This window comes from Rana temporaria, chromosome 12 (assembly GCF_905171775.1).
Source record: "Rana temporaria chromosome 12, aRanTem1.1, whole genome shotgun sequence".
NCBI lineage: Eukaryota > Metazoa > Chordata > Amphibia > Anura > Ranidae > Rana > Rana temporaria.
This window is the reverse complement of record NC_053500.1, coordinates 3821170-3951742: the sequence shown is the minus strand read 5'-3', so window position 1 is coordinate 3951742 and position 130573 is coordinate 3821170. Positions and strand designations below refer to the sequence as shown.

Here is a 130573-nt window from a genome sequence, read left to right as displayed (position 1 = left end):
CTGTGTGTCCCAGAAGTCAGCAGGGGCGGACAGAGAAAGTGCCGGAAGTGGCGGGTGGCTCGGGTATCTATACCTGGAACAGGGAGCAAAATACCTGTATTATACAGGTATCTGCCCCCCCCCCCAAAGGTTCCAAATGTGACACCGGAGGGGGGGGAGGAACCAGAACAACGGAAGTTCAGTTTTTGGGTGGGACTCCGCTTTAATAGAAGAATTTTCGTAACTTTAGTGACCTCTTCACCTTCAATATGAGACCAGCACAGTTAGGGCTGTGCAAAGAATCGCAGAATTTTTTTTGGGGGGGGGGGGTTTGTTTTGGAACTACATTTCCCATGATCCTCGACTACACTGCAGAGTGCCTGAGCATCATGGGAAATGTAGTTCTAAAACCTCTTGGGTGCCAAGGTTTCTCCATCACTGCCCTATAGCGTTGCTTACGTACCTGCGGGCAGGTAAGTCCTAGGGTTGGCCACATGAAGGTTGTATACAGCGGAGTAATGCGACTCCCCGCACCCACTTTGCGGCACGTCTGCGTTGTTGCACAACGTCTCTTTGGAACGCCCTGCAGGGTGTCGCCGTACACTGTGTTGTGTTGTGTAGAGTTCAGTGAAGTTCTTCACACAACGGCGTGGGGTCTGTGGACCATAAATGTGCGCCTGCTGGTATAAACTGGTCCACGCGGCATCCATTGTGTAGGAACATGGAGCCTGGCATCAAGGCCTCCTGCCTACGGCGGCCATTGGAAATACGTTTTGGGATTTGCAAATGCTTGGCAGTCATTGGCAAGAGATTTGGGGTTTGTAGTGCCCCAGCCGCTAGTGACGGGGAATCCCCTTGGCTGAAAATTTGGGATTTGAAAAATTTCCCTGTGCCCATTGGCAGCAAATTCTGGGACTTGCCTTCTCTTGGCAGCTCTTACCTGGAAACATTGCTAATTGTAGTGTCCCAGCAACTAGTGCCAGGGAACTCTGGGACTTGCAGTTCCTTGGCAGATATTGCCGGTAAATTCTGGGACTTGTGGTCCCTTGGCAGCCATTGGAAGGAAATCTTGGGATTTCGAGGATGTTGGTAGGAAAGCCTTGGGACTTCAGTCTGTTGACAGCCTTTGGTGGGACTTCACTCCATTGGCAGCCTTTGGTGGGACATTCTGGGGCTTCACTCCATTGGCAGCCCTTGGTGGGACTTCACTCCATTGGCAGCATTTGGTGGGAAATTCTGGGACTTCCAGTTTACTAGTAGGATGTTCTGGAACTTCAGTTCATTGGCAGCTATGGGCAGGAAATCTTGGTGCTTCCATCCATCGGCAACCTTTTGGCAGGAAATTCAGGAAATTTTAGTCCATTGGCAGGAGATCTTGGCACTTCCATTCTATTGGTAGAAAGTTGTGGCACTTGCAGTCCATTGGTAGGAAATCTTGGCGCTTGCCGTCTATTGGTCGGAAATCTTGGCACTTGCAGTCTATTGGTCGGAAATCTTGGGACTTGCAGTCTATTGGTTGGAAATCTTGGGACTTGCAGTCTATTGGTGGGAAATCTTGGCACTTGCAGTCTATTGGTTGGAAATCTTGGGGCTTGCAGTCTATTGGTTGGAAATCTTGGCACTTGCAGTCCATTGGTAGGAAATCTTGGCGCTTGCCGTCTATTGGTCGGAAATCTTGGCACTTGCAGTCTATTGGTCGGAAATCTTGGGACTTGCAGTCTATTGGTTGGAAATCTTGGGACTTGCAGTCTATTGGTGGGAAATCTTGGGGCTTGCAGTCTATTGGTTGGAAATCTTGGGGCTTGCAGTCTATTGGTTGGAAATCTTGGCACTTGCAGTCCATTGGTAGGAAATCTTGGCGCTTGCCGTCTATTGGTCGGAAATCTTGGCACTTGCAGTCTATTGGTGGGAAATCTTGGCACTTGCAGTCTATTGGTTGAAAATCTTGGGGCTTGCAGTCTATTGGCTGGAAATCTTGGGACTTGCAGTCTATTGGTAGGAAATCTTGGGGCTTGCAGTCTATTGGTGGAAATCTTGGCACTTGCAGTCTATTGGTGGAAATCTTGGCACTTGCAGTCTATTGGTGGAAATCTTGGGTCCATTGGCATGGTTTGGCAGGGAATTGTGGTGCTTGTAGTGCCTCGGCAGCATGCTGGGAAGGGTATTGAGCGGGTCTCTGGCAGGGAGTATAGAGGGTCCTCAGTCCTGGTTGGGAGGGGTATTGAGCGGGTCTCTGGCAGGGAGTATAGGGGGTCCTCGGTCCTGGTTGGGAGGGGTATTGAGCGGGTCTCTGGCAGGGGGTATAGAGGGTCCTCGGTCCTGGTTGGGAAGGGTATTGAGCAGGTCTCTGGCAGGGAGTATAGAGGGCCCTCGGTCCTGGTTGGGAGGGGTATTGAGCGGGTCTCTGGCAGGGAGTATAGGGGGTCCTCGGTCCTGGTTGGGAGGGGTATTGAGCGGGTCTCTGGCAGGGGGTATAGGGGGTCCTCGGTCCTGGTTGGGAGGGGTATTGAGCGGGTCTCTGGCAGGGAGTATAGGGGGTCCTCGGTCCTGGTTGGGAGGGGTATTGAGCGGGTCTCTGGCAGGGAGTATAGGGGGTCCTCGGTCCTGGTTGGGAGGGGTATTGAGCGGGTCTCTGGCAGGGGGTATAGGGGGCCCTTGGTCCTGGTTGGGAGGGGTATTGAGCGGGTCTCTGGCAGGGGGTATAGGGGGTCCTCGGTCCTGGTTGGGAGGGGTATTGAGCGGGTCTCTGGCAGGGGGTATAGGGGGTCCTCGGTCCTGGTTGGGAGGGGTATTGAGCGGGTCTCTGGCAGGGAGTATAGGGGGTCCTCGGTCCTGGTTGGGAGGGGTATTGAGCGGGTCTCTGGCAGGGGGTATAGGGGGTCCTCGGTCCTGGTTGGGAGGGGTATTGAGCGGGTCTCTGGCAGGGGGTATAGGGGGCCCTTGGTCCTGGTTGGGAGGGGTATTGAGCGGGTCTCTGGCAGGGGGTATAGAGGGTCCTCAGTCCTGGTTGGGAGGGGTATTGAGCGGGTCTCTGGCAGGGGGTATAGAGGGTCCTCGGTCCTGGTTGGGAGGGGTATTGAGCGGGTCTCTGGCAGGGAGTATAGAGGGTCCTCGGTCCTGGTTGGGATGGGTATTGAGCGGGTCTCTGGCAGGGAGTATAGAGGGTCCTCGGTCCTGGTTGGGAGGGGTATTGAGCGGGTCTCTGGCAGGGAGTATAGAGGGCCCTCGGTCCTGGTTGGGAGGGGTATTGAGCGGGTCTCTGGCAGGGAGTATAGGGGGTCCTCGGTCCTGGATGGGAGGGGTATTGAGGGGGTCTCTGGCAGGGGGTATAGGGGGTCCTCGGTCCTGGTTGGGAGGGGTATTGAGCGGGTCTCTGGCAGGGAGTATAGAGGGTCCTCGGTCCTGGTTGGGAGGGGTATTGAGCGGGTCTCTGGCAGGGAGTATAGAGGGCCCTCGGTCCTGGTTGGGAGGGGTATTGAGCGGGTCTCTGGCAGGGAGTATAGAGGGCCCTCGGTCCTGGTTGGGAGGGGTATTGAGCGGGTCTCTGGCAGGGAGTATAGGGGGTCCTCGGTCCTGGTTGGGAAGGGTATTGAGCGGGTCTCTGGCAGGGGGTATAGAGGGTCCTCGGTCCTGGTTGGGATGGGTATTGAGCGGGTCTCTGGCAGGGAGTATAGAGGGTCCTCGGTCCTGGTTGGGAGGGGTATTGAGCGGGTCTCTGGCAGGGAGTATAGAGGGCCCTCGGTCCTGGTTGGGAGGGGTATTGAGCGGGTCTCTGGCAGGGGGTATAGAGGGTCCTCGGTCCTGGTTGGGAGGGGTATTGAGGGGGTCTCTGGCAGGGAGTATAGGGGGTCCTCGGTCCTGGTTGGGAGGGGTATTGAGCGGGTCTCTGGCAGGGAGTATAGAGGGTCCTCGGTCCTGGTTGGGAGGGGTATTGAGCGGGTCTCTGGCAGGGAGTATAGAGGGTCCTCGGTCCTGGTTGGGAGGGGTATTGAGCGGGTCTCTGGCAGGGGGTATAGGGGGCCCTCGGTCCTGGTTGGGAGGGGTATTGAGCGGGTCTCTGGCAGGGAGTATAGAGGGTCCTCGGTCCTGGTTGGGAGGGGTATTGAGCGGGTCTCTGGCAGGGGGTATAGGGGGTCCTCGGTCCTGGTTGGGAGGGGTATTGAGCGGGTCTCTGGCAGGGGGTATAGAGGGTCCTCGGTCCTGGTTGGGAGGGGTATTGAGCGGGTCTCTGGCAGGGAGTATAGAGGGTCCTCGGTCCTGGTTGGGAGGGGTATTGAGCGGGTCTCTGGCAGGGGGTATAGAGGGTCCTCGGTCCTGGTTGGGAGGGGTATTGAGGGGGTCTCTGGCAGGGAGTATAGGGGGTCCTCGGTCCTGGTTGGGAAGGGTATTGAGCGGGTCTCTGGCAGGGAGTATAGGGGGTCCTCGGTCCTGGTTGGGAGGGGTATTGAGCGGGTCTCTGGCAGGGAGTATAGGGGGTCCTCGGTCCTGGTTGGGAGGGGTATTGAGCGGGTCTCTGGCAGGGAGTATAGGGGGTCCTCGGTCCTGGTTGGGAGGGGTATTGAGCGGGTCTCTGGCAGGGGGTATAGAGGGTCCTCGGTCCTGGTTGGGAGGGGTATTGAGCGGGTCTCTGGCAGGGAGTATAGAGGGTCCTCGGTCCTGGTTGGGAGGGGTATTGAGCGGGTCTCTGGCAGGGGGTATAGGGGGCCCTCGGTCCTGGTTGGGAGGGGTATTGAGCGGGTCTCTGGCATGGGGTATAGAGGGTCCTCGGTCCTGGTTGGGAGGGGTATTGAGCGGGTCTCTGGCAGGGAGTATAGAGGGTCCTCAGTCCTGGTTGGGAGGGGTATTGAGCGGGTCTCTGGCAGGGAGTATAGAGGGTCCTCGGTCCTGGTTGGGAGGGGTATTGAGCGGGTCTCTGGCATGGGGTATAGAGGGTCCTCGGTCCTGGTTGGGAGGGGTATTGAGCGGGTCTCTGGCAGGGGGTATAGGGGGCCCTCGGTCCTGGTTGGGAGGGGTATTGAGCGGGTCTCTGGCAGGGAGTATAGAGGGTCCTCGGTCCTGGTTGGGAGGGGTATTGAGCGGGTCTCTGGCAGGGGGTATAGAGGGTCCTCGGTCCTGAGTAGGACGGGGACTGGTGTGAAGGGGTCCTTTGTGCGCTGTAGAGGGGGGGCTTCTGTCTCTTGTTGGCGGCTCGCCAGCTGCATCCTATGAACAATGAGTGGAATATGATTAATAAGAGATGCCGTGGCCCGGCCTGTGTGCCCGTCCCCTCCGATGTGCCCCCCGGAATGGTGCCGTCATCTGTTCCCAGGCCTTCCCCTCTCCATTCTATGAGAGCGGCTGCTGGGGGGTCACCCGCCGCCCCTCTGCCAGATGTGATCTTATGTAGATTCTCGGCGGCCAGGCAGGTGGTATGCCAGCTTTGCACTGCCCGCCTTCAAGAGGCTCTCACCATAATGGGCGGCTTTATCCGCTAATTAGCAAACGCCAGTTATAGAAAAAACAGAAGCCTGTGGGGCCGGCTGCAGAAATCTGCCAACATGCTGGCACAGCGCCCGCTCCCTACTGCATGTGTGATCACTGAGGATAGGTTGGCACCACAGCACATGCATTGTGCTAGTTATGTTCACTGCGTTGGAGTGTTTCCACATTGCCCTATTATAACACGCAAAGATCACAGGGCTCACCCTGACAGTCCCATCATCTGCCTTTCTCTCCAGAAGGACGACACCATCCTTGTTCAGGCATCCAGGCTCACCATCTTCTTCCTGGACTGAGATCTGGATGTCTGCGCAATTCTTGGCTGTGTTCACAAATGTCTGACACAGATCAGCCCCTGCTGCAGACTCTCTACAAAGTTACAATGTTGCAGCCTCTCACCTTATTACTCTACAAAGTTACAATGTTGCAGCCTCTCACCTTGTGACTCTACAAAGTTACAATGTTGCAGCCTCTCACCTTGTGACTCCCTACAAAGTTACAATGTTGCAGCCTCTCACCTTGTGACTCTACAAAGTTACAATGTTGCCGCCTCTCACCTTGTGACTCTACAAAGTTACAATGTTGCAGCCTCTCACCTTGTGACTCTCTACAAAGTTACAATGTTGCAGCCTCTCTCCTTGTGACTCTCTACAAAGTTACAATGTTGCAGCCTCTCACCTTGTGACTCTACAAAGTTACAATGTTGCAGCCTCTCACCTTGTGACTCTACAAAGTTACAATGTTGCAGCCTCTCACCTTGTGACTCTACAAAGTTACAATGTTGCCGCCTCTCACCTTGTGACTCTACAAAGTTACAATGTTGCAGCCTCTCACCTTGTGACTCTACAAAGTTACAATGTTGCAGCCTCTCACCTTGTGACTCTCTACAGTTACAATGTTGCCGCCTCTCACCTTGTGACTCTACAAAGTTACAATGTTGCAGCCTCTCACCTTGTGACTCTACAAAGTTACAATGTTGCAGCCTCTCACCTTGTGACTCTACAAAGTTACAATGTTGCAGCCTCTCACCTTGTGACTCTACAAAGTTACAATGTTGCAGCCTCTCACCTTGTGACTCTCTACAGTTACAATGTTGCAGCCTCTCACCTTGTGACTCTACAAAGTTACAATGTTGCAGCCTCTCACCTTGTGACTCTACAAAGTTACAATGTTGCCGCCTCTCACCTTGTGACTCTACAAAGTTACAATGTTGCAGCCTCTCACCTTGTGACTCTACAAAGTTACAATGTTGCAGCCTCTCACCTTGTGACTCTACAAAGTTACAATGTTGCAGCCTCTCACCTTGTGACTCTACAAAGTTACAATGTTACAGCCTCTCACCTTGTGACTCTACAAAGTTACAATGTTGTAGCCTCTCACCTTGTGACTCTACAAAGTTACAATGTTGCAGCCTCTCACCTTGTGACTCTCTACAAAGTTACAATGTTGCAGCCTCTCACCTTGTGACTCTACAAAGTTACAATGTTGCCGCCTCTCACCTTGTGACTCTACAAAGTTACAATGTTGCAGCCTCTCACCTTGTGACTCTACAAAGTTACAATGTTGCAGCCTCTCACCTTGTGACTCTACAAAGTTACAATGTTGCAGCCTCTCACCTTGTGACTCTACAAAGTTACAATGTTGCAGCCTCTCCTCTTGTGACTCTACAAAGTTACAATGTTGCAGCCTCTCACCTTGTGACTCTACAAAGTTACAATGTTGCAGCCTCTCACCTTGTGACTCTACAAAGTTACAATGTTGCCGCCTCTCACCTTGTGACTCTACAAAGTTACAATGTTGCAGCCTCTCACCTTGTGACTCTACAAAGTTACAATGTTGCAGCCTCTCACCTTGTGACTCTACAAAGTTACAATGTTGCAGCCTCTCACCTTGTGACTCTACAAAGTTACAATGTTGCAGCCTCTCACCTTGTGACTCTACAAAGTTACAATGTTGCAGCCTCTCACCTTGTGACTCTCTACAAAGTTACAATGTTGCAGCCTCTCACCTTGTGACTCTACAAAGTTACAATGTTGCAGCCTCTCACCTTGTGACTCTACAAAGTTACAATGTTGCAGCCTCTCACCTTGTGACTCTCTACAAAGTTACAATGTTGCAGCCTCTCACCTTGTGATTCTACAAAGTTACAATGTTGCAGCCTCTCCCCTTGTGACTCTACAAAGTTACAATGTTGCAGCCTCTCACCTTGTGACTCTCTACAAAGTTACAATGTTGCAGCCTCTCACCTTGTGACTCTACAAAGTTACAATGTTGCAGCCTCTCACCTTGTGACTCTCTACAAAGTTACAATGTTGCAGCCTCTCACCGTGTGACTCTCTACAGTTACAATGTTGCAGCCTCTCACCTTGTGACTCTCTACAAAGTTACAATGTTGCAGCCTCTCACCGTGTGACTCTCTACAGTTACAATGTTGCAGCCTCTCCCCTTGTGACTCTACAAAGTTACAATGTTGCCGCCTCTCACCTTGTGACTCTACAAAGTTACAATGTTGCAGCCTCTCACCTTGTGACTCTACAAAGTTACAATGTTGCAGCCTCTCACCTTGTGACTCTACAAAGTTACAATGTTGCAGCCTCTCACCTTGTGACTCTACAAAGTTACAATGTTGCAGCCTCTCACCTTGTGTCTCTACAAAGTTACAATGTTGCAGCCTCTCACCTTGTGACTCTACAAAGTTACAATGTTGCAGCCTCTCCCCTTGTGACTCTACAAAGTTACAATGTTGCAGCCTCTCACCTTGTGACTCTACAAAGTTACAATGTTGCAGCCTCTCACCTTGTGACTCTACAAAGTTACAATGTTGCAGCCTCTCACCTTGTGACTCTACAAAGTTACAATGTTGCAGCCTCTCCCCTTGTGACTCTACAAAGTTACAATGTTGCAGCCTCTCACCTTGTGACTCTACAAAGTTACAATGTTGCAGCCTCTCACCTTGTGACTCTCTACAAAGTTACAATGTTGCAGCCTCTCACCTTGTGACTCTACAAAGTTACAATGTTGCAGTCTCTCACCTTGTGACTCTACAAAGTTACAATGTTGCAGCCTCTCTCCTTGTGACTCTACAAAGTTACAATGTTGCAGCCTCTCTCCTTGTGACTCTACAAAGTTACAATGCTTCAGCCTCTCACCTTGTGACTCTACAAAGTTACAATGTTGCAGCCTCTCACCTTGTGACTCTACAAAGTTACAATGTTGCAGCCTCTCTCCTTGTGACTCTACAAAGTTACAATGTTGCAGCCTCTCACCTTGTGACTCTCTACAAAGTTACAATGTTGCAGCCTCTCACCTTGTGACTCTACAAAGTTACATTGTTGCAGCCTCTCACCTTGTGACTCTACAAAGTTACAATGTTGCAGCCTCTCACCTTGTGACTCTCTACAATGTTACAATGTTGCAGCCTCTCACCTTGTGACTCTCTACAATGTTACAATGTTGCAGCCTCTCACCTTGTGACTCTACAAAGTTACAATGTTGCAGCCTCTCACCTTGTGACTCTCTACAAAGTTACAATGTTGCAGCCTCTCACCTTGTGACTCTACAAAGTTACAATGTTGCAGCTTCTCACCTTGTGACTCTACAAAGTTACAATGTTGCAGCCTCTCACCTTGTGACTCCCTACAAAGTTACAATGTTGCAGCCTCTCACCTTGTGACTCTACAAAGTTACATTGTTGCAGCCTCTCACCTTGTGACTCTACAAAGTTACAATGTTGCAGCCTCTCACCTTGTGACTCTCTACAATGTTACAATGTTGCAGCCTCTCACCTTGTGACTCTCTACAATGTTACAATGTTGCAGCCTCTCACCTTGTGACTCTACAAAGTTACAATGTTGCAGCCTCTCACCTTGTGACTCTCTACAAAGTTACAATGTTGCAGCCTCTCACCTTGTGACTCTACAAAGTTACAATGTTGCAGCCTCTCACCTTGTGACTCTACAAAGTTACAATGTTGCAGCCTCTCACCTTGCGACTCTACAAAGTTACAATGTTGCAGCCTCTCACCTTGTGACTCTCTACAAAGTTACAATGTTGCAGCCTCTCACCTTGTGACTCTACAAAGTTACAATGTTGCAGCCTCTCACCTTGTGACTCCCTACAAAGTTACAGTGTTGCAGCCTCTCACCTTGTGACTCTCTACAAAGTTACAATGTTGCAGCCTCTCACCTTGTGACTCTCTACAAAGTTACAATGTTGCAGCCTCTCACCTTGTGACTCTCTACAAAGTTACAATGTTGCAGCCTCTCACCTTGTGACTCTACAAAGTTACAATGTTGCAGCCTCTCACCTTGTGACTCTACAAAGTTACAATGTTGCAGCCTCTCACCTTGTGACTCTACAAAGTTACAATGTTGCAGCCTCTCACCTTGTGACTCTACAAAGTTACAATGTTGCAGCCTCTCACCTTGTGACTCTACAAAGTTACAATGTTGCAGCCTCTCACCTTGTGACTCTACAAAGTTACAATGTTGCAGCCTCTCACCTTGTGACTCTACAAAGTTACAATGTTGCAGCCTCTCTCCTTGTGACTCTCTACAAAGTTACAATGTTGCAGCCTCTCACCTTGTGACTCTACAAAGTTACAATGTTGCAGCCTCTCACCTTGTGACTCTACAAAGTTACAATGTTGCAGCCTCTCACCTTGTGACTCTACAAAGTTACAATGCTGCAGCCTCTCACCTTGTGACTCTACAAAGTTACAATGCTGCAGCCTCTCACCTTGTGACTCTACAAAGTTACAATGTTGCAGCCCCTCACCTTGTGACTCTACAAAGTTACAATGTTGCAGCCTCTCACCTTGTGACTCTACAAAGTTACAATGTTGCAGCCTCTCACCTTGTGACTCTACAAAGTTACAATGTTGCAGCCTCTCACCTTGTGACTCTACAAAGTTACAATGTTGCAGCCTCTCACCTTGTGACTCTACAAAGTTACAATGTTGCAGCCTCTCACCTTGTGACTCTACAAAGTTACAATGTTGCAGCCTCTCACCTTGTGACTCTACAAAGTTACAATGCTGCAGCCTCTCACCTTGTGACTCTACAAAGTTACAATGTTGCAGCCTCTCACCTTGTGACTCTACAAAGTTACAATGTTGCAGCCTCTCACCTTGTGACTCTCTACAATGTTACAATGTTGCAGCCTCTCACCTTGTGACTCTCTACAATGTTACAATGTTGCAGCCTCTCACCTTGTGACTCTCTACAAAGTTACAATGTTGCAGCCTCTCACCTTGTGACTCTACAAAGTTACAATGTTGCAGCCTCTCACCTTGTGACTCTCTACAAAGTTACAATGTTGCAGCCTCTCACCTTGTGACTCTACAAAGTTACAATGTTGCAGCCTCTCACCTTGTGACTCTACAAAGTTACAATGTTGCATCCTCTCACCTTGTGACTCTACAAAGTTACAATGTTGCAGCCTCTCACCTTGTGACTCTACAAAGTTACAATGTTGCAGCCTCTCACCTTGTGACTCTACAAAGTTACAATGTTGCAGCCTCTCCCCTTGTGACTCTACAAAGTTACAATGTTGCAGCCTCTCACCTTGTGACTCTCTACAATGTTACAATGTTGCAGCCTCTCACCTTGTGACTCTCTACAAAGTTACAATGTTGCAGCCTCTCACCTTGTGACTCTACAAAGTTACAATGTTGCAGCCTCTCACCTTGTGACTCTACAAAGTTACAATGTTGCAGCCTCTCACCTTGTGACTCTACAAAGTTACAATGTTGCAGCCTCTCACCTTGTGACTCTACAAAGTTACAATGTTGCAGCCTCTCACCTTGCGACTCTACAAAGTTACAATGTTGCAGCCTCTCACCTTGTGACTCTACAAAGTTACAATGTTGCAGCCTCTCACCTTGTGACTCTACAAAGTTACAATGTTGCAGCCTCTCACCTTGTGACTCTCTACAAAGTTACAATGTTGCCGCCTCTCACCTTGTGACTCTACAAAGTTACAATGTTGCAGCCTCTCACCTTGTGACTCTACAAAGTTACAATGTTGCAGCCTCTCACCTTGTGACTCTACAAAGTTACAATGTTGCAGCCTCTCACCTTGCGACTCTACAAAGTTACAATGTTGCAGCCTCTCACCTTGTGACTCTCTACAAAGTTACAATGTTGCAGCCTCTCACCTTGTGACTCTACAAAGTTACAATGTTGCAGCCTCTCACCTTGCGACTCTACAAAGTTACAATGTTGCAGCCTCTCACCTTGTGACTCTCTACAAAGTTACAATGTTGCAGCCTCTCACCTTGTGACTCTCTGCAAAGTTACAATGTTGCAGCCTCTCACCTTGAGACTCTACAAAGTTACAATGTTGCAGCCTCTCCCCTTGTGACTCTCTACAAAGTTACAATGTTGCAGCCTCTCACCTTGTGACTCTACAAAGTTACAATGTTGCAGCCTCTCACCTTGTGACTCTACAAAGTTACAATGTTGCAGCCTCTCACCTTGTGACTCTACAAAGTTACAATGTTGCAGCCTCTCACCTTGTGACTCTCTACAAAGTTACAATGTTGCAGCCTCTCCCCTTGTGACTCTCTACAAAGTTACAATGTTGCAGCCTCTCACCTTGTGACTCTACAAAGTTACAATGTTGCAGCCTCTCACCTTGTGACTCTACAAAGTTACAATGTTGCCGCCTCTCACCTTGTGACTCTACAAAGTTACAATGTTGCAGCCTCTCACCTTGTGACTCTCTACAAAGTTACAATGTTGCCGCCTCTCACCTTGTGACTCTACAAAGTTACAATGTTACAGCCTCTCCCCTTGTGACTCCCTACAAAGTTACAATGTTGCAGCCTCTCACCTTGTGACTGTACAAAGTTACAATGTTGCAGCCTCTCACCTTGTGACTCTACAAAGTTACAATGTTGCAGCCTCTCACCTTGTGACTCTACAAAGTTACAATGTTGCAGCCTCTCACCATGTGACTCTACAAAGTTACAATGTTGCAGCCTCTCACCTTGTGACTCTACAAAGTTACAATGTTGCAGCCTCTCACCTTGTGACTCTACAAAGTTACAATGTTGCAGCCTCTCACCTTGTGACTCTACGAAGTTACAATGTTGCAGCCTCTCACCTTGTGACTCTCTACAAAGTTACAATGCTGCAGCCTCTCACCTTGTGACTCTCTACAAAGTTACAATGTTGCAGCCTCTCACCTTGTGACTCTCTACAAAGTTACAATGTTGCAGCCTCTCACCTTGTGACTCTCTACAAAGTTACAATGTTGCAGCCTCTCACCTTGTGACTGTACAAAGTTACAATGTTGCAGCCTCTCACCTTGTGACTCTACAAAGTTACAATGTTGCAGCCTCTCACCTTGTGACTCTACAAAGTTACAATGTTGCAGCCTCTCACCTTGTGACTCTCTACAAAGTTACAATGTTGCAGTCTCTCACCTTGTGACTCTCTACAAAGTTACAATGTTGCCGCCTCTCACCTTGTGACTCTCTACAAAGTTACAATGTTGCAGTCTGATGATTGGGGAAAGGAAATGTTTCCTCCTGCTTACTATAAAGTTACAATGTACAGTCTAATCACTGGGGGAGAGGAGACTGTGGAAATGCTTCCTCCTGCCTGCAGCAGACAAATGACATCCCAGCCTTTGCAATGTCACTTAATCGGAGAGCGAGGACGTGTTTTGTTTTTTTGCATAAAATCTGAAGCAAAATACAGTTGCCGTATATCGTGACATGTCGAACTGACGCAAAATGATTGGCCGGTCTGTCGCGCGATCTCTCCGTAGCTGGGAGATGTCATGTGAGGTCAGGCAGTTTAACACGGAAGCTGCTGATCCTGATTATTGTATTTGCATATCTGGATGTGTACCTGGGGCCGCCTGCGTTTGGAGGAAGGGGGCGGAGCCATCTCGTCTCCTCCATATTCTCTTCTCACCCAGAGAGGAGGCGACGCTGGTACTTTGTTGCCTCGGCAGTTCTAATAGAACGCTATTGGGTGGTGATTTTTGCACAGTGCCCTCCCGGTCTGGTGGATAACGGCGGTGACTGATGACGGCGGAGGAGATATCGACAATCCGCGGCGTGTTCTTCAGCGTCTCTGAGCACCCAGGTCCATTCCTCGCTTGTCCCTCTTTAACCTCATTTTCCCCTTCCTCTGATCCCCCCCGCGGGCCCCCGAGCATGGCGCGGCTCTGACTTCTCGTTAACACTCGGGCAGTGCCGGTCACCTCGCCGACCCTTTGGCTTCGCCCTTCCATGGAGCGTCCATTCAGCATCTCTACTAAAGACGTGTCCTATTTACTTCCCGCTGAGGCTGCAACCTCTGCCGCCATTTGCCCTCCCGTAATCCGCACCGGCGGCACCGCTCTATTATAGGCCTTGTTAGCGATCGCCGATACACCCGACCGTATCATTTCTCTATGGTGGGGTCAGCGGATATTTATAAATCCATGAGATGATATTGTATACGGGCTTTTCTTCGTGTTTTTCTGGGTTCTAGTGGCTGAACAGAGCGACGGCGGGGAAGTGATGAGAAGGATCCCGCTCCAATAAGCAGGCCCGCGTCGGGTGAGGGGAGAATTGTGCGGCACGGAGTGTTTATTGACAAATTATCCTCCGTTCTGCACAGGGTCCTCTTTTACGCAGGGCAAAAGGGGAAGCTGCCCTGGGCCCAGTCATTGTTGTGGGTCCCAAGGAAGCTTCCCCTTAAGCCCGCAAATCGATAAGTGGATTAGGAAGGGCTCAAGAAATTTTTTCCCCCGGGGTCCAAGCCAATATTAAAGATGGCCCGTTTTTTCCTTTTCTGGAATAAAAAGATGGCCCTGGTTCTGCAAAGACGGTCCTGGTTCTGCAAAGACGGTCTGTTCTTATTCAGATCCAGTGGCGGGGCCCATCCATAACGAACGCAGGGGTGCCGCCCCCCTAATCATTGCGCTCAACCCCTAATCTGCACGCAGGGCACCGGACGCATGGATTCCAATGGGGTTTTTTTTTTTTTTTTTTTTGGCACGTGATTATAGCCTGAGGCTCTAATTGGCTTAAAAAAAAGGGTGGCCTTGGGGCGCAGAGCACTGCCCTCCGAGCCCCCCCAGTTGTGTGATAATAGCAAATTTAATAAACACTTTTGTCTTCCTGATTCTCCTCCCGGACCGGGAGGGTACTGAGATACGATTGGTCCGGGAGTCTTAGGACTCGCAGCCAATCAGATCTCAGGACGCACTTCCTGGTTCAGCCAGGAGGAGAAGCAACAGTCCCGGAGCGAAGAGCAGCCTCCCTACCCTGGATCATGGTCATCTGCCTCTGATCGCCGCCTTCCCGCCCGTCTCCTGCAGGGGGGGTGTCATTTGCATGACTCCGGGGGGCGCCATACAAATATTACCCCCCCCACACACACTTTTCACATATTTATTTGTATAATTTTCCTTCCACTTCACAATCATGTGACACTTTGTGTCTCTCACATAAAATCCCAATAAAAGACATTTACGTTTTTGTGGGGAAATTTCAAGGGGTATGAATACTTTTTCAAGGCACTGTAAACGCACCTCTGGTGCCAGAACAATAGACGTTCTCATATCTTTAGTGTTCAACGTTACCTGGCTAAAGACCTTTTATTGATCGATATCGCGGCTTCCAATGGACCGTTCTGAAAATAGACTTCTCCATCTGGTGGATGTAAAACTTTGGCGCCTGTAAATGCGGAGCGGCCGCTTCTCTCATACGCGGCCCGTTTTGCTGGCGTGGATGGGACGTCTAGATTGGATCCAGATGGTGTGGGAGAGATGACATTGGCAGGCTGGAGGAAATACAAATTTTAGCCTGGGCAAGAGAACAGAAAGGGAGATTTAGGCCGCGTGCGGTTAGGAACTCGTACCGAACCCTTTCCAAGGGGACGCCGGGAGATGGACTTCGCTTCTAGAAGAAGTCCGGGGATGGGGAGGTGATGGGGAGCTGCAAACACAGTCTAAAAACCCACGAATTGGGGGAGATGTAACCATCACGAAGGGCCCATCGTTCTTGGGGGCCCATCGTTCTTGGGGGCCCATGGAACACTTTCTCTATAACCTTCTATTGCAGCAACAGAAGGCTTTTATGGTAAAGTGTTTGAGATTGTCGGACACCCTTGTGAATGTTGGGTGGAAATAAAGCAGATCTCCGACTGAACGTTGAGTTTTAGATACAAATTTCCGAATATTGGCTTCTATGGGAACGCATTTGAATCTCTCACATGTCATCAGTCTTGAACACAAATTCGATCCAAAAAAACAAGCCTGCAACGGCCCCCCCCCCCCCCCAATCCATACAAGGCCCTTTTGGGTCTAGTACAGATTTTAAGGGGGAACCCCCTTTCACATATCCATACCAGACCCTTATGCAAGCATGTGGTTGGGTTAATGTTGAGGAGCGTAGCCGCAGTGGTTGGGTTAATGTTGAGGAGCGTAGCCGCAGTGGTTGAGTTAACGTTGAGGAGCGTTGCCACAGTGGTTGGGTTAACGTTGAGGAGCGCAGCCGCGGTGGTTGGGTTAACGTTGAGGAGCGCAGCCGCGGTGGTTGGGTTAACGTTGAGGAGCGCAGCCGCAGTGGTTGGGATAATGTTGAGGAGCGTAGCCGCAGTGGTTGGGTTAATGTTGAGGAGCGTAGCCGCAGTGGTTGGGTTAACGTTGAGGAGCGCTGCCGCAGTGGTTGGGTTAATGTTGAGGAGCGCAGCCGCAGTGGTTGGGTTAATGTTGAGGAGCGTAGCCGCAGTGATTGGGTTAATGTTGAGGAGCGTAGCCGCAGTGATTGGGTTAATGTTGAGGAGCGTAGCCGCAGTGATTGGGTTAATGTTGAGGAGCGTAGCCGCAGTGGTTTGGTTAACGTTGAGGAGCGCTGCCGCAGTGGTTGGGTTAATGTTGAGGAGCGCAGCCGCAGTGGTTGGGTTAATGTTGAGGAGCGTTGCCACAGTGTTTGGGTTAACGTTGAGGAGCGTTCAGTCGTTCGGCGTCAGGCGTATCGGCGTGCAGATGTGAACCATCTCCATAGGGTATAATGTATTTTTTCCCCTCTAGCGTATTTGAGCGTCGCGCTTCAGGCGACAAAACGCTCAGGTGTGAATGCAGCCTTATTGGTGGTGGTCGTAGTAGTAGCTGAGTATCCATTGTTGACCTAGAGGAAGGGTCAATGGTGGAGAGTGGTTGTAGTTCTCAGTAGTAGGAGAGTACCATGTATTCACAGAATGGTTAATGGCGGAGAGTGATGGTTGTAGTAGGAGAGGAGTATTCTTGGACTGTACATGGAGGAAGGGGTAATGATGGAGAGTGATTGGAGATATTGGTGGTAGTAGTAGGAGCAGAGCATGTACCGAATGTACACTACTTCTTTATTTCCAGTACCGTTGGAGGTATTGGTAGGAGGAGTAGTAGTAGTAGGGGGAAAGCCCCAGTGATTGGGTTAATGTTGAGGAGCGTAGCCGCAGTGGTTGGGTTAATGTTGAGAAGCGTAGACGCAGTGGTTGGGGAACTATTTTAAGGGGGTACTGCCCCCTCCAGGAAAGTAGGGGGAAACAAGTGAACGGGGGGTGTGATTTGGGGCAGTGTTCCCCCACCCCAAAGCACCTTGTTCCAATTTTAATGGGGGCAAGGGCATCTTCCCTACAACCCTGGGCTGTGGTTGTGGGGGTCTGCAGGCAGGGGGCTTATGGAAATATGGAAGCCCCATTTAACAAGGGGGCTCAAAGGTCCCAGCCCGCTCTCCATATGAATGAATATAGGGTACATACCCATTCACCAAAAGTGTCAAAAATAAATAAAAACACAGACCACTTTTTTTACAATTCCTTTATTAAATAAACAATGTGCCCCCCCTGGTGTAGATCCATCATCAATCGCGACACCCGCCGATCCAAAAAAATGGGGCAAATAAAGCTCCGCTCGTGCCGAAGGCTCCCGTCGTCTGCCCACTGTACTGGATGACAGTTTTTAAATTGGTAACGTTGAGGAGCGTAGGCGCAGTGGTTGGGTAACGACGAAGAACGTAGGCGCAGTGGTCGAAACAGGTGGGATCCAGGTACTCCCATCTACTGTCCGGACAAGTCTGGAGGAAAACAGTAGCACCCAGGTACACCCATCTACTGTCGGCAGTACCTGGATCCCACTAGTTTCAACCAGACTTCTATCTACTGCCCAGAAAAGTCTGGTTAAACCCAATAGGATCCAAGTACACCCATCTACTGTCTGGTTGAAACCAGTGGGATCCAGGTACACCCATCTACTGGCCAGAAAAGTCTGGTTGAAACCAGTGGGATCCAGGTACACCAATCTACTGTCCGGAGAAGTCTAGTTGAAACCAGTGGGATCCAATTCCACCCATCTACTGTCCGGAAAAGTCTGGTTGAAACCAGTGGGATCCAATTCCACCCATCTACTGTCCGGAAAAGTCTGGTTGAAACCAGTGGGATCCAAGTCCACCCATCTACTGTCCGGAGAAGTCCTGGCCAGAAGTGGTCTTCATGTGAAAGAATTGCAGCCAAAAAGCCTCTGACATGAAAACAAGGCTAAGCCAATCGACCTTGCAGGAAAACTTGGAAACTGGGGTGCAGAAAAATGGCAGCAGGTGCTCTGGACTGATGATGATTCAAAATGTGAAATATTTGGCTGTAGCAGGAGGCAGTTTATTGGGGGAAGGGCTGGAGAGCAATACAATAATGAGCGTCTGCAGCCAACTGTGAAGCATGGAGGAGGTTCCTTGTAAGTTTGGGGCTGCATTTCTGCAAGTGGAGTTAGAGACTTTGTCGGATCATTCCTAATTTTGAGCATATTTTTTTACACCTGCCACAGTAGTTGTAATTTTTGAGTTGTGTGCTCCTGGTTCCAATTTTTCTTCAGCTCCCCCGAAAAAGTGTCCTTCTATCCCTAACATAAGGATTGCAATGTTATTTTGTTCTGCTCTGTGTTTTATGGTCGTGGAGCTCGGTATCTTTACAGGAAACGTTCCCTCTTCCTCTTCCTGTAGTGGGAAATAAAATAATTCTGTAGAACATTACCCAATAAGCCTCAGGTTTTTTCTTCATATCTCCCAAAGACTCCGTTCTCTTGACACCTCTGCTGTCGGAACCGAGACCTGAATGGGTTGGCTGTGAGTTTGATATATCGGATCCAAAACACGTGATATAAACTATAAATTATGGGAACTTGCTCTGCCATGGAAAGTTATCGGTTGCAGTTGGTCCTGGCACCCTGAAGTATACCTCTGTGTATCCTAAACTTGTGTGGTGGCATACCTGCTCAACTTCAGGAATGGTTGGAGTTATTGGTGGTGGTCGTAGTAGTAGCTGAGTATCCATTGTTGACCTAGAGGAAGGGTCAATGGTGGAGAGTGGTTGTAGTTCTCAGTAGTAGGAGAGTACCATGTATTCACAGAATGGTTAATGGCGGAGAGTGATGGTTGTAGTAGGAGAGGAGTATTCTTGGACTGTACATGGAGGAAGGGGTAATGATGGAGAGTGATTGGAGATATTGGTGGTAGTAGTAGGAGCGGAGCATGTACCGAATGTACACGACTTCTTTATTTCCAGTACCGTTGGAGGTATTGGTAGGAGGAGGAGGAGTAGTAGGGGGAAAGCTCCCTGTATTCACATAGAAGGGTCGAAGATGGAGAGTGGTTGGAGTTATCGGTAGTAGTAGGAGAGTATATCTTTTATTGACATAGAGGAAATGCTAATGATCGAGAGTAGTCAGTTATACTGTAGGTGGTGGTGTTAGTAGTAGGTGTAAGGGTTATTGATGGCGTGTGGTCAGAGTTATCGGTGGTAGTAGTAGGAGGAAGGGTTAATGATGGAGTGTGGATGGAGTTGGTAATAGTAGGTGGAATGGTTAATGACGGATCTTGGTTGGAGCTATTCCTAGTAGGGGGAAGGGATAATGATGGAGCATTTTTGGAGCCATTGATAGTAGTAGTAGGTGGAAGGGTTAATGATGGAGCGTGGTTGGAGTCATTGGTAGTAGAAGGGTTGATGTCTTATTGATGGAGTGTGGTTGGAGTCATTGGTAGCAGAAGGGTTAATGTCTTATTGTTGGAGTGTGGTTGGAGTCATCAGTGGTAGTAGATGGAAAGGTTAATGACGGAGCATGGCTGGAGTTATCGGTGGTAGTAATTAGTAGTGGGGGGAAGAGTTAAAGATGGAGGGTGGTTGGACTCATGGGCAGTAGTGGGGGGGAAGGGTTATTGATGGAGCTTGTAGAGGGAAGGGTTGGAGTCCTTGTTGGTGGTAGTAGTAGTACTAGTAGTAGTAGGAAGGGTTGGAGTCCTCGGTAGTAGTATGGGGAAGGGTTAATGATGGAGCCTAGTTGGAGTCCTCGGTAGTAGTAGGGGGAAGGGTTGGAGTCCTCGTTGGTAGTAGTAGTAGGGGGAGGGTTGAAGTCCTCGATGGTAGTAGTGGGGGGGGGGGTTGAAGTCCTCGGTAGTAATAGTGGGGGGGGGGGGGGGTTGAAGTCCTCGGTGGTAGTAGTAGTGGGGGGGGGGGTTGAAGTCCTCGGTAGTAGTGGGGGGGGTTGAAGTCCTCGGTAGTAGTAGTAGTGGGGGGGGGGGGTTTTGAAGTCCTCGGTAGTAGTAGTGTGGGGGGGGGTTGAAGTCCTCGGTAGTAGTAGTGTGGGGGGGGGGTGAAGTCCTCGGTAGTAGTAGTGGGGGGGGGTTGAAGTCCTCGGTAGTAGTAGTGGGGGGGGTTGAAGTCCTCGGTAGTAGTAGTGGGGGGGGGGGTTGAAGTCCTCGGTAGTAGTAGTGGGGGGGGTTGATGTCCTCGGTAGTAGTAGTGGGGGGGTTGAAATCCTCGGTGGTAGTAGTAGGGGGGAGGGTTGAAGTCCTCGGTAGTAGTAGTAGTGGGGGGGGGTTGAAGTCCTCGGTAGTAGTAGTGTAGGGGTTGAAGTCTTCGGTAGTAGTAGTGGGGGGGGGTTTGAAGTCCTCGGTAGTAGTAGTAGTGGGGGGGTTGAAGTCCTCGGTAGTAGTAGTGGGGGGGGGTTTGAAGTCCTCGGTAGTAGTAGTAGTGGGGGGGTTGAAGTCCTCGGTAGTAGTAGTGGGGGGGGGGGGGTTGAAGTCCTGGGTGGTAGTAGTAGGGGGGGGGGTGAAGTCCTGGGTGGTAGTAGTAGGGGGGGGGGTTGAAATCCTCGGTGGTAGTAGTAGGGGGGAGGGTTGAAGTCCTCGGTAGTAGTGGAGGGGGGGGGGTTGAAGTCCTCGGTAGTAGTAGTGGGGGGGGGGTTGAAGTCCTCTGTAGTAGTAGGCCAGGAGCCCGCCCTGTGTGTACATCTTCTATGTCCCGGTCGGTCGGTTGGGCCTCTTCTACATGGAGTAGTACGAATGTGTAAACTTGTGACCCCGGGTAGATTTTACCATATATAATGCATTACATACGGCTGGTGGAATTATCCCCCCCTCCCCCTCTTTCCATGCTCCTCAGCTGTGCTTCATAGAGAGGAGTGCGTTTGGCTGGGGTGACAGCTGACATCGATCAGCACTAAGTGGCCTTGTAGTCCTCTCTGGGGTTGGCTCTGCTCGGGGTTGTTGTCACACATGGACAGCACATGTCCGCCGCCCACTTTGAACCCGTCATGTGAGAATTCTTCATTAATATGAACCTGCGAGTATAATGATCTTCCTGGATGTGCAGCGCGGGCCGCCATCTCCCCTCACCCCGCGGCGCGGCTCGTCTGTCGCTGGCACGCCACCGTCTACGGCTGACGGGGTGACTGGCTGTCATGCGGGGGGGGTCTTATAGTGTCCCATCATTGGTATCAGTAGGAGGAATAGTGTCCCATCATTGGTATCAGTAGGAGGAATAGTGTCCCATCATTGGTGTCAGTGGAAGGAATAGTGTCCCATCATTGGTGGCAGTGGGAGGAATAGTGTCCCATCATTGGTGTCAGTGGGAGGAATAGTGTCCCATCATTGGTGTCAGTGGGAGGAATAGTGTCCCATCATTGGTATCAGTGGGAGGAATAGTGTCCCATCATTGGTGTCAGTGGGAGGAATTGTGTCCCATCATTGGTCTCAGTAGGAGGAATAGTGTCCCATCATTGGTGTCAGTGGGAGGAATAGTGTCCCATCATTGGTGTCAGTGGGAGGAATAGTGTCCCATCATTGGTGTCAGCGTAAGGAATAGTGCCCCATCATTGGTGTCAGTGGGAGGAATAGTGTCCCATCATTAGTGTCAGTGGGAGGAATAGTGTCCCATCATTGGTGTCAGTGAGAGGAATAGTGTCCCATCATTGGTGTCAGTGGGAGGAATAGTGCCCCATCATTGGTGTCAGTGGGAGGAATAGTGTCCCATCATTAGTGTCAGTGGGAGGAATAGTGTCCCATCATTGGTGTCAGTGGGAGGAATAGTGCCCCATCATTGGTGTCAGTGGGAGGAATAGCGTTCAATCATTGGTGTCAGTGGGAGGAATAGTGTCCCATCATTTGTGGCAGTGGGAGGAATAGTGTCCCATCATTGGTGTCAGTGGAAGGAATAGTGTCCCATCATTGGTGTCAGTGGGAGGAATAGTGCCCCATCATTGGTGTCAGTGGGAGGAATAGTGCCCCATCATTGGTGTCAGTGGGAGGAATAGCGTTCAATCATTGGTGTCAGTGGGAGGAATAGTGTCCCATCATTGGTGTCAGTGGGAGGAATAGTGTCCCATCATTGGTGTCAGTGGAAGGAATAGTGTCCCATCATTGGTGTCAGTGGGAGGAATAGTGCCCCATCATTGGTGTCAGTGGGAGGAATAGTGCCCCATCATTGGTGTCAGTGGGAGGAATAGCGTTCAATCATTGGTGTCAGTGGGAGGAATAGTGTCCCATCATTGGTGGCAGTGGGAGGAATAGTGTCCCATCATTGGTGTCAGTGGAAGGAATAGTGTCCCATCATTGGTGTCAGTGGGAGGAATAGTGCCCCATCATTGGTGTCAGTGGGAGGAATAGTGCCCCATCATTGGTGTCAGTGGGAGGAATAGCGTTCAATCATTGGTGTCAGTGGGAGGAATAGTGTCCCATCATTGGTGTCAGTGAGAGGAATAGTGTCCCATCATTGGTGTCAGTGGAAGGAATAGTGTCCCATCATTGGTGTCAGTGGGAGGAATAGTGCCCCATCATTGGTGTCAGTGGGAGGAATAGTGCCCCATCATTGGTGTCAGTGGGAGGAATAGCGTTCAATCATTGGTGTCAGTGGGAGGAATAGTGTCCCATCATTGGTGTCAGTGGGAGGAATAGTGTCCCATCATTGGTGTCAGTGGGAGGAATAGTGTCCCATCATTGGTGTCAGTGGGAGGAATAGTGCCTCATCATTGGTGTCAGTGGGAGGAATAGTGTCCCATCATTGGTGTCAGTGGGAGGAATAGTGTCCCATCATTGGTGGCAGTGGGAGGAATAGTGTCCCATCATTGGTGTCAGTGGGAGGAATAGTGTCCCATCATTGGTGTCAGTGGGAGGAATAGTGTCCCATCATTGGTGGCAGTGGGAGGAATAGTGTCCCATCATTGGTGTCAGTGGAAGGAATAGTGTCCCATCATTGGTGTCAGTGGGAGGAATAGTGCCCCATCATTGGTGTCAGTGGGAGGAATAGTGCCCCATCATTGGTGTCAGTGGGAGGAATAGTGCCCCATCATTGGTGTCAGTGGGAGGAATAGCGTTCAATCATTGGTGTCAGTGGGAGGAATAGTGTCCCATCATTGGTATCAATGGGAGGAATAGTGTCCCATCATTGGTGTCAGTGAGGGGAATAGTGTCCCATCATTGGTGTCAGTGGGAGGAATAGTGTCCCATCATTGGTGCCCCGATCACCCAGCACTCTAGAGGTGGGGGAGGGGGATACACGCACAACCTACCTCCCCAGATTTGTATTTCTTCCTTCCCGGGCCGATCCATTTTTCGGAGGCTCCTGCCGGCTCTTCCCCTCTTCCCCTCTCCTCTTGGCTCGTCCCGGAGAGTCATTACCATCCAACCACAAGAATGCAAATCCCGGCTCGGCTGCCGCTGGGGGAAGTTTAAACAAATTCTGACTAAATATGGAGCGTTCTTCTCCGCTACCTTCACATCGCAGAGCGAGCGGCACCACTCCTCAGAGAGCGAGGGGCACCACTCCTCACAGGGGACGAGCGGCACCACTTCTCACAGGGCGAGCGGCACCACTCCTCGCTGGGCGAGGGGCACCACTCCTCACAGGGGGCGAGCGGCAGCACTCCTCACAGGGCGAGCGGCACCACTTCTCACAGGGCGAGCGGCACCACTCCTCGCTGGGCGAGGGGCACCACTCCTCACAGGGGGCGAGCGGCAGCACTCCTCGCTGGGCGAGGGGCAGCACTCCTCGCTGGGCGAGGGGCAGCACTCCTCGCTGGGCGAGGGGCAGCACTCCTCACAGGGGGCGAGCGGCAGCACTCCTCACAGGGGGGCGATGGGCACCACTCCTCACAGGGGGGCGATGGGCACCACTCCTCACAGGGGGGCGATGGGCACCACTCCTCACAGGGGGGCGATGGGCACCACTCCTCACAGGGGACGAGCGGCACCACTCCTCACAGGGGACGAGCGGCACCACTCCTCACAGGGGGCGAGCGGCACCACTCCTCACAGGGGACGAGCGGCACCACTCCTCACAGGGGACGAGCGGCACCACTCCTCACAGGGGACGAGCGGCACCACTCCTCACAGGGGACGAGCGGCACCACTCCTCACAGGGGGCGAGGGGCACCACTCCTCGCTGGGCGAGGGGCACCACTCCTCACAGGGGACGAGCGGCACCACTCCTCACAGGGGGCGAGCGGCACCACTCCTCGCTGGGCGAGGGGCACCACTCCTCACAGGGGACGAGCGGCACCACTCCTCACAGGGGGCGAGCGGCACCACTCCTCGCTGGGCGAGCGGCACCACTCCTCGCTGGGCGAGGGGCACCACTCCTCACAGGGGACGAGCGGCACCACTCCTCACAGGGGGCGAGCGGCACCACTCCTCGCTGGGCGAGGGGCACCACTCCTCGCTGGGCGATGGGCACCACTCCTCGAAGGGCGAGGGGCACCACTCCTCGAAGTGCACCACTCCTCGGAGGGCGAGGGGCACCACTCGTTCTTACGGGCGGCGAGAGGGGATGCTCCCGCCGTCCTCCAGTGCTTCTACCGACTCACCGCTGCAATCAGTGAGTTGGAGAACAGATCCGCTGGCCCCAAGGTTCCTACCATAGAGATTTCCAGTGGACCAGATGGTCGCCGGAGTCTCTATGATCATCGGAGGCCGGGCGCGATGTTATGACGTCATACCCGGCCTCTGCATTAAAAAAAAAAACGGCACAGCATCGGCTGGGAAGCCGCGATCTTCTCCTTTTTTTATTTTTTTTAGGCTCCCCAGCCTAGAGGTGAGATGTGAGGCCTTATTACCCCCCCCCCCCATATCTCACTGTAAAGAGGACCTGTCATGTCATATTCCTATTACAAGGGATGTTTACATTCCTGGTAATGGGACTAAAAGTGATCCAAATTTTTTTGAATTTTTTTTAAAGTGTGAAAATAAAAAAATGTAAGTAAAATTAATAATAAAATATATATATATATTTTTAAAGTGCCCCTGTCCCTGTGAGCTCACGTGCAGAAGCGAACGTATATTTAAGTCCCGCCCACATATGAAAATGGTCTTCAAACCACACATGTGAGGTGTCGCCGCGAACGTCGGAGCGAGAGCGATAATTCTAGCTCTAGACCTCCTCTGTAACTCAAAACATGTAACCAGTAAAAAAAAATTCTATGGGGATTTTTAAATTACCGAAGTTTGGCGCCGTTCTACGAGCGTGTGCAATTTTGAAGCGTGACGTGTTGGGTATCTATTTACTCGGCGTAACTTCATCTTTCACAATATGCAAAAAAAAAAAAATGTGCTAACTTTACGTTTTTTTTTTTACGCGTTTGAAAAATTGCTGCGCAACTACATAAATAATATAAATTTAATAATAAAGTTACACTGTTATACAAGCTGTACACTCACTACACAACATTGTAGATACAAAGGCCCAGATTCACAGAGAGCAAGGCGCACATTACGCCGCCGTAGAGTAACCGCCGTACGCTACGTCAACGCAGCACAGAGAGGCAAGCATTGCATTCAGCAAGCCAGTGCTCCCAACGCTGCGCCAGCGTGGCGTGGGTTTCGAAGGTGCACGTTCGGTGTAGGTGGAAGTGGGCGTGACCCATGCAAATGAGGCGTGACCCCATGCAAATGATGGGCCGAGCGGCAGACAGGTACGTATAACGAACTGCGCACCCCCCCCCCCGCGCCTGCCCCCCCCCGCGCCTGCTCACAACCACGCCGGCACAACTGCCTAAGCTACGCCGGATCACTGCGTACGCCGTGAACATAACGTACGCCCAGCCAGACACACGTCCAACGCACAATACGCCGGCTTGTGTTCCCTGGTGCAGACCTGTGCATGTCTGTTGCTGGGTTACACCTCCTTTATGGGGAATAACTTTACGCCGGACGTACAACTTACGCGCATCTCGCCTAGCATGCGCCGGGCACACGCAGGTTCGTGAATCGCCGTATTTCCCTCATTTGCATGTTTAAATGGCTAATTAATGGGAGCGGCACCATGCGCCCAGCCCATATGTGCGCCCACCCAAGCTACGTCGGCAGGGTGTAGCCTGTTTTTAGGCGCATATCTGTTCTTGGGTCTGGCGCACAGATACGACGGCGCACGTTTGCATTTACGTCGGCGTAACTTGTTCTATGTCGGCGTAAGTGCTTTGTGAATCTGGGCCTGTGTGTAATTTCTTCAGTGTTGTCACATGAAAAGATACAAGAAATGTGACTGAGGGGTGTACTTACTTTTGTGGGATACTGTATATGTATGTGTGTGTGTGTGTGTGTGTGTGTGTATATATATATATATATATATATATATATATATATATATATATATATATATATATATTTATATATGTATGTATATATATATATCTCTGACATATACCGCAGTGCTGTACAAAGAACACTGAGCCAGTCCCATCCGTCTCTGTACAGAGGAGCTTACACTCTAATGTCCCCTCCCCCACACAAGGCTCCCTACAGGTTTATTTATAAGCAAATGAAGGTAAGCTGTTGTCTCTGTGTCTCCCCTCCCCCCCTCTCTCTCACTCTATGCTGATCATTCTTTTCATGCTGGGTTGACCTGCCGGTCCTCTTCCTGTGATAGGACGATGGGACACACCCCAGGCAAGAATCTCTGCTCACTATTGTGCGTTGTGTTGTTTGTGTCATTGGCTTGTTGTTGTAGATGTGCGCCTCCTCCCTGGTGACATGTGATACCGGGAGTCCTCCAGAAACTGGTCCCCCCCCCCCCCACGTGTGACGTCAGTCCCTCCATATGGTGTCACCCAGACGCTCTCTCTTCTCGCACTCCTGACAGAGGACTCTGAATTTTATCCTAATATTGATACAAAATCTATAATCGATCGTCATTGATGACCTCGCCGCGGGTCCTTTATCACAGGTGTGTTTGTTTCGTCTTTACAGGTTTTCAGAAGAGAAAGGTGCGATAATGATGAGGTGACCGATGGCCGGGTTAGGAAGTCTTTGTGTGTTTGACCCCCATTAATGGATCTCGGCACGAGAACTCCACTTGTACACATAGAGACCTGACGGGAACACGGTTCTGGTCTTTGTGTGCCAAAAGGTCCGCAACGGGGGGCCTGTTGCTCCCGCTGGCGCCAGGAAGGGGACGGTGTTCCTCCCACTGGCGCCGACCAAGGGGGGCGCTGTTCCTTCTGCTGTCGCCCTCCAAGGGGGGCGCTGTTCCTTCTGCTGTCGCCCTCCAAGGGGGGCGCTGTTCCTCCCGCTGGCGCCGACCAAAGGGGGCGCTGTTCCTCCCGCTGGCGCCGACCAAGGGGGGCGCTGTTCCTCCCGCTGGCGCCGACCATGGGAGGGCGCTGTTCCTCCCGCTGGCGCTGACCAGGGGGGGCGTTGTTCCTCCCGCTGGCGCTGACCAAGGGGGGTGTTGTTCCTCCCGCTGGCGCCGACCAAGGGAGGGCGCTGTTCCTCACGCTGGCGCTGACCGGGGGGCGCTGTTCCTCACGCTGTCGCTGACCGGGGGGGCTGTTCCTCCCGCTAGACGCCGACGGGGGACGCTGTTCCTCCCGCTGGCACCGACCAGGGGGGCGTTGTTCCTCCCGCTGGCGCTGACTGACCAAGGGGGGCGCTGTTCCTCCCGCTGGCGTCGACCAGGGGGGCGCTGTTCCTCCCGATGGCGCCGACCAGGGGGGACGCTGTTCCTCCCGATGGCGCCGACCGGGGGGACGCTGTTCCTCCCACTGCCACTGACCAGGGGGGGGGGGCTGTTACTCCCGCTGGCGCTGACCAAGGGGGGGGGGGCGCTGTTCCTCTCGCTTGGGTTGACAGAGTTTTTTTTTTTTTCTGTTCCTCTCACTCGGGCCAGCGACAGGGGCACTGTACCTCTCTCTGGCGCCAACAACGGGAAGGGGACGCTGGCGCCGACCAGGGGGGGGGGTCGCTGTTCCTCCAGCTGGCGCCGACGGGAGACGCTGTTCCTCCCGCTGGCGCTGACAGGGGGGCGGCACTGTTCCTTTCGCTTGGGCCGACAGGGGTTTTTCTTTGCTGTTCCTCTCGCTTGGGCCAGCGACGGGAAGAGGGGGCGCTGTACCTCCCGCTGGCGCCGACGGGGGGACACTGTTCCTCCCACTGGCACTGTTCCTCTCGCTTGGGCAGACGGGGTTTTTTTTTTGCTGTTCCTCTCGCTTGGGCCAGCGATGGGGAGGGGGGCGCTGTACCTCCCTCTGGCGCCAGCAACGGGGAGGATGATGATGTTCCTCCCTCTGGCGCCAGCAAAGGGGGTGGTGCTGTTCCTCCCTCTGGTGCCAGCAAAGGGGGTGGTGCTGTTCGGGAGGGGGCGCTGTTCCTCCCTCTGGCGCCAGCAACGGGGAGGATGATGATGTTCCTCCCTCTGGCGCCAGCAAAGGGGGTGGTGCTGTTCCTCCCTCTGGTGCCAGCAAAGGGGGTGGTGCTGTTCGGGAGGGGGCGCTGTTCCTCCCTCTGGCGCCAGCAAAGGGGGTGGTGCTGTTCCTCCCTCTGGTGCCAGCAAAGGGGGTGGTGCTGTTCGGGAGGGGGCGCTGTTCCTCCCTCTGGCGCCAGCAACGGGGAGGATGATGATGTTCCTCCCTCTGGAGCCAGCAAAGGGGGTGGTGCTGTTCCTCCCTCTGGTGCCAGCAAAGGGGGTGGTGCTGTTCCTCCCTCTGGTGCCAGCAAAGGGGGTGGTGCTGTTCCTCCCTCTGGCGCCAGCAACGGGGAGGGGGCACTGTTCCTCCCTCTGGCGCCAGCAACGGGGAGGGGGCACTGTTCCTCCCTCTGGCGCCAGCAACGGGGAGGGGGCGCTGTTCCTCCCTCTGGCGCCAGAAACGGGGAGGGGGGCGCTGTTCCTCCCTCTGGCTCCAGCAACATGGGGGGGTGCTGTTCCTCCCTCTGGCTCCAGCAACATGGGGGGGGGGTGCTGTTCCTTCCTCTGGCGCCAGAAACGGGGAGGGGGGCGCTGTTCCTCCCTCTGGCTCCAGCAAAGGGGGGCCACTATTCCTCCCGCTGGCGCCGACAACAGGGCTTTGTTTACTCTCAGGGCATTGGCTATTCACACTGGCCACAGTCCAGCCCCTCTCAAAGTCTGAAGGACCGTAAACTGACCCTTTTGTTTGGAAAGTTTGGAGACCCCCAAATGGTGCTCAAATGTTGGATTTTGGCATTATGGGAGATCTGACATTCTCTGCCAGCATGTTAGGCCGGCCATAGACGGAGCAAATTTCGCTTGATTCCCATCAACGCAGACGGCAATAATCGCATGTAAATTCCATTCAGCCTGCCCATACATGGTTGGAATCGCGACTAGATCCTGCTGGAACTTCTATCTGTGGCCGGCTATAGTCTTGGGGAATATCGAGGTCACCTCAGAAGATAATGGGGGACTCCTCCCGGAACTGACCATTGGCCAAGACTGAGACCCGGAGAAGTGACTTCTTCATGGTGGACATGAGCGCGGCGCTGCCTTCATACTCCCGTAGAAATGTTTGGTAAGATGGCCGAAGACGTCTCCAACATCACCTTCTGACCTCCCCGATTTAATGGGCGTTTCCGTCAAAATATATCTTCCCTCAAAGACGATAAACGTTGTGGAATCTTCCTCTACACCGAGAGATCCTGAGATCTTATTTTTAAATTCTTGTCCAGGTTGAGCTCACCGATGTAATTGCTGCTCCCTCCTTAATCTGGCAGTTCCTGTGCCCCCCCACCCCCCCACCATTGAGAAGCTCTCATCAGACGTGCTCCGACATGAAGATAAAATGCTTCTGCAGCTTTCAGCCTTGTTTTATAATTACATCCGCCAATAAGACTCTCTGGCCGGAGGCTGACATGGAAATACCGGTTGACTTGGCTCATCTGTGCTACTGGCGGGGCAAATGGTGCCACCTAGGTTCACATGGGAGGCAGAGTGAGATCAGGACCAGAACAATGATTTGTTTTTTCGGGTGCCAATGTAGGGTTGTTATTTTTTTGGAGACCATCTAACGCCACCACCCACCAGTGGCCTTGCCTCAGAATGGACCTCTTAAATTTTGTAGGATGTACAACTTTATTCATATTACTATTTTAGGTAATGGTATCCGTGTCTGGTCCTGAATAGAGAACCCATGTGCCGATGCTTCTCATTTTCCAAAGCAGGGGTCTCCAAACTACGGCACTCCAGTTGTTTAGGAACTACAATTCCCATCATGCCCAGTCATGCCTGTGAATGTCGGAGGTTTACAATGCTTCATAGTGTAGTTTTGCAGAAGCTGGAGGGCCGTAGTTTGTTTACTCTTGGCCTAAAGCCTAGAGCGGGGGTAGGCAACCTCGGCACTCCAGCTGTGGTCAAACTACAAATCCCATCATGCCTCTGCCTCTAGGAGACATGCCTGTGATTGTCAGGGTCTTGCAATGTCCCATGGGACTTGTAGTTTTTCAAAACAGCTGAGCCGAGGTTGCCTACCCCTGGCCTAGAGTGTCCATTGGTTTCAGTCAGATGGAAGCTGTGAGGTAGACCTGCTAGGAGATGGTCAACAAAGCATAACCTCTGTGCAGTGGCATAGCATGGGTTGTCAGTGCCTGGGGCAAGGCAAGTAATTTGCGCCCCCCCCCCTGACTCGTGGACTTGCCTATTTTCAGCTAGCTCCAGTCTGGTCACATGATCCACTGTGTGAGACAGCTGTGGCTGTAGAGAAGAGGAGAGCGTGCTTGATAATGAGTGGTGTGGTGACATCATGCATATGTTCCTATGTCCCGTCTGTTGTTGGCGCTCCCTCCTCTCCACACTCGTGACTTTGCACCCCTCTAGATTTTGCGCCCGGGGCGGTGGCCCCTCTTGCACCCCCCACGCTACTCCACTGCCTCTGTGCAACCATGTTTAACCGAATGCTCGGCCATATATGGATACAATTACAGGCGGTACATAGTTTGCCGTTACACATGATCTCAAAAATTGAAGTATTGTTTCTTATAGGGAACCTTTTCATCTTTTTGAGTTCCTCCAGAAACATAGCCGTGCTCTTCCTGTGCCTAGGCATTTCAATTCTGTAGTCTCATAGCTGTATATCTGCAGAGGGAGATCTAAGATACTGCTGCATATGGCTGCTAGTCTCACCAGACCTGGAGTGAGATTTGATGTCTATACTGTGCTGCTCACTCTTCTGCTTGCTGGAGAGGAAGCACCCGAGGTCCTGCAGTGCAAGGATATCCCTGCTTCCAAGACTGGTAATCTCTAGATATTTGGGATGAGATTTGGTGATGTCACTACTGTGCTGCTCACTTTTCTGCTTGCTGGAGAGGAAGCTGTACCTGAGGTCCTGCAGTGCAAGGATCTCCCTGCTTCCAAGACTGGTAATCTCTAGATATTTGGGATGAGATTTGGTGATGTCACTACTGTGCTGCTCACTTTTCTGCTTGCTGGAGAGGAAGCACCTGAGGTCCTGCAGTGCAAGGATATCCCTGCTTCCAAGACTGGTAATCTCTAGATATTTGGGATGAGATTTGGTGATGTCACTACTGTGCTGCTCACTTTTCTGCTTGCTGGAGAGGAAGCTGTACCTGAGGTCCTGCAGTGCAAGGATCTCCCTGCTTCCAAGACTGGTAATCTCTAGATATTTGGGATGAGATTTGGTGATGTCACTACTGTGCTGCTCACTTTTCTGCTTGCTGGAGAGGAAGCACCCGAGGTCCTGCAGTGCAAGGATAACCCTGCTTCCAAGACTGGTAATCTCTAGATATTTGGGATGAGATTTGGTGATGTCACTACTGTGCTGCTCACTTTTCTGCTTGCTGGAGAGGAAACACCTGAGGTCCTGTAGTGCAAGGATCTCCCTGCTTCCAAGGCTGGCAATCTCCAAAGATTTGCAGTGAGATTTGGTGATGTCACTATTGTAAGGATCACTCTTCTCCTTGTTGGTGAGGAAGCTGTACCTCAGGACCTGTAGTACAAGGATCTCTGTGCTTCCAAGGCTGGTCATCTTGTGTGATTTGGTGATGTCATAACTGTGCGGGTCACAGTTCTCCTTGCTGGGGAGAAAGCTGTATCTAAGGACCCGCAGGGCACAGATCTCCCTGCTTCCAAGCTTGGTAGCCTCAGAAGTTTTTGGAGTGTGATTTGGGTATGTCACTCCTGTGCTGCTCAGTGTTCTCCTTGCTGGAGAAGAAGCTGTAGCTAAGGACCTACAGTTCAAGGATCTTCCTGCTTATGCTTTATCCTTTTTATGGATTTAATCTTCCCCCACCTATTCTCCTGTTTGATTCCTCCAGCAGGCACCAGAGGTGCAGCTCTCGCGTAAAGGAAGCAAAGCCATGCTCCGCTACCAGTATGGCTGCCTCTACATAGAGATGCAGTTCAGCACGAGGCATGGTAAGTCAGTAACGTGGAAAGATGAGCTGTAGGTAGACCACAGGTAATACCAGTGTTCCGTCAGAATTGGCGACCCGTCAGATTAGGTAATGGAAGTGACGTTCCGTCAGCTGCGCATGCGTTCCACTGCTACCAGGTTTGCTAATCTGACAGTGCACCTGCAGGCAGAAAGCGGCAGTGGAAGTCTTACAACACTGCTTGTATTTCACAGTAATTTTTGCAATAAAGTGAGCGTATATAAAAAAAATATATAGTATATTGGCATCTGTGATGCTGTTTTCATGTTACATTTTGAAAGCAGCTGGATGCCAGCAGTAGGAAGGTTGCGAGGGCCATGTTGGTACACCCAGCAGTAGGAAGGTGGCGGAGGTCTTGTTGGTACCCCCAGCAGTAGGAAGGTGGTGGAGGTCTTGTTGGTACACCCAGCAGTAGGAAGGTGATGGGGGGCCATGTTGGTACACCCAGCAGTAGGAAGGTGGCGGAGGTCTTGTTGGTACTCCCAGCAGTAGGAAGGTGGTGGAGGTCTTGTTGGTACACCCAGCAGTAGGAAGGTGATGGGGGCCATGTTGGTACACCCAGCAGTAGGAAGGTGGCGGAGGCCATGTTGGTACACCCAGCAGTAGGAAGGTGGCAGGGGCCATGTTGGTACACCCAGCACTAGAAAAGGTAGCGGAAGCCATGTTGGTACACCCAGCAGTAGGAAGGTGGCGGAGGCCATGTTGGTACACCCAGCAGTAGGAAGGTGGCGGAGGCCATGTTGGTACACCCAGCAGTAGGAAGGTGGCGGAGGCCATGTTGGTACTCCCAACAGTAGAAAGGTGGTGGAAGCCATGTTGGTACACCCAGCAATAGGAAGGTGGCGGGGGCCATGTTGGTACACCCAGCAGTAGGAAGGTGGCGGGGGCCATGTTGGTACACCCAGCAGTAGGGAAGGTGGCGGGGGCCATATTGGTACACCCAGCAGTTGGAAGGTGGCGGAAGCCATGCTGGTACACCCCACACTACTCAGCGCTAAACATTTTTAGCCTTTCAAAATTAAACATCCACAGTATTTTTATACTCGCTTTATTGCTAAAATTACTGTGAAATTCAAGACGTACTTGGGTGTAGTAAGATGTCCGCTGCCTTCTTCTGACTGCGGATGTTAGATCAGATGAGCAAAACCGGAAGCGTTGGAACGTATGTGCAGGTGACGCAACGTCACTTCCGTTACCTAATCTGACAGATCACAGATTCTGATGGAACACCGGGATAAGTTCGAGAAAGTAAAGTCCTTCCTTTAATAGTAAGGCCTAGAATACCGTTTTGGAGACATTTACTATATATGCTGCCGCCGCCGCCGTCGTTATCAGCATATGTGCACTGAAGGAACGGCCAGCTGGTGGCGTTTCTTCAGGGTCCGCGCGAGATTGAAGTCTTTGGGGCCAATCACGGCGCCGGAGCCCGTGAACCCGGAAGTAACTCCGGGAAAGATGTCGGCCCTGTCATAATGAGCTAGTATATGCGATGGCGCACTAGCTCATTATGCCTTTGTCTTGCAGGTTATGTGTTTTTTTTGGAGGTTTACAACTTTTTTAATCCTTTTTGTCCTCTGCTTGCCTCCAGATAGTGGGCACTATTGACTTTCCTATTCTTTTTTTTTTTTTTTTCAAGGTTTACACCTTTTTAAATCCTTTTTGTCCTCTGCTTGCCTTTTTTTGGGGGCACAGCTTCCAAAGTACAGGTCCTCTTTAAGGCTGTTTTATATACACCGAGAATAGCCTACCTTAAACCCTGTCTTGCTTTTCCTTTCGGTCCCCAAGATGGCGGTCTTACCTCCGGATAGTGGGCACTATTGACTTTCCTATTCTTTTTTTTTTTTTTTTTTTTCAAGGTTTACACCTTTTTAAATCCTTTTTGTCCTCTGCTTGCCTTTTTTTGGGGGCACAGCTTCCAAAGTACAGGTCCTCTTTAAGGCCGTTTTATATACACCGAGAATAGCCTACCTTAAACCCTGTCTTGCTTTTCCTTTCGGTCCCCAAGATGGCGGTCTTACCTCCGGATAGTGGGCACTATTGACTTTCCTCTTCTTTTTCTTTTTTTTTCTTGGCTTGGAAGATCTTTGCTGATTAATCCATGTTAATAACAATTTTAAGTACAGTGTCCAGAAATGAATTCATTGCTGTGAAATGCAGTTTTCTATTCTTTCTGGCCCGTGGTTAATTTAAGCTTTTTGAACGAAGATCTCCCACTGCTCCCGAAACTAATTACTATATTTATTAGGACACACGATTCCCCACACGCTCTTCATTTTTATTCATTTTTTATTTAACACGCGCTCTCTAATTTTTTTCTTACATTTTAATTTCTTGTTTTATTGTTAAATAGTGAGTTGAAATGTCCTTTCTGTCGCCGAGAGGCACGCTTATGTTAAACCTGTCATATTCATGTTCTATCATCTAAATCGGGGGTCTCCAAACTGCGGCCCTGGGGCCGGATGCGGCCCTTTGCTTGCCTTCGTCTGGCCCTTGGGGCACTTTCTCCATCCACCGACACCAACAATGGGGAATCATTCTTGTTGCTGAAGCCACCAATGGGGCACTATTCATCCAACTGACACTGTCCAAAGGGTACAATTCCTTCTATTGACACCAACAATGGGGCACTAGTCCTCCCACTGACACCAAAGATATGTTATTGTTTACTCCCACTGCACATTTTCTACTCCCAATGGCCCTAGTCCAGCTATCCTAAATTCTGAAGGACCGTAAACTGGCCCTTTTGTTTAGAAAGTTTGGAGACCCCTGATCTAAATTGAAGAGCGGGCACCATCAGTCTGAGTTGCGGCTGCAAAGTTTCCGAAAACAAGAATATAAGCAAGTAGATGGGAAGAAAGTTTCTAACCACCCTAGGGGGGGCAGAGGTCAAACATTAGACATCTACCTACTTAAAGGGGTTGTAAGGGTACAATTTTATTTTCCTAAATGGCTTTCTTTACCTTAGTGCAGTCCTCCTTCACTTACCTCATCCTTCCATTTTGATTTTAAATGTCCTTATTTCTTCTGAGAAATCCTCACTTCCTGTTCTTCTGTCTGTAACTCCACACAGTAATGCAAGGCTTTCTCCCTGGTGTGGAGTGTCATGCTCGCCCCCTTGGTTGGGGTTTTGCTGCCTTGGTTGAGGTTTTGCTGCCTTGGTTGAGGTTTTGCTGCCTTGGTTGGGGTCTGGCTGCCTTGGTTGAGGTCTGGCTGCCTTGGTTGAGGTTTTGCTGCCTTGGTTGGGGTCTGGCTGCCTTGGTTGAGGTCTGGCTGCCTTGGTTGAGGTTTTGCTGCCTTGGTTGAGGTCTGGCTGCCTTGGTTGGGCTGCCTTGGTTGAGGTCTGGCTGCCTTGGTTGGGCTGCCTTGGTTGAGGTCTGGCTGCCTTGGTTGGGCTGCCTTGGTCGAGGTCTGGCTGCCTTGGTCGGGGTCTGGCTGCCTTGGTCGGGGTCTGGCTGCCTTGGTCGAGGTCTGGCTGCCTTGGTCGAGGTCTGGCTGCCTTGGTCGAGGTCTGGCTGCCTTGGTCGGGGTTTGGCTGCCTTGGTCGGGGTTTGGCTGCCTTGGTCGGGGTTTGGCTGCCTTGGTCGGGGTTTGGCTGCCTTGGTAGGGGTCTGGCTGCCTTGGTCGGGGTCTGGCTGCCTTGGTCGGGGTCTGGCTGCCTTGGTCGGGGTCTGGCTGCCTTGGTCTGGGTCTGGCTGCCTTGGTCGGGGTCTGGCTGCCTTGGTCGAGGTCTGGCTGCCCCTTGGTCGAGGTCTGGCTGCCCCTTGGTCGGGGTCTGGCTGCCTTGGTCGAGGTCTGGCTGCCTTGGTCGAGGTCTGGCTGCCCCTTGGTCGAGGTCTGGCTGCCTTGGTCGAGGTTTGGCTGCCTTGGTCGAGGTTTGGCTGCCTTGGTCGAGGTTTGGCTGCCTTGGTCGAGGTTTGGCTGCCTTGGTCGGGGTTTGGCTGCCTTGGTCGGGGTCTGGCTGCCTTGGTCGAGGTCTGGCTGCCTTGGTCGAGGTCTGGCTGCCCCTTGGTCGAGGTCTGGCTGCCTTGGTCGGGGTCTGGCTGCCTTGGTCGAGGTCTGGCTGCCTTGGTCGAGGTCTGGCTGCCTTGGTCGAGGTCTGGCTGCCTTGGTCGAGGTCTGGCTGCCCCTTGGTTGTGGTTGTAGTCTCCCTGCCTCATCTCCTTGGGTTCATGAGCTTTGCTCACCTCCTGTATTGGATATTTTACTCACCTTCCTACCTATGGAAACATGCTGACTGTACAGGACCATACAGTCACCCCCCCCCCCCCCATGGTTTATATTTTCTGCATCCTACACACAGAGTAATATGTTGCATGCAGCGAGCTGTCATGTGGACTCCAATATTGTGACCAGGGCAGTAAATATTTTTAGTCATTCATGAATGGCTGGTTATAATTGATGACCGTTTCTTCTGTCCTGCGTCCTTCCTGCAGACATTGGCCTCTCCGTCTGTCGGGATCTTTGTAGAACGACGTTGTGTCGCATCGAAGTTTATCAATTTGTCGTTAAATGGATTGTGCTGCAAAGAGACACCTGTGTAAGTTGACATTGGCAGCTGTTCTTCAACTCCCGGGCTCAATACGAGTTCGGCAGCCTTTTTTTGACACCTTGGCCAAATACTAGTTGAGCAACTAACTGTTCCTCAACTCCCTCCCCAGTACTAGGTAGTTCAAAAGCCGCTCGTCAACTCCCTGGCTTAATATTTCTTCAGTAGCCTTTTTTTCCAACTCCCACAATGAATACAAGTTTTTAGACTCCCTGGCCCAGTACTAGTTCAGCAGCCCTTCCTCGACTCTCCGGCCCAGTACTAGTTCAGAAGCCCTTCTTGGACTCCCTGGCCCAGTACTAGTTCAGAAGCCCTTCTGGGACTCCCTGGCCCAGTACTAGTTCAGCAGCCCTTGGACTCCCTGGCCCCTCACTAGTTCAGCAGCCCTTCCTCGACTCCCTGCCCAGTACTTGTTCGGCAGTCGTTCTTTCGACTCCCTGGCCCCTCACTAGTTCAGAAGCCCTTCCTCGACTCCCTTGCCCCTCACTAGTTCAGTAGCCCTTCTTGGACTCCCTTGTTCAGTACTAGTTCAGCAGCCCTTCTTGGACTCCCGGGCCCAGTACTAGTTCAGCAGCCCCTTCCTGAACTCCCTGGCCCAGTACTAGTCCAGCAGCCCTTCTTGGACTCCCTGGCCCAGTACTAGTTCAGCAACCCCTTCCTCGACTCCCTGGCCCCTCACTAGTTCAGCAGCCCTTCCTCGACTCCCTGCCCAGTACTTGTTCGGCAGTCGTTCTTTCGACTCCCTGGCCCAGTACTAGTTCAGAAGCCCTTCCTCGACTCCCCTGCGCAATATTAGTTCAGCAGCCCTTCCTCGACTCCCTGGCCCTGTACTAGTTCAGCAGCCCTTCTTGGACTCCCTGGCCCTGTACTAGTTCAGTAGCCCTTCTTGGACTCCCTGGCCCAGTACTAGTTCAACAGCCCTTCCTCGACTCTCTGGCCCAGTACTTGTTCGGCAGTCGTTCTTTCGACTCCCTGGCCCAGTACTAGTTCAGCAGCCCTTCTTGGACTCCCTGGCCCCTCACTAGTTCAGCAGCCCTTCTTGGACTCCCTGGCCCAGTACTAGTTCAGAAGCCCTTTCTGGGACTCCCTGGCCCAGTACTAGTTCAGAAGCCCTTCTTGGACTCCCTGGCCCCTCACTAGTTCAGCAGCCCTTCCTCGACTCCCTGGCCCCTCACTAGTTCAGCAGCCCCTTCCTCGACTCCCTGGCCCAGTACTTGTTCAGCAGCCCTTCTTGGACTCCCTGGCCCCTCACTAGTTCAGCAGCCCTTCCTCGACTCTCTGGCCCCTCACTAGTTCAGCAGCCCCTTCTTGGACTCCCTGGCCCCTCACTAGTTCAGCAGCCCCTTCTTGGACTCCCTGGCCCAGTACTAGTTCAGAAGCCCTTCTGGGACTCCCTTTTTAAATTCTATCCTCTTCTGATACATTGGTGTCGGGTTGCAAGGACAGTTTTTTTTCGATCTACCCCTCGTTCACATTGAATCGACTTGCCAAAACGCATGAAGAGTCGCACCCCATTATCGGCAATGTTCAATGCGGTGCAACGCCGAATTTTGTGGCGCTGCGTCGATTTGAAAAAGTAGTTCCTGCACCTTTTTATGGCGATTTTTTTATTTTTGGGTTGGCGCTTGCGTAGACGTCTGACCATGAAGCCGCACAGATGTCTTCGAAGTCGCACTTGGAGTTGCAGTAAACAAATTGTGCGATTTTTTCAGATGAAGACGCCTCATTTCCAAGCCGCGTTCAATGTGAACGAAGGGCCAAGGTAGAATTTTTTTTTATATGTTTTTTTTATTGGCGTGAAGACTTTGCTGTGTGTTTGGCGCGGTGTCGCAGAGCGTCCTCCGCTATAATCTCCTCTATAAAGTCTGTAATGGAAACAAGTGATCGTTCTCTGGCACCTGATGATATGAAATACGGAATTTAAAGGAGCGATCCCCTCTGCCAGGAGTCTGTGTCATCCCATCTGGATGTAGTAGCGGATGGTGGGGGGGGCAGGGCCCCCTCCTGCCCCCCCCCCCCCCCCTTACCCATGGTGCTCCTCCCCCTCTGCTCAGACCTTGTCAGTGTTACATAGTGACATTCTTGGAGTGCTGAGTACACTGACGTGTCTTCTGTGTATCTGCAGGATGGAAAAACATCTGTAACGTTAACGAGTGAAGGAAATAACGAGGGGGGAGGGGAACGCGCTACAGAAGCTGATTAAGCAGCTTTCCTGGAAAAATCTTATTTCTAAGAATTGGGCGACATGTCCCCTTCTCTCCCCTTCCTCTGCATTCGCAACGACGCGCTCTGCTAGGTTTATAACAAGACCTTTTCTTTAATAATTAACCTGAATAGAGAAAAATCTACGTCTCAATCTAGTGCGGCGACATTAGAGTGTAAGCTCCTCTGTACAGAGAATGATGTGACTGTGGGGGGGCATTAGAGTGTAAGCTCCTCTGTACAGAGACTGATGTGACTGGCGCAGTGATCTCTGTACAGCACTGCGGTATATGTCGGAGCTATATACATGTATAATAATAATAATAGTGTGTGACTGTGGGGGGGAGGGGACATTAGAGTGTAAGCTCCTCTGGTACAGAGACTGATGTGATTGGCTCAGTGATCTCTGTACAGAGCTGCGGTATATGTCAGAGCTATATAAATGTATAATAATGTGTGTATGGGGGGGGGGGGGCATTAGAGTGTAAGCTCCTCTGGTACAGTCATACACTATTATTATTATTATTATTATTATTATTATTATTATACATTTATATAGCTCTGACATATACTGCAGTGCTGTACAGAGAACACTGAGCCAGTCACATCCGTCTCTGTACAGAGGAGCTTACACTCTAATGTCCCCTCCGCCACAATCACACATAATAATAATTAGAGTGTAAGCTCCTCTGGTACAGAGACTGATGTGACTGGCTCAGTGTTCTCTGTACAGCACTGCGGTATATGTCAGAGCCATATAAATGTATAATAATAATAGTGTGCGGCTGTGGGGGAGGGGACATTAGAGTGTAAGCTCCTCTGGTACAGAGACTGACGTGATTGGCTCCTCTATACAGCGCTGCGGTATTTGTCAGAGCTATATAAATGTATAATAATAGTGTGTGACTCTGGGGAAGGGGGACATTAGAGTGTAAGCTCCTCTGGTACAGTCATACACTATTATTATTATTATTATTATTATTATTATTATTATTGTACATTTATATAGCTCTGACATATACCACAGCGCTGTACAGAGAACACCGAGCCAGTCACATCACTCTCTGCACCAGAGGAGCTTACACTCTAATGTCCCCTCCCCCACAATCACACATAATAATAATAATTAGAGTGTAAGCTCCTCTGGTACAGAGACTGATGTGACTGTCTCGGTGTTCTCTGTACAGCACTGCAGTATATGTCAGAGCTATATAACTGTATATTGTCCCCTCACCCACAGTCACACACTATTAATAATAATAATATATATTTACATAGCTCTGACATATACCGCAGTCCTGTACAGAGAACACCGATCCAATCGCATCAGTCTCTGTACCAGAGGAGCTTACACTCTAATGAATGCCCCCCCCCCACTATTATTATTATTAGAGTGTAAGCTCCTCTGGTGCAGGCACTGCTGTGACGGGCTCAGTGTTCTCTGTACAGCACTGCGGTATATGTCAGAGCTATATAATTGTATGACAATAATAATAATAGTTTGTGACATTAGAGTGTAAGCTCCTGTGGTACAGAGGAGTAGCTCGGTGTTGGTTGTATTTATGTATGTGTGTGTGTGATTGTTGTGTTGGTCCTGTGCTCAGTGCTGTGCTTGGCAGGACATAGACTCATCCAGTAGAGTACAGGGGTGACGACACCAGCCGGCTGTGGCGGTAGCGGCACTCTCTCTCTGTCTCTCTCTCTCTCTCTCTCTCTCTCTCTCTCTCTCTCTGTGTGTGTGTGTGTGTGTGTGTGTGTGTGTGTGTGTGTGTGTGTGTGTGTGTCTCTCTCTCTCTCTCTGTCTCTCTCTCTGTCTCTCTCTCTCTGTGTGTGTGTGTGTCTGTCTCTCTCTCTCTCTCTCTCTCTCTCTCTCTCTCGCATTCTCTCCCCCTGGCCTTCTCTCTCTCTCTCTCTCTCTCTCTCTCTCTCGCATTCTCTCCCCCTGGCCTTCTCTCTCTCTCTCTCTCTCTCTCTCTCTCTCTCGCATTCTCTCCCCCTGGCCTTCTCTCTCTCTCTCTCTCTCTCTCTCTCTCTCTCTCTCTCCCTGGCCTTCGCTCTTGCGCCCTCTCTCGCTCTCTCCCTGGCCTCCCCCCTCTCTCTCACACACTCTCCTTGGCCGTGTCTCTCTTGCCTTCTCTCTCTCTCTCTCTCTCTCTCACCTTCTCTCCCTCTCTCCCTCCCTGGCTGTCTCTCTCGCCTTCTCTCTCTCCCTCCCTGGCTGTCTCTCTCGCCGTCTCTCTCTCTCTCTCTCTGTGTGTGTGTCTCTCTCTCTCTCTCTCTCTCTCTCTCTGTCTCTCTCTCTCTCTCTGTGTGTGTCTCTCTCTCTCTGTCTCTCTGTCTCTCTCTCTCTCTCTCTCTCTCTCTCTCTCTCTCTCTCAGGCCTGCAATATGTGCTTTTTTACATGTGAATGCTTTATAAATATCTTCCAAGAGCAATTTATTTTTCTAATTAGCCGGCGCAGTCCCTGCTTTGCATAGAAGCTTGACGCTGCGCTCGATAAATCAATTTAAATGCACAGCTGCTGATGTACCATTTGTGTGCAGTGACTCCCCTCCTCCACGTCTCTCCCTTCTCACTCCTTGCCGTTCCCTCCGGGCGCCCAGAAAAGCCGGCTAATTACCATGGCTAATGATTCCCTCTACCATATGCAGGATTAAAAGCCCTGCCTGTGCCACGGATTACACACAGCGGCCATGACACCTCTCTGCCCGGGCGCCATGTGGCTCGGTGTCGCAGGCTCCTCGCCCTCCGCGTCTCTGAGAACCCCGAGCTGAATAATTCACTGTGACTGATGTATTCAGGGGCCTTTTATGTCTCCATTCCCAAATCCACCTGCTGCTGCCGCCATTGTTATGGAGGGGAGACCCCATCTGGGACATGAACTCAAATTTACAACTAGAGGAGTGAGACTGTTTGGGAATGGATATAGGTTATATACACACTATATTACCAAAAGTATTGGGACACCTGCCTTTACACGCACATGAACTTTAATGGTATTCCAGTCTTAGTCCGTAGGGTTCAATATGGAGTTGGCTCCGCCCTTTGCAGCCATAACAGCTTCACCTCTTCTGGGAAGGCCGTCCACAAGGTTTAGGAAGGTGTCTATGGGAATGTTTGACCGTTCTTCCAGAAACTCTTCCTGGCCCTGAATGTCTTCCTCCTCCTCCTCCTCCTCTTCCTGGCTCCTCCCGTCCGGCCCCCTGTCATCGCCGTCCTCTTCCTGGCTCTGAACTTCTGGCCCCCGACGTCCTCTTCCTGGCTCTGAACGTCCGGCCCCCTGTCCTCCTCTTCCTGGCTCTGAACGTCCGGCCCCCTGTCGTCCTCTTCCTGGCTCTGAACGTCCGGCCCCCTGTCGTCCTCTTCCTGGCTCTGAACGTCCGGCCCCCTGTCGTCCTCTTCCTGGCTCTGAACGTCCGGCCCCCTGTCGTCCTCTTCCTGGCTCTGAACGTCCGGCCCCCTGTCCTCCTCTTCCTGGCTCTGAACGTCCGGCCCCCTGTCGTCCTCTTCCTGGCTCTGAACGTCCGGCCCCCTGTCGTCCTCTTCCTGGCTCTGAACGTCCGGCCCCCTGTCCTCCTCCTCTTCCTGGCTCTGAACGTCTGGCCCCCTGTCCTCCTCCTCTTCCTGGCTCTGAACGTCTGGCCCCCTGTCCTCCTCCTCTTCCTGGCTCTGAACGTCTGGCCCCCTGTCCTCCTCCTCTTCCTGGCTCTGAACGTCTGGCCCCCTGTCCTCCTCCTCTTCCTGGCTCTGAACGTCTGGCCCCCTGTCCTCCTCCTCTTCCTGGCTCTGAACGTCCAGCCCCCTGTCCTCCTCCTCTTCCTGGCTCCTCCCGTCCGGCCCTCTGTCGTCCTCTTCCTGGCTCTGAACGTCCAGCCCCCTGTCCTCCTCCTCTTCCTGGCTCCTCCCATCCGGCCCTCTGTCGTCCTCTTCCTGGCTCTGAACTTCCGGCCCCCTTCCTCCTCCTCCTCTTCCTGGCTCTCAACGTCTGGCCCCCTTCCTCCTCCTCCTCTTCCTGGCTCTGAACGTCCGGCCCCCTTCCTCCTCCCCCTCCTCCTCCTCTTCCTGGCTCTGAACGTCCGGCCCGCTTCCTCCTCCTCCTCTTCCTGGCTCTCAACGTCTGGCCCCCTTCCTACTCCTCCTCTTCCTGGCTCTCAACGTCTGGCCCCCTTCCTCCTCCTCTTCCTGGCTCTGAACGTCCGGCCCCCTGTCCTCCTCCTCCTTCCTGGCTCTGAACATCCAGCCCCCTGTCCTCCTCTTCCTGGCTCTGAACGTCCGGCGCCCTGTCCTCCTCCTCTTCCTGGCTCTGAACGTCCGGCCCGCTTCCTCCTCTTCCTGGCTCTGAACGTCTGGCCCCCTTCCTCCTCCTCCTCCTCCTCTTCCTGGCTCTGAACGTCCGGCCCCCTTCCTCCTCCTCCTCCTCCTCCTCCTCCTCTTCCTGGCTCTGAACGTCCGGCCCGCTTCCTCCTCCTCCTCTTCCTGGCTCTCAACGTCTGGCCCCCTTCCTCCTCCTCCTCCTCTTCCTGGCTCTGAACATCCGGCCCCCTTCCTACTCCTCCTCCTCTTCCTGGCTCTGAACATCCGGCCCCCTTCCTCCTCCTCCTCTTCCTGGCTCTGAACATCCGGCCCCCTTCCTCCTCCTCCTCTTCCTGGCTCTGAACATCCGGCCCCCTTCCTCCTCCTCTTCCTGGCTCTGAACATCCGGCCCCCTGTCCTCCTCCTCTTCCTGGCTCTGAACGTCTGGCCCCCTTCCTACTCCTCCTCCTCTTCCTGGCTCTGAACATCCGGCCCCCTTCCTCCTCCTCCTCCTCCTGGCTCTGAACGTCTGGCCCCCTTCCTCCTCCTCTTCCTGGCTCTGAACGTCCGGCCCCCTTCCTCCTCCTCTTCCTCTTCCTGGCTCCTCCCGTCCGGCCCCCTGTCCTTTTTCTTCTTCTTAGAGTTGGGTTTACACCTCTAAGTGAGATCCAGTCTGATTGGTAGTGAGAAGGTAGAGAATCCCGCAGCGGGGGAATGGGGGGACATGTGACCACGATCGTCCTCAAAGGGTATAATGTGACTCTGCAGACTCCACACACAACTGAAATAACCACGCGCTGTACTAAGAGCAAAGCAGCTACACAACTGAAATAACCACGCGCTGTACTAAGAGCAAAGCAGCTACACAACTGAAATAACCACGTGCTGTACTAAGAGCAAAGCAGCTACACAACTGAAATAACCACGCGCTGTACTAAGAGCAAAGCAGCTACACAACTGAAATAACCACGCGCTGTACTAAGAGCAAAGCAGCTACACAACTGATACTAACCACGCGCTGTACTAAGAGCAAAGCAGCTACACAACTGAAATAACCACGCGCTGTACTAAGAGCAAAGCAGCTACACAACTGAAATAACCACGCGCTGTACTAAGAGCAAAGCAGCTACACAACTGAAATAACCACGCGCTGTACTAAGAGCAAAGCAGCTACACAACTGAAATAGTCACGCGCTGTACTAAGAGCAAAGCAGCTACACAACTGAAATAACCACGCGCTGTACTAAGAGCAAAGCAGCTACACAACTGAAATAGCCACGCGCTGTACTAAGAGCAAAGCAGCTACACAACTGAAATAACCACGCGCTGTACTAAGAGCAAAGCAGCTACACAACTGAAATAACCACGCGCTGTACTGAGAGCAAAGCAGCTACACAACTGAAATAACCACGCGCTGTACTAAGAGCAAAGCAGCTACACAACTGAAATAACCACGCGCTGTACTAAGAGCAAAGCAGCTACACAACTGATACTAACCACGCGCTGTACTAAGAGCAAAGCAGCTACACAACTGAAATAACCACGCGCTGTACTAAGAGCAAAGCAGCTACACAACTGAAATAACCACGCGCTGTACTAAGAGCAAAGCAGCTACACAACTGAAATAACCACGCGCTGTACTAAGAGCAAAGCAGCTACACAACTGAAATAACCACGCGCTGTACTAAGAGCAAAGCAGCTACACAACTGAAAAAACCACGCGCTGTACTAAGAGCAAAGCAGCTACACAACTGAAATAACCACGCGCTGTACTAAGAGCAAAGCGGCTACACAACTGAAATAGCCACGCGCTGTACTAAGAGCAAAGCAGCTACACAACTGAAATAACCACGCGCTGTACTAAGAGCAAAGCGGCTGCATGGAACTTGCATGGTTCTGGGATTCATTTGTACACTTCGGCCCGGATTCACAAATCACTTACGCCGACGTATCTCGAGATACGCCGCGTAAGTGTAACTATGCGCCGTCGTATCTGTGCGCCCTGCCCACAAACTGAGATACGCCTAAAAATAGGCTTCATCCGACTGGCGTAACTTGCCTACGCCGTCGTATCGTGGGCGCATATTTACGCTGGACGCATTTGCCGCTCCCATTGATTTCCTATTCAAATATGGAAATGAGGGAGATACGCCGATTCACGAACGTACTTATGCGGTTTGCGTAAGTCGTACGTCCGGCGTAAAGTTATTCCCCATATAGGAGGCGCAACTCATGCAAAGGTATGGACCAGGGAACACAGCCGTCGTATTTTACGTTGTTTACGTAGTACGTGAATAGGGCTGGGCGTAGGTTACGTTCACGGCGTAGGCAGTGATCCGTCGTATCTTAGGCAGTTGTTTCGACGTGATTCTGAGCATGCGCACTGGGATGCGGCCACGGGACGTCGCATGCGCCGTTCGTTTTAAGTACTTCTATGGCGCTTGGCCCATCATTTGCATGGGGTCAAGCCTCATTAGCATGGCTCACGCCCACTTCCACCTACGCTGGCTTACGCCGAGGAAACCCAGCGTATCTTTAAGAAGAAGTGCTTTGTGAATCCAGTGCTTGCCTCTATGCGCTGCGCCGGCGTAGCGTAAAAGAGATATGCTACGGCAGCATAAATATGCGCCAATGTATGTGAATTTGGGCCTTCATCTTTAACTGCCCCCCGCAGCAGCTGGAGGATCTACAGAAGCTGTGCAGGGTGCCGTAGAAGCTCGGTCCTCTTCTATAGCGATCGGCGACACAGACGCTGATCCACGGAGTCTATTCTCATTCCTGTCTGTTCTCAGTATTGCCAGATGGGGCCCAACCGGGAAAAGAGAACCCCCGAGGGGATGTCTGATCGCCTCAGGGGGCTCTCTTCCCTGAAGTGCCATAATCTAATGTCTAATGAATCCGACTCTTATAAACACATTGGATTCGTTTTGTGTAGTATTTCAAATTTTGAAAAAAATACAAGAAAGCGTTTAATAAAATGAGTGAAGGTGGGGGATGGGTGATGTGAGGACCCTCTGATTATTATGGGGTGCATGATGAATATCCAAAGATAAGAGTTTTTTTTTTCTTTGTTTCCATTTTGGTTAGTGGGGTCAGGTGTTCTCCCATTGGAGATTTAACTTCACTTCCTGTTGTGTAAGACGAAACAGGAAGTGAGAGAAATCCTCTTCGTTGTCACCACAACCTATTTCCCCTCCTATTTTTTTTTTTGGTGACAAGTGTAAAAATGTTGCATCTGTCAATGGTGGTCAAGAGAGGATGAATACTCTGGTTTTGGGTGGGATACCGCTGTAAGGATCGCTCAGTTGTTGGAATTCGATTTTCTCATCTAACGACTTCTTCTTCTTCTTCTTCTTGTAGGACGCTGGATGACATGCCCCATGAGATGGCCCTCTACCTCCTGTAGCTTCCGGTCTTTTTGAGTTCAGGTGAGTAAAATAACGACTGGGGGGGGGGGGGGTACATGTGGGGCAGAGGTAGGTGGCAGGACCTACCCTCCAGGTACAGGTCTACATACTTCATGTGTATTCTGCAATCTTGTGATCTTTGTGTATGTGCAGTAATCCAGTGTGAGACTTCCTGTAATAAAGACCGATCACTGCTGCTCTCTCTGCTTGTGCAGGGTGACTGGTCTTGTCTCCGCCCCCTCCTGTAGTTTTCTGCAGGGAGCCTGTGGTGGGTGGAGCTTGCTGGGTCCCTCCCACAGCTCTGCTCTCTCTCCTTGTGCAGGTTGACTGGTCTTGTCTCCGCCCTCCCCCCTGTAGTTTTATGTAGTGGGTGGGGCCTGCCAGACCCCACCCACAGCTCTGCTCTCTTTTATGCAGGGTGACTGGTCTTGTCTCCGCCCCCCTCCTGTAGTTTTCTGTAGTGGGTGGGGCCTGCCAGACCCCACCCACAGCTCTGCTCTTTTATGCAGGGTGACTGGTCTTGTCTCCGCCCCCCTCTTGTAGTTTTCTGTAGTGGGTGGGGCCTGCCAGACCCCCACCCACAGCTCTGCTCTCTTTTATGCAGGGTGACTGGTCTTGTCTCTGCCCTCCCCCTGTAGTTTTATGTAGTGGGTGGGGCCTGCCAGACCCCCACCCACAGCTCTGCTCTCTTTTATGCAGGGTGACTGGTCTTGTCTCCCCCCCCCCCCATGTAGTTTTCTGTAGTGGGTGGGGCATGCCAGACCCCACCCACAGCTCTGCTCCCTTTAATGCAGGGTGACTGGTAATCAGCTGGTACTAAGCAGCTGGTAATGGATGGGGTCTGCCAGACTCCTCCCACAGCTCTGCGCTCTCTCTCCTTGTGCAGGGTGACTGCTCTTGTCCCCTCCTGCAGTTTTCTGCAGGCAGTCTGAAGTGGGTGGAGTCTGCTGGGGCCCTCCCACAGCTCTGCTCTCTCTTTTTATGCAGGGTGCAGCGTCAGGCCCTATCAAAGGTTATGGCAGTCTGTGGCTGGATGTTGTACAGAAAGCAGCAATCAGCCATAGGCTGCCATAGCCATTGATGGTGCTTGGCACTGCACCTGTCTCTCCCGGGTGCACTTTAGGTGCAGTGTGTCCCTCGTAGTGTTTAGGTGCACCTGGGAGCGACAGGTGCAGCACAGAAGAGACAGGTGCATCGTCAAGCCCCATCAAAGTCTATGGCAGCCTGTGGCTGGATGTTGTACAGAGAGCAGCAATCAGCCACAGGCTGCCTTAACCTTTGATAGGGCTTGACGCTGCACTTGTCTCTCCTGTGAGGGACTTGGCTCTGTACCTGTCTCTCTCCCGGGTGCACTTTAGGTGCAGTGTGTCCCTCACAGTGTTTAGGTGCACCCGGAAGCGACAGGTGCAGTGCCAAGTCCTATCAAAGTCTATGGCAGCCTGTGGCTGGATGTTGTACAGAGAGCAGAATCCAGCCACAGGCTGCCATAGCCTTTGATAGGGCTTGACGATGCACCTGTCGCTTCCGGGTGCACTTTAGGTGCAGTGCGTCCCCTCACAGTGTTTAGGCGCACCCGGGAGCGACAGGCGCAGCGTCAAGCTGTATGAAAGGCTATGGCAACCTGTCTCTCCTGTGAGGGGCTTGACGCTGCACTTGTCGCTCCCGGGTGCACCTAAACACTGTGAGGGACGCACTGCACCTAAAGTGCACCCGGGAGCGACAGGTGCAGTGCCAAGTCCTCTAAAAGTCTATGGCAGCCTGTGGCTGGATGTTGTACAGAGAGCAGCCATCAGCCACAGGCTGCCATAGACTTTGATGGGGCTTGACGTTGCACCTGTCGCTTCCGGGTGCACTTTAGGTGCAGTGCGTCCCCTCACAGTGTTTAGGCGCACCCGGGAGCGACAGGCGCAGCGTCAAGCTGTATGAAAGGCTATGGCAGCCTGTGGCTGATGGCTGCTCTCTGTACAACATCCAGCCACAGGCTGCTATAGACGACTTGGCACGGCACCTGTTGCTCCCGGGTGCACGTTAGGTGCAGTGCGTCCCTCAGTGTTTAGGTGCAGCGTCAAGCCCCTCACAGGAGAGCGGGGTGCATCGTCAAGCCCCATCAAAGGCTATGGTAGCCTGTGGCTGGATGTTGTACAGAGAGCAGCCATCAGCCACAGGCTGCCATAGACTTTGATGGGGCTTGACGTTGCACCTGTCGCACCCGGGTGCACTTTAGGTGCAGTGCGTCCCCTCACAGTGTTTAGGCGCACCCGGAGAGCGACAGGTGCAGCGTCAAGCCATATGAAAGGCTATGGCAGCCTGTGGCTGGATGTTGTACAGAGAGCAGCAATCAGCCATAGACTTTGATAGGCTGCAGGACTTGGTGGGGTGTTATGCACTGCACCTAGACAGTCCCATGTACAAGGGGCCTCAAGATTCCGGAATATTCTAGCAGAGTCCCGGCCTCTCCTCCTCCTACCACCAGATCACCGGGGTAGACGGGAGGTCAGCGTAGTGATAAGCCGGTCACACGCCGTCCTCACAGTAATAGGATTTACAAGGAAAACGCACAAGGTCACTGCGGAGTGTTACTCGGCTTCCGGATTATAAAGGTCTCCGGTGTAATTTTTATTTATTTTCTTTGGGGAGCATTATTTGGACCACACGCGGCGCAGACACGCAGGGCCGTCTTTTACCGCCTTGACCTCCAAAGTGGACGCTGTGCAGCTGGATGTGGGACAAAATGAGGCCCCGGATATCCTCCGAAGGGCAATGGCCGGGCCATGTGGAGGATAATGTGGCTGACTCCCTCTTAGGCTCTTCTCCCTGCAAAACGAAAATACGTGCCTAAAGCCTGCTACACACGATCGAATTTCCCCGCAGACAAAGCGTATGACTATTGTCCGAAGGGCGTTGGCCATGAACTTGTATTGCATACAAACGGCAAAGAATTGTCGGCTAACCAACGCAAAACGACGTGGTTTTTCAGCTGGTTAGCGCCACCCTTTGGGCAACTTCTGCTAATGTTGTGTTGTTGTGTGCATTCCTTCTGAGCATGCGTGTTTGTACTTTGGAGTTTTGTCCAAAGGACTTCTGTACACATGGTTGGATAGTCCGACAACGCACATTTGTTGTCGGAAAATTTTAAAGCATGCGATCCATCATTCGTTGGCAGGAAAATCCGACAACAATTGTCCGATGGAGCGTACAAACGGTCTGATTTTCCAACAACAGTCTGTAGGGATGTGCCGATACATATCGGCCGAAAACAGCTGTTTTGGCGACACGCCGAAACAGCTTAAAAATTGCCGATAATGGGCATCGGGTGCCTGTAAAAAAGATGTCCGCTGGGCTGTCGCGGCTCCGTCCGAGTGCACTGCACGAGCCAAAGAGTTTCACTGCCAAAGTGTCCCTGAGTCCTCCTGACTTGATCGGCTATTCAAAAATGGCGCCATTACGTAACTGCGCATTCGCCGCCCGGCCGAGCAGATGCAAGCTTTCCCGAGCCTGAAGCCGGCCGGGGTCGGGAAAGCTTGTATCCGCTCGGCCGGGCGGCGAATGCGCAGTTACGTAATGGCGCCACCCGGCGCCATTTTTGAATAGCCAATCGAGTCAGGAGGGACACTTTGGCAGTGACACTCGTTGGCTCGTGCAGTGCACTCGCCATAGGCAGAGAACTGAGCCATGACAGCCCAGTCCTGCACAGCACATCCCTGAGCCCAGCACAGCACAGCCATGTCCAGCTTTAAGGTACTAAAGAAGCTGGTGGTGGCAGTAGGTGATGGTGGCAGGTTATGCTGGCACTGTGGCAGGAGGTGGTGGGGGCATGAGGTGATGGTGGAAAAGGTAATGGTGGCAGGAAGTGGTGGGGGCATGAGGTGATGGTGGAAGGTTATGCTGGCGCTGTGGCAGGAGGTGGGTGAGGTGATGGTGACAGAAGGTAATGCTGGCAGGAGGTGGTGGGGGCAGGAGGTGATTGCGGCAAGAGCTGGCAGGAGGTGGTGGGGGCAGGAGGTGATGGCGGCAAGAGCTGGCAGGAGGTGATGGTGGCAGGGGGTGGTGGGGGTAGGAGCTGGCAGGAGGTGATTGTGGGGCTGGTGTTTTAACATACAATTATAAAAAAAGAAAAGTCATTTTCGGTCTCGGTTTCGGTTTCGGCCTGACATTTTTTTTAAATTTTGGTTTAGTTTCGGTTCTGAAATTTCCATTTCGATGCACCTCTAACAGTCTGTCATCACACAATTCCTGTCGGAAAATCCGAACGTGTGTACAGGCCTTTAGCGTACAAGGCTGAGGATGGCGAGAACCGCAACCGGGGGAATAATCTCCATATAGTGGGCCTAGTGGAGGGTCCCCACCAAACAGAGTTTGTGCAAAAGCTGCTGCGCGCCCGTCTACCTGCGGCCCAATTCCCACCCTTCTATGCTGTGGAGAGGGCCCACCGCATCCCACCCCACCCCGGACCCCCTGGGGACACCACCCCGTACCTTTTTTACCCTGAATTTCCTGCTTTGGTTTGCACGGACAAAGTGCAGGTTCCCTTTAAGCTTCTTCTTGTCGGCTTCAATAATCTCCTCGTCCTACATTCAGCCCCCCCCCCCCCACCCGTCCCGTCGTCATTTCACCAGATCTGACCCCAGGTTAGGAGGATTACGGGATGATTCAGCCTGCGCTGACTTGTTTTTCAGCAGAATATATCACACCTGAATCTATTCCAGCGCTGAAATTCCCCAGCTGCCGCTCTCAGTTTCTGAGTAGACGGAGGTCTTCCGCGTGGAGGAGAACTCCCAGGAGCCCCAGAACCTAAAAATACAGAACCACCGCCGCCGCCTTTATTTATTTTTTGGTGGCCGTCTCAAAGGTTGTTTGATTTACTCATTGATCCTTTGTAGTTTTACGCACTTTGGCCCGGATTCAGATAGAATTTACGTTGGCGTATCGATTCATACGCCGCGTAAGTTCTAGGAAGCGACGGCGTATCTTCTTTCTGTATTCAGAAAGCAAAATACGCCAGAATTTTACTAAGACGGCCGGCGTAAGTCTCTTACACCGTCGTATCTTAGTTGCATATTTACGCTGGCCGATAGGTGGCGCTTCCGTAGATGTACGCATAGAATATGCAAATTAGGTAGATACGCCGATTCACGAACGTAGTTGCGCCCGGCGTATCTATATGCATCGTTTACGTAAGGCGTCGGACCGGCGTAAAGTTACTCCTGCTATATGTGGCGTACGCAATGTTAAGTATGGACGTCGGGACAGCGTCGAATTTTCCGTCGTTTGCGTAAAACGTTCGCGAATAGGGCTGTGCGTAAGTTACGTTCACGTCGAAAGCATTGACTATTTGTGATGTGATTTGCGTCGTTCGCAAAGAGCGTCAATTACGTAGGGTCATGATAGATTAACATACAACATGCCCACTACCAGCCAAATTTGAATTAGGCGGGCTTACGCCGACACATTTACACTGCGCCGCCGTAACGTAGGGCGCAAGTTTTTTCTGAATACGGAACTTGCGCCCTAAGTTACGGCGGCGTATTGTATCTCAGATACGCTACGTCCGCCTACAACTTAGACTATTCTTTCTTAGCTAGATTCAGGTAGCCGGGCGCATTGTTACGGCGGCGTAGCGCATCGTATTTACGCTACGCCGCCGTAAATTTAGAGAGGCAAGTGCTGTATTCACAAAGCACTTGCCTCCTAAGTTACGGTGGCGTAGCGTAAATGTGGCCGGCGTAAGCGCGCCTAATTCAAATGAGGATGAGGGGGCGTGTTTTATGTAAATGGGCGGTGACCCAACGTGATTGACATTTTTTTACGAACGGCGCATGCGCCGTCCGTGTACATATCCCAGTGTGCATTGCTCCAAAGTACGCCGCAAGGACGTATTGGTTTCGACGTGAACGTAAATTACGTCCAGCCCCATTCACGGACGACTTACGCAAACGGCGTAAAAATTTCAAATTTCGACGCGGGAACGACGGCCATACTTAAAATTGACTACGCCACCTAAGGGGCAGCTTTATCTTTACGCCGGCGTACCTCTTACGGAAACGGCGTATCTTTACTGCGACGGGCAAGCGTACGTTCGTGAATCGGCGTATCTAGTCATTTTCATATTGTACGCCGAACTCAACGGAAGCGCCACCTAGCGGCCAGCGTAAATATTGCACCCTAAGATACGAGGGCGTAGGAGACTTACGCCGCTCGTATCTTAGCCTAATTTAAGCGTATCTGGTTTCCAGAATGCGCTTAAATTTAGGACGGCGTAGATTCAGAGTTACGTCTGCGGATCTACTGACACGCCGGCGTAAAGCTACCTGAATCTGGCTATGTGAATCCGGGCCGATATCTACATCCATGCAATTATTTCACCAGTAGTAGCTGAGTAAGGCTTTAGCGAGGAGTATGTCTGCAACAGTGCGAAGGTGTTTTTTTTTTTCTTTGCCTTTTTCATTCTAGCTGAAGTGCAAACAATCCAAACTCAGAATGAACCGGCTGCATGTATTCGTATCTTTATCGCCGCTAACTTCTCGGTTTCAATTATTTTCAGAGCAAAATATAGGCAAAAAATAGATGTTTCCTCTTGTCTGTGACCCCCCCGTAGGATCTCAGTTTTGGTTCTTCCTGTTCTACAGGGACCTCCGTTTGGGACCTTCCCTTAGTTCTTTATTTCGTAATCTTCCCAGACACAAAGAGAATCCATCACACAGCAAGGCTCGACGCGTTTCAGCCATACTCTGGGCCTTAGTTCTTTATTTCGTAATCTTCCCAGACACAAAGAGAATCCATCACACAGCAAGGCTCGACGCGTTTCAGCCATACTCTGGGCCTTAGTTCTTTATTTCGTAATCTTTCCAGACACAAAGAGAATCCATCACACAGCAAGGCTCGACGCGTTTCAGCCATACTCTGGGCCTTAGTTCTTTATTTCGTAATCTTTCCAGACACAAAGAGAATCCATCACACAGCAAGGATCGACGCGTTTCAGCCATACTCTGTGCCTTAGTTCTTTATTTCGGAATCTTTCCAGACACAAAGAGAATCCATCACACAGCAAGGATCGACGCGTTTCAGCCATACTCTGGGCCTTAGTCATAAGAACAACGTCTGGTTGGCACGAAGAGTTTCGGGGTTTGGCGGTGCTTTCTTGCCAGGAACTGTTCTTGATCCCGCACCATGACCAGGGTGGTCCTTTCGGCCTCAATCGTTTGTTTTTTGATTTGTTTTTTTGTCTTGGGTGGTTTCTGGCTTTCCATTTCAACCATGCAAAGTTCAGGAGTGTGTTATGGACGAGGTGCAGGGATCGGGGGTGTGATATGTACAGAATGCAGGATTTAGGGGTGTGCAGGGTTCAGGAGCATGGTATGTACAGAGTGCAGGATTCAGGGGTGTGTAACATGCAGAGTTTTGGATTACGCTGCATGCAAAGTTCTGGAGTGTGTTATGGACGGGGTGCAGGATTCAGGGGTGTGATATGTACAGATTGCAGGATTTAGGGGTGCGCTACGTGTATGGTTCAGGAGCATGGTATGTACAGAGTGCAGGGTTCAGGGGTGTGACGGGTCCGGTGTGACGGGTCCGGTGTGACGGATCTGGTGTGACGGGTCCAGTGTGATGGGTCTGGTGGGACTGATCCGGTGTGACTGATCCGGTGTGACTGACCTGGTGGGATGGGTCCGGTGGGACTGGTCCGGTGTGACTGATCCGGTGTGACTGGTCTGGTGTGACGAGTCTGGTGTGACGGGTCCGGTGTGACTGACCTGGTGGGACTGGTCCGGTGGGACTGGTCCGGTGTGACTGATCCGGTGTGACTGATCCGGTGTGACGGGTCCGGTGTGACTGACCTGGTGGGATGGGTCCGGTGGGACTGATCCGGTGTGACAGGTCCGGTGTGACTGATCCGGTGTGACGGGTCCGGTGTGACGGGTCCGGTGTGACGGGTCCGGTGTGACGGGTCCGGTGTGACTGATCCGGTGTGACGGGTCCGGTGTGACTGATCCGGTGTGACTGGTCCGGTGTGACTGATCCGGTGTGACGGGTCCGGTGTGACTGATCCGGTGTGACTGGTCCGGTGTGACGGGTCCGGTGTGACGGGTCCGGTGTGACGGGTCCGGTGTGACGGGTCCGGTGTGACTGATCCGGTGTGACGGGTCCGGTGTGACGGGTCCGGTGTGACTGATCCGGTGTGACGGGTCCGGTGTGACTGATCCGGTGTGACGGGTCCGGTGTGACGGGTCCGGTGTGATGGATCCGGTGTGACGGGTCCGGTGTGACGGGTCCGGTGTGACTGATCCGGTGTGACGGGTCCGGTGTGACGGGTCCGGTGTGACTGATCCGGTGTGACGGGTCCGGTGTGACTGATCCGGTGTGACGGGTCCGGTGTGACGGGTCCGGTGTGATGGATCCGGTGTGACGGGTCCGTTGTGATGGACCTGGTGGGACGGGTCTGGTGGAACTGATCCTGGTGGGACGGATCCTTCTCCCGTCATTGTAACGGACCGGTCCGGTTCCGTGTTTTCCTGGCTCCCTTGTACAGTGCCGGCTCTGTGCTGGGCACGGGGGGGGGGATGGGCTCGCCCTCTCCTGGCACATAGCGGAGCCGCTGGCATCAGACAGACATGATACTGGGAGCCTCTGACGGACATCCTGGTTCCGTCTCCTGGCGGGGGAGGGGGGGGGGGTATTTACTTTTCTCAGGATCCTCTTCCTCTCGGTTTGCTTTGTGGTGTTTGTTTTGGAATCACAAAGTATTTCTGAGGTTTGTGGCTTTTCCCTGTCAGGTCTGTACTGTGCCTGGGATCTACAATACACCTCCCACCCGGGGGATCAGTGATCCTGGGATCTACAATACACATCCCACCCGGGGGGTGAGTGATCCTGAGATCTACAATACACATCCCCCCCGGGGGATGAGTGATCCTGGGATCTACAATACACATCCCACCCGGGGGATGAGTGATCCTGAGATCTACAATACACATCCCACCCGGGCGATGAGTGATCCTGAGATCTACAATACACATCCTACCCATACAGCTGTGATCTGGTATAGGGGGATGAGTGATCCTGAGATCTACAATACACATCCCCCCCGGGGGATGAGTGATCCTGGGATCTACAATACACATCCCACCCATACAGCTGTGATCTGGTATAGGGGGATGAGTGATCCTGAGATCTACAATACACATCCCACCCATACAGCTGTGATCTGGTATAGGGGGATGAGTGATCCTGAGATCTACAATACACATCCCACCCATACAGCTGTGATCTGGTATAGGGGGATGAGTGATCCTGAGATCTACAATACACATCCCACCCATACAGCTGTGATCTGGTATAGGGGGATGAGTGATCCTGAGATCTACAATACACATCCCACCCATACAGCTGTGATCTGGTATAGGGGGATGAGTGATCCTGAGATCTACAATACACATCCCACCCATACAGCTGTGATCTGGTATAGGGGGATGAGTGATCCTGAGATCTACAATACACATCCCACCCATACAGCTGTGATCTGGTATAGGGGGATGAGTGATCCTGAGATCTACAATACACATCCCACCCATACAGCTGTGATCTGGTATGGTGGGATGAGTGATCCTGAGATCTACAATACACATCCCACCCATACAGCTGTGATCTGGTATAGGGGGATGAGTGATCCTGAGATCTACAATACACATCCCACCCATACAGCTGTGATCTGGTATAGGGGGATGAGTGATCCTGAGATCTACAATACACATCCCACCCATACAGCTGTGATCTGGTATAGGGGGATGAGTGATCCTGAGATCTACAATACACATCCCACCCATACAGCTGTGATCTGGTATGGTGGGGTGAGTGATCCTGCGATCTACAATTCAGATGAGATCCGGTGTGGCGGGACGAGTCTCCATACTTCTCATTCCCGGGGATGTTACCAGTCGGCAGGGTTTCCATCCAGACCTGAGATCTACACAGCTCTGCTGCACAGCGCCGCCCTGTCTGGCAGGAGTCCTGAGACTTCCATTCCTTTTATCCAGACAGGGTGGGGGGGGGGGGGGTGTAAGGATACCAGGAGGCAAGGCAGAATACCCACCCTATAGATGGAAAGGAGGGGGGGGGTGATACAATGATGGAGGAGGGGGGGGGTGATACAATGATGGAGTGGAGTGAGTTGGGGGGGGGGATACAATGTGGAGTGAGTTGGGGGGGTGATACAATGATGGAGGAGGGGGGGGTGATACAATGATGGAGGAGGGGGGGGGTGATACAATGATGGAGGAGGGGGGGGGGGTGATACAATGATGGAGGAGGGGGGGGGGTGATACAATGATGGAGGAGGGGGGGGGGTGATACAATGATGGAGGAGGGGGGGGGTGATACAATGATGGAGGAGGGGGGGGGTGATACAATGATGGAGGAGGGGGGGGGGTGATACAATGATGGAGGAGGGGGGGGGGGTGATACAATGATGGAGGAGGGGGGGGGGTGATACAATGTGGAGTGAGTTGGGGGGGTGATACAATGATGGAGGAGGGGGGGGGGTGATACAATGATGGAGTAGAATGAGTTGGGGGGGGGGGGGTGATACAATGATGGAGTGGAGTGAGTTGGGGGGGGGGGATACAATGTGGAGTGAGTTGGGGGGGTGATACAATGATGGGGGAGGGGATGTAATGACACCTAATGGGAGGTCGGTGTGTCTGAGGACAGCGGTGAGCTCCATTGTGTTCTCTGTATTGTCCCTGGGGGGTGGGGGGTGGGGGGTGGTAATGAGACCGGCCAGAATCATAAAATGGGGGGGGGGGGGGGATTGTCATTGAATAACCTTGGGGGGGGGGGGGGAGGAGGCTGAGTGTCCGGGTGTGTACAGACACAATGATCAGCCACACAAGACCTGCGCCATCTGGTGGCTGCTGAAGGAATTGCAGCCATCCTGAAATCTGACAGACCGGGATCTGTGTGTGTGTGGTGGGGGGGGGGGGGGGGTCGCCGCCTGTTACGAATGTTTTATATACAAAGTGTGCGCGTTCATCCGAACGTTTACATTTCACGATCACCTTTTCTGTCCGTCCATTCCAGAGATTTATACAGCCTTGTCTGGCCGGAGATCAGATTTTTCTCTGTTCGGTTACTTTTCTTTACAGGTCTTGCCCCTCCCCCCTGCCTTATGATTGGACAGTGAAAGGAGAAGGAGCAGGTTGATCAGCTCAATCTCCTCCCATCAGCATGTTTCATGCAGCACAACCTATCGGCTTCTTGTGCTGCTTCCTCCTTTCCCACTCTGAGCTCTGCTGTACAGGGATTGCAGGGGCCCAATTCCAAGTCACATTCAGGAGATTACATTGAATACAGAGACTAGGTGCTAGTACCTCCCCCTTCTGAGTCACCCCATGTCTCCGCCCACTACCCATCTCCGAGCAACGCCCCTTTGTTCCACCCCCTTCCCACCTCCAAACACCACCCCTTGGTCCCACCTCCGAGCACCACCCCTGGGTCCCACCCACTGCCCACCTCCAAACACCACCCCTTGGTCCCACCCACTACCTACCTCCAAACACCACCCCTTGGTTCCACCCACTACCTACTTACAAACACCACCCCTTGGTTCCACCCACTACCTACTTACAAACACCACCCCTTGGTTCCACCCCTTCCCACCTCCGAGCACCACCCCTTGGTCCCACCCACTACCTACTTCCAAACACCACCCATTGGTCCCACCCACTACCTACTTCCAAACACCACCCCTTGGTTTCACCCCTTCCCACCTCCAAACACCACCCCTTGGTTCCACCTCCGAGCACCACCCCTGGGTCCCACCCACTGCCCACCTCCAAACACCACCCCTTGGTCCCACCCACTACTTACCTCCAAACACCACCCCTTGGTCTCCCCCCCCCCATTCCCACCTCCGAGCACCACCCCTGGGTCCCACTCCCTACCCACCTCCAAACACCACCCCTTGGTTCCACCTCCAAACACCACCCCTTGATTCCACCCCCTTCCCACCTCCAAACACCACCCCTTGGTTCCTCCCACCTCCAAACACCACCCCTTGGTTCCACCCCCTTCCCACCTCCAAACACCACCCCTTGGTTCCACCCCCCTCCCACCTCCAAACGCCACCCCTTGGTCCCACCCACTGCCCGCCTCCGAGCACCACCACTGGTTCCCACTCCCTACCCACCTCCAAACACCACCCCCTTGGTCCCACTCCCTACCCACCTCCAAACGTCACCCCTTGGTCCCACCTCTAGTCTGTGCCATTTGGTAGATATTTTTCACTTTGTTTGGGTGTTCCTGCAGTTCATCCCCCCCCCTTCCCCCAATTGTACATTTTATTTTTCATACAAATCCATCCTGCCTGGCCTAAAGCCCAACTCCGGAGCGAGGGATCATTTCTTTATTTGTGTTTTTTTATATGTATGGTGATCCCTTTTTTTGGTTGTTTTACGAGCTTCCTTACTACATTGGAAACGTTTCACATCCATCAGCCACACGGGGGAATTTACATCTAAAAATACATCTGATTGCCGTATCTTTTCTTGTTTTTTTATAAGGTGTGGGGGAGGGGGGGTAGTAAACATTTTTTTATAGACGGCACATGTTTGGGTTTTTATATCTGTTCAGCTTAAAATCCAAAAATTATTTTTATACATTTTGTTTTATATATTTTTTTTTTATGTGTCATTTTTTAGGTATATTATAGCGTTTTGAGGTAAATTAACAGAATGTGGTTTGTGTTTCAGCTGCCGATGTTTGTTCACCATGAGCGGTCTAGGTGAAAACTCCCTGGATCCTATGTCTGCTGATTCCAGGAAGAGGAAGCCATCGTTGTGTGACACTCCAGGCCCCAGGTAAGCTGTATACCTATTCCCTCAGCCAGCCCAGGTTTACATAGTGTTTACACTTCTCACAACTCAGCCAGCCCAGGTTTACATAGTGTTTACACTTCTCACTACTCAGCCTTTATAGGTTTACATAGTGTTTACACTTCTCACTACTCAGCCTTTATAGGTTTACATAGTGTTTACACTTCTCACCACTCAGCCTTTATAGGTTTACATAGGGTTTACACTTCTCACTACTCAGACAGCCCAGGTTTACATAGTGTTTACACTTCTCACAACTCAGCCAGCCCAGGTTTACATAGTGTTTACACTTCTCACAACTCAGCCAGCCCAGGTTTACATAGTGTTTACACTTCTCACTACTCAGCCAGCCCAGGTTTACATAGTGTTTACACTTCTCACAACTCAGCCAGCCCAGGTTTACATAGTGTTTACACTTCTCACTACTCAGCCTTTATAGGTTTACATAGTGTTTACACTTCTCACTACTCAGCCTTTATAGGTTTACATAGTGTTTACACTTCTCACCACTCAGCCTTTATAGGTTTACATAGGGTTTACACTTCTCACTACTCAGCCTTTATAGGTTTACATAGGGTTTACACTTCTCACTACTCAGACAGCCCAGGTTTACATAGTGTTTACACTTCTCACTACTCAGGCAGCCCAGGTTTACATAGTGTTTACACTTCTCACTACTCAGCCAGCCCAGGTTTACATAGTGTTTACACTTCTCACAACTCAGCCAGCCCAGGTTTACATAGTGTTTACACTTCTCACTACTCAGCCAGCCCAGGTTTACATAGTGTTTACACTTCTCACAACTCAGCCAGCCCAGGTTTACATAGTGTTTACACTTCTCACTACTCAGCCTTTATAGGTTTACATAGTGTTTACACTTCTCACTACTCAGCCTTTATAGGTTTACATAGTGTTTACACTTCTCACCACTCAGCCTTTATAGGTTTACATAGGGTTTACACTTCTCACTACTCAGCCTTTATAGGTTTACATAGGGTTTACACTTCTCACTACTCAGACAGCCCAGGTTTACATAGTGTTTACACTTCTCACTACTCAGGCAGCCCAGGTTTACATAGTGTTTACACTTCTCACTACTCAGCCCTCAGCCAGCCCAGGTTTACATAGTGTTTACACTTCTCACCACTCTGCCTTTATAGGTTTACATAGTGTTTACACTTCTCACTACTCAGCCCTCAGCCAGCCCAGGTTTACATAGTGTTTACACTTCTCACTACTCAGCCAGCCCAGGTTTACATAGTGTTTACACTTCTCAATACTCAGCCAGCCCAGGTTTACATAGTGTTTACACTTCTCACTACTCAGCCAGCCCAGGTTTACATAGTGTTTACACTTCTCACCACTCAGCCCTCAGCCAGCCCAGGTCTACATAGGGCCGGATTCAGAAAGCCCGGCGTTACTTTGTGCGGGCCGTAACCTAGTGAGGCAGGTTCTGTATTCAGAAAGAACCTGCGCCCTAAGTTCTGTGGTCTTCCTATCTAGCAGTTGGAAGTGGTAGTAGTCCTCATCCGTGGTCTTCCGATCTAGCAGTTGGAAGTGGTAGTGGTCCTTTTCCGGGGTCTTTATATCTAGCAGTTGGAAGTGGTAGTGGTCCTTTTCCGGGGTCTTTATATCTAGCAGTTGGAAGTGGTAGTAGTAGTCCTCATCCGTGGTCTTCCGATCTAGCAGTTGGAAGTGGTAGTAGTCCTCATCCGTGGTCTTCCTATCTAGTAGTTGGACTTGGTTGTAGTCCTCATCTGTGGTCTTCCTATCTAGCAGTTGGAAGTGGTAGTAGTCCTCATCTGTGGTCTTCATATCTAGCATTTGGAAGTGGTGGTGGTCCTTATCTGGAGTCTTCATATCTACCAGTTGGAGGTGGTAGTCTTCATCCGGAGTCTTCATAGCTAGCAGTTGGAAGTGGTAGTGGTCTTTTTCCGGGGTCTTTATATCTAGCAGTTGGAAGTAGTAGTAGTCCTCATTCGGGGTCTTTATATCTAGCAGTTGAAGGTGGTAGTCTTCATCCGGAGTCTTCATAGCTAGCAGTTGGAAGTGGTAGTGGTCTTTTTCCGGGGTCTTTATATCTAGCAGTTGGAAGTAGTAGTAGTCCTCATTCTGGGTCTTTATATCTAGCAGTTGGAAGTAGTAGTAGACCTCACCTGGGGTCTTTATATCTAGTAGTTGGAAGTGGTAGTAGTCCTCATCCGGGGTCTTTATATCTAGTAGTTGGAAGTGGTAGTAGTCCTCATCCGGGGTCTTTATATCTAGTAGTTGGAAGTGGTAGTAGTCCTCATCAGGGGTCTTTATATCTAGCAGTTGGAAGTGGTAGTAGTCCTCATCAGGGGTCTTTATATCTAGTAGTTGGAAGTGGTAGTAGTCCTCATCAGGGGTCTTTATATCTAGCAGTTGGAAGTTGTATTAGTCATCATCCGTGGTCTTCCTATCTAGCAGTTGGAAGTGGTAGTGGTCCTTTTCCAGGGTCTTTATATCTAGCAGTTGGAAGTGGTAGTAGTCCTCATCCGTGGTCTTCATATCTAGCATTTGGAAGTGGTGGTGGTCCTTATCTGGAGTCTTCATATCTACCAGTTGGAGGTGGTAGTCTTCATCCAGGGTCTTTATATCTAGCAGTTGGAAGTGGTAGTGGTCCTTTTCAGGGGTTTTTATATCTAGTAGTTGGAGGTGGTAGTCTTCATCTGGGGTCTTCATAGCTAGCAGTTGGAAGTGGTAGTAGTCCTCATCAGGGGTCTTCCTATCTAGAGGTTGGAAGTGGTAGTAGTCCTCATCAGGGGTCTTTATATCTGGCAGTTGGAAATGGTGGTGGTCCTCATCCAGGGTCTTTATATCTAGCAGTTGGAAGTGGTGGTGGTCCTTATCTGGAGTCTTCATATATACCAGTTGGAAGTGGTAGTAGTCCTCATCCGGGGTCTTTATATCTGGCAGTTGGAAGTGGTAGTAGTCCTCATCAGGGGTCTTCCTATCTAGAAGTTGGAGGTGGTAGTAGTCCTCATCAGGGGTCTTCATATCGCAGATGATTAGTGTAGGGGGGTGGAGAATAGACTGTATTGTGTAGAATGGACCCCCCCCCCCCGGTCCTCGCTGTGGGCTGTTCTTGTCCCCGTCTCTCTCTCGCTCCCTATTCCCTGTGAAGTTCCCCTCTTATTTCCTCAGAGGCGGCTTTGCATACACATGAAGCACCGGCGGAGACGCCGTGCGCTGCGGTTTGATGAATTACGTATGCTAAGCGTTGCCTCCTTCTTCTTTCCTAGCCTGACCTGCAGCGGGGAGAAGAGAAGACGTGAGCAGGAGAGCAAATACATCGAAGAGCTGGCCGAGCTGATCTCAGCCAATCTCAGCGACATCGACAACTTCAATGTCAAACCTGACAAATGCGCCATCCTAAAAGAGACCGTCAGGCAGATCCGTCAGATTAAAGAACAAGGTACGCTCCCATCCCACCCCATCACATCCGCCTCCACATTGTCTCTGGAAAGTCTGGAAAGGTCAATTGAGGATTCTATTTGGTATTGTGGAAAGAGGACCTGTCACTTTTTATCAGTTTATCAATGTTTAATGGGTTAACGACCCCTCCCCCCCCCCCCCCTTATACTTACCCGAGCCCCGGTCTCCATCCAATGATGCCTTCTATGAATGAAAGGTCTTCCCATTCATAGCTTTTCATTCATAGAAGGCATCATTCACCTATGAATGGAGGAGGAACTTTTGTTCATAGATAGGTGAATTATGCCTTCTATGAATGAAAGGTACTCCTCCTCCCATTCATAGGTGAATTATGCCTTCTATGAATGAAAGGTCCGCCTCCTCCCATTCATAGGTGAATTATGCCTTCTATGAATGAAAGGTCCGCCTCCTCCCATTCATAGGTGAATTATGCCTTCTATGAATGAAAGGTCTGCCTCCTCCTCCCATTCATAGGTGAATTATGCCTTCTATGAATGAAAGGTCCGCCTCCTCCCATTCATAGGTGAATTATGCCTTCTATGAATGAAAGGTCCGCCTCCTCCCATTCATAGGTGAATTATGCCTTCTATGAATGAAAGGTCCGCCTCCTCCCATTCATAGGTGAATTATGCCTTCTATGAATGAAAGGTCCACCTCCTCCTCCCATTCATAGGTGAATTATGCCTTCTATGAATGAAAGGTCCGCCTCCTCCCATTCATAGGTGAATTATGCCTTCTATGAATGAAAGGTCCACCTCCTCCTCCCATTCATAGGTGAATTATGCCTTCTATGAATGAAAGGTCCGCCTCCTCCCATTCATAGGTGAATTATGCCTTCTATGAATGAAAGGTCCGCCTCCTCCCATTCATAGGTGAATTATGCCTTCTATGAATGAAAGGTCCGCCTCCTCCCATTCATAGGTGAATTATGCCTTCTATGAATGAAAGGTCCGCCTCCTCCCATTCATAGGTGAATTATGCCTTCTATGAATGAAAGGTCCCCCTCCTCCCATTCATAGGTGAATTATGCCTTCTATGAATGAAAGGTCCGCCTCCTCCCATTCATAGGTGAATTATGCCTTCTATGAATGAAAGGTCCGCCTCCTCCCATTCATAGGTGAATTATGCCTTCTATGAATGAAAGGTCCGCCTCCTCCCATTCATAGGTGAATTATGCCTTCTATGAATGAAAGGGCCGCCTCCTCCCATTCATAGGTGAATTATGCCTTCTATGAATGAAAGGTCCCCCCTCCTCCCATTCATAGGTGAATTATGCCTTCTATGAATGAAAGGTCCGCCTCCTCCCATTCATAGGTGAATGATGCTTTCTATGGATAAAAAGTGATCTATGAATGAAAGGTCCTCCCATTCATAGCTTTTCATTCATAAAAGTCATAAATTACCTATGAATGGGAGGAGGGGGACCTTTCATTCATAGCTTTGCATTCAAAGAAGGCATCATTCACCTATGAATGGAGGAGGAGGACCTTTTGTTCATAGATAGGTGAATTGGGTCTTCTAGGAATGAAAAGCGATCTATGAATGAAAGGTCTGTTGCCTCCCATTCATAGGTGAATTATGTCCTCTAGGAATGAAAAGCAATCTACGAATGAAAGGTCTGTCTCCTCCCATTAGTAGGTGAATGATGCCTTCTATGAATGAAAAGTGATCTATGAGTCAAAGGTCCTTCCATTCATAGAAGGTTTAATTCACCTATGAATAGGAGGAGGCGGACCTTTCATTCATAGATCGCTTTTCATTCATAGATCGCCTTTCATTCATATAAGGCATCTTTCACCTATGAATGTAGGAGGCGGCAGACCTTTCATTCATAGATCACTTTTCATTCATAGAAGGCATCATTCACCTATGAATGGCGGAGGACCTTTTTATTTATAGGTGAATGATGCCTTCTATGAATGATAGGCGATCTATGAATGAACGGTCCTCTTCCTTCAATTCATAGGTGAATTATGCCTTATATGAATAAAGGGGGTCTATGAATGAAAGGTCCGCCTCCTCCCATTCATAGGTGAGTTATGCCTTCTATGAATGAAAGGTCCGCCTCCTCCCATTCATAGGTGAATTATACCTTCTATGAATGAAAGGTCCGCCTCCTCACATTCATAGGTGAGTTATGCCTTCTATGAATGAAAGGTCCGCCTCCTCACATTCATAGGTGAGTTATGCCTTCTATGAATGAAAGGTCCCCCTCCTCCCATTCATAGGTGAGTTATGCCTTCTATGAATGAAAGGTCCGCCTCCTCCCATTCATAGGTGAATTATGCCTTCTATGAATGAAAGGTCCCCCTCCTCCCATTCATAGGTGAGTTATGCCTTCTATGAATGAAAGGTCCGCCTCCTCCCATTCATAGGTGAATTATACCTTCTATGAATGAAAGGTCCGCCTCCTCACATTCATAGGTGAGTTATGCCTTCTATGAATGAAAGGTCCGCCTCCTCACATTCATAGGTGAATTATACCTTCTATGAATGAAAGGTCCGCCTCCTCACATTCATAGGTGAATTATGCCTTCTATGAATGAAAGGTCCGCCTCCTCACATTCATAGGTGAATTATGCCTTCTATGAATGAAAGGTCCGCCTCCTCACATTCATAGGTGAATTATACCTTCTATGAATGAAAGGTCCGCCTCCTCACATTCATAGGTGAATTATGCCTTCTATGAATGAAAGGTCCGCCTCCTCCCATTCATAGGTGAATTATGCCTTCTATGAATGAAAGGTCCGCCTCCTCACATTCATAGGTGAATTATACCTTCTATGAATGAAAGGTCCGCCTCCTCCTCCCATTCATAGGTGAATTATGCCTTCTATGAATGAAAGGTCCGCCTCCTCCCATTCATAGGTGAATTATGCCTTCTATGAATGAAAGGTCCGCCTCCTCCCATTCATAGGTGAATTATGCCTTCTATGAATGAAAGGTCCGCCTCCTCCCATTCATAGGTGAATGATGCCTTCTATGAATGAAAGGTCCGCCTCCTCCTCCCATTCATAGGTGAATTATACCTTCTATGAATGAAAGGTCCGCCTCCTCACATTCATAGGTGAGTTATGCCTTCTATGAATGAAAGGTCCGCCTCCTCACATTCATAGGTGAATTATACCTTCTATGAATGAAAGGTCCGCCTCCTCCTCCCATTCATAGGTGAATTATGCCTTCTATGAATGAAAGGTCCGCCTCCTCCCATTCATAGGTGAATTATGCCTTCTATGAATGAAAGGTCCGCCTCCTCCCATTCATAGGTGAATTATGCCTTCTATGAATGAAAGGTCCGCCTCCTCCCATTCATAGGTGAATGATGCTTTCTATGGATAAAAAGTGATCTATGAATGAAAGGTCCTCCCATTCATAGCTTTTCATTCATAAAAGTCATAAATTACCTATGAATGGGAGGAGGGGGACCTTTCATTCATAGCTTTGCATTCAAAGAAGGCATCATTCACCTATGAATGGAGGAGGAGGACCTTTTGTTCATAGATAGGTGAATTGGGTCTTCTAGGAATGAAAAGCGATCTATGAATGAAAGGTCTGTTGCCTCCCATTCATAGGTGAATTATGTCCTCTAGGAATGAAAAGCAATCTACGAATGAAAGGTCTGTCTCCTCCCATTAGTAGGTGAATGATGCCTTCTATGAATGAAAAGTGATCTATGAGTCAAAGGTCCTTCCATTCATAGAAGGTTTAATTCACCTATGAATAGGAGGAGGCGGACCTTTCATTCATAGATCGCTTTTCATTCATAGATCGCCTTTCATTCATATAAGGCATCTTTCACCTATGAATGTAGGAGGCGGCAGACCTTTCATTCATAGATCACTTTTCATTCATAGAAGGCATCATTCACCTATGAATGGCGGAGGACCTTTTTATTTATAGGTGAATGATGCCTTCTATGAATGATAGGCGATCTATGAATGAACGGTCCTCTTCCTTCAATTCATAGGTGAATTATGCCTTATATGAATAAAGGGGGTCTATGAATGAAAGGTCCGCCTCCTCCCATTCATAGGTGAATTATGCCTTATATGAATAAAGGGGGTCTATGAATGAAAGGTCCCCCTCCTCCCATTCATAGGTGAATTATGCCTTCTATGAATGAAAGGTCCGCCTCCTCACATTCATAGGTGAGTTATGCCTTCTATGAATGAAAGGTCCGCCTCCTCCCATTCATAGGTGAATTATGCCTTCTATGAATGAAAGGTCCGCCTCCTCACATTCATAGGTGAATTATGCCTTCTATGAATGAAAGGTCCGCCTCCTCCCATTCATAGGTGAATTATGCCTTCTATGAATGAAAGGTCCGCCTCCTCACATTCATAGGTGAATTATGCCTTCTATGAATGAAAGGTCCGCCTCCTCCTCACATTCATAGGTGAATTATGCCTTCTATGAATGAAAGGTCCGCCTCCTCCCATTCATAGGTGAATTATGCCTTCTATGAATGAAAGGTCCGCCTCCTCCCATTCATAGGTGAATTATGCCTTCTATGAATGAAAGGTCCGCCTCCTCACATTCATAGGTGAGTTATGCCTTCTATGAATGAAAGGTCCGCCTCCTTCCATTCATAGGTGAGTTATGCCTTCTATGAATGAAAGGTCCGCCTCCTCCCATTCATAGGTGAATTATGCCTTCTATGAATGAAAGGTCCGCCTCCTCCCATTCATAGGTGAATTATACCTTCTATGAATGAAAGGTCCGCCTCCTCCCATTCATAGGTGAATTATGCCTTCTATGAATGAAAGGTCCGCCTCCTCCCATTCATAGGTGAATTATACCTTCTATGAATGAAAGGTCCGCCTCCTCCCATTCATAGGTGAATTATACCTTCTATGAATGAAAGGTCCCCCTCCTCCCATTCATAGGTGAATTATACCTTCTATGACATTTTTTCATTCATAGAAGGTATAGTTCACGTATGAATGGGGGGGGGGGGGGGGGGGGCATGAATAAAGATGCATTTCATGCCCAGTGTTCGGCCTCCTCAGTTTATTGGCACAAATATTCTTCTCCGCCTCCTCCGTTGTCTGCAATCAACTGACAGCGATCACCAGCTGGCCTCCATTGTTCCCAGCCCCTCCCCCGAGACTGTGTATAGTCCCAGCAGAGGAGCACAGTCTATAAATATCTCATGTAAGAACCCCCCATAGATAACACAGAGGGCCTATATATATACAGGGAGGGGAAAAAGTATGTGCCCCCCCCTGCTGATTTTGTAGTTTTGCCCCCACTGACAAAGAAACGATCAGTCTGTAATTTTATTGGTCGGTTTATTATAACAGTGAGAGACGGAATAACAACAAAAATATCCTGAAAAACGCATTGGCAGGCATTGTTTGGCACTGATTTGGCATCCATCAGTACAATATATTACAGTACATCCGTGTCGCCTATCAGTGCCCATCCGTGTCGCCTATCAGCGCCCATCCGTGTCGCCTATCAGCGCCCATCCGTGTCGCCTATCAGCGCCCATCCGTGTCGCCTATCAGCGCCCATCCGTGTCGCCTATCAGTGCCCATCTGTATCGCCTATCAGTTCCCATCCGTGTCGCCTATCAGTGCCCATCTGTATCGCCTATCAGTTCCCATCCGTGTCGCCTATCTGTGCCACCTATCAGTGCCTATCCGTGCCACCTATCAGTGCCCATCCATGCCACCTATCTGTGCCCATCCGTGCCAGCTATCTGTGCCCATCCGTGTCGCCTATCCGTGTCCATCTGTGTCGCCTATCCGTGCCGCCTATCTGTGCCCATGCGTGCCACCTATCTGTGCCCATCTGTGCCGCCTATCTGTGCCCATCCATGACGCCTATCTGTGCCCATCCATGCCGCCTATCTGTGCCCATCTGTGTCGCCCATCCGTGCCACCTATCAGTGCCCATCCGTGCCACCTATCTGTGCCCATCCGTGCCACCTATCTGTGCCCATCCGTGCCACCTATCTGTGCCCATCCGTGCCACCTATCTGTGCCCATCCGTGCCACCTATCTGTGCCCATCCGTGTCGCCTATCCGTGTTTTTTTTTTTTTTTCTTTTTTTTTTTTTGCAGAAAATAAAAATCCCAGAGGTGATCAAATACCCCAAAAATAAATCTCTATTTGTGGGGATAAAATGATACAAATGTAGTTTGGGTACAGTGTAGCACGACCGCGCAATTGTCATTCAAAGAGCAACAGCGCTGAAAGCTGAAAATTGGTCTGGGCGGGAAGGTGTATAAGTGCCCCCCGGTATGGAAGGGGTTAAAGTAACGCAGTGCCGTATTTTTTAAAATAAAGGATGGGGGGGGGGGGGTAAATCTTCCAGGGGTGAAGATATGATGTCTGATTAATGAGCTCTCGGTGTGTATGTAAGATGGGATCTGGTCTGTGGATAAATCTTCTTCTTTTTGTGTTTTTAGGAAAGGCTTCCTCCAATGACGACGATGTCCAGAAGGCAGACGTGTCGTCCACAGGGCAGGGGGTGATCGATAAAGATTCTTTGGGGCCCCTTCTACTACAGGTAGGTACAGCCACCCTTGGCTCCTCCCCTAAGATAATATTATTCCGGGATCAGCTAATGGTGTTTAAACCCATTCACTCTTTTGTATTCTTGTTGAATCTCGCTGTGATCTTTGTGTATTTCTTCCAGATCTGTGCAGTAATCCAGTAATAAAGACCGCCCACTGCTGCTCTCTCCCCTTGTGCAGGGAGACTGGTCTTGTCTCCTCCTCCTGTAGTTGTTTGTAGTAGGTGGAGCCTGCTGGGTCCCTCCCACAGCTCTGCTCTCTCTCCTTGTGCACGGTGACTGATCTTGTCTCCGCCCCCCTCCTATAATTGTCTGTAGTGGGTGGGGTCTTGCTGGGTCCCTCCCACAGCTCTGCTCTCTCTCCTTGTGCACGGTGACTGATCTTGTCTCCGCCCCCCTCCTATAATTGTCTGTAGACAGCCTGTAGTGGGTGGAGCCTGCTGGGTCCCCTTCTATGTACAGCACAGAGATGTCATTACTGGTAATATCCGGGTGTGAAAAGGCGCTTGGTGCTCCCAGAGTGTATTTATATATGGTGTAACTAGGCCCCTCCCACATCTCTGCTCCCTAAATAAAATCTAAATAAAAAGAAACCTAAATAAAAAGATTTTTATGGCCGGAGTTCAGCTTTAAAACACGCCTCTTATTTTCCAGTTCTGATGAACCCGAGGGGGTGGGGGGGGGGGGTGCAGATCTGCATGGTAGCCAATCAGCTGTTACATTAAGCTTTGACCAAAGAACAAAAAAATAAATAAACTGGAAGCTGATTGGCTCCCATGCACAGATGCACCAGATTCAGTAAATCTCCCCCAAAATCAGTTCTTGGCGGATGAGTTGAAGCCAAAATGGCGTGCGGCTGTGTTAGTAACTCTGTCATGTGACATGCACAGTCTGACGTTTCTGACGTGACTTTTGCGCGGTTCTGTCGGCAGGCTCTGGACGGATTCCTGTTTGTGGTGAACCGGGAAGGCAGCATTGTGTTCGTATCGGAGAACGTCACGCAGTACTTGCAGTACAAGCAGGAGGATCTGGTCAACACCAGCGTGTACACCATCCTGCATGAGGACGACCGCAAGGACTTCCTCAAGAACCTCCCCAAATCCACAGGTAGGTTGGAGGACTGTATGGTGAAGCAAGTGACACAAAGCCCTCATTTTCTAACTCTTTTACCCATAAATTCCAGCCCTTCATCTTTCCCTAACCTCAACCCCGTTCCCTCACCTCAACCCCGTTCCCTCACCTCAACCCCGTTCCCTCACCTCAACCCCGTTCCCTCACCTCAACCCGGTTCCCTCACCTCAACCCGGTTCCCTCACCTCAACCCCGTTCCCTCACCTCAACCCGGTTCCCTCACCTCAACCCCGTTCCCCTCACCTCAACCCCGTTCCCTCGCCTCAACCCCGTTCCCTCACCTCAACCCCGTTCCCTCACCTCAACCCCGTTCCCTCACCTCAACCCCGTTCCCCTCACCTCAACCCCGTTCCCTCACCTCAACCCCGTTCCCCTCACCTCAACCCGGTTCCCTCACCTCAACCCGGTTCCCTCACCTCAACCCCGTTCCCCTCACCTCAACCCCGTTCCCTCACCTCAACCCCGTTCCCCTCACCTCAACCCCGTTCCCTCACCTCAACCCCGTTCCCTCACCTCAACCCGGTTCCCTCACCTCAACCCCGTTCCCTCACCTCAACCCCGTTCCCCTCACCTCAACCCCGTTCCCTCACCTCAACCCCGTTCCCTCACCTCAACCCGGTTCCCTCACCTCAACCCCGTTCCCTCACCTCAACCCCGTTCCCTCACCTCAACCCCGTTCCCCTCACCTCAACCCCGTTCCCTCACCTCAACCCGGTTCCCTCACCTCAACCCGGTTCCCTCACCTCAACCCCGTTCCCCTCACCTCAACCCCGTTCCCTCGCCTCAACCCCGTTCCCTCACCTCAACCCCGTTCCCTCACCTCAACCCTGTTCCCTCACCTCAACCCCGTTCCCCTCACCTCAACCCGGTTCCCTCACCTCAACCCGGTTCCCTCACCTCAACCCCGTTCCCCTCACCTCAACCCCGTTCCCTCACCTCAACCCCGTTCCCCTCACCTCAACCCCGTTCCCTCACCTCAACCCCGTTCCCTCACCTCAACCCGGTTCCCTCACCTCAACCCCGTTCCCTCACCTCAACCCCGTTCCCCTCACCTCAACCCCGTTCCCTCACCTCAACCCCGTTCCCCTCACCTCAACCCCGTTCCCTCACCTCAACCCCGTTCCCTCACCTCAACCCGGTTCCCTCACCTCAACCCCGTTCCCTCACCTCAACCCCGTTCCCTCACCTCAACCCCGTTCCCCTCACCTCAACCCCGTTCCCTCACCTCAACCCCGTTCCCTCACCTCAACCCCGTTCCCCTCACCTCAACCCCGTTCCCTCACCTCAACCCGGTTCCCTCACCTCAACCCAGTTCCCCTCACCTCGACCCCGTTCCCTCACCTCGACCCCGTTCCCTCACCTCGACCCCGTTCCCTCACCTCAACCCCGTTACCTTACCTCGACCCCGTTCCCACACCTCGACCCTGTTCCCTCACCTCAACCCCGTTCCCCTCACCTCAACCCTGTTCCCTCACCACACCTCAACCCCGTGCCCTCACCTCAACCCTTTCCCTCATCTCAACCCCGTTCCCTCGCCTCAACCCCGTTCCCTCGCCTCAACCCCGTTCCCCTCACCTCAACCCCGTTCCCCTCACCTCAACCCCGTTTCCCTCACCTCAACCCCGTGCCCTCACCACACCTCAACCTCGTGCCCTCACCTGACCTCAACCCGGTTCCCTCACCCAGCCCCTTCTTTCTTTCCCCCGCCCCATTTTCATTCTTTCCCCCGCCCCATCTTTCTTTCTTTCCCCCGCCCCTGCTTTCTTTCTTTCCCCCGCCCCTTATTTCTTTCTTTCCCCCGCCCCTTATTTCTTTCTTTCCCCCGCCCCATCTTTCATGCTTTCCCCCGCCCCTGCTTTCTTTCTTTCCCCCGCCCCTTCTTTCTTTCTTTCCCCCGCCCTGGAAATCTGAAATCTGGAAATGTATGATCGCATTACCATTTGAAATGTCAGTTCTGCTTTATTGCCACCTTGGAAACGTGGACCTTTAGTAGTAAATAAACAATTAACCTGGAACCATCTTCTTTTATGAAAGTTAACGGGGTGCCGTGGTCGAATGAGACCCCCAGACAAAAGAGTCACACCTTCAACTGTCGCATGTTGGTGAAGATGCCTATGGACCACCTGGAAGACGGAGGCGGCGGTATGGACCCGCGGCAGAGATACGAGACCATGCAGTGCTTCGCCTTATCGCAGCCACGTGCCATGATGGAGGAGGGGGAAGGTCAGTGACTCGCCTACAATGGATGTTGTCCAATCATTTCCATGTAGCTTGTAGATTTTTTTTAGGAAAATAAATGTTCACAAGGACATAATATCATGAAGTCGAAGAGCCTATTGATGATCTCGTAGTGTTTCTGGGTATCTGGTTTGGGCTGAAGATGGCGCCGGACCAATTTTATCAGTTACTAGTAGTCAGGGGCTCCATAGCGAGTGAGAAAAGGGGTCACGGGCTCCGTGGGGAGTGAGGAAAGAGGTCACGGGCTCCGTGGGGAGTGAGGAAAGAGGTCACGGGCTCCGTGGGGAGTGAGGAAAGAGGTCACAGGCTCCATGGGGAGTGAGGAAAGGGGTCACAGGCTCCAACGGGGAGTAAGGAAAGAGGTCACGGGCTCCATGGGGAGTAAGAAAAGGGGTCACCGGCTCCATGGGGAGTGAGAAAGGGGTCACCGGCTCCGTGGGGAGTGAGGAAAGAGGTCACAGGCTCCGTGGGGAGTGAGGAAAGAGGTCACGGGCTCCGTGGGGAGTGAGGAAAGGGGTCACAGGCTCCGTGGGGAGTGAGGAAAGGGGTCACGGGCTCCGTGGGGAGTGAGAAAAGGGGTCACAGGCTCCATGGGGGAGTGAGGAAAGGGGTCACAGGCTCCGTGGGGGAGTGAGGAAAGGGGTCACAGGCTCCGTGGGGAGTGAGGAAAGGGGTCACAGGCTCCGTGGGGAGTGAGGAAAGGGGTCACGGGCTCCATGGGGAGTGAGGAAAGGGGTCTCAGGCTCCATGGGGGAGTGAGGAAAGGGGTCACAGGCTCCGTGGGGAGTGAGGAAAGGGGTCACGGGCTCCGTGGGGAGTGAGAAAAGGGGTCACAGGCTCCGTAGGGAGTGAGGAAACGGGTCACGGGCTCCATGGGGAGTAAGGAAAGAGGTCAGGGGCTCCATAGGGAGTGAGGAAAGAGGTCACGTGCTCCGTGGGGAGTGAGGAAAGAGGTCACAGGCTCCATGGGGAGTAAGAAAGGGGTCACAGGCTCCATGGGGAGTAAGGAAAGGGGTCAGGGGCTCCGTGGGGAGTAAGAAAGGGGTCATGGGCTCCATGGGGATTGAGAAAAGGGGTCACAGACTCCGTGGGGATTGAGGAAAGGGGTCATGGGCTCCGTGGGGATTGAGAAAAGGGGTCACAGACTCCGTGGGGGTGAGGAAAGGGGTCAGGGGCTCCGTGGGGATTGTTGTGTTTTATAGAATTCATATCTATTCTGTTTGATGTTTTACCCCCCACTTATGTTTTTTCAGACCTGCAATCCTGCATGATTTGTGTGGCCAGACGCTTCACAACCATAGAGAGAGGCTTCGCCGCCAACCCAGAGAGCTTCATTACCCGGCATGACCTTTCAGGTGAGACGCGGCTGCCGCTGCAGCGGTATGTGCGGGCGGGCGGGTGTACGGGCGGGCGGGCGAGCGAGCCGTGCCCGAGCCCCAGTCTGTTTACTCCAGATAATAGAAGCAATGCACTGCAGATGTTATCAGGGGAGACTGACAGCAGCTCACTCACACCACCTGCTGGCTGTCAGATGCATTGCATGTCAGGAAATCAATCGCTCTCCTTCCTGGATGGATGTGGAAAGGAAGCGGCTTTGGATTGATGCATCGCTGCAGAAGACGCAGGAGAGCGCTCCAACGCGTCTGACATTTTTATTCTGCAGATGTATCCCCTCCTCTCCCTTAGAGTGGAGTCAGCAGTAGCTTTACCAGTCTCCTTGTCATGTCACAACACAGAACAACGTGCTTTCCTAATTATTGAAAGCATTTTATGAAATGAGCGTCATGGAAGAATGTCCTCCTAGACTGCTGCTGCCCCCCCAAACCACCGCCTCCACCCCTTTTCCCCCCACACCCCCTTTCCCCCCACACTCGCCCCCTCCACCCCTTTGCCCCTACACCACCCCTTCCACCCTTTTCCCCCCCACACCACCCTCTCCATCCCTTTTCCCCTCTCACCACCCCTTTCCCTACCACCCCTTCCACCCCCCCCTAAACCACCTCCTCCACCCCTTTTCCCCCACACCCCCTCTTTCCCTCTCACACCCCCTCTTTCCCTCTCACACTCGCCCCCTCCACCCCTTTCCCCCCTACACCACCCTCTCCACCCCCCCCCCCCCAAACCACCGCCCTCCACCCCTTTTCCCCCACACACCCCCTTTCCCCCCCCCCCCCCCCCCCCCCCCCCCCCCCCCCCCCCCCCCCCCCCCCCCCCCCCCCCCCCCCCCCCCCCCCCCCCCCCCCCCCCCCCCCCCCCCCCCCCCCCCCCCCCCCCCCCCCCCCCCCCCCCCCCCCCCCCCCCCCCCCCCCCCCCCCCCCCCCCCCCCCCCCCCCCCCCCCCCCCCCCCCCCCCCCCCCCCCCCCCCCCCCCCCCCCCCCCCCCCCCCCCCCCCCCCCCCCCCCCCCCCCCCCCCCCCCCCCCCCCCCCCCCCCCCCCCCCCCCCCCCCCCCCCCCCCCCCCCCCCCCCCCCCCCCCCCCCCCCCCCCCCCCCCCCCCCCCCCCCCCCCCCCCCCCCCCCCCCCCCCCCCCCCCCACCCCCCCCCCCCCCCCCCCCCCCCCCCCCCCCCCCCCCCCCACCCCACACCACCCCTTTCCCTACCCCACACCACCCCTTTCCCTACCACCCCTTTTCCCCCCACTCCACCCCTTTTCCCCCCACTCCACCCCTTTCCCCACCACCCCTTCCCCCACCCCACACCACCCCTTTCCCTACCACCCCTTTTCCCCCCACTCCACCCCTTTCCCCACCACCCCTTCCCCCACCCCACACCACCCCTTTCCCTACCACCCCTTTTCCCCCCACTCCACCCCTTTTCCCCCCACACCACCCTCTCCACCCCTTTCCCCCCCCCCCACACCACCCTCTTCACCCCTTTCCCCCCCCACCACCCCTTTCTCCCCCCCCCCGGCATGTGACAGATGTGGGGGGGTGTGGGGTGGCGGAGAAGGGGTGGTGCGGGGGGGTAGACGGCTTCTTCTTGCCAGCAGCAGTCTAGGAGGACATTCTTCTACAATGCTCCTTTCATAAAATGATTTTTAATAAAAAGCACGTTGTTCTGTGTTGTGACATGTCAAGGAGACTGGTAAAGCCCCAAAAGGAGGGGGATACACCCTACAATAAAAATGTCAGACGAGTTGGAGAGCTTTCCTGCGTCTTCACATATCACTACCAGTGGCGGGTGGTGCTAAATATTTCAGGGGGGGCAAACTAACTCCCCCCCAAAGGTGAACTTCTCTTTTAAAGTGCTTTATATATGTGGGAGGAGTTTTGTCAGCAGTATTGGACCAATGAGAGATCTGCTGTCCTTCACCACCATGGACTGGGTGTCGCTCCATCCCCCGTGTGAGGGCTCATCCCCCGTGTGAGGGCTCATCCCCCGTGTGAGGGCTCATCCCCCCGCGTGAGGGCTCATTCACTTGTCTGTACATGACCTAGGACAGTGATGGTGAGCCTCGGTACCCCAGGGCCCAGATTCACAAAGCACTTACGCCGACGTATAACAAGTTACGCCGACGTAAGTGCAAATGTGCGCCGTCGTATCTGTGCGCCAGACCCACAAACAGATATGCGCCCTAAACCAGGCTACGTCCCGCCGACGTAGCTTGCTCACGCCGGCGTAGGGTGGGCGCACATATGGGCTGGGCGCATGGTGCTGCTCCCATTGATTAGCCATTCAAACATGCAAATGAGGGAAATACGGCGATTCACGAACCTGCGTGCGCCCGACGCAGGCTACGAGAGGTGCGTGTAAGTTGTACGTCCGGCGTAAAGTTATTCCCCATAAATGAGGTGTAACCCGGCAACAGACATGCTCAGGTCTGCACCAGGAAACACAAGCCGGCGTATTTTACGTTGTACGTATGTCTGGCTGGGCGTAGGTTACGTTCACGCCGTACGCAGTGATCCGGCGTAGTTTAGGCAGTTGTTCCGACGTGGTTGTGAGCAGGCGCAGGGGGATGCGTCCACGGCGCATGCGCAGTTCGTGTTACGTACCTGTCTGGCGCTCGGCCCATCATTTGCACCTGGTCACGCCTCATTTGCATGGGTCACGCCCACTTCCACCTACGCCGGCGTACGCCTTCGAATCCCACGCCACGCTGGCGCAGCGTTGGGAGCACTGGCTTGCTGAATGCATTGCTTGCCTCTCTGCGCTGCGTTGGTGTAGCGTACATTGGTTACTCTACGGCGGCGTAATATGCGCCCGCTCTCTGTAAATCTGGGCCCAGATGTTTTGGAACTACATTTTCCATGATGCTTAACTACACTGCAAAGTACAAGAGAATCATGGGAAATGTAGTTTCCAAAACATCTGGGGGTGCCGAGGTTCTCCATCACTGACCTAGAACATGGGTGCTCAACCTGGGGCACTCCAACTGTTGGAAAACTACAAGTCCTATCATTCCTCAGCCTTTGGGAGTCACACTTGTGCCTGTCAGCCTTGCAATGCATCATGGGACTTGTAGTTTTGTAACACCTTGAAGGCCACAGGTTAAGCCCCCATGACCTAGGTCAGTGATGGAGAACCTTGGCACCCCAGATGTTTCGGAACTACATTTCCCATGAGGCTCAGGCACTCTGCAGTGTGGTAGAGCATCATGGGAAATGTAGTTTCCAAAACATCTGGGGTGCCGAGGTTCTCCATCACCCACCCAGAACAACCATTAACTCAACCCAAATTCCGGGAACACTGGTTGTTACTTGGGGGATGAACACCCAACACTGACTTTGTGAGCGTCCGGCCGTCCATGGACTTCATGGTTCTCCATCCATCAGTATTCCTGATCACCTTGGTCACTTGAGGTTCCTCTGAACGCTTTTATCCGCTTCTAACAGGCAAAGTGGTAAATATCGACCCCAACTCCCTACGGAACTCAATGAGGCCGGGCTTCGAGGACACGATCCGCCGGTGTATCCAGAGGTTCCTGTGTCACAGCGACGGGCAGCAGTGGACCTCCAAACGCCACTATCAGGAAGGTGAGGCCTTTATCCACATTCATGCATGTTTTCTTTTCTTTATGTATTTCTTTCTTTTATTACAGTGGAACCTCGGATTACGAGTATAACCCGTTTCCAGGAGAACGCTCGTAATCCAAAGCACTTGCATATCAAAGCGAGTTTCCCCATTGAAGTCAATGGAAAGGAAAATAATTTGGTCAGCATTGACTTCAATGGCATGCAATACCGAATGCGTCCAGAGGCGCAGCGGGGGCGTCAGAGAGCCTCGGAAACAGCTCGGCTGACCTCGGCGAACCTCGGAAAGGCTCAGCAACGTAGTATTCTGAACGGCACCGTTTGGCTCCGCCCCCACCACCTGCAAATCGCTTTGGCCTGAATCCTACTCGCAAACCGAGTTAGGAGTTTTCAAAATCCAGCGCTCCTGTTGTGAAACGCTCGTTAACCGCGTTACTCGCAATCCGAAGTTCCACTGCAAGTCCTTCTTTTTTTTTTTTATTAATAAAATAATAGAAATTAAATGAAAAATAAATGCACATATATTTGCATGACGCTGTTATTATTTAATTAGAAATTTGCATTTTTTTGCGGGGAATTTAGCCTGCAGAATATTGCAGCCGGGATTGTGGGTCCAATGCTAGGCTCCTGTAGACTTGAGCTGCAGGGAGTGTCAGCAGTGCAGTGATCACCGCACTCGGGTTCCGTCTGCTGCAGTGGCTGAGCCAGATCGTGGCTGCCGTTTACACCAACAATGGGGTCCGATGACAGCAATGATGGGGGCAAAATTCCTCCCAGTGACACCAGTGATGGGGCACAATTCCTCCCAGTGATAGGGGCACAATTCCTCCCAGTGACACCAGTGATGGGGCACAATTCCTCCCAGTGATTGGGGCACAATTCCTCCCAGTGATGGGGCACAATTCCTCCCAGTGACACCAGTGATGGGGCACAATTCCTCCCAGTGACATCAGTGATGGGGCACAATTCCTCCCAGTGATTGAGGCACAATTCCTCCCAGTGATGGGGCACAATTCCTCCCAGTGACACCAGTGATGGGGCACAATTCCTCCCAGTGACATCAGTGATGGGGCACAATTCCTCCCAGTGATTGGGGCACAATTCCTCCCAGTGATTGGGGCACAATTCCTCCCAGTGATGGGGCACAATTCCTCCCAGTGACACCAGTGATGGGGCACAATTCCTCCCAGTGACACCAGTGATGGGGCACAATTCCTCCCAGTGACACCAGTGATGGGGCACAATTCCTCCCAGTGATGGGGCACAATTCCTCCCAGTGATGGGGCACAATTCCTCCCAGTGATGGGGCACAATTCCTCCCAGTGACACCAGTGATGGGGCACAATTCCTCCCAGTGATAGGGGCACAATTCCTCCCAGTGATAGGGGCACAATTCCTCCCAGTGATGGGGCACAATTCCTCCCAGTGATGGGGCACAATTCCTCCCAGTGATGGGGCACAATTCCTCCCAGTGATGGGGCACAATTCCTCCCAGTGATAGGGGCACAATTCCTCCCAGTGATAGGGGCACAATTCCTCCCAGTGATAGGGGCACAATTCCTCCCAGTGATAGAGGCACAATTCCTCCCAGTGATGGGGCACAATTCCTCCCAGTGACACCAGTGATGGGGGCACAATTCCTCCCAGTGATGGGGGCACAATTCCTCCCAGTGATGGGGCACAATTCCTCCCAGTGACACCAGTGATGGGGCACAATTCCTCCCAGTGATGGGGGCACAATTCCTCCCAGTGACACCAGTGATGGGGCACAATTCCTCCCAGTGATGGGGGCACAATTCCTCCCAGTGATGGGGCACAATTCCTCCCAGTGATGGGGCACGATTCCTCCCAGTGATGGGGCACGATTCCTCCCAGTGATTGGGGCACAATTCCTCCCAGTGATGGGGCACAATTCCTCCCAGTGATTGGGCACGATTCCTCCCAGTGATTGGGGCACAATTCCTCCCAGTGATTGGGGCACAATTCCTCCCAGTGATTGGGGCACAATTCCTCCCAGTGATTGGGGCACAATTCCTCCCAGTGATGGGGCACGATTCCTCCCAGTGATTGGGGCACAATTCCTCCCAGTGATTGGGGCACAATTCCTCCCAGTGATTGGGGCACAATTCCTCCCAGTGATTGGGGCACAATTCCTCCCAGTGACACCAGTGATGGGGCACAATTCCTCCCAGTGATTGGGGCACAATTTAAATAAATGCACATATATTTGCATGACGCTGTTATTATTTAATTAGAAATTTGCATTTTTTTGGGGGGAATTTAGCCTGCAGAATATTGCAGCCGGGATTGTGGGTCCAATGCTAGGCTCCTGTAGACTTGAGCTGCAGGGAGTGTCAGCAGTGCAGTGATCACCGCACTCGGGTTCCGTCTGCTGCAGTGGCTGAGCCAGATCGTGGCTGCCGTTTACACCAACAATGGGGTCCGATGACAGCAATGATGGGGGCAAAATTCCTCCCAGTGACACCAGTGATGGGGCACAATTCCTCCCAGTGATGGGACACAATTCCTCCCAGTGATGGGGCACAATTCCTCCCAGTGACACCAGTGATGGGGCACAATTCCTCCCAGTGATGGGGGCACAATTCCTCCCAGTGATGGGGCACAATTCCTCCCAGTGATGGGGCACGATTCCTCCCAGTGATGGGGCACGATTCCTCCCAGTGATTGGGGCACAATTCCTCCCAGTGATGGGGCACAATTCCTCCCAGTGATGGGGCACAATTCCTCCCAGTGATGGGGCACGATTCCTCCCAGTGATTGGGGCACAATTCCTCCCAGTGATTGGGGCACAATTCCTCCCAGTGATTGGGGCACAATTCCTCCCAGTGATTGGGGCACAATTCCTCCCAGTGACACCAGTGATGGGGCACAATTCCTCCCAGTGATAGGGGCACAATTCCTCCCAGTGACACCAGTGATGGGGCACAATTCCTCCCAGTGATGGGGCACAATTCCTCCCAGTGATGGGGCACAATTCCTCCCAGTGACACCAGTGATGGGGCACAATTCCTCCCAGTGATGGGGCACAATTCCTCCCAGTGACACCAGTGATTGGGCATTATTTTTTCCCCACTGACGTCGGGACCTTTTCTCTTCCCAATGGCTGCAGTCTGGCCCCCCTAAAATCTAGAGTATTAGGCTGCAGCTTTTCTCCCAGCCACTAGAGGGTGCTGGTTTGCTTGGTATGTCCTTCTCTTGTACTCCTCTTGTGCAGGAAGTGGAAGAGTGGCCATTTTATTTTCCCAGCACATGTGGATGAAAGATTAGTGAGGTTTCTAGAGGCACAGAAACCTCTTCTGGTTGGATAATGAAGCGTGAGTACGCCCTGGGGGGGGGGGGGGGGGAGATGCATGGAGCAGACAGGACACTATTATATATTGCAATGATGCAAAAGAAAGAATTAGCATTAATACAATACAGTACTTGTATTGTGACGGATTAATCTGGGGGCCTGTACACGTGTTTCTCCATACACCCCCTGCATGTAAGGGAGACGTGTCTCCAGATTGGCGTGCGTTTGATATGTAGGGGGCTTACATTTAGGTTGCACTGAAGCTGCATAGAAGATGCATTGGATGCGTTTGTCTAGTCCTGTAAAAACGGGGCAGGTGCAGCGTAATATGACATTTTCTGCATGCATACCTGTATACTGCATCTTTACAGGCGTGTCTGCATAGAACTGCATCTTTACAGGCGTGTCTGCATACAACTGCATCTTTACAGGCGTGTCTGCATGGAACTGCATCTTTACAGGCGTGTCTGCATAGAACTGCATCTTTACAGGCGTGTCTGCATAGAGCTGCATCTTTACAGGCGTGTCTGCATAGAGCTGCATCTTTACAGGCGTGTCTGCATAGAGCTGCATCTTTACAGGCGTGTCTGCATGGCACTGCATCTTTACAGGCGTGTCTGCATGGCACTGCATCTTTACAGGCGTGTCTGCATGGATCTGCATCTGTACAGGCGTGTCTGCATGGAGCTGCATCTTTACAGGCGTGTCTGCATAGAGCTGCATCTGTACAGGCGTGTCTGCATGGAGCTGCATCTGTACAGGCGTGTCTGCATAGAGCTGCATCTTTACAGGCGTGTCTGCATAGAGCTGCATCTTTACAGGCGTGTCTGCATAGAGCTGCATCTTTACAGGCGTGTCTGCATAGATCTGCATCTTTACAGGCGTGTCTGCATAGATCTGCATCTTTACAGGCGTGTCTGCATGGCACTGCATCTTTACAGGCGTGTCTGCATGGAGCTGCATCTTTACAGGCGTGTCTGCATGGAGCTGCATCTGTACAGGCGTGTCTGCATGGAGCTGCATCTTTACAGGCGTGTCTGCATAGAGCTGCATCTGTACAGGCGTGTCTGCATGGATCTGCATCTTTACAGGCGTGTCTGCATAGAACTGCATCTTTACAGGCGTGTCTGCATAGAACTGCATCTTTACAGGCGTGTCTGCATAGAGCTGCATATTTACAGGCGTGTCTGCATAAAACTGCATCTTTACAGGCGTGTCTGCATGGAACTGCATCTGTACAGGCGTGTCTGCATAGAGATGCATCTTTACAGGCGTGTCTGCATAGAGATGCATCTTTACAGGCGTGTCTGCATAGAGCGGCATCTTTACAGGCGTGTCTGCATATAACTGCATCTTTACAGGCGTGTCTGCATATAACTGCATCTTTACAGGCGTGTCTGCATAGAGCTGCATCTGTACAGGCGTGTCTGCATAGAGATGCATCTTTACAGGCGTGTCTGCATAGAGCGGCATCTTTACAGGCGTGTCTGCATATAACTGCATCTTTACAGGCGTGTCTGCATATAACTGCATCTTTACAGGCGTGTCTGCATAGAGCTGCATCTTTACAGGCGTGTCTGCATAGAGCTGCATCTTTACAGACGTGTCTGCATAGAGCTGCATCTTTACAGGCGTGTCTGCATAGAGCTGCATCTTTACAGGCGTGTCTGCATAGAGCGGCATCTTTACAGGCGTGTCTGCATTGAGCTGCATCTTTACAGGCGTGTCTGCATAGAACTGCATCTTTACAGGCGTGTCTGCATACAACTGCATCTTTACAGGCGTGTCTGCATGGCACTGCATCTTTACAGGCGTGTCTGCATAGAACTGCATCTTTACAGGCGTGTTTGCATAGAGCTGCATCTTTACAGGCGTGTCTGCATAGAGCTGCATCTTTACAGGCGTGTCTGCATAGAACTGCATCTTTACAGGCGTGTCTGCAGAGAGCTGCATATTTACAGGCGTGTCTGCATAGAGCTGCATCTTTACAGGCGTGTTTGCATAGAGCTGCATCTTTACAGGCGTGTCTGCATAGAACTGCATCTTTACAGGCGTGTCTGCATAGAGCTGCATCTTTACAGGCGTGTCTGCATACAACTGCATCTGTACAGGCGTGTCTGCATGGAACTGCATCTTTACAGGCGTGTCTGCAGAGAGCTGCATATTTACAGGCGTGTCTGCATAGAGCTGCATCTTTACAGGCGTGTCTGCATACAACTGCATCTTTACAGGCGTGTCTGCATAGAGCTGCATCTTTACAGGCGTGTCTGCATAGAGCTGCATCTTTACAGGCGTGTTTTACACTTCATTGCATACTTGTATTGCAGACCCACATAACTGCATACCTGAGTACCTGCGTGTCTACATACCCATGTGGTTGCATAGCGGTAGACAACATGGTTTTGGGTTTGCATCCTTGGTGGGCGGGGGGGGGGTGGTATTGCGTATAATGGTTTGGCACATCTAGTTGCTACTTTTTTTTTTAACCTGTTATACAAGTTACATGGCTTCAGAAGGGAGCAGTGGCTGGGTAAGGCAGGTACACCGCCCTCGGGTCCACTGATCTGGTGGTGTTCACGTTTCCTGATGGACCAGTGGCATTCGGTGTCTCTGAGCCACTGTGGTGTTTGGCATTGCTGTGATTCTTGACGCATTAGAATGTCATTGGGAGAGTTTAGCGGAGCTGCAATGGACTGCGACCTGAACACACCTGATATTGGATCGAGCCTGGTTAGTACTTGGGTGGGAGACTGCCCGGGGATATACCGGGGGCTGTAAGCGTTTCCCTCCAGGGTGAGGAAAGTGTCCGAGGCTGCTGTGTTTTGAGAGTATCTCAGGTCAGAGGATCTTAGGGCAGTATTTGAGGTGGTTTGCTCCGAGTACGCCTCTTGGGAACTTCTGGGCCTGCCAGGAGGTCCCACTTTTAGGTGAAACTCCACTTTAAGTCTCATTAAGGGTCAGATTTCGTCTATATCCATTTTTTTCCAGGGACCATTGTTTTTCCTACGTCATGCAACGGGTAACGCAGAAAGTCCTCCCTTATCTGGCCACCCTTGTGTCCTTGGGACGTGAACTTGGTCTTGACCATCCTTGCAGAAAGTCCTCCCTTATCTGACCACCCTTGTGTCCTTGGGACGTGAACTTGGTCTTGACCATCCTTGCAGGAAGTCCTCCCTTATCTGGCCACCCTTGTGTCCTTGGGACGTGAACTTGGTCTTGACCATCCTTGCAGAAAGTCCTCCCTTATCTGGCCACCCTTGTGTCCTTGGGACGTGAACTTGTACTTGACCATCCTTGCAGAAAGTCCTCCCTTATCTGGCCACCCTTGTGTCCTTGGGACGTGAACTTGGTCTTGACCATCCTTGCAGAAAGTCCTCCCTTATCTGGCCACCCTTGTGTCCTTGGGACGTGAACTTGGTCTTGACCATCCTTGCAGAAAGTCCTCCCTTATCTGGCCACCCTTGTGTCCTTGGGACGTGAACTTGGTCTTGACTATCCTTGCAGAAAGTCCTCCCTTATCTGGCCACCCTTGTGTCCTTGGGACGTGAACTTGGTCTTGACCATCCTTGCAGAAAGTCCTCCCTTATCTGGCCACCCTTGTGTCCTTGGGACGTGAACTTGGTCTTGACCATCCTTGCAGAAAGTCCTCCCTTATCTGGCCACCCTTGTGTCCTTGGGACGTGAACTTGGTCTTGACTATCCTTGCAGAAGCCACCCTTTGAACCAATTTGAGAACCTCTGTCCGTCCTTTGACTCTGAAGGTGGCTTCTTTGGTTGCTACCACTTTGGCGAGGAGAGTTTTAGAGATGGTGGGCCCTCTCATGTACGGAGCCGTTCTTCGTCTTCCATCCATGGTGGTGTTGCATCCTCCTCCCTCTTCTTGCCTACAGTGGTTTCTAGTTTTCACTTGAATCAGGACAGTGTCCTGTTCTGTTCTTTTTCTCTTTTTTTCCCCCCTAAACCACAGTCTGCAGGCGAAAGATCGCTGCATACCCTGGTGGTTGAGTACTTGAGTTGGCGGCGCAGGTCAGGAATCCTGGTTTGTGCTGCCAGAAGAGCCCAGGAATGGCAGGCGGCATCAAAGTTGCCTATTTCTCATTGGATCCACTAGTTAATCATTCAAGCCTTGAAAGGGCAAGGTACACACCCTTTCTGGTGAGAGCGCCCTCTACCAGGAGGGTGGGTGTATCTTGGGCTATCGAGCGTCAGGGGGGCTCAGGTTTTCAAGGCCACTACTTGGCTCATACGTTCAGAGTTTTACCAGATGGATAAGGATGCTGCCTTGGCCACCGTATGTACCGGGCGGCAGAATAGGTCCTTCTCAGGGGGCAGTTTCAGCTATTTGTGTTTCACTCCCCTCAAGTATATTGTTTTGGGACGTCCCACATAGGGCTGGGGAAAAAAATCGATTTGAATCGAGTTGCGACACCGCCGGTCCTGAAGGAGTTGCGGGGAGGAGTTTTTAGGCGAGGCCGCAGCTTCGGCCTAGTCCGCAAGGCCAGACGCCCTCCCCACTTTTTTTAGGATATTTCTTGCTTGCTATAAAAAATAACTGAGGTACTTCCTGTGTAGGAGGGGTTATATAGGGGGAGGACTTCCTGTTTGCTTGATCTGCCAGTGTCCATTCCACCTGTAGGTGGCGCATATCCCACATAGTAATCACTACGACCTGCTCTGTGTCCAAGAAATGGATGTAGGAAAAAAATCGCATTTTCTGTTTTTACCCCACAATACATTTTACTAGTGACCGGCCAACAAATTTATTTATTAAGTGAAACTAGTGTTTATGGTTTTTATTTTTTTTGTAGTTTATTTCTAGTTATTTTGTATTGTTTGTTTTTCTTGCGCTTTTTAATTTTTTTTTTTTTATTGTTTTTGGTACAGAAGTTTGAAAGTTCTTCGTCTAGTTGTCATTTGTGTACCAGGGAACTTGATTAGCATCCTTGCTTGAAGAATGTGTTTTATTTATTTATTTTTAATTTTTTAGCTTTTGGATAGAGTAGAGCAGGGATATGCAATTAGCGGACCTCCAGCTGTTGCAAAACTACAAGTCCCATCATGCCTCTGCCTCTGGGTGTCATGCTTGTGGCTGTCTTGCTATGCCTCATGGGACTTGTAGCTGGAGGGTCTGCTAATTGCATATCCCTGGAGTAGAGCAGGGCTCGACAAATCCCGGTCGCCATGGCGACTAGAAATAGTGTCCTGGCGACTTGGCTTGGAAGGAGGTGGCTTTTTTGCGAGCTGGCGCCATCTGGTGGTGGCCGTTGGTATTACAAGTTAAGCATTACAAGTTAAACAGCAATTCTAATGTAATTTTTCACTATTTTTCACTGCCATCTTCTTTCCTCTAATTAGAACCCCCAAACATTATATATATTTTTTATCCTAACACCCTAGAGAACAAAATGTCGATCGTTGCAATACTTTCTGTCACGCCATATTTGCGCAGCGGTCTTACAAGCGCACTTTTTTGGGAAAAAATTACACTTTTTTTAATTTAAAAAAATAAGACAACAGTAAAGTTATCCCCATTTGTTTTTTATATTATGAAAGATAATGTTACGCCGAGTAAATTGATACCCAACATGTCACGCTTCAAAATTGCGTCCGCTCGTGGAATGGCGTCAAACTTTTACCCTTTAAAATCTCCATAGGCGACGTTTAAAAAAATCTACAGGTTGCATGTTTTGAGTTACAGAGGAAGTCTAGGGCTAGAATTATTGCTCTCGCTCTACCAACCGCGGCGATACCTCACATGTGTGGTTTGAACACCGTTTACATATGCGGGCGGTGCTCACGTATGTGTTCGCTTCTGCGCGCAAGCTCGTCAAGATGGGGTGCGTTTTTTCTGGCTCCTAACTTTTTTAGCTGGCTCCTAGATTCCAAGCAAATTTGTCAAACCCTGGAGTAGAGAATGATTATGAACTGGACCTCCTGTCCTGGGGAAACACACTGGTGAGCACCCTCGGTAGCCCATTGACCATTCCATTATGAACTGGACCTCCTGTCCTGGGGAAACACGCTGGTGAGCACCCTCGGTAGCCCATTGACCATTCCATTATGAACTGGACCTCCTGTCCTGGGGAAACACGCTGGTGAGCACCCTCGGTAGCCCATTGACCATTCCTTCAGCTTTCTAACAGAAGGCCGGTACAGGCGAGATGGGTGGAGGACGTGTCTGCAAAGAAAGAGCCTGCCATTGAACCAGTGATGTTGTGGGGGGCGGGGCTAAGTCCCAATGTCTGTTAATGGAGGCAGCAGCGGGAGCACGCCCGCATGGGTGCCCCCATGGAAAGCGGCTCTCCCTGGGGGGCGTCCGATGAAGGGGAGGAGCCAGGAGCGCCGCCGGGGCACCCCAGAAGAGGGAAGTTTAGGGGCTGCTCTGTGTAAAACGCTGGCATAGGGCAAGTAAGTATAACATTTACAATCAATTTTTTCAATTTTGGTGGCCGAAATTTCCTGCAGCACACTTCAGGTTTAGCCACACGTTAGAAATGTATGAAGAAATGACTTGTGCGCTATCCTCCTGGCTCCTATTGGTTGGGGAGTAGTCGTGCAGCAGTGCATTCTGGGAGTGCTGTCTTTAGGTTGAGCTTTGTCCTGTCTTTTTTTTTGCAGCGTACGTCCACGGTCACTCCGAGACACCGCTGTACAGGTTCTCTTTGGCGGATGGCACTATGGTAACGGCGCAGACCAAAAGCAAGTTGTTCCGCAACCCCGTCACCAACGATCCTCATGGCTTTGTCTCTACTCACTTCCTACAACGGTACGTGCAAGAATCGTTCTCTACCTATTGTGGCCCTCGAAATATGCTCGTGGGCGGGGCGATGTGTGTGTTCAGAGTGGGCTCTTTTGTCTTTGAAGGACTCCAGTGGTAACGTCTCCTGTCCTTAGTTGTTTCCTTTTGTTGCATACACCATATTTAACCACTTAAGGACCGGACCAATATGCTGCTAAATGCCCAAAGGTGTTTTTACAGTTCGGGACTGCGTCGCTTTAACAGACAATTGCGCGGTCGTGCGACGTGGCTCCCAAACAAAATTGGCGTCCTTTTTTTCCCCACAAATAGAGCGTTCTTTTGGTGGTATTTGATCACCTCTGCGGTTTTTAGTTTTTGCGCTTTAAACAAAAATAGAGCGACAATTTTGAAAAAAATGCAATTTTTTTTACTTTTTGCTATAATAAATATCCCCCAAAAACATATATAAATTTAAATTTTTTCCTCAGTTTAGGGCGATACGTATTCTTCTACCTATTTTTGGTAAAAAAAACGCAATAATCGTTTATCGCTTGGTTTGCGCAAAATTTATAGCGTTTACAAAATAGGGGATAGTTTTATTGCATTTTTATTTTTTTTACTACTAATGGCGGCGAGCAGCGATTTTTTTTTTTTTTCGTGACTGCGACATTATGGCGGACACTTCGGACAATTTTGACACATTTTTGGGACCATTGTCATTTTCACAGCAAAAAATGCATTTAAATTGCATTCTTTATTGTGAAAATGACAACTGCAGTTTGGGAGTTAACCACAGGGGGCGCTGTAACATTTAGGGTTCACTGTGTGTGTTTACAAATGTAGGGGGGTGTGGCTGTAGGACTGACATCATCGATCGAGTCTCCCTATAAAAGGGATCACTCGATCGATGCGCCGCCATAGTGAAGCCGTGTTTACATACGGCTCTCCCCGTTCTTCAGCTCCTGGGAGCGATCGTGACGGGGCGGCTATAAACGAATAGCCGCGCCGTCGTCCCGGATCGCTCCCCGAGGCTTACCGACCGCCGCATGTACCGGGGGGGGGGTGTCCCGATCGGACCCCCGACCCACGTCAAGCAGAGCATGTACAGGTACGTACATGTGCCTGTCCGTGCCATTCTGCCGACGTATATGTACATGAGGAGGTCGGCAAGTGGTTAAAGGGTAGCTCCACTTTTGTGGACAAAACAATATAGTGTATACAATTGTGACACGTGTCCTATTGTATTTGAATATTATTAAAGATGACACTACTACTCTGGGGAAGTTAGCAGGATTTTTTTTTCTATTACACACTATAATTGCTGAAAAACATTTATTCATTGCCTACTATAGTGAAGCTGTGATTGGCCACAGCTATCACATGGTACAGATGCACTGTGACTGACGCTGTCTGTGCCATGTGATCACTGAGATCAACACAATAGCACGCAATGAATGGCTATGAATGAAATCTGTTCATTGTGTACTGCTGTCACGTGATCCCTTTGATTAGCTTACAGCTATCACATGGTACAGATGCAATGAGACCGGGGATGTCTGTACTATGTGACCACTGAGATCAACACAATGGTACACAATGAATGGCTATGAATGAAAACCATTCATTGTGTACAACTGTCATGTGATCATTATGATTGGCTACAGCTATCACATGGTACAGATGCACTTTGACTGTCTGTGCCATGTGATCACTCAGACCAATCACTGAGATCAAAACAATAGTACATAATGAATGGCTATGAATGAAAGCCATTCATTGTGTACAACTGTCATGTGATCGTTGTGATTGGCTACAGCAGTGTTTCTCAACTCCAGTCCTCACGGCGCACCAACAGGTTAATGTTTTCAGGATTTCCCTCAGGTGAGACGGCTGTGATAATTACTAAGGCAGTGAAACTGATCAAATCACCTGTGCAAAATAATAGAAAGCCTAAAAACATGACCTGTTGGGGCGCCTTGAGGACTGGAGTTGAGAAACACTGGGCTACAGCTATCACATGGTACAGATGCAATGAGACTGGCGCTGTCTGTACTATGTGATCACTGAGACCAATCACTGAGATCAACACAATAGCACACAATGAATGGCTTTGAATGAAAGCCATTCATTGTGTACAGCTGTCATGTGATCCCTGTGATTGGCTACAGCTATCACATGGTACAGATGCAATGAGACCGGCGCTGTCTGTACCATGTGATCGCTGAGATCAACACAATGATACACAATGAATGGCTATGAATGGAAGCCATTCGTTGTGTACAACTGTTTATTCACAGCGATCACATGGTACTGGCCAGGTGCAATGATCTGTCATCCGCTGTGACTAGGAGGTGGGTGACTGGGAAGGCGCTATATGACGTCCACCCAGGATGGGGAAGCTCCTGCTTGGCCATCATTAGCAGATAATAATGAAACTTTTGGTATGAGGCTTGGGTTCAGGCAGTGTTTGCAGCCAGGTAAGACTGGATTTTCGTAAGTAAAGGATATTGTTGGGGGTTGGGATACGCTTTTAGTGTTGGGTGTGAGTGTTAGGTTTTTTTTTTTTTTTTGTAGCCATGCTTGATAACTGACCAGAGTCTTTTGTGTTGCATATTTCAGAGAGCAAAATGGCTACCGACCCAACCCAAATCCCATGTCTCAAGGCCCCATGCCTCAAGGCCCCATGTCTCAAGGCCCCATGTCTCAAGGCCCCATGTCTCAAGGCCCCATGTCTCAAGGACATATGCCTCAAGGCCCCATGTCTCAAGGACATATGCCTCAAGGCCACATGTCTCAAGGCCCCATGTCTCCACGACCTATGTCTCAAGGCCCCATGTCTCCACGACCAATGCCTCAAGGACCTATGTCTCAAGGCCACATGTCTCAAGGACCTATGCCTCAAGGCCCCATGTCTCCACGACCTATGCCTCAAGGACCTATGTCTCAAGGCCACATGTCTCAAGGACCTATGTCTCAAGGCCCCATGTCTCCACGACCTATGCCTCAAGGACCTATGTCTCAAGGCCACATGTCTCAAGGACCTATGTCTCAAGGACCTATGTCTCAAGGCCCCATGTCTCAAGGCCCTATGTCTCCACGACCTATGTCTCAAGGCCACATGTCACAAGGTCCTATGTCTCAAGGCCCCATGTCTCCACGACCTATGTCTCAAGGCCCTATGTCTCAAGGCCACATGTCACAAGGTCCCATGTCACAAGGTCCTATGTCTCAAGGCCCCATGTCTCCACGACCTATGTCTCAAGGTCCCATGTCTCAAGGTCCTATGTCTCAAGGCCCCATGTCTCCACGACCTATGTCTCAAGGCCTCATGTCACAAGGTCCTATGTCCCAAGGCCCCATGTCTCCACGACCTATGTCTCAAGGCCTCATGTCACAAGGTCCTATGTCACAAGGTCCTATGTCCCAAGGCCCCATGTCTCCACGACCTATGTCTCAAGGCCTCATGTCTCAAGGCCCCATGTCTCCACGACCCATGTCGCAAGGTCCCATGTCCCAAGGGCCCATGTCACAAGGTGTGCGCCCTCCTTTGCCTCATCCTAATCCCAACAACACCATGAATGTCTCGCCTGCACAGGCCATGCCGCCACAGAACAGAAACTACGGCATGGGAGAGCCCAACAACATGGGGCAAATGCCTGGCATGAGATACGGCTCCACCGGCAACATGGGTCCATCGCAACAGGGTCAGGGAATGCAGCAATCGCCATATCAGAACAACAACAACAACAACTATGGCATCGCCATGGGCAGTCCGCCGCATGGCAGCCCCAGCATGAGCAGCAGCCAGCCTGGTCTGATGGTGTCTCCCCGGAATAGAGGGAGCCCCAAGATGGGTTCCAGCCAGTTCTCCCCCATTCCAGGTATGTTCTTCAATTTCGGACAATGTCTACCTTCAGGTACCATTCCTCTGGCAAGAGAAGCATGTATATATTTAGTAGCTCTGCAGCCAAAAGTGGCTTCCCGAACGGCCGCTTCTCCGCCCTCTCCTCTTTCCCTGAACGGCCGCTTCTCCGCCCTCTCCCCTTCCCGCCAACGGCCGCTTCTCCGCCCTCTCCCCTTCCCCTGAACGGCCGCTTCTCCGCCCTCTCCCCTTCCCGCCAACGGCCGCTTCTCTGCCCTCTCCTCTTCCCCCGAACGGCCGCTTCTCTGCCCTCTCCTCTTCCCCCGAACGGCCGCTTCTCCGCCCTCTCCCCTTCCCGCCAACGGCCGCTTCTCTGCCCTCTCCTCTTCCCCCGAACGGCCGCTTCTCTGCCCTCTCCTCTTCCCCCGAACGGCCGCTTCTCCGCCCTCTCCCCTTCCCGCCAACGGCCGCATCTCCGCCCTCTCATCTTCCCCCGAACGGCCGCTTCTCTGCCCTCTCCTCTTCCCCCGAACGGCCGCTTCTCCGCCCTCTCCCCTTCCCGCCAACGGCCGCTTCTCTGCCCTCTCCTCTTCCCCCGAACGGCCGCTTCTCTGCCCTCTCCTCTTCCCCCGAACGGCCGCTTCTCTGCCCTCTCCTCTTCCCCCGAACGGCCGCTTCTCTGCCCTCTCCTCTTCCCCCGAACGGCCGCTTCTCTGCCCTCTCCTCTTCCCCGAACGGCCGCTTCTCTGCCCTCTCCTCTTCCCCCGAACGGCCGCTTCTCTGCCCTCTCCTCTTCCCCCGAACGGCCGCTTCTCTGCCCTCTCCTCTTCCCCCGAACGGCCGCTTCTCTGCCCTCTCCTCTTCCCCCGAACGGCCGCTTCTCTGCCCTCTCCTCTTCCCCCGAACGGCCGCTTCTCTGCCCTCTCCCCTTCCCGCCAACGGCCGCTTCTCCGCCCTCTCATCTTCCCGCCAACGGCCGCATCTCTGCCCTCTCCTCTTCCTGCCAACGGCCGCTTCTCTGCCCTCTCCTCTTCCTGCCAACGGCCGCATCTCTGCCCTCTCCTCTTCCTGCCAACGGCCGCATCTCTGCCCTCTCCTCTTCCTGCCAACGGCCGCTTCTCTGCCCTCTCCTCTTCCCGCCAACGGCCGCTTCTCTGCCCTCTCCTCTTCCCGCCAATGGCCACTTCTCTGCCCTCTCCTCTTCCCCCGAACGGCCGCTTCTCTGCCCTCTCCTCTTCCCCCGAACGGCCGCTTCTCTGCCCTCTCCTCTTCCCCCGGACGGCCGCTTCCCTGCCCTCTCCTCTTCCTGCCAACGGCCGCTTCTCTGCCCTCTCCTCTTCCTGCCAACGGCCGCTTCTCTGCCCTCTCCTCTTCCTGCCAACGGCCGCTTCTCTGCCCTCTCCTCTTCCCCCCCCCAACGGCCGCTTCTCTGCCCTCTCCTCTTCCTGCCAACGGCCGCTTCTCTGCCCTCTCCTCTTCCTGCCAACGGCCGCTTCTCTGCCCTCTCCTCTTCCTGCCAACGGCCGCTTCTCTGCCCTCTCCTCTTCCTGCCAACGGCCGCTTCTCTGCCCTCTCCTCTTCCCCCAATCGGCCGTTTTCCGCCCTCTCTGCTCTTCCCCCAAACGGCCGCTTCTCCGCCCTCTCCCTCGAAATGTGTGAAGTAGTTCAAATCAGGTCTTTGGAGCACAAACATTGACAGAGAATAAAATGACAGTGAATTTATTTTTTCTCTGTACCTTGAGGATGAATTACTCCATGGTGCCTGAAGATACAGAGGTCAGTGATTGCTTTTTTAAAGCATCTGTACTGTTTGCAAATAGATGATTGACGGACAAACCTTTGTATGTGGAACTGGCTTCATGTCATGAACAGCCTTATTGATCAATGCGTTTTGGTTGCACATGAACTAAGCTGGTTTATCTTGGCCTAGAATGGTTACTGTACTGATTGTGGTTCTGTATTGTCTTACAGGAGTGAACTCTCCGATGGGGTCATCTGGGAACGCAGGAGGAGGAGGAGGAGGGAGTTTTTCGAGCAGCTCACTCAGCGCCCTTCACGCAATCAGCGAAGGAGTTGGCAGTTCTCTTTTGTCATCCTTGTCCTCGCCTGGTCAGAAATCGGAGAACGCCCCTAATATGAACATGCCACAGCAATCTAAAATGCCCTCGGAGTGTAAGAGTCCGGCGGGGATGTTTTGTGAACAGGGACAAGTGGAGAGTTCTGTCTGTCAGTCCAGCGGGAGGGAGCACATGGGGGAGAAGGACAGTAAAGAAAACATTGTTGAAGGCCCTGACAGCCAGCGGGCCCAAGTAGAAAGTAAAGGTCACAAGAAGCTCCTGCAGTTATTGACGTGTCCTACCGAGGAACGTGGTCATAGCACCATGACCAACTCTTCCATGGACTCTGGCTGCAAAGATTCCTCCAGCAACGTCACCAGCCCCTCCAGCGTGTCGTCCTCTACTTCCACCGGCGTCAGCTCCACGTCAAATCTGCACGGCTCCATGCTGCAGGAGAAGCACCGCATCCTTCACAAGTTGTTACAGAACGGCAATTCCCCCGCCGAGGTCGCCAAGATCACCGCCGAAGCCACCGGCAAGGACAGTTTCCAAGAGTCGGTCAGCTCCGCCCCTTCCACGGAGCCAACAATAAAGCAGGAACAGATGAGCCCGAAGAAGAAGGAGAACAATGCGCTTCTGCGATACCTGCTGGACAAGGACGAGGGCAAGGATCAGAAGGACATTAAACCCAAAGTAGAACCCATGGACAGCAAAATGGGCCAGTGCAGCAGTTCCTCTGTTTCCACATCCAGCCAGGACAGCAAGGATAATATTAAGATCAAGACTGAGCCCGCTGAGGAGGTAACCATTAAAATAGCCATTTTGCATGCTAGTGTTATCCCCTCATAAGGTCCTTTTTTATAAAGGAGACTTTGGGGGAGCATGTGACCTCCTCGTTCGTTCAAATCCCTAACCAGAACCACGTAAACCCTTGCTGAAACTTTTAACTTTGCTGCAAGCTCCCAGCCCTGTGTCTTTGTTGTTCTCTTAGAGCCACCACCAAAGGTCAAGGTGCAAGCTCCCAGTCCTGTGTCTTTGTTGTTCTCTCAGAGCCACCACCGAAGGTCAAGGTGCAAGCTCCCAGCCCTGTGTCTTTGTTGTTCTCTTAGAGCCACCACCGAAGGTCAAGGTGCAAGCTCCCAGCCCTGTGTCTTTGTTCTCTTAGAGCCACCACCAAAGGTCAAGGTGCAAGCTCCCAGCCCTGTGTCTTTGTTGTTCTCTTAGAGCCACCACCGAAGGTCAAGGTGCAAGCTCCCAGCCCTGTGTCTTTGTTCTCTTAGAGCCACCACCTAAGGTCAAGGTGCAAGCTCCCAGCCCTGTGTCTTTGTTCTCTTAGAGCCACCACCAAAGGTCAAGGTGCAAGCTCCCAGCCCTGTGTATTTGTTGTTCTCTCAGAGCCACCACCGAAGGTCAAGGTTTCAGCAAGGGTGAATTTTTGTGGGTCTGGTAAGGGAATTGAAGGGACAAGGAGGTCAAGTGCTCCCCCCAAGCCAATCATTGAGTATTTGGTGGTGGCTGTAAGACCTTGGGGGAGCATGTGACCTTGTTTTATTGTTGTGATTCAGCTGTGATTGGTCAAAGCTAATCACATGGTGCAGATGAGCTGTGATTGGCCCTGTCTGTACCATGTGATCAAATTGAACCAATCACAGCTATCAACATAATTGTACACCATGTATGGCATGAAAGGGAGCCATCCATTGTGTACAACCGCCATGTGACCTTTCCGGTGATTGGTCACATGATACCGGCAGTGAGCCCGTACACTGATCCGTCATTGGCCATGGACACAGCTGGTGACAGATCCCGCGGCCCTGCGAGCTGTCCTTTCTGAAAGGTAGTCATATGATGTCCTATCAGGATGGGAAAGCCACCAACCCAACCGTCCATCTGCTATAGGCCGGGTGGAAAGGGTAAGGAAACCCAAGAACTTGCTTTGTCATTGCAGTTCCTCAAACTGAAGGGTGCTAAATCTGGTGCAGCTCGGCATAGAAACCAATCAACTTCCAGGTTGTATTCTGAAAGCTTAATGGAACAAGCAGAAGTCGGAAACTGATTGGCTACCGTGCACAGCTGCACCAGATTTTGCACCCTCCAGTTTTAGTAAATCAACCCCAAAATATTCCTACAAATATAAGTGGCCTTTTTTCTCTAAACTTTTGTGGTGAAATGATCTATCCTCCCTTTTTTTTTATTTTGCGGTTTTGTTTTATGTATACATAATATCATTTTTATGTCTTTGGTTATCGGAGCCAAAACTTTCCAGTAAAACAATTCTTTATTTGCTTTCAGGTGACCGGAGACTTGGACAACTTGGACGCAATTCTCGGTGACCTCGCAGGCTCAGACTTCTACACCAACCCTATGAGCTCCAGTACGGCAAACATGAGGGCTAAAACGCCGGTGTACCCGGACACGTCCCCCATGGGTAAGCACCGCCCCCCCCCCCCCCCAACAGTCCTATTGACGGTCAAGGGCCCCAGGAGCCCAACACACGGGGACCCTAAAGTGGGGATCAATGTCTGGCATTGTAATATATAGTTATATATTGGCAGATACCCTAGAGCAGTGATGACGAGCCTTGGCACCCGAGATGTTTTGGAACTACATTTCCCATGATGCTCTTTTACTCTGCAGTTGTAGTTCCAAAACATCTGGAGTGCCAAGGTTCGCCATCACTGTCTTCCTGTTCTTCTTCCATCTATTGCTTTTATAAATACCTACCTCATTTAAACTCCAATGGAAAATGTTGGTGGTTCCTTGTGTATGGAAATATGGGATGTAGGCACGACATTCTAAGGCACCAGCACACATTATTTATTTATTTATATGGATAAATAGTAGAGGTGCACTGAAATGGAAATTTCAGAAACGAAACCGAAATAAAATGTCAGGCCGAAACCGAAAATTTCTTTTTTTTTTTTATAATTGTATGTTAAAACGCCACCATCACCTCCTGCCCCACAACCTCCTGCCACAGTGCCACCATCACCTCCTGCCCCACAACCTCCTGCCACAGTGCCACCATCACCTCCTGCCACAGTGCCACCATCACCTCCTGCCCCACAACCTCCTGCCACAGTACCACCATTACCTCCTGCCCCACAACCTCCTGCCACAGTGCCACCATCATCTCCTGCCCCACAACCTCCTGCCACAGTGCCACCATCACCTCCTGCCCCACAACCTCCTGCCACAGTGCCACCATCACCTCCTGCCACAGTGCCACCATCACCTCCTGCCACAGTGCCACCATCACCTCCTGCCCCACAACCTCCTGCCACAGTGCCACCATCGCCTCCTGCCACAGTGCCACCATCTCCTCCTGCCCCACAACCTCCTGCCACAGTGCCACCATCACCTCCTGCCCCACAACCTCCTGCCACAGTGCCACCATCACCTCCTGCCCCACAACCTCCTGCCACAGTGCCACCATCACCTCTTGCCCCACAACCTCCTGCCACAGTGCCACCATCACCTCCTGCCCCACAATCTCCTGCCACAGTGCCACCATCACCTCCTGCCCCACAACCTCCTGCCACAGTGCCACCATCTTCTTTATTACCTTGAAGCAGGGCTGGACTCTGGGCTGTGCTGTCACGGCTCCGTCCTCTGCCTCTGGCGAGTGTCACTGCCAAAGTGTCCCTCCTGAGTCCTCCTGACTCGATCGGCTATTCAAAAATGGCGCCGGGTGGCGCCATTACGTATCTGTGCATGTGCCGCCCGGCCGAGCAGATACAAGCTTTCCCGAGCCCGAAGCCGGCCAGGATCAGGAAAGCTTGTATCGGCTGGGCTGGGCGGTGCATGCACAGATACATAATGGCGCCACCCGGCGCCATTTTTGAATAGCCGATCGAGTCAGGAGGGACATTTTGGCAGAGGACGGAGCCGTGACAGCCCAGGGGCCATCATTTTTACGGGCACCCGATGCCCATATCGGCAATTTTTAAGCTGTTTCGGCATGTCGCCAAAACAGCTGTTTTTGACCGATATGTATCGGTGCCGATATATCGGTGCATCCCTAATAAATAGTGTCTGAGCCTATTAGCTGTACAGATTACTCACATTTGACCTACAAAATATCACAGACTGGCATAAACTTCAGCACAAAGGACCATGCTGTAAGAATTAAACATTGCACGTAGTTTCCTGTGCATAGAATATAGACCGAAAGCAAACACGTAGTCCCAGCCTACCTTAACCACTTCAGCTTCGGAAGATTTACTCAGTGAGACCCCCAGATATCTCCTCTACCCTGGAAAGCTTGGGATAAAAAAAAAGAAAAACGTTGATCTCTACATGTTCGAAACGGGCAGTGTTTAGATGTGCCAGTGCCGGAATTGATGCCATGACATTGCTTTGGGCCTCCTCATGCGGCCATCATCCAGATATCTTCACTCCAACCTTAAGGACTTGATATGACCTCCTATAGGTGGGAAGTGGTTAAATGTGAACCGCCTTTGTCCAGTGTTATTTTGGATGTTCTGTAAAAATCCTATTCTATACTTTCCAGGTATGAGGAGCCCTCAGAATGTTCAGGTGAATCGGCCGCCCTTCAATCGAGCCATGTCATTGGACAGCACTATGCAGGGTAACTCCACCCCTCCGGTCCGGAACATGGTTAACTTTCCAGTGATGGCAAAGCAGGGCATGATGGGAAGTCCGAGGATGATGGACGGCCAGGATAGTTATGTGATGCTGGGTACGGGCTCTCTTTTTTACCATTGTCCCATCTTTTCTGTCCTCCATAATGTGTAATTATCTGGAGTTTGTGTTTTTTTTTCTCTATCTTGGTTTGTAGCCTCTGATTCAGATGCTTTTCACATAAACTGACACTAGGGTGGCAGCGCAGGTACCGTCATTGATTCCTGTATGGAGATTGTTGTGCGTTTTTTTTCTGAAGATAGATGGTGTGCTTAGACGCTCCCTTGCTTTTATAATGATGGCCTATTGCTGTATTTCTGATCCCTGTAGGGAATGGAGCCAACAGAGGGATGAACCAGCACCCGGGCGGAGAGTGGGCCTTGCAGAACTCTGCCGTGAACCAGATGGAGCCCTCCAGCACGGGGCCGGGTGGGAGACAAGGACCGGAATATAATTCCTCCATGCCGAGACCTGCTATGAGCGCAAGTATGCCGGGACATCCAGGAAGATCCAACAGCATGCCAGGGAACCGGCCGGGGCTGCAACAGCAGATGATGGCCATGAGTATGTGTCTAAGATCTATTGGCTGTGGGGGGGGCATTTTCATACACCCAACATCTGAAGGCAGTAATGTTTTTTTCTCTATTGTACGTAAAGCAGAGGTGTCAAACTCAATTTTATCGTGGGCCGCATTAGCATTATGATTGCCCTCAAAAGGGCCGGTTGTATTTATCTGTAAGATTAGATGTCCAGCGCATCCCCCTCCCCATACATTAGATGTCAAGAGCCACCCCACCATCAGAAGTTGAATCCCCCACTCTCCTTTACATCACAGTGCACCCCCCTTTCCTTATGCTGCTGCTGGGAAGAAGCTGGATGCATTGCTTGAAAGCAGAAAGTAGGGGTCTGGAGAAGGACCAAAGTAGGGGTGGAGCTCCCCTGCAGCTGCAGGAGAGGTGCGAGGGCCACATGAAATGGCCTGGGGGGCCGGATTCAGCCCGCGGGCCTTGTGTTAGATACCTGTGACGTAGAGGGACCTAGCTCATGATAATAGGAAACCTAGGATTATTCTGCCACCTACAGGAGAAAGGAACATAAAACGGAAAGCCACCCCCCTTTAAGTATATAACCCCTCCCACCCCACACTGCTTAGTTTTGCCTCGTGTCCTTCGGTAAATGAATGTTCTTTCCCTTCTGCTTCTTTTTTTTTTTTTTCAAGATGGATATTTGAAATCCTCAACTTCTCCCCAGTTAGCCAATGAGAGCAGGTTTCCCCAGTACAGTTTCTCCATTCATTTTAGCTGAGGCTACATAGAAAGGGACTGGGGAGATCTGTGTCCTTAGTCCAGTGGTTCTCAACCTGGGGATCGGGACCCCCTTGGATGTCAAATGACAATTTGCCAGGGGTCACCAAATCCTGGGCTGTTCCTGAAGCCCGCAGCACACTCAGCCTTTTCACAGCCATCCAGCAGGGCTGCTCCTGGAGCCCTTGCCTGCCCATTCAGTTCACCGCATGGCTGTGGAGCAGAGACTAGAGGTTGGCTGACTGGTGAGAAATGTGAAGTGGGAGGGGCTGGAAGAGACCCTATCTCCTGATTTTGGCATAGGTGTCACTGTTGCGGGACACCACAGAGCTGGAGACACAGGGGTAGATTCAGAGAGAATTTACGCCGGCGTATCCATAGATACGCCGCGTAAATTCAAATCTGCGCCGGCGTATCTACTTTCTGTATTCAGAAAGCTAAATACGCCGACATTAGCCTAAGATACGACTGGCATAAGTCTCTTACGCCGTCGTATCTTAGGGTGCATTCTGCCGCTGGCCGCTAGAGGCGCTTTCGGTTGTTGTCGGCGTAGAATATGCTAATTACCTAGATACGCCGATTTCACAAACGTACGTGCGCCCGGTGGTAGTTTTTTACGTCGTTTGCGTAAGTCGTTCGCGAATAGGGCTGGACGTAATTTACGTTCACGTCGAAACCAATACGTCGTTGCGCCGTACTTGGAAGCAATGCACACTAGGATATGTACACGGACGGCGCATGTCATACATTTACATAAAACACGCCCCCTTAAAACACGCGCGCTTACGCCGGCCCCATTTACGCTACTGCCTCCGCAACTTACGGAGCAAGTGCTTTGTGAATACAGCACTTGCTCCTGTATGTTACGGCGGCGTAGCGTAAATACGATATGCTGCGCCGCCGTATCATTGCGCGCCTCTACCTGAATCCACCCCACAGTGAGTAACACTACCTGTGATTAGAGTTGCCATTTAATGTCCCCACTACAGTTCTCAGATCAGCAGATGATCTTGATCAAGAGCACCTAAAAGTAGAGCATGCGTGGAAGGGAGAGGAAAAGAGGGGGAGGAACAAAGAAAACAAAAGGGAGAGAAAGAATAAGAGAACAAGAAAGATGACTAGAGAGATGGATGGGGGGGGGGGGACAAGAAATTAAGATGGAGAGATAAAAGTGAAAGAAAGGAGAACATGGAGAGAGTGGTACATCCTAAAATGTACCAGAAGGGTTTTTAATACTGTAAGTGTAAGTGACAGGGATCCCTAAATGTCCGTGGGCAAAGGGGCGCAAATTACTTGTCTGCCCTGAAAACCCACGCTACAAAATTCTACTGTAAGGGGTCCCCACAACTTGGGAAATTTTATCAAGGGGTCACGGCACTAGTAAGGTTGAGAACCTCTGCCTTAGTCCCTTTCCCAAAGGGGAGATGTCAGAGGTCTGTTCAGACCCCTGATATTTCACCAAAGACCCCCCAGCAGGGCTGATAAAAAAAAAAAATGCAATAAATAAAATGAATTTTTAAAAAAATAATAAAAATGTAAATAAAAACACACATTGACAATCCACTCCCCCCCCCCCCCCCCCCCCCCCTAAAAAAAGAAAAAAACTGTCACATGACATTAAAAAAAAGTATCAGTGAGTACTTGAAAAAAAGTATCGGTCTCAAAAAAGTGGTATTTCTCCGTGAGACGATTGCGGGTATTCCCTGCGGACATCGAATCCGTCGAACTTGCGCGGCGTGCGCCCAGAATGCCGCATCTTAAAGGGGAGACGTACCTGTACGCCCATTTGCCCAGCCGTGTCGCCGTATATCGTCGCGCGCTGGTCGGCAAGCGGTTAATGATTAGTAAACGGGACAAATGGAGGGGATGAATCTCTTTAGCGGGGGACGTAGACTGTGATAAAAACCTGACCGATGTTCTAATCCTTCCCTCTATCCAAAAAGAAAAAAGTTTTGCCCTCAGTAGAAAGCGTATTGAGAATGGAGCTCCTGGTCTTGATATAATGAGTCCCTTTTTGCTTCTTAGGGCCGAATGAGATGTCCATGGGCATGGGATCCAGCCCGTATGGTCAGCAAGCACCTTCAAACCCTGCGGGCTCCTGGCCGGACAGTATAATGGCCATGGAGCAGGGGCCGAATGGATCTCAGAACAGGTGAGGCATCTTCTGGGGGAGGGGACCCCAATTTTCAGGTTGGCGCGAGTCAATTGTCGCACACTGTGGTCATTGTGACTTCATGATGGACTTCTCACCTTTTTTACAGGATCTCTCTGCCGACCTCGTCTTCCAGGCAGCTTGGAAGGACTTCTCTGGATGATCTCCTTTGTCCTCCGTCCACCGTGGAAGGGCAAACCGACGAAATCGCTCTCCTGGACCAACTCCACACCCTTCTGAGCAACACGGATGCAACTGGGTTGGAGGAAATCGATCGGGCCCTGGGGATCCCTGAGCTTGTTAATCAGGTGAGTTTTCCAGAAAAAAAAAGTACCCCCTGATTTGAGGACGCTTTCCTTTTCCCGTGACTGTGAGTGCCGCCGGTTCACACTATGCGGTGCGGGAACCACAGGCAAATTTAAACAGGAATCGCACCGCCTTCCTGTTCAAATCCCATGCGGTTCTTCAGCAGTGCGATTTGGGACATTAAAGGGGTTGTAAAGGTAAAAAAATAACTTTCCTAAATATCTTCCTTTCCCTTAGTGCAGTCCTCCTTCACTTACCTCATCCTTCTATTTTTCTTTTAAATGTCCTTATTTCTTCTGAGAAATCCTCACTTCCTGTTCTTCTGTCTGTAACTCCACACAGTAATGCCAGGCTTTCCCCCTGGTGTGGAGTGTCGTAAATGACAGAGTGTCGTAAATGACACTGGCAGGGAAGGGGGTTAACCACTAGGGGGGCAAGGAAGGGGTTAAGTGTGTCCTAGGGAGTGATTCTAACTGCGGAGGCTGGGCTATGAGTAACACGACACTGATCACTGGGGGTTAACCACTAGGGGGGCGAGGAAGGGGTTAAGTGTGTCCTAGGGAGTGATTCTAACTGTGGGGGCTGTGGTATGAGTGACACGACACTGATCACCGCTCCTGATTACAGGATGCAGTAGATCAGTGTCATGTCACTAGGCAGAACAGGGAAATGCCTTGTTTACACGGACTTCTCCCCTATTCTGCAGCTCCACGAGACACCGGCGGACATCAAGTTTGCGGGTTTCCGCGGGTACGGAGCTCGCTGCAGGGGGCGCACGGCGTGAAATTCAAAGCGACGTGTATATACGCACATTGCTTTGCACAGCCGTGCCATTCTGCCGACGTACAAGTGCGTGAGCCGGTCGGCAAGCGGTTAAAGTTCACGTGCGTGTACAGGCTGGCGTCCCAATACTTTTGGGAATATAGAGTGTATGCAAAACAGGATACTGATTCATAAGCTGAGGAGTTTTACGTATTATGCGTTTTGGGGCGGGGCTCTTGGATTGTCCGTAATAAAAAAAAAAAACTAGTTGGGGGACAGGAAAAGTTTTTTGTTGAGTTAATGGCAACATTGGATGTAGTGGGACCTCCTGCGTGTCGAAGTTTCTGCCCACGCCAACCAAGATTGTTAACCACTTCAGCCCCTGACCATTACGCAGGTAAAGGACCCGGCCACTTTTTGCGATTCGGCGCTTTAACTGACAGTTGCGCGGCCGTGCGACGCGGCTCCCAAACAAAATTGGCGTCCTTTTTTTCCCACAAATAGAGCTTTCTTTCGGTGGTATTTGATCACCTCTGCGTTTTTTTATTTTTTGCGCTATAAACAAAAAAAGAGCGACAATTCTGAAAAAAAAAATCTATTTTTTACTTTTTGCTATAATAAATATCCCCCAAAAAAGATATAACATTTTTTTTTCCCTCAGTTTACGCCGATTCGTATTCTTCTACCTATTTTTGGTAAAAAAAAATTGCAAACAAGCGTTTATCGGTTGGTTTGCGCAAAATGTATAGCGTTTACAAAATAGGGGATAGTTTTATTGCATTTTTATAATTTTTTTTTTTTACTACTAATGGCGACGATTGGCTATTTTTTTTTTTTTTTTTTTTCGTGACTGCGACATTATGGCGGACACATCGGACAATTTTGACACATTTTTGGGACCGTTGTCATTTTCACAGCAGAAAATGCTATAAGAATGCATTGTTTATTGTGAAAATTACAATGGCAGTGAAGGGGTTAACCACAAGGGGGCGCTGTAAGGGTTATGTGTGACCTCATCTCTGTTTTTAACTGTAGGGGGGTGTGGCTGTAGGTGTGACGTCATTGATCGTTTTTCCCTATATCAGGGATCACACGATTGATCACGGCACCACAGTGAAGAACGGGGAAGCTGTGTTTACACTCACCTCTCCCCGTTCTTCAGCTCCGGGGACCGATCGCGGGACACCCGCGGCGATCTGGTCCCATGGCCACGGTCACAGAGCTCCAGGCAGGGGTGGCGCCCGCGACCGACCCACGGCTGGGCACTTAAAGGGGACGTAGAGGCCTGTGCCCAGCCGTGCCATTCTGCCGACGTAAATGTGCAGGAGGCGGTCCTTAAGTGGTTAATTGAGCAGCCCAATTGTAGCATGAGTGGCCTTCTATCGCTGGGCGTCCAATCTCTTTTATACACGGCTCCCTCACAGCTCTGCTCACAATCTGGGCAATAAAACGATTGGCTGGTCTTGCAGTCCGGTGTGGTCAGTCTGTGTCTCTCTGGTCTGTGAATGTTCCTTTTATATGTGAATACAAATGTTATGTGATTACAACTACCCCCCCCCTCCTCCCCCCCACACCTCCCCTCCCCCACACCTCCGCCTTCCCACTAAGTCTGTCTTTTCTTACACAGGGCCAGGCTATGGACTCCCAATCGGATTCCTTCCAGAGGCAAGGCTCCCCGGTGCTGATGGACCAGAAGCCCCCCATGTATGGGCAGCAGTATGCAGGACAGGGGTCCGCCATGCAGGCCGGCGGCTTCAGCAGCATGCAGGGCCAGCACCCTCAGTTCAACTCTATGATGGGCCAGATGGGGCAGCAGCAAGGAAATTTCCAAATGCAAGGAATGCACCCGAGGGCCACGCTCATGAGGCCCCGGACCAACATCCCCAAACAGCTAAGGATGCAGCTACAGCAGAGGCTCCAAGGCCAGCAGGTGAGCAGTGAGCTCCGATTTCCGGGGGGGGGGGGGGGGGGGCGCCGCCATGCATTCAACCTGTCGGGAGAAATATTGTTTGTTTGGGGGGCCGCTGTCTGTTTTTTTCAGTTGCAGGCTTCTGCTTTAATCCTTCACTATACAGTACAGTGGAACCTCGGATTGCGAGGAACGCGGTTAACGAGCGTTTCATAATACGAGCGCTGTGTATTTTTTTTTTTTAAATCCCGACTCTGTTTGCGAGTGTTGTCTCGCAGAACTAGCAGGATTCAAGCCTAGCGGTGTGCAGTACTGCATTTGGCCTTGGGTGGGGTGGGGGGCGCCGGAGCCGTTCGGAAATACTCAGTTCCCAAGGTTTTCCAAGTTCAGCCGAGCTGTCCCCAAGCCTTTCCGAGGCTCTCCGTCGCCCCCTCCCCCCACCTCTGGCCACATTGAGGTATTGCATGCAATAGAAGTCAATGCGGAACTCATTTATTTTTGTTTCCATTGACTTCTATGGGGAAACTCGCTTTGATAAACAAGTGCTTTGGATTACAAGCATTCTCCTGGAACGGTTATGCTCGTAATCCGAGGTTCTACTGTGTGTCTTCAGTGTAAGCCCTTACTAGGCCATGGAAGGGTCCCCTCCAAGAGATGCACCATGTAGACTTCACACGGTCTGCCCGGTGCGGCTCACGGAACGCAACTATTGGATATACAGCGGAACCTCGGATTACGAGTATAATCCATTCCAGGAGAATGCTTGTAATCCAAAGAACTTGTATATCAAAGCGAGTTTCCCCATAGAAGTCAATGGAAACGAAAATAATTTGTTACACATTGACATCAATGGCATGCAATACTCCGCCCACCGTCTTTGTCCACCGTCTCCGCCCACCGTCTCCATCCACCTTCTCCGCCCGGCCACTGACTCCTCCCCGCCCTCTCCGGCCACTGACTCCTCCCCGCCCTCTCCGGCCACTGACTCCTCCCCGCCCTCTCCGGCCACTGACTCCTCCCCGCCCTCTCCGGCCACTGACTCCTCCCCGCCCTCTCCGGCCACTGACTCCTCCCCGCCCTCTCCGGCCACTGACTCCTCCCCGCCCTCTCCGGCCACTGACTCCTCCCCGCCCTCTCCGGCCACTGACTCCTCCCCGCCCTCTCCGGCCACTGACTCCTCCCCGCCCTCTCCGGCCACTGACTCCTCCCCGCCCTCTCCGGCCACTGACTCCTCCCCGCCCTCTCCGGCCACTGACTCCTCCCCGCCCTCTCCGGCCACTGACTCCTCCCCGCCCTCTCCGGCCACTGACTCCTCCCCGCCCTCTCCGGCCACTGACTCCTCCCCGCCCTCTCCGGCCACTGACTCCTCCCCGCCCTCTCCGGCCACTGACTCCTCCCCGCCCTCTCCGGCCACTGACTCCTCCCCGCCCTCTCCGGCCACTGACTCCTCCCCGCCCTCTCCGGCCACTGACTCCTCCCCGCCCTCTCCGGCCACTGACTCCTCCCCGCCCTCTCCGGCCACTGACTCCTCCCCGCCCTCTCCGGCCACTGACTCCTCCCCGCCCTCTCCGGCCACTGACTCCTCCCCGCCCTCTCCGGCCACCGACTCCTCCCCGCCCTCTCCGGCCACCGACTCCTCCCCGCCCTCTCCGGCCACCGACTCCTCCCCGCCCTCTCCGGCCACCGACTCCTCCCCGCCCTCTCCGGCCACCGACTCCTCCCCGCCCTCTCCGGCCACCGACTCCTCCCCGCCCTCTCCGGCCACCGACTCCTCCCCGCCCTCTCCGGCCACCGACTCCTCCCCGCCCTCTCCGGCCACCGACTCCTCCCCGCCCTCTCCGGCCACCGACTCCTCCCCGCCCTCTCCGGCCACCGACTCCTCCCCGCCCTCTCCGGCCACCGACTCCTCCCCGCCCTCTCCGGCCACCGACTCCTCCCCGCCCTCTCCGGCCACCGACTCCTCCCCGCCCTCTCCGGCCACCGACTCCTCCCCGCCCTCTCCGGCCACCGACTCCTCCCCGCCCTCTCCGGCCACCGACTCCTCCCCGCCCTCTCCAGCCACCGACTCCTCCCCGCCCTCTCCAGCCACCGACTCTACCCGCCAACCAGGTGTCAGGCATCAGGAGCATTTGTATAATTCTATAATAAAAAATATATTGCCCAAAGTGGTCCTATAATACAATCAATGGTTGGCCCTCTATATGACTGTATAGTGTATAGCAGTGATGATAAAACCTAGGCACCACATGTTTTGGAACTACATTTCCCATGATGCTCTTGTACTCTGCAGTGTAGTGGAGCATTGTGGGACATGTAGTTCCAAAACATCCGGGTTCCTGAGGTTCTTCATCACTGGTGTTTAGGATTGTATATTACTGTGAGATGAGAAATAATAACAATCGGCCTTTCTGCCCCTCCACAGTTCATGAACCAAAGCCGACAAGCAATTGAGATTAAGGTAGAAGGTATGAGCGCGGGCGGCGCTGGGGTTATGCGGCCCGGGATGCAGATGCCTGTTCCCTCACAGGTAAGTCGCTGTCTTTTCTCTCGTTTTTCAGTGTTGTCTGTCATGGCTCCCCGTTTTTTTTGTACTGTCCGTGTATACAACCATCAGCCAATGAGAGGCCGGTTTTAATTTTTGGCGGTCTGGGCCAGGTTTTCCAGGAAACAAGCGCAGGTGTGTGTACTGTCTTCATGTTAGAGGTCAGTGGCCCCCACCCCCTCCCCGAAGGGTGGGGTGGGGGGTCAGTGTTTGAAGGGAGCACCATACTGTCCAGGTCAGGACAGACAAAGGCCCGAGCCTCAGAGATGTAGCAGCTGACAAAGGTACAGCGTTTTCTGTGCACGAGCGCTAGCAAGTGTGTGTGTTAGATGGTCTGGAGGACCCAAGGTATATGAGGCCTAAGCAGTAGATGGTCTGGAGGACCCAAGGTATATGAGGCCTAAGCAGTAAAGAGAGCCCTACGAGACTCGTTGGTTTTGTTGTATTGATGGTGAGATCCCCCTCTGCACGGGAAGAATTTCATTTTGTGAACTTTTTCTTTTTTTTTTTTAATAAGTGGGCAGAAAGAAAAGCCCTGAAAAGGCACCTCTGGCGTGGAGACAACGCACTGTTTTGCACTATCAATGAGCTACAAGTTCCTCAGTTTGTCACGTCACCCACCATAACCTGGCATGACACGGACTCCACTAGACCCCTGAAGGTATGCTGTGGTATCTGGCATCAGGCCCGTCACTAGCAGATCACCACATCATAAAGTACTATGAGTAGATGTTGTATTCCATGCTGCTCCTACTTACTCACTATGAGGTTCCTTTTCTGTCTTCTGCAAAAAAAAACCTGGTTGATCCTGGCTACTCTCTCTATCTCTCCCTTCTGTCCATGTTCCCAATTCCGTTGGGGATTTTGCTGAGCAGTGTTGGCAGGCTCTGCACGTGCTCAGTTTTTCAGGGAGTTTCTCCCTATCACATTTTGAGCAGCCCATGTGACTATGTGGGCGTATACACATTGGTAAATGACAGCCCACTTCCCTCCTCCATGCCCACGAACACAATGTGGGCGGGATCTTACATGTAGGATAACGGAGGCATCGCCTCCCTCTTAGTCTAGGACACAGGCTGGAGGAGCGAGACACAGCCTGTGACTGTCAGCAATCTGCCCACACCGTGTTATTTCCACAAAATAATAAAGAGTTGAATTCGAAATAATATATTTGTATGCCGATTTTTTTTTTTTTTTTTTTTAAAAAAACAATTTATTGATATTATTTATTTTTACTCTGTATTCCAAAGGATGTTATTTTTGAACATGTGACCAGCAGCAGAGGACTAGACACTCCTCCTGCTTGTGTTTCCCCGCAGACAGGCTGGGAAAGTTCTGGGTCATGTGACATCTGTATTGCGATTAAGAAAAAGGTACTTAGATGTTTTTTTTATTAAAAATAATTACAGTGCCATCATCCACATACATAAATAGAAAGGAGAATGTAAATTACACAGTGTGTGTTTAGTATCCCTTTTTTAAGTCCTGTACGTTGTGAGGTGTGGCCTCCGTGGATTGGACGATTCAATTTAGATCTGGAGAATTAGGAGGCCAAGTCTACAGACCATAAATTCATCAGACCAGGCCACCTTTTTCCATTGATCCTTGGTCCTGTTGTGATGCTCCCATGCCCATTGTAGGTACTTTTGACTGTGGGCATGGGTCAGCATGGGCACCCTGACCGGTCTGCAGCTACGCTGCCCCCATACACAACAAAATGCGATGCGCTGTGTGTTCTGACGCCTTTCTATCAGAACCAGCTTTCCTTTTTTCAGCAATTTGAGCTCCTTTGCTCTTTAGACTACACAGACCAGCACTTCCCTTTCCACCTCCATCGACGAGCCTTCCCTCTCCGCCTCCATCACTAAGCCTTTCCTCTCTGCCTCCATCACTGAGCCTTCCCTCTCCACCTCCATCACTGAGCCTTCCCTCTCCGCCTCCATGAATGAGCTCTCACCCCCCACCTCCATCACTGAGCCTTTCCTCTCTGCTTCCATGAATGAGCTCTCACCCCCCCACCTCCATCATTGAATCTTCCCTCCCCGCCTCCATCGACGAGCCTTCCCTCCCCGCCTCCATCGACGATCCTTCCCCCCCCCCCACTTTTGGTCAGTCCTAACTACTGTAGACCGGGAACATCCCTACAACAGGGGACTGAAGTTGGTGGCGCTAAATCATCAACGTTTATTGGGACCATCAATTAGTTTTTCCCTCCCCGCCTCCATCAAAGAGCCTTCCCTCCCCGCCTCCATCAAAGAGCCTTCCCTCCCCGCCTCCATCAAAGAGCCCTCCCTCCCCGCCTCCATCAAAGAGCCTTCCCTCCCCGCCTCCATCAAAGAGCCTTCCCTCCCCGCCTCCATCAATGAGCCTTCCCTCCCCGCCTCCATCAATGAGCCTTCCCTCCCCGCCTCCATCAAAGAGCCTTCCCTCCCCGTCTCCATCAAAGAGCCTTCCGTCCCCGCCTCCATCAAAGAGCCCTCCCTCCCCGCCTCCATCAAAGAGCCTTCCCTCCCCGCCTCCATCAAAGAGCCTTCCCTCCCCGCCTCCATCAAAGAGCCTTCCCTCCCCGCCTCCATCAAAGAGCCTTCCCTCCCCGCCTCCATCAAAGAGCCTTCCCTCCCCGCCTCCATCAAAGAGCCTTCCCTCCCCGCCTCCATCAAAGAGCCTTCCCTCCCCGCCTCCATCAAAGAGCCTTCCCTCCCCGTCTCCATCAAAGAGCCTTCCCTCCCCGCCTCCATCAAAGAGCCTTCCCTCCCCACCTCCATCACTGATCCTTCCCTCCCTGTCTCCATCAAAGAGCCTTCCCCCCCGCCTCCATCAAAGTGCCTTCTCTCCCCGCCTCCATCAAAGAGCCTTCCCTCCCCACTTTTGGTCGGTCCTGACTACTAGAGCTGCAGTTTTGGAGTTTCTGGGAATGCAGGTACAACGCTGGAGTTGGTGGCGTTAAGTCATCAACATTTATTGGAACCATCAATTTGTTTTTCCTTCCCGCCTCCATCACTGAGCCTTCCCTCCCCGCCTCCATCACTGAGCCTTCCCTCCCCGCCTCCATCACTGAGCCTTCCCTCCCCGCCTCCATCACTGAGCCTTCCCTCCCCGCCTCCATCACTGAGCCTTCCCTCCCCGCCTCCATCACAGAGCCTTCCCTCCCCGCCTCCATCACTGAGCCTTCCCTCCCCGCCTCCATCACTGAGCCTTCCCTCCCCGCCTCCATCACTGAGCCTTCCCTCCCCGCCTCCATCACTGAGCCTTCCCTCCCCGCCTCCATCGCCGAGCCTTTCCATCTCAACCTCCATCGACGAGCCTTCCCTCCCCTCCTCCATCGACGATCCTTCCCTCCCCACTTTTGGTCGGTCCTAACTACTGTAGACCGGGAACATCCCTACAACAGGGGACTGAAGTTGGTGGCGCTAAATCATCAACGTTTATTGGAACCATCAATTAGTTTTCCCCTCCCCGCCTCCATCAAAGAGCCTTCCCTCCCCGCCTCCATCAAAGAGCCTTCCCTCCCCGCCTCCATCAAAGAGCCTTCCCTCTCCGCCTCCATCAAAGAGCCTTCCCTCTCCGCCTCCATCAAAGAGCCTTCCCTCCCCGCCTCCATCAAAGAGCCTTCCCTCCCCGCCTCCATCACTTAGCCTTCCCTCCCCGCCTCCATCACTGAGCCTTCCCTCCCCGCCTCCATCACTGAGCCTTCCCTCCCCACCTCCATCGACGAGCCTTCCTTCCCCGCCTCCATCCACGAGCCTTCCCTCCCCGCCTCCATCCACGAGCCTTTTTTTCCCACTTTTGGTCGGTCCTGACTACTGTAGATCGGGAACATCCCTACAACAGGCGACTGGCGTTGGTGGCGCTAAATTATCAACGTTTATTGGAACTTTTAAAGAGCCTTCCCTCTCCGCCTCCATCAAAGAGCCTTCCCTCTCCGCCTCCATCAAAGAGCCTTCCCTCTCCGCCTCCATCAAAGAGCCTTCCCTCTCCGCCTCCATCAAAGAGCCTTCCCTCTCCGCCTCCATCAAAGAGCCTTCCCTCTCCGCCTCCATCAAAGAGCCTTCCCTCTCCGCCTCCATCAAAGAGCCTTCCCTCTCCGCCTCCATCAAAGAGCCTTCCCTCTCCGCCTCCATCAAAGAGCCTTCCCTCTCCGCCTCCATCAAAGAGCCTTCCCTCTCCGCCTCCATCAAAGAGCCTTCCCTCTCCGCCTCCATCAAAGAGCCTTCCCTCCTCACTTTTGGTCGGTCCTGACTACTAGAGCTGCAGTTTTGGAGTTTCTCGGGAATGCAGGTACAACAGGGCGCTGGAGTTGGTGGCGTTAAATCATCAACATTTATTGAAACTATCAATTCGTTTTTCCTTCCCTGCCTCCATCAATGAGCCTTCCCTCCCCCGCCTCCATCAATGAGCCTTCCCGCCTCCATCAAGGAGCCTTCCCTCCTCCGCCTCCATCAAGGAGGCTTCCCTTCCCCCGCCTCCATCAAGGCGCCTTCCCTCCACCGCCCTCCATCAAGGAGCCTTCCCTCCACCGCCCTCCATCAAGGAGCCTTCCCTCCCTGCCCTCCATCAAGGAGCCTTCCCTCCATCAAGGAGCCTTCCCTCCCTGCCCTCCATCAAGGAGCCTTCCCTCCATCAAGGAGCCTTCCCTCCCTGCCCTCCATCAAGGAGCCTTCCCTCCCTGCCCTCCATCAAGGAGCCTTCCCTCCCTGCCCTCCATCAAGGAGCCTTCCCTCCCTGCCCTCCATCAAGGAGCCTTCCCTCCCTGCCCTCCATCAAGGAGCCTTCCCTCCCTGCCCTCCATCAAGGAGCCTTCCCTCCCGGCCCTCCATCAAGGAGCCTTCCCTCCCGGCCCTCCATCAAGGAGCCTTCCCTCCCGGCCCTTCATCAAGGAGCCTTCCCTCCCGGCCCTTCATCAAGGAGGCTTCCCTTCCCCCGCCTCCATCAAGGAGCCTTCCCTCCACCGCCCTCCATCAAGGAGCCTTCCCTCCCTGCCCTCCATCAAGGAACCCTCCCTCCCTGCCCTCCATCAAGGAGCCTTCCCTCCCTGCCCTCCATCAAGGAGCCTTCCCTCCCTGCCCTCCATCAAGGAGCCTTCCCTCCCTGCCCTCCATCAAGGAGCCTTCCCTCCCTGCCCTCCATCAAGGAGCCTGCCCTCCATCAAGGAGCCTTCCCTCCCCGCCCTCCATCATCCCTACAACAGGGCGCTGGAGTTGATGGCGTTAAACCATCAACATTTATTGGAACTATCAATTTAGTTTTCCCCTCCTGCCTCCATCAATGTGCCTTCCCTCCCCTGTCCCCATCAATGTGCCTTCCCACCCACATCAATGTGCCTTCCCACCCACATCAATGTGCCTTCCCACCCACATCAATGTGCCTTCCCTCCCCCGTCCCCATCAATGTGCCTTCCCTCCCCCACCCCCATCAATGTGCCTTCCCTCACCCACCCACATCAATGTGCCTTCCCACCCCCACCCATGTGCCTTCCCACCCCCATCAATTAACCTTCCCTCCCCACTTTTGGTCGGTCCTGACTCCTGTGGACCGGGAACATCCCACAAGAGCTGCACTTTTGGTGTTTCCGGGAATGCAGGTACAACAGGGCGCTGAAGTTGGTGGCGTTAAATCATCAACATTTATTGGAACTAAGCACGCATCTTAAACAGGTGAAGTCCAGCCTGGATGGATCATCACCATGGCACAGAATAAACAGACCAGGGTAGTGCAGGCGGTGGCAGTGTAGAAATGTAAACATACTAGGGTAGTGCAGGCGGCAATTTAAGAAGAAAACCAGCCACAAGGGATAACTGGATGCCGGGCCCCAAACTCAAAGAGAGCGGGCAGACCTGCAGCATGTACAGCCACAAACGACAGTGCTACCTGTCAAATCAGCAGGATGTTGTCAGGAATAGGCGGTTCATGGCGTGTCCAGACAGCCCAGGGGGCCCGCCACCGTCCTGACGCCACCCTGCCAATTTGACAGGTAGCCGCTGTGGTTTGCAGGTGTACATGCTGCAGGTCTGCCTGCCGTTTTTGAGCTCTGTTATCCCCCTGTTTCTGGTTGTCGTCTTACACTGCCGCCTGCACTACTCTGGTCTATTTACATTTCTACACTGCCGCCTGCACTACTCTGGTCTGTTTTCATTTCTACACTGCCGCCGCCTGCACTACTCTGGTCTATTTACATTTGTACACTGCCGCCTGCGCTACCCTGGTCTGTTTACATTTCTACACTGCCACCACCCGCACTACCCTGGTCTGTTTATATTTCTACATGGCCGCTGCCTGCACTGCCCTGTTCTGTTTACATTTCTACACGGCCGCCGCCTGCACTACCCTAGTTTGTTTACATTTCTACACGGCCGCTGCCTGCCCTGTTCTGTTTACATTTCTACACTGCCGCCGCCTGCACTACATTTGTCTGTTTACGTTTCTACACTGCCGCCGCCTGCACTGCCCTGGTCTGTTTACATTTCTACGCTGCCGCCGCCTGCACTGCCCTGGTCTGTTTACGTTTCTACACTGCCGCCGCCTGCACTACCCTGGTCTGTTTACATTTCTACAATGCCACCATCTGCACTGCCCTTGTCCGTTTACGTTTCCACACTGCACACTGCCGCCGCCTGCACTATCCTGGTCTGTTTACATTTCTACGCTGCCGTCGCGTACACTACCCAGGTCTGTTTACATTTCTACAATGCCACCACCTGCACTACCCTGGTCTGTTTACATTTTTACCCTACCGCCGCCTGCACTGCCATGGCCGGTTTACATTTCTACACTGCCGCCTGAACTACCCAGGTCTGTTTACATTTCTACGCTGCCGCCGCCAGCACTACCCAGGTATGTTTACATGTCTACGCTGCCGCCGCCGCCAGCACTACCCAGGTATGTTTACATTTCTAAGCTGCCGCCGCCTGCGCTGCCCAGGTATGTTTACATTTCTAAGCTTCCGCTGCCTGCGCTGCCCAGGTATGTTTACATTTCTAAGCTGCCGCCGCCTGCGCTGCCCAGGTATGTTTACATTTCTAAGCTGCCGTCGCCTGCGCTGCCCGGGTATGTTTACATTTCTAAGCTGCCGCCGCCTGCGCTGCCCGGGTATGTTTACATTTCTAAGCTTCCGTCGCCTGCGCTGCCCAGGTATGTTTACATTTCTAAGCTGCCGTCACCTGCGTTGCCCGGGTATGTTTACATTTCTAAGCCGCCTGCGCTACCCGGGTATGTTTACATTTCTAAGCTGCCGCCGCCTGCGCTGCCCGGGTATGTTTACATTTCTAAGCTGCCGTCGCCTGCGCTGCCCAGGTATGTTTACATTTCTAAGCTGCCGTCGCCTGCGCTACCCGGGTATGTTTACATTTCTAAGCCGCCGTCGCCTGCGCTGCCCGGGTATGTTTACATTTCTAAGCTGCCGTCGCCTGCGCTGCCCAGGTATGTTTACATTTCTAAGCTGCCGCCGCCTGCGCTGCCCTGGTCTGTTTACATTTCTAAGCCGCCTGCGCTACCCGGGTATGTTTACATTTCTAAGCTGCCGTCGCCTGCGCTGCCCGGGTATGTTTACATTTCTAAGCTGCCGCCGCCTGCACAACCCGGGTATGTTTACATTTCTAAGCTGCCGCCGCCTGCGCTGCCCGGGTATGTTTACATTTCTAAGCTGCCGCCGCCTGCGCTGCCCAGGTATGTTTACATTTCTAAGCTGCCGTCGCCTGCACTGCCCTGGTCTGTTTATTCTGTGCCATGCTGACGACCCGTCCAGGCTAGACTTCACCTGTTTAAGATGTTGGTGTGCTTAGTTCCTATACATTTTGATAATTTTACGCCGCTAAGTCCAGCGCCCTGTTGTACCTGCTTTTCCTACATGTGAGTGGATTCATCTTTTGGACTATAACGGACTGAATTTTTCCTGCACATGGACTGTTACCCTGGCGCACTACTAGGAGGAGCATGGTGTACGTAGTGTTGGAGTTACTCTGCTATTACAATTTGGCCCGCAAACCCATATTTTCTGCTTCCAACTTTAGGGACAACATGTTCACTTGCTGCCTAATGTATCCCACCCACTTTCAGGTACCATTATAATCAATGTTATTCACTTTACTTGTCGGTGGTCAGAATGGTAAGGCTAAAGGGTGTCCTTGTTGGTGCTATAGGTGAAGGAAACACCCAAATGACAAACGCGCCACCCATCAGGGCCAAATGTTCTTCCTCCCCTGTGCATTGTGTTTTATTAGTCCTTTGTATTGGTAAGATACAAGAGCTTGTTGTACACATAGAAATGTAATACACAACACGGCCGTCTTCATCAGAATATTGCTGACGCCTCTTCCTTTTACAGCAGGGATTTCTGAACGCGCAAATGGTCGCTCAGAGGAACCGGGAGCTCCTCAGCCACCAGATCCGCCAGCAGAGGATGGCCTTGATTATGCAACAGGGGCAAGCGCAGGGCTTCAGCCCTCCCCCCAATGTGACGGCTTCTGCCAGTATGGAGAACCCCCTGGCTGGACCTCAAATGCCTCAGGCTCCTCCCCAGCAGTTCTCCTACCCACCTAACTATGGTAAGTGTCTCTGCACCCAGGGAATGCCAACTTGTAGATCCCCATCATTTACACTGCTCCTCCCCTGGACCTTCTTCCTGATAGTACAAATCTATTCTTTCAGGAATGAATCAGCAAGCCGATCCCAACTTTGCAAGAGTTTCCAGCCCTCCGAACCCCATGATGACGTCTCGTATGCCCCCTACACAGAACCCCCACCCTCAGCCGACACAGATGTACCAGTCACCCGACATGAAGGGGTGGCCATCAGGAACTATAGCGAGGCCCGGGTAATTACTCCCATCATGCGCCTCTCCAGAGGTGCCAGTGAATAAACCTAAGAGCTAACCCCCTTCACCCCCCCTTCCCCTTCCTTCACCCCCCCTTCACCCTTTCCTTCACCCCCTTCCTTCCCTCCCCTTCCCTTTCCTTCCCTCCCCTTCCCTTTCCTTCCCTCCCCTTATCCTTTCCTTCCCTCCACTTCCCCTTTCCTTCCCTCCCCTTCCCCTTTCCTTCCCTCCCCTTTCCCTTTCCTTCCCTCCCCTTCCCCTTTCCTTTCCTCCCCCTTTCCCTTTCCTTCCCTCCCCTTCACCCTTCCTTTCCTTCCCTCCCCTTCACCTTTCCTTCCCTCCCCTTCCCTTTCCCCTTCCTTCACCCCCCCTTCCTTCCCTCCCCTTCCCCTTTCCTTCCCTCCCCTTTCCCTCCCTCTTCCTTCCTTCCCTCCCTCCCTTTCCCTCTTCCTTCCCTTTTCCCCTTCCCCTTGCTCTCCCTTTCCTTTCCCCTTCCCTTCCTCTTTTCCTCCCCCCTTCCCCTTTCCTTCCCTCCCCTTCCCCTTTCCCTCTTCCCTCCCATTCCCTCTTCCCTCCCCTTTGCCTCTTCCCTCCCTCCCTTTCCCTCTTCCTTCCCTTTTCCCCTTCCCCTTGCTCTCCCTTTCCTTTCCCCTTCCCTTCCTCTCCCCCCCTTCCTCTTCCCCTCCCTCCCTTTCCCCCTATACCCCTACCCCCCTTCCCCTACCTTCCCTCCCCTTTCCCTCTTCCCTCCACTTCCCCTCTTCCCTCCCTTTCCCTCTTCCTTCTTTCCCTCCCTCCCTTTCCCTCTTCCTTCCTTCTTTCCCTCTTCCTTCCTTCCTTCCTTCCCTCCCTTTCCCTCTTCCTTCCTTCCTTCCTTCCCTCCCTTTCCCTCTTCCTTCCCTCCCTCCCTTTCCCTCTTCCTTCCTTCCCTCCCTTTCCCTCTTCCTTCCTTCCTTCCCTCCCTCCCTTTCCCTCTTCCTTCCTTCCCTCCCTTTCCATCTTCCTTCCTTCCTTCCTTCCTTCCTTCCTTCCTTCCCTCCCTTTCCCTCTTCCTCCCTTTCCCTCTTCCTTCCCTCCCTCCCTTTCCCTCTTCCTTCCTTCCTTCCTTCCCTCCCTTTCCCTTCCTTCCTTCCTTCCTTCCCTCCCTCCCTTTCCCTCTCCCTCTCCCCCTTCCTCTTTCCCTTCCTCTTCCCCTTCCTCTTTTCCTCTTTCCCTTCCTCTCCCCCCCCCCTTCCCTTTCCCCTACCTCCGCCCCCCTTTCCCCTACCCCCCTTTCCCTCTCCTCTCCCCCTCCCCTTCCCCTCCATTTCTTTCTTCCTCCCTTTCTTTCTTTCCTTCCCCTTAAAGCAATTTTAAAGTGGTTGTAAAGGCAGAAGGTGCATTCTATGCATTAAGATTAAGAAAAAAAAAAAAAACTGTATGTAGCATACCCCATAATACTTACCTGAGTCCCCAGAGAGGCAAGGCTCTGATGGACTTCACTGGATCGAGAGGGGGCTCGGGTAGGTATTGGGGGGGGGGGGGCAGCTGCACACAGAAGGTTTATTTTACCTTCATGCATAGAATGCCTTTTACACCCACTTTATTGGGTTATTGTAAATAAATCCCGGGGGTATTAATGGCAGCCATTGTGTCTCTTTGCAGCTCGTTCCCGCAGCAGTACAGCCACCAGGCCAATCCCGGCACCTACAACATGATGCACATGAACAGTAATGGAAGCCACATGGGGCAAATGACCATGAACTCCTTGCCCATGTCGGGCATGCCGATGGCACCGGACCAGGTAAATGGAATTTCATACAACTATCTGGCTGTATGACACGTGTCTTTCCCAACACCCTTCCTCCATCTACCCCTTTTTTGTTACTCTTTGGGGTCAATTCACAAAAGCGTTATAACTTTACAGCTTGACCTCCGGAAGTTTTACCCCCTTCATGACCATGCCATTTTTTTGAGATTCGGCACTGTTTTACTTTAACCGGTTCCCGACCGCCTCACGTGTATTTGCGGGGGCAGAACGGCTCCCCTGCGCGAAAACCCCATACGGGTACAGGGTTCCTTTTTAAGAGCCGCCAGAGGGCATGGCAGGGGACCTGATGCACGTGACCGGCGGTCGCGATTGTTGCCAGCCACGCGCACGAACGCCAGCACAGAGATTTGAGTGTGAACACACAAATCCCTGTGCTGTCAGAGGAGAGGAGACATGTCGTTTGTTCCTACTAAGTAGGAACAGCGATCAGTCTCCTCTCCTACTCGGTCCTATCCCCATACAGTTGGAACGGACGAAGTGAAAACACATTTAACCCCTTTGTTTTTTTTTTATATATATTCAAAATTGTCGCTCTTTTTTTTGTTTATAGCGCAAAAAATAAAACCCGCAGAGGTGATCAAATACCACCAAAAGAAAGCTCTATTTGTGGGGAAAAAAGGACGCAAATTTAGTTTGGGTATAGCGTCACGCCACTGCGCAATTGTCAGTTAAAGCGACGCAGTGCCGTATCACAAAACGTGCTCTGTTCAGGAAGGGGGTAAATTCTTCCGGGCTGAAGTGGTTAAAGGACCGGGAGGCACCGGGGTTAATATTGACTCGCTTTGCACATAGCAGTGCTGCTTCATGCATATCTAATACTACCCTCCCCCGGCGCTGTGATACGTTCAATCTAGTCAGCGGCCATGCTGAGTAACAAAGCGCCGCCACCTCCTCGTCCGTGATAGGCTGAACACTGACTCTGCTGGGAAACCGAGTCAGTGTTCTGTCAGACGAGGAGGAGGCGGCGCTTTGTTACTCTGCATGGCCGCTGACTAGACTGGGAGATGAGGCTGCAGATAGGCACAGCGCCAGGAGATGACGCGGGCACAATGCCGATCAAGGTACTTGGGGCACAGTGAGGCCGGGTAATGCAGATGGGCACAGTGAGGCCGGGTAATGCAGATGGGCACAGTGAGGCCGAGGCCTGCAGATGGGCACAGTGAGGCCGAGGCCTGCAGATGGGCACAGTGAGGCCGAGGCCTGCAGATGGGCACAGTGAGGCCGAGGCCTGCAGATGGGCACAGTGAGGCCGAGGCCTGCAGATGGGCACAGTGAGGCCGAGGCCTGCAGATGATCACAGTGAGGCCGAGGCCTGCAGATGATCACAGTGAGGCCGAGGCCTGCAGATGATCACAGTGAGGCCTGCAGATGATCACAGTGAGGCCTCGGCCTGCAGATGATCACAGTGAGGCCTCGGCCTGCAGATGATCACAGTGAGGCCTCGGCCTGCAGATGATCACAGTGAGGCCTCGGCCTGCAGATGATCACAGTGAGGCCGAGGCCTGCAGATGGGCACAGGGAGGCCGAGGCCTGCAGATGGGCACAGTAAGATGGACACAGTGAGGCATGCAGATGGGCACAGTGAGATGGAAACAGTGAGGCTGAGGCCTGCAGATGGGCACAGGGAGATGGACACAGTGAGGCTGAGGCCTGCAGATGGGCACAGTGAGATGGACACAGTGAAGCTGAGGTGGCAGATGGGCACAGTGAAGCTGCAAATGGGCATTGTTGACCCTCTTTTCCACTTACAGTAGCTGCTGCATTCTCACCCTAGGCTTATACTCGAGTCAATAAATTGGGTGCCTCGGCTTATATTCGGGTCGGCTTATACTCGAGTATATACGGTACCCAGAATTTCACTAACTTGCTTGCTGAATTTTTTTTACATTTTTTTTTTTAATTGACTAAATCAATTTTTTGTCTGCCCCCCCCCCTCTCTGTAGAAGTACTGCTGACGTCGCTCGGTCGCAATGGAGGAAAATGTGCACTATAGAGGATAAATTTCTATAAAAAATAAATAAAAAAAGTTCTATTTCTGCAGCAAGTTACGTCTTGCTTTGGCCTTACCAAGGAGGACATCAGCTCTTTTCTTCCTGTCTCGGAGGAGGGCCTGTCGGAAGAAAGCTGGGCCTGGACTTTGGGGCGTCGGGAACGTTTTGATGTAGTACGTCCGCAGGACAGACAACGGTCGCCGGCTGTTTTGGTGCTCAGAGACACAAGATGTGAATCGGGTGGTAACATTTTCATTCATAAGCTGGTCTGACAGCTTTAGGCAACTTGGGAAACTTTTTTATTTTATTTTTTTCTTGTTTCTTTATCCCAAAGCACCTAAAAAAAAGAAAAAACAATTTCTAAAGTGAAACCTTCAGATTTAAAGTTTGCTTATTTTTTACGTTGTGTTCAGAGTAGTATTCCTATAAAGCTTTGTGACTTTTTTGGCTCAAGTACAGTTTAGATGAGAGAATGTGTCGATTAACTGTGTGCAGTAGTTTTGCACTTTACGACTGTTGAGAACCGCCTGGAAGTTTCCGGCTTCATTGTCTGAGAACGAGATTGCAATAGCCCCGCCCTGAGATTCCCCCCCCCCCCCTCCATTCTGTATAAATAGCACGAGCAGGCATTGAACTTGTCTAGCCCCTTCCCTTCACCACAGTGTAAACTTTTTGTATATATGATCTTTATTAATGTATATGATTTTTTTTTTCTAGGTCAGTGTTCCTGGTTTTTATTTTTTTCAGAGCTTTTAAAGCTGTATATTTAACCCCGTGTCTGCCATGGGTGTACAGCAACTCCATTCTATGTTTTGGCAATAGATTGGCTAATTCCTGCGGGGGGCCCATTATGACTTTGTATCTAACATTAGAATTGCTCTCCTTCCTGTGTCTAAGAAAGCCATGACCCTCATAGTTTTTTTTGGAGAATGTTTGTTTTATTTCTTGGGGAGTACATGGCTTGACTTTTATGGAAGTTGGATATGGACTAAGAGATGCCCCCATTGCAGCTCCCTTAGCGTTACATTAAGAGCTAAGATTCCCTGTCCCTGCTCCAGCTCCCTTTTAGGGCCCATTCACCTTATCGCATTGCGATAATGGATGTTGCTGTGCTGCATGCCCATTTTTTGACTTACTGTGGTGTGTTGGGCAGCCGCTTTAAATGAATAGGCTGCCCTAACTTACGTCAAGTGCATGTAATGCACCACAGAGGACTGGGTTGGTGTAAATGAGCCCTTAATAATGTTAGAATTGCTCTCCTTCATGAGTCTAAGGTAGCGATGACCCACACTGTTTTTTTGAAGAATGTTTTATTTCTTGGGGAGTACATGGCTTGACGTTTATGGATATGGACTAAGAGACGCCCCCATTACAGCCCCCTTAAAGCTACTATAAGAGCTAAGAGTCCCTGCTCCCTTTTAGGGCCCATTTACACTATCGCATTGCGATAATGTATGTTGCAGAGCTGCATGCCCATTTTTTGACCTACTGTGGTGTGTTGGGCATTGCCTTTAAATGACTAGGCTGTCCTAACTTACATCAGGTGCATGTAATGCACCACAGAGGACCGGGCTGGTGTAAATGAACCCTTGGGGCCCTTTTATGTTTTAGTTCATGACGGTTAGCACAGATGTTCTAAAATGTTTTATTATAGCAATATCTGCGTGTTGTTAAATCTCTGCTTTGTTCTAAGTTCATTTGTTCTTGTTGCTTCAGTTTTTTCTGAAAACTTCTTCCTAAGCCTTCCTCATCCAAATCAAACATTTAACAGATTGGTCATTTTTCTGAACTCTGTGGATAAGTACAGATAATTCTTCATGGATAGAAAAGAAAGCAGAGTATTAGATGTTGCCTCCAAATGCTGGACTCTATGTAGAAAAGAAGATGCCCGAGGTTTCTGCATCCTCCTAAGTGGCATCTTGTTGACAAGAGTCCTCACTTGTTTTAAGTAATGAGATTTCGGTAGAAGTTTAAGAAGGTTTTCGCCACGCCAAGCTTTGTGCGTAGTTCTCAGAACCTTGGCTGTACCATGTGCCAGCTTCTAGGAGCTTGTCCTACTCGGCAAAGATGGCAAGGCAGAAAACGAAGCTGCGCTCTGTAGGCATCACACCATTACATTTATTTAATGTATCTGGCTTCCAAAATGATCTCTCAAAGCCACGCCCTTTTGACGCATTTCACCCCGATGAAAGCGGGTAAAAAGCATCAAGGGGTTGTGGCTTAGGGTGGGGAACATGTCTCAAATCTTACACTAAAGAAAAGCTATAGTGTGGTGCCTACAGAGTGCTGCTTCGTTTTCTGTTTTCTATCGGTGTGATATTAATGTTGAGTACGCTGCCCTCTTAAAATGATATTGACAAGTTGTACTTTCCCGATTGGCAGTTATATTGCCACAAGGGCCCCTCTCCCCCAGTCCTAAGATTGCTGTATCTGGTGGCAATTTTGATTTCTGTTTTCCTCCCTCTATCAAATTGGACTGGTTATATTCTTATTTCGAAAATTCACCCCGCACTTCGGCCTTCTAAAAGTTGTGGCCGTTTAGTTTTGGACCTAGCAGCCATTGGTGTTTAGGCGTGCCTGTAGCCCATCGAGAGCAAGAACGAGATGGGTGGCCATGGCTGTAGGCCGTCTACAGGCAGGGATGGCCATGGCTGTAGGCCGTCTACAGGCAGCGATGGCCATGGCTGTAGGCCGTCTACAGGCAGCGATGGCCATGGCTGTAGGCCGTCTACAGGCAGCGATGGCCATGGCCGTAGGCCGTCTACAGCGCCAGCGATGGCCATGGCCGTAGGCCGTCTACAGCGCCAGCGATGGCCATGGCCGTAGGCCGTCTACAGCGCCAGCGATGGCCATGGCCGTAGGCCGTCTACAGCGCCAGCGATGGCCGTAGGCAGTCTACAGCGCCAGGGATGGCCATGGCTGTAGGCAGTCTACAGCGCCAGGGATGGCCATGGCTGTAGGCCGTCTACAGCCCCAGGGATGGCCATGGCTGCAGGCCGTCTACAGCCCCAGGGATGGCCATGGCTGCAGGCCGTCTACAGCGCCAGGGATGGCCATAGGCAGTCTACAGCGCCAGGGATGGCCATGGCTGTAGGCAGTCTACAGCGCCAGGGATGGCCATGGCTGTAGGCAGTCTACAGCGCCAGGGATGGCCATAGGCAGTCTACAGCGCCAGGGATGGCCATGGCTGTAGGCCGTCTACAGCGCAAGGGATGGCCATGGCTGTAGCCCAACAAGAAAGATGCAAAGCTAGCTAATGTCCATACTTCTGTAGTCGCAGGAAACCAACCCTGAATGCAGTTCGCCTGGCAGCCATTGAGCAGAGACCAATTTTATTCTTAGTAGAAAAATTGTCAGGTTTTGGGTGTTCGATATAATCTGTAGCATCTGCAGGGCCTTATTGATGTGGAATTATCTGTACTTGCCAACCTTCACGTTTTCGGCTTTCCAATCTGTTTTGTGTTTTTCACGTTCTGGACAACTGATTTCAGATCTGTTCCTTTTACCCGTTCTAACAAATTTCTTTTCTTAGTGCTTTTCCAAAGTTAACAAATGAATGTTCCTTTTGTGCTGCTTTTAGTATACACGGAATGTAAGAACGGCACGGACGTCGGCCATCTGCCGCCCCGTGCTGGTGAAATGTGAGACAGGACATAAGCTAGATCGGTTCCAACACTTCCCCCAACCTAAAAATAAATAAAACATTGGATATTCACACCAAACCCCCCTCCAAAAAAAAGACTAATTCCAAAATCCTGCTAATCTTTTATTCTTTAGCTTATCCGGATTTCGTATTTTCTTGAAATTTTACACTTTGAATTGGCACTAATTTTGAGACAATCTTCGCCATTTTAATTCTGCCAGTTTTGGGCGACTCTTTGTGCGGTGTACGTAGTCTTCCTTTTACTACTTTCCATCTGCATTTTAGTAGAGTTTTTATGTGGCGCACCTCTGTGGCTGTCAAATATCCCCCCCCTCCCCCCCCCCGGTGTTCAATTCCTCCCGATATGTGTCTGGAGGAACACCTGTCTATCGAGCAATAATCTGTTCCTCCCGTGCCTTCCCATTGGACTCGGCCCCCGTTTGTACCGCCAAAGCGGCCTGCTGAGGTGCTTCACCTCCGCCATTAAAAGCTGTTCGGAAAATTGTCTTTACAGAACCGCTAATTGTGTGCAAGTCAATGTGTCTGCAACACAGGAATGAAGCCTGTCTGTTATTCTCTGTAATAATCTGTACAATTGTATATTTTACATTGGTGTGTAATAAAAGGCTTAGTGTCTGGTTTTCAGTCTATTTATGAGACTTCTCATTAATTTTTTTGTTTGTCTTCCGAGACCATCTTAGTTAAAAGTCCTTCTGGGCTTTGTGCCTGAACGTCGTCGATGAGCGTGGATGTGTGCAGTTTGAGTACGATTTGTGTCTCGAGGATGAGGGTGCCTAAAACAATTAAAATGGTACCACTCGATTGCCCCTCCAAACCGGTGTCTGTGTGCAGACTGCTGGGTCCCAAAATGCAGATTCTGTCTGCTGGTCACCAGTCTATGCTGATCCAGACTGGTGACCAGCAGACAGAATCTGCTTTTCGGGACCCAGCAGTCTGCACACAGATGCCGACTCCCTATTGCATAAATGTAAACCCCGAAAAAGGGGCGAAACGTAAAACCAGGGAACGCGGCAATAAAAATCTGACAAGGAATCATCTAGTCTTTCCAAATCCCCCCCCCCCCCCCAAAAAAAAATAAGTTGTGGTTCCAGACAAGAAAAATAAATCCCATCTCAGAATTTATTACAACCGCCAACAGTCTTTAACAAAATGGAGGCCATCTGCACACAGACACTGACTCCCTGTTGCATAAATGTAAACCCTGAAAAAGGTAAAACGTAAAACCAGGGAACGCGGCAATAAAAATCTGACAAGGAATCATCTAGTCTAGGGGTGCCCAACCTTTTGAAGCTTGAGGGTCACTTAAGCGACTTGGTAACTGGTCGTGGGCCACAATAAACAGGGCGGGCGGATGGCAGGTCCATGTCTGCTTTGCATATGCAGAGCGGACACAGCCCACTATACTCCTTTTACACTAACCTGCAGGTGCACTGCTCTGCGGTCAGTTGGAAAGCAGCCCAGTAACCATTGCAGAACAGATATGCCCATATATACCCTGTGATTTTAGTAATAAACGTACCTTTAATAACCGTATTCTATTCTATTCCATCCCAGAGCAGGAGGTCGCGGACCACATCAGAGGGCTCCGCGGGCCACATGTGGCCCCCGGGCCACTGGTTGGGCACCCCTGATCTAGTCAATTGGTCTCCAAACTGCAGCCCGAGGGCCGGATGTGGCCCTCTGCTTGCTTTTTTCCGGCCCTTTGGGCACTATTCCTCTCACTGATACAAGACACTATTCTGCCACCAACAATGGGGCATCATTTCTCCCACTGACACCAAAAATGGGGTACCATACCCAGACCCGGATTTCCCACAAGGCCACTGAGGCCAGGCCTTGGGGCGGCAGGGCTCCAAGGGGCGGCAGTGGCATGGAGTCCCCCGACGCCCGGAACAAACAGTTGAGGGCGGTAAGTTATGGGGGAATCCGCTCGCTCGTTAACAAGTGATTGCGGCGATGTCGCCGAAATCACTTGTAAAATATGTGCTCCCGTCCGTCCTCCCCTCTCCCCCCCCCCCCCCACCCCACATACCTCTCTCTGCTGGCTCTGTCTTCGGGACTCCGTCCTCCCCCGGCCACCGAGTCTGTCTCCTGTCCCTGCTGCCGATGTACACAGTGAGAGGGGTGAGCTGTGCTCTTCATATCTCAGCTGTGACAGGAGTTATAGCACAGTGCTAGGAATCCTGTTTTGGAGGTGACAGGGTCAATAAAGAGAACATGTCACCTCCAATTGCTATCACACAGGAAACTGTTTTCTCCTGTGTGATAGCAAAAAAGTTAAGTGAATTTTTTTTTATAAATAATAAGAAATAATAATTAAATTAATAAAATAAAAAAAGGAAAGAATAAGAAAAATAATAAGAAAATTATACAAAAATTTAAAAAAGTAAGCGACAAGCTACAAATAAAAATGAAAAAAGTGATAAAGTAAAAAAACAAACAAAACATATTTGAACTAACCGTGCTGCACATTCTCTATTGATTTGGGGGGGGGGGGGTTGGTTGGCGGGGAGGGGGGTGCATTGTGGAACCTGGCCTTGGGGCGGCAGGGAGAGCAAACCCGGCCCTAACTATACCTCCCTATGATACCAAGGACTGGGCACTCACTGTTCCTTCCCCTAATACCAAATGAGGCAGTGCTTACTCCCACTGATGCCAGGAAAATTTCCACTCCCGCTGGCCATAGTCAGGCCCTCCTAGAGTCTGAAGGACAATAAACCGGCCCTTTGTTTAGAATGTTTGGAGACTTGGAGACCCCTGATCTATTTTTTTTCCAAATTACCCCCCCCCCCCCCCCCAAAAAAAAAAGTTGTGGTTTCAGACAAGAAAAATAAATCCCATCTCAGAATTTATGTAAAAAAATCTGACAAGGAATCTAATCTTTCCAAATTACCCACCAAAAAAGTTTGGTTCCAGACAAGAAAAATGAATTATAATTACAACCACCAACAGTCTTCAACAAAATGGTGGCTGTTTGAACCCCGACACTGACTCCCTGCTACATAAGTGTAATGAGATGGGGTAAAAGGATGGTATTATCTCCTGTGCTGCACTAGTAGAGAACTCCCCAGATGCATTTTGCCCCTTTTCCGGGGCTTACATTTATGCAACAGAGAGTCGGTGTCTTATGTCCACCATTTTGTTGAAGACTGTTGGGTGGTTGTACTTTAATTCTGAGATGGGTGTTATTATTTTTTAATAACACCAGAACTTTTTTTTGGGGGGGGGAGGGGGCTATTTGGAAAGTGCGGGAAAGACTCAATCCCTTCTCACATTTTTTTTTTTACGGTGTTCCCTGGTTTACGTTTTTTATCTGTCCTGTTCACCACTTCCATTGGAACTGTAAACAAATCCAACATTTTAGGTTGTAGGACTGGGCCAGGAATGGAGGGGAAATCTGCTCCTCTGGCATCCTTCGCGTTGGGGAAATTTCCTCTTACATTCCTGTTGTGTTTATAATACGGGAAGTTAACCTTTTACTGGCCTATGTAACACATATGTGCATCGGCAAAGAGGTTGGGCTTTAGGGACCACGCGCCGCACATATGCGCCTATGGACTGCAGAGATTTCTCAGCGTGCTCTTGGTCTGTACCAATGATTGGGAACTGTTGAGTCTGGCTCCTGATCATATGACCACTCCAATAGCCAATCACAGTGGTCACATGATCAGGCAAAGCTTCCTGCCCTCTGGGCATACAAGCCCAAAGAAAGGGGGCGCCATTGTGGCCGGGAAGTGTTTGAAGGAACGATTCCATGACAGTTGAGGAAAGTGGAAAGATATTTCTGGACACATAGGTTTATTTTACTGGTACAGTGGAACCTTGGATTACAAGCGTAATCCGTTCCAGGAGAATGCTCGTAATCCAAAGCGCTCGCATATCAAAGCGAGTTTCCCTATAGAAGTCAATGGAATCTAAAATAATTTGTTCTATGTGGACTTCTATTGCATGCAATACCGCTTGTGGCCAGAGGTGGGGGGGGGGCGCACCGGAGAGACTCAGAAATTCTTGGAAACCGTACGACTGCATTAAGAAAGGCTCGGGAACGGAGTGTTTCCGATCGGCTCCGGTACCTCTGGCAAGATTCTGTACTGCACACCGCAGAGGCTTGAAACTTGCTAGTTTTGCGAGACGAGTCAGGATTTTTTTTTTAACCTCTTCAAAACCCGCACACCGTCATATGACGTCCAAAAAGGGGATCTCTTATCCCGGGTGGACGTCATATGACGTCCTGTACTTTGTGCGGTGATATCTGAATGATGCCTGCACCTAGAGGCATCATTCAGATATCATTTTGTTCTGGCGGCGATCCTGCGCACCATAAGAACGATCATATCGGAGCTTCCGCCGCTTGATCATTCTTATAGGCGGCGGGAGGGGTCATGCCCCCTCCCGCCGCTATCCAGTGCTTCTCCGGGCTCTCCCGTGTCATCGGGGACCTGGAGAGAGGTCCTAGGTGCCCACGCTCTTGGGGCCCCCCAGGCCGATCCATCGATCCTGGCAGCTCCCGGTGCCGCCATCCCCTCACTAAGGGAAACAGGCAGTGGAGCCTTGCGGCTTCGCTGCCCGTTTCCTACTGCGCATGCGCGAGTCACGCGGCGCTTTGTGAATGGGCGGCTGCTTTCTGGGAGGCACACCGTTCACAAAAGACAGCGCGAGGAGGAAGAAGACCTGCCGCGGTATGGGAAGAGGCAGATTAGGAAGATCCGCATAGCAACTCCCATTTCAAAGCTGGTAAGATAGCGCAGGGGGCTAATGCTCCTTTGCAGCAGTCTGTGATTGCCTGTGTCCCAAGGGTTGCAGGTTTGATCCCAGCGGGGTCCACTCAGCCTTTCATCCTTCCGAGGTCGGTAAAATGAGTACCATTGAGTTGGGTAATAATGACAACCATTATCAGCGCTTAGACACATCGGCAACGGTTATATAAGTGTAAGCATTATTATTATTCTGGTAAGTAAAACATTTTTTTCCTATTTTTTTTTTTTTTGCAGGATTTTGGTGTATTTTTTTTAAGGTGGAAAAAATGGTCGACTTGTACCCCTGACTATTAATGGAATAAAGTTGTTTCTGGACCTCGTAGTTCTTCAATGTCACGTTTCCACCATTTTTTTTTTTACTGGTCTTATCCATTGTGAAAATGTTTTCGCTTTTTTTTTTTTATCTACCTTTTTACTTTATGCCCTTCTTGTTCCTGAGACGCTGTCTATATAATGCCCCATACAGCGGCAAACAGATTGACGATGTAAAGTCAGCAGCGCTGTGAACCAATCAGAGCATTAGGGGGCTGGGACTGGTGCTGTCAGTCTAACTTTATAAAGAAAGTAAGTTCCCGCTCCGGGTGGATTGTGTTGGGACGATCGGTGTGGTCTCAGGAGATCAAGGGTGCTGCCAATGCACAAGGCAACAAATGGAAAAAGAAAATATGGACAGCCGCACACCAAAAAAATCTTGATGTTTGTCTTTATTAAAAATAGGAAAAATGCACTACAAGTCACAGCACACAACACGGGAGTAAAACAACTGACGCGTTTCGCACTATAAATTAGTGCTTAATCATAGCTGACAATTATAAAACATCACATCTAATAATGTGAACCAATCGGAGCATTAGGGGCTAGACTGGTGCTGTCAGTCTAACTTTATAAAGACAAGCGGGTGGGAGCAGAGCGATTGAGTCATCAGCTATCCGCGGGTCTTTCGGTGTGTTTCTGAGGCTCTCCGACACCCCCCTCAACCTCTGGCCACATGCAGTATTGCATGCCATTGAAGTCAATGCAGAGCAAATTATTTTAGTTTCCATTGACTTTAATGGGGAAAATTGCTTTGATATGCGAGTGCTTTGGATTACGAGCATTCTCCTGGAACGGATTATACTCGTAATCCGAGGTTCCATTGTAGCGGCACCACATCCGATCACAAAACACACATTTTCTACTTTTTTAAAGAAAATTTGTTTGGCATTTAAACCCATGTATGGCCTCCATAAGAATTGAGACTGGTGCCAAAGTGGCTCCACCAGAAACCTAATTTATTTGAATGCTTTGAAGAGTGTTTAGTCTTGAAGTAGGACAATAAGTACCTGTTGTTGTAAAGCTGTGATGGCTCAGTGGGTAAGATCTGCAACTGCTCTCCTGGAGGCCTGAGTTCAAATCCCTGAGCCAGTGTGTCATACAGTCTTTGTGTGCTCTGTAGTGCCTGAACCCCCACCTGGTGAAATAGCTGAGGCACACCAGGTGGGGGCAGTGTTTGGGTACTATGCAGTACCTGGGGGTGAGGTTCCCCAAAAAAAAATCAACACGTTCTTTAAGTGTCTACTTTTGAAATGGACTACCCCAGTAAGGGCCTGTCTCATGGTTCAGGTAGTTGGTGTGCCTGTATTCTGGGGAAGGTTCTGGAGACGTGTGATGGAATCCCGGGGCTGGCAACTCATTATTACCTTTGTATTGTACAATGTGGGCGATGACAATGAGAACCATCTGAGTCGGACTATTCCTCCAGCCTGGTAGGTGACTCTGAGTGTTAGTTGTCAACCAGTGAGCCCTGCATAGATTTTGGAGTCACAGGTTCAAGGCTTGGTGTCTATTTATTTGCAGCAGATTAATACCTGAACTATGAGAAGGAACACTTGGGTGCCTGGGGGCAGGTGATGGCTCAGAGAGTAAGGATCCAGACTTGTGTGATGTAGACATGAGTTCAAA

At 51.5% G+C, this 130573-nt stretch overlaps 3 protein-coding genes across 6 annotated transcripts; 1 reads left to right on the top strand and 2 right to left on the bottom strand.

Annotated features, from left to right (window-relative positions):
• Positions 1–1333: 1333 nt before the first annotated feature.
• On the bottom strand, positions 1334–1822 carry LOC120919346 (keratin-associated protein 12-2-like). The gene has a single exon (XM_040331461.1). The coding sequence runs from the start codon at positions 1820–1822 to the stop codon at positions 1334–1336; it is 489 nt and encodes a 162-aa protein (XP_040187395.1).
• A 1154-nt stretch (positions 1823–2976) lies between these two features.
• Positions 2977–4727, bottom strand: LOC120919345 (basic salivary proline-rich protein 1-like). The gene is made up of 2 exons (XM_040331460.1): positions 4669–4727; positions 2977–4606 (listed from the first exon to the last, which is right to left on the bottom strand). Exons 1-2 carry the CDS (start codon positions 4725–4727, stop codon positions 2977–2979), a joined length of 1689 nt encoding a protein of 562 aa, XP_040187394.1.
• A 42041-nt stretch (positions 4728–46768) lies between these two features.
• NCOA3 (nuclear receptor coactivator 3) lies at positions 46769–123209 on the top strand. Of its 4 annotated transcripts, none has more exons than XM_040330511.1 (23): positions 46769–46847; positions 59570–59677; positions 62956–63128; positions 69564–69664; positions 70603–70777; positions 72836–73024; positions 74293–74394; positions 77874–78014; positions 87943–88090; positions 90683–91944; positions 93897–94783; positions 96275–96410; positions 98496–98684; positions 98957–99190; positions 101956–102082; positions 102192–102390; positions 104778–105080; positions 107482–107586; positions 108852–108974; positions 115922–116141; positions 116245–116410; positions 118055–118193; positions 120164–123209. In XM_040330511.1, the coding sequence occupies exons 2-23, from the start codon at positions 59589–59591 to the stop codon at positions 120173–120175; spliced, it is 5220 nt and encodes a 1739-aa protein (XP_040186445.1). In that variant the 5' UTR covers positions 46769–46847; positions 59570–59588; the 3' UTR covers positions 120176–123209. The 4 variants fall into 4 exon arrangements, with proteins under 4 accessions (XP_040186445.1, XP_040186444.1, XP_040186446.1 ...); XM_040330510.1 differs by lacking the exon at positions 108852–108974 and adding an exon at positions 108119–108262; XM_040330512.1 differs by lacking the exon at positions 108852–108974.
• Positions 123210–130573: the final 7364 nt, after the last annotated feature.

Excerpts from the sequence above, each read along its gene's own strand:
- LOC120919345 (XM_040331460.1), bottom strand. The coding sequence starts at position 4,727 with ATGCCAGAGACCCGCTCAATACCCCTCCCAACCAGGACCGAGGGCCCC. Across the intron at positions 4,607-4,668 it reads GAGGGCCCCCTATACCCCCT|AGACCCGCTCAATACCCCTC; the intron begins GCCAGAGACCCG and ends ACTCCCTGCCAG.
- NCOA3 (XM_040330510.1), top strand. The coding sequence starts at position 59,589 with ATGAGCGGTCTAGGTGAAAACTCCCTGGATCCTATGTCTGCTGATTCC. Across the intron at positions 73,025-74,292 it reads CATGATGGAGGAGGGGGAAG|ACCTGCAATCCTGCATGATT; the intron begins GTCAGTGACTCG and ends ATGTTTTTTCAG. Across the intron at positions 94,784-96,274 it reads AGACTGAGCCCGCTGAGGAG|GTGACCGGAGACTTGGACAA; the intron begins GTAACCATTAAA and ends ATTTGCTTTCAG.
- LOC120919346 (XM_040331461.1), bottom strand. The coding sequence starts at position 1,822 with ATGGACTGCAAGTGCCAAGATTTCCAACCAATAGACTGCAAGCCCCAA.